Here is a 144,179-nt window from a genome sequence, read left to right as displayed (position 1 = left end):
TGAACGGATAAAACTCATTTCTAGCATGTCTGTCCCAAATACGCAGAAGGAAGTTAGAGCCTTGATAGGTATGGCTCCTTACTGTAGGCAGTGGATCCCCAATTTCTCACTAGTGATTAAACCAATGTTGGCTTTGACGAAGAAGGGCATTTCTTCACCATTACCGTGGAACTTGGTACACCAGCGTACATTTGATCTGCTTAAGACTACATTGTGCTCGGCACCAGTTTTGGGCACACCGAACTACGAAAAGGCCTTTGTGTTGTATGTACATGAGTGTGATGGATGTGCTTTGGCTGTATTAACACCGCAACATGGAGGGAAGAATAGGCCGTGCGGCTACTTTTCTTCCGCCCATGATCCTGTAACATGCACTTTGCCAAGATGTTTGCGAGCTGTCGCTGCTGCTGATGTGTCTGTAAAACAGAGCGAGGGAATGGTCCTAGGCCATGCTTTAACCCTGATGGTACCTCACTCTGTAGATGTTCTATTAAACAGAACACAAACGCAACACCTCACCTCCGCACGATTAACAAGATATGAATTGATCTTGTTTGCACCGCACATACAAATTAAAAGGTGTTGTGTTCTTAATCTGGCTGAACTTTTACCTTTCCCGCAAGGTACTGCTTGCAGTGACGAAGAGTCACATGACTGCCTTTACACTACTGAACAAGGAACAAAGGGTAGAATCGATCTGAAAGATACTCCTTTGAACAATCCACAAGGGGAGCTGTTTTGCGATGGCTCCTGCTTCAAACTCCCGGATGGTACATCCACAGCTGCCTATGCAATCACCACATTGAGCACGGTCGTGGAAACCAAGAGAATTACGCATAACTCCGCGCAGGCCGCAGAGATTATAGCATTGACCCGAGCTTGTGAACTTTCCAAAGGGCTTACAGTAAACATATATAATGACAGTCAGTACGCCTTTGGAGTGGTTCACAATTTCGGTAGACTTTGGGCAGAACGGTTACTCTCAGCACTTGCACTCCCTATCCAGCTAGCTATCATAAAATAAAATAAAATACGCAGCGCATCAGATTTTGTAGATCATGTACGAAAAGGGAATGCTTTTCCTGATCAGATAGCCAAACAGACTGCCACTGATCTCTCTTCAGAAATGTATACTTCAAGGGAAGCCACAAATGCCTGTACTTTGGATGAGGGTATTGATTCCATAAGGGATATCCAAGCCGATGCCACATTACTCGCGCCCACTCACTGGAATGCCCTACCTCCCACTATCCGTGGTGAGGACTCCCTCACCACCTTCCGCGAAACACTGAAAACTACCCTCTTCACATAAGGACCGACACATCAGCACGAATACTTATCATATATGTTGTAATATACGACCAAATACAATATTTGTAACAACAGTATGATTTCTTGTACTATTCATAATGTGTCAACAATCGCTATCATGTGTACCATGTAACTAAGCTATTGCAAGTAACAGCGCCTCAATGCCCCTGGGCTGCTTGCGCGCTATATAAATATAAATTAATAAATAAATAAATTAGAAGCGTCTAAGAAATGGGCTGAGGGCTTGAGGAAACTGGATGATGATGGGTGTTGGGTGGACAAAGTTGAAGGGAAATGGTTACTGCCTGACGCATATATTATGATGATGGTTGTTATGGCTCATGGTCCCACTCACATATGTGCTCGTAAACTCACTAAAATGTTGCAAAAAGTATAGGTGAATGACAAAATCCCTAAAGTAGCTGAACACTTCGTTCAGGGATGCATGATTTGTTTACAGCATAATGTGGGAAAGGGCACATCAACTCCTAGGGGTAGTTTTGGTCCACCTTCTGTCCCCTTTGAGGTTATACATTTTGATTTTATTGAAATGGAGCGTTGTAACAATCTAAAATATGTGTTAGTCGTCATCTGTGCTTTTAGCAAATGGGTTGAGGCTTTTCCTGTTAAAGATGCCACAGCCATGACCACTGCAAAGACTATGTTAAAGGAATACTTCCCGAGATTCGGGTTACCAAGAGTCATCTGTTCGGACAATGGTCCACACTTTATCGCTGCTGTAATTCTGCAAATATGTGCGGGATTACAGATCGATAAACGGTTCCATTCGGCTAGACACGCTCAGAGTAGAAAGACACAACGGCATCATCAAGAACAAGCTTGCAAAGACGTGTGCCGGCACCAAAGAAAAATGGCCAGACGCCTTACCGATCGTGTTGTTATCAATGCGAACAACCCCTCAAACTAAGACTGGGCTCTCTCCCTTTGAGGTGGTTATGGGAAGGCTTGCTAATATTTTGAATGTTCCGAAATCTCGTTCTTTACGAGATGTTGAAAATGTACTTCTCTCTGATTACTGTGGCCAGTTAACTAAAAATCTGTATTTAATTTATCACTAGGTGCGAGAGGCTTTACCTGTACGGTACGAGGGTCCCGGTCACAGCATACGACCTGGGGAGTGGATCCTCGCAAAAGCATTTGAATGATCCTCTTGCCTCCCACCTCGTTGGCAGGGCCCTTTCCAAGTCCTGCTGGTCACACAGACTGTGGTGCTGGTGGCAGACCGGAAGAATTGGATCCACGCGTCACACACCAAGGAGATTCCACACCCAGTGCCATACGATACAGAAGAAGAAGAACCCCTCATCAGTACTGCAACCAACAATCCCAAAGCAGTAAACAGCATCAAGAGTTTGTCAGGGATTCCCCCTGAGCCTGTGGGGCCTGGGGAAACAGCCATTTTGCCTCCACGCTCTCCAACAGTTTTGTTTCCGGAAGCTGTTCCGGAGCTTGCATCCAATTCCACTCCTGATTCGTTGCTTCCAGTGGCAAGTGACGACACATTGCTCTCAGATCACTCAGTAGCAGGGATCACAAGATACGATCTCCGTCCAAGGAAATAGACCTGCTGCACGGTTCGGCTGTGCATTCAGAGAAGAAAAAGTCATCAAGGGCTTGCCTTTTTGGCCCGATCAATTGTTCGTAAGGGGATTCTGTTGACTAGGGTTTGTGGAAGGACTAAGAAACCGCTCGGCCTGGAGGTTGCCAGCTAATAACACTGGTGCATTTGTTTGAAGATCACAATGCCTGCAACCGCTCCCGCTCGTATGGAGAAGGGAAAAGACTGTGTGACCAGCTACGGAAATTAACATTTAAATGTTTGGGCCCCAAAAACATATTGCTGTATTGTGATAATGTTAATTGGTTTCGCAATAGTCATTGTTTTAGGTTTCTGGTATTTGGAAGAAGTACATCGGTTTGAGAATTTGATGACTACTGAAAATGTACCTACTGTTTCTACTCCTTTCATGCATCTGCATACTCTATCTCCTAGAGACTCTCAGCTCGGACAGGGATATCACAACAACACACTATTACTCATCATGAATGCTACACATGCCATTTTTAACAAATCTAATTGTTGGTTCTGTTCACATTTACCGCAACACGGGGATAAGGGGCTAGGTTGGTATATGCATCCTTTACCTTTGACAACTGCATGCTATGCTTCCCTTAGAGCACTATTCTTTGGCCGATGGAACAATAGCATCTCGGGGAACTTCGATGGGACTAACTTGAACAAGTTCGAAAAATGTGTTCTGACGCCCCTGGGATGCTCGCTTTTCGCAAGTAAGAGTAAGCTTAATGTTGTTTCTATTAGGCCTTCTGATAGACTGTCCCGTCCTTGAAAGAAATCTTTGATCTCTTTCAAGATGGCTCCTATAGGCAATAAGGATGCCACGCCTCCGTCCTACATTGTTAATCATAGCTCTGATTCAGTTTCTTTCTGCATACAAAGGAATGGTACTCAGTTAATGGGTGATTTTAAAGGTTGCGCCAACGTCACAAATTTGACTGGTGAGGACAGACCTTTGTATGTAGGCGAACTTGTCTACTTTGTTTGCGGTAATGTAGCATTTCCATGGTTACCCAGGGATTGGCAGGGAACTTGTTATTTAGGGATCCTGTTACCCGGGGTATTCATTGCAAGTACTGTAGAGATTTCAAAGGCTCGTCCACGGCGAGACGAGAGTGGCGATACTTCAGCACAGGTTCAGGGCGATGTAGCTAAATCCTTTGTGCCATTTTGGGGACAAATAATGAACTCTGAAGATATCAGGAGACTAGCGAGAGTACTGGAGAAGACCATCAACCGGACCACTGACATACTCTATAATATGACTCTAGAACAGAAAGCAATAAGGTTAGTAGCACTTCAGAACCAGGTGGCATTAGATGTCATCCTGGCTGAACATGGTGGAGTATGTAAATTAGTGGGGTCCGCTTGCTGTGTTTTGTACCAGATTCCTCCCCAACTATCTTTAAGGCAATACAGAATCTGCATGTCCTTAGTTCAGAAGTGCATGTTCCCGAGGGAAACTGGGATCTTAGCGCTTGGTTCTGGGACTTCTTGCGATCTTGGGGATGGAAACTACTTTCGGTCTTGCTGACTATTTTAGGTATTCTGTTGTTTCTTTGTTGCTGTATACAATGTCTCCCTAGTATGTATTCGGTGCTAGGAGGATGTTGTGCACAGGCGATGGGTTCTTTAGGACACAAGGTTTACGCTCCAGATAAGAGCTCCAATGAATTTGTGCTGAAAGAAATTTTAGTATCTGACCTTATGGCAGTTGATATCTCTGATAGTGATTCAGGATGTATGGACATTGAGACGTGGAGTTACTCGTGAAGTGACTAGAAGTAGTTTAGCGCTTGGCTTAGGCCAAAAGGAGGGTTTGTTGAATGGGATATTATATCATGCCTCCTTTACTGTATATATTGGCCTACGCCCAGTCGCTCTGTGAAGAAATCCACGTTGAAAGGTTCTGACCTTAGATCGATTTAGCAGCCATTTTAGGTTCGTCCGCCATTTTGTTTCTCGCTCCAAAGTCACCCTGTGTTCTAAAATGGTGGACAGTGTTCTTCTGTTTGTAACATGGCCGTCTTGACCCCTAAGTGCAAATTAATGCCTAAACTGCCCGTAGGCCAAATGTTAGGGTCATGTAATAAGACCTTGTCCTTCGTTGACCTGTAGATCGAGGATTACCTGTGCCAACGTAACTGATCTGCGAGCATATATTAAGCACAATGTTGTGTAAATACTAAACGTGAACACTTGTTGAACTGCATTGTATTAAAATATGTACTAAGGCTTATGTCAAATCCGAGAATATACTGTTGCCATTGTGAATTGTTGAACATGTAAACTGAAGGTGATCCGTATGCATATAGTAGGGCAAGCCAGAGGTGAACTCGGCACGAACCCTAGATTGGGAATTATTAACGTACAGAGGGGCTGGACATCGTGTTAAGAATTGTATAAAAAAGCGAACATTCTGATGTACAGTCCCATTCACTTCTCACATCGAACGGGCTGGTATTCGTTGTGATGTACTGAGGGCCAGATAGCTATCTGATACTTTGTTTCTTTTAAAACTGTTCAGTTGTTTAATAAAGATCTGTGTATCTTTGTAAACCCGTGTTTGGTGTATTTCCTTTTGGGGTACTCAGCCTCGATATTTCCTTTTGCTTTCACAAGAAAAACACCTTGCTGTTCTCGAGTTGTGGAAAATGTATGAACAGGGAAAGGAGGAAGAGCCGCTAACAGATTGGATACTTAATGTATGCACAGAGGGGGGTGAGAAGCCTACCGCACCACCTGCCCCACCCGAAACGAAAATTGAAGTAAGGAAGAGGGATTATACCCGCTAAGAGAGCTTAAAGCAGCCACGGGGTATAGCAACCCTGCATATGAGTCACCTACACATAGTAGTGACGAAAATCAAGAGAAGGATAAGGATAAGAATATTATCTCCGCAGTCCCAAGTGACAAGGAGAGACGTGATGATGAAAGAGGAGATCAGGCACAGACAAGTGCATCCCTCGACAAAGAGAGAGAAGGTAAGCGAAGATAGAACTGATGAGATAGCATTCGCAAAAGACAAATGGATGGGAGGACACATTTTATTGAAACTCTATGGCAAAGGCATTGATGACGCGAACCCAAAGGAGAGGTTAGATGAGACACGAAGAAAGGGGAAAGAGAAGGAGTTAAGAGATCAAAGGATAAGGAAGAAAGACAGACTAAGGTGAGAACAGTTATATCGCGAAGAGCAAGAGAGACAGCTCGATCACAACCCAAGAGCAGCCAAGGATCAAGACAGACAGAAACAGCAAAGGTTAGAGGAAGAGCAAAGGTTATGTGAGAAAATAATTAAAAGACAAAGATATGAGGAAATGTCAAAGGCAGATGAATGTAGAAATGAAAAGAGAAAGGAAGAAGATAGGGTCAGAGAGGAGACGAGAACACAAAGAATTTGATGACGACGTGGAACGCAAGCGAAGACAGAGAGCACGTGATCTTGAATATTTGGGGAAAGAGGTTAAAAAACCCGCTCCAGTTGTAGACTGGGAAGACATCGAATAATTATTTCCTGAGTACGATTCAGTACCAGGCACGTCAAGGGCAAATATTGACAACGACTTCGACACCAGGAGCATCGGAGAAACGATCGATAGAATATATGATGAAATGGGGCTAGAACAAATACCCCAAGGTGAGGGGGAAGACGAGCGCCTAGAGAGCACTCAGCTGTATGATACTGAGGATGTCTCCTGAAGTAGTGGGAACAGGGAGCTATCCCTCGATAGATTAGAAATAAGTAGGAACAAAGAGGACACGAGAATTCGCACTAGTTGGGGACAGACAATGTCCGACTCCGAGAGGGAGGAGCGCGAAGAAAATGAGGAAGAGGCAAGGAACAAAAGATGACTCCCGAGGGAAAAAGGAATAAGGTGTTCAGACAATAGCGAATCTGCACCAAGAGCATCAGAGTCCGCCATGCAGCCTGACCAATATGAAGGAGTATCTCACGGTCTGAGGGGGGTGTCTTCGCCGCCCTATGTGGACAGACTAAGGACATTAACAGGTAGACAGTGATGCAGGAATATTACCCCTGCAATAGACAGGAGAACAATGAGAGAAGAGAGAGAGGGCTACACGTTCCAATTTCCGTTGCTCGAGAAGGGGGGAGTAAGACCGCAATGTATACCATGGCCACACATGGATCGAGAACATTTGAAAAACAAGCTTCCAATGCTGGAAAGTGGATACATGAGTTATAAAAAAATTACAGGAGGAAACACATTAGCCATAGGGGATATCAAAGGTCTCTTAATGGCCATACTTGGTGAGAGAGCAGACGACATGTGGGCACGAGCAGGCTATCCTGGTGTAAACACAATTAATACCGCGCATGAAGGAGCTCCATTTAACAATTGTAGCGCCGCAGTATGGAAAGCGCTGTGAGTACTATACCCAGACTCTTCTGAAATGGGAGCTACAATGACGTGAAAGATGAAGGAGTCTGGAGATCCGTTAATTTACATACAGAATTTTCAAAACGAATGGGTGCTCGAGACTCTTGGACGAAATCTATACCTGTGTTTTACCATATATTGTGCCAAGGGTTGCCAGAGCCAATACAGAAACAACTCAAGAAATTGGTGAGAATTGAAGCCAAGCCTTGGGCTGAAATACAGTTGACCATTGAACATTATTGTAGATTACTTCAGGAAAAGAATCGCAAAAAGGAAGCAACTCGAAAGGGTGAGGAAGCGAAACTGGTGGAAAGGAAATTGTCAAAGTATGCTCTTGAGGAAGCCATGATAACTAGCGCAGCTGAATGAAGCATGCAGCAGAGGGCTAGTCCACAGCAAAATAATCAAGGCAATACAGGGTTTTATCCCAGGGGAAGAGGATTTAGGGGAAGAGGATGGCAGAGCAATCAGGGAGGTTTCCAAAACAATCAAGGAGGTTTTCAAAATACGAAAAATGGTAACCAAGATGTGTCAAATGGGCAAATGATCCCGACCACTGCCAGTATGTTATCTGTGTGGAATGACAGGGCATTTGGCGCACACATGCAGAAATCAAGGCATGATGCAGAGCGGCCAAGGAACAGGAACAGGCATGGCAAATCCACCTGTAGTTTTACAGCAGGGTGGTGCACAGTATCACACGGTACAGCAACAAGCGCCAGGAGCACAACAAGGTGTGCAACCGCAAAACATGGGGAATTTTCCACAAGGACAATCCCAACAGGCACTGCTGCAACTATCACAGACGATGAGCACAGGGCAGAACACGAACCCCTGAAATGGGGGGTAACAGTGGGAATGGGGGAGCACATGGTGGGCCAAAGCTGTATATGGTCTAGGAGAGCTCACTGGGAACCCTGAGTGTTCTATCCTATCAGTGACACCAGACCCTCACAGGGAACCTAGGGTGGATGTCATTATAGGGGATAAAGAATATTCCTTCTTAGTTGATACGTAAAGGCAAGTTTTCCTTGTCCGGCGAGGCCATAAAAACTTGTCGTGTTCCCTTTACAAATGCACTCCCAGTCTCTATAGGAGAGTGCGAAATGAATGCGCCCTTATTATACTCGCGTCAGAAACCAGTAAGCATTTTGGGTCACACACCATTAAACATTTTAGGTCGAGACTTGATGATGAAGTTAAACATGACAATCTCATGTACGAAGGAAGGCATAGTATGTTCAACACCAGGAATGCACTATTCAAACGTATGCGAGATAATCAGAGCATACGCGGGACACCCAGCCATGAGGACTATACCACTAGAGCCAGAAATATTCGCATATGTTATGCGTGTGCTTATGGCAGGGCTGCCAGGCCTTGCAGACAGAATCATGAGAACCCCTGATGAGTTCCTATTTAGACCAAGAATACCCATGCATGCAGAGGAGGGACAAGTATTTCCCTTGATGATACACACAGCTGCAATGAAAGGGAGAGTGGCCTTGATTGATGGTTATGACGACGAGGGCCGACAATGGTGCACAGGCATCGTCATCAAAGAGGGATATCGATTGACTGACGTCACCGATGACGAGCTGTTTGAAGAATAAACAGATATGGGAGAGACAAGGGTGGAATTGAGTCTCACCTTTTGGGTAAAGATGATTAAAAGAGAAGTACCTCAGAGAATGATGTTGGCACAAACCCATCCTGAATATTTTGATGACGACATGGCCAAGGTGCCTGTCTCAGTATGGACTACAGGACCCTATGATGCAGGCCTCTTGAAGGGGGTTGGAGAAGTGAAGATTAGGCTGAAACCAGGAGCAATTTTACCCAAGGCATGACAATATCCCATGTCCAGAGAGGCAGATGAGAGGATTTTTAAGACAATTTCTGCCATGATAGAGCAAGGCATCTTAGTGACGTCAGAGTCGTCATGTAATACGTCAGTGTACCCTGTGAAAAAAAGTAAAGGGGGGTTGTGGCGCCTAATTCAAGACCTTAGGCCAATAAACGATATTGTTGAGGCTGAGTTCCCTCTAGTCCTGAACACGGCTATAATTCTATGTAATATACCTGTTGTGGCAAAATATTTCACGGTGATTGACCTGAAAAATGCATTTTTCTCAATCCCGTTGCACCGTCTCTCACAAGATCTGACATCATTCACGTTCAGACAAATGCGTCTGAAAAGCATGAGGCTGCCACAGGGGTACTGTGAGTCTCCTTCTATCTTTAACAGAGTCCTGCAGATGGACTTGAGCAATATTGCACTAGAAAGTGTCATCCTGGAATACGTGGATGATATCTTAATTTGCAGCACCACAGAAGAGAAATGTAGGCACAATTCTATTCAGCTATTGACTATACTGGCTGAGAAGGGATACAAAGTTGACAAGGAAAAGTTACAATATTGTCAACAAGAAGTGCTGTACATAGGCCAGTTGATCTCACATGAAGGAAAGAAAGTGACCCCAGAAAGGGCTGATACACGATAAAGCAGATGCAGAGCTTTTTAGGCCTATGCAACTATGTCAGGGCATGGGTCTTCGACTACAACTCTTACACCAAGCCTTCACTTCAAGCCCTAAAGAAGGCCCAAGTGACGAAAGAAAAGATCGAATGGTCTGAGACCATGGAGAAAGGGTTTACTGAACTCAAAAAAGTCGTCTGCACAGCACCAGTTCTAGGGATCCCCAATTATGCGGAGGAATTTTACCTGTTTTCACACACAAATGGCAGCGTCATAACGGCAGTGCTTGCTCAAAGAACCTTGTTGGGGTACAAGCCCCTGGCATATTACAGCGGGAATCTGGACCCAGTGATGAGAGGCCACTTCCTGTGTGAACAAAGTTTAGCTGCTGCAGCGTTCGCATAAAGAAGGCGGCAACCATTGTAATGGGATGCTCAATGACGTTGTACGTCGAGCACTCGCTATTTGCCATTCTAGAGAAACCAAAGGGCACATTGACATCTCAGAGAGCTTCTGCTTATGAAGTGATCATATCAAATCCATTGATTAAAATAGTTCGATGTAAGATAGTGAACCAAGCTATGTTTATAGCAGAGCTAGTCACTGAAGGAGAGCCCATACATGACTGCACAAATTATGAAGAATTCTATGATGAAATCCCCAGGGTAAAAGAAAATGCCTTGGCAGGAGGAGAGGTTGTCTTTATCAACGGGTCTTCGAGAATCAACCAAAATGATGGGCAAAGATACACAGGCGTTGCTGTAATGAAACACACAACGAATGGAGAGTTTGGAGTGCTTCTTAGTGCACGAATACCATCTCATTATTCAGCACAGGCTGCAGAATTATTGGCATTGATACTCGCCATTGAGAAGCAGACCAGGCAGTAACGGTGTACAGTGACTCCGCCTATGTGACATCGACAGTGAACGCAGGCTTGGCATGCTGGAAAAGGAGGGGCTATCTCTGATCGGATGGCACGCCATTGCAGCACGCAGCCTTATTGGACAGGCTGATCAAGGTACTACAACTCCCATTGGGCATAGCAGTCATGAAATGCGCTGCCCACACGAAAGGGACAGATTTTATCTCACGCAGAAATCAAGCAGCAGACACGGAAGCCAAGCGTATGGCATCCAAAAGTGAGATGATCATGGAAGTAGAAGTTATCCATATCAACGAACGAATGATAGTTACATGAAATGCACCTGAAAGTTACAGTGATTTGGGGCAAACACAGCTAATGGAACTCCAAGGGAAGGCACTGCAGGAAGAAAAGAATATGTGGAAACATTGAGGGTGTTCTTTAAACCCCTCTGACAGCTTGTGGCGACAAGATAGCACTGGTAAACCAGTAATGCCTGTAGCCCTATTAAAAATAGCGCTGGAGCAGTTACATTACCTGGCGCACATGACAAAAGAGAACCTAGCAGCAACACTCGCAGAAGACTGGTTTATACCGAATTTAACCGAGCATGTTGCATTCTTTATAGTGAACTGTATAATTTGCCAGCAATTTACGGCGGGGCACACATTAAAAGTAATGAGAGGAATCATCCCAAGGCCAAATGGGCCTTTTCAACACTTGCATGTCGATTATGTCGACATAATTCAAGTATGTAACGGGTACAGATACTTAATTGTTGTGGTGTGTCCATTCTCTAGATGAATTGAGGCAGGTCCATGTACACACCCAGACTCTACCTGTGCGGCCAAATTCTTAGAGAGAGAAGTGTTCCCCAGATGGGGGGTATGCAAGGTCATGAGGTCAGACAATGGCCCTCATTTTGTCAATGCAGTGTTCGAGCAGATTTGCTTGGTATAAAGCACAAGTTCTCGTCGGCATATCATCCACAAGGTAATGGGATCTGTGAGAAGCTCAACAGCTTGTTAAAGGAAAGGATAGCTAAGTTGAAGTTTACTCTAAAGAAGGGATGGTTGCACTGCCTTCCACTGGCACTGTATTCTCTTCGGAACAAACCAGGGTCCGACCATCATCTTACGCCACACGAGATAGCTAGAGGAAGGAGAATGAGAACTCCTCTGACACCCCAAAATAGAATTAGATGTGATGCCCAGTCAACAGGAGAGGTTTTAGGGTCTGAAATGCAAAACTATCTGAACTGCCTGACATGTTGCCTTACTGTAATTTCAGACCAGCTGCAGCGACGACGAAAAAGGTAAAGTGCAGCACAGAACACAGAAGGAGACACTACAACAGACCAAGTTCAAGGTCTACGTGTTCCACCCGTCTTCCCTGGAGATGCCGTCCTTGTAAGGAATCCCACAAGGAAAAGGTGGGACAAGCCAAGGTTCAACGGTCCTTTTACAGTGGAGGACTGCACTCCGTCCGCAGTGAAACTGCAAGGCAGGAGAGCTTGGATTTTTCTTAGTGATATAAAACTCTACATCGAAGAAGGCCCCCTGCCTGCACCCCAACGAGAGGAATCGACGAGCGATGGGGAAGAACCCCAGCACGTGCAGACGAGATCCATGACGTGGAAGAAGGACGCATGACCAGCCAGACAAAGACAAAGAACTTTTTACAAGTTGTGGCTATTATTGGACACTTCCTCTAAGCAAAAAAGGGGATAAGGACAAAAAAAACAGACACTCTGTGCATCCTAGTCGCAGGGTGGAAACGAAAAATTGCACGCACAAGCCACAACCCAGTCGGATGACTTTGAGCTTTGGACTAAGGTACACTTAAGCCTTGAGAAAAGAGTATACCAAATTTTGACCGAGGACACTTACATTGGAAGCAAGTACAGTATCCTGACTCGTTTAATACTGAGACACTCCTCAGAATCACTTATGGTGTCCCACAGTAGAGACATCACAAAGGACATAATAATTTACCTTGATCTAGTGTTAAGATCATACCCGTCATTGGTAAGGAGTCTCACCAGTGTCACTGACTTCCTAAAAGATCCTGAAAACGAAAAGACAATAAGACAACTCCTCACTGTCATTGCTGAACAATTTATCCTACTCCCTGAGTACAGTGAAAAAGAATCAAATGATCCCAACACAGGTGGAAATAGATGAGCTCATCAACACACTGTTCTTTCGCATAATCGAAGACTGTTCAACTCTTATCGGGAGAACAACAGACACACTCACATTTCTTCAAGATCCAGCAAATACAGAACATTTAAGCCATCTTTTAAATAAGATAATCATTCTGGTTGCACTCCATGTGACCGGACAGTGCAGACATTGTTCACATTTGGGAGAAAACAAATAATCCTGAACCTCAGCAGGGCAGGACGGATGCCCCTGTCACCAGAAGACACAAGGTTGGCCCATAAAGTTCTCTTTCACCTAGTCACTGACTTTCCAGACCTAGTAGGGAGACCAATTGATGTTGATGTCCTCACTTTCATCAGAGACCCAGCTAATATTGCAGAGATGAGAATGCTTTGTTTGCGCACTCCTACCATACAGCATGGGGAAATCTAAGATCTTCGTAGCTGTAGAAATCGATGTCCAGACAGCACACTGTATGTCACACATAGCAATGTGCAAAACCAGAGCCAGTTCATGGGTAGTGATGCCTCTCTGAAATGGGCAACTGAAGCAACTGATCCAAATGAAGACTATTATGTCCAGGACATAAAGACAAGAAACAATGGAAAGATGAAACACATTTAGATAAGATATGAGAAGTCTGGAGTTAAAGGAGCAGAGATTAGAAGAGAAGCAAATCAGAAGCTAAATGTCCAAGGAAAAACTCCAGAAGAAGCTCGGAGATGGAAGAATAGAGGCCAAATGCACATTTGGGGAACAGTGCTTTCACCAGATGGATGGGAAAAAGGAGTAGTGATTTGCAGAGCATGGATGGTCTTCGGGCCAACCATCAACATAGTAAGAAACGGATGCAAGCCATTATGGCCAAAACTTGCAAACTACTCACATGGGTCGAAGACAGAGGAGGACCCTTGCAGATAGTGCCACTAGAAAGCCTAAGGTTTTGCTTCAGGAACAATGGCACGAGGAAAATGGGAGAGAATACATCATACATCAGACTACCAAGAGACTGGGGAGGCATATGGACGATAGTGAACGTCCGCGTTCCAGCATTGGTGATCCCAAAAAGCGACCTGAATATTGACAGTTTCCCAAAAGCAGATGCTCACCTGAGTAAGAAGAGATCTGTGGAACTGAAAACTCGAATGAAGAGAGAGAACTACTTCTCTGCCAAATCAGAAGCTTTTCATGCAATCCCATATGAGCACAGGCTGTTCAGCCTCACCTCATCAGTTTCGCAACAATTTTCCTGCCAAGATTCCAAGTTGGAGCAAATACTAAATGGTTACAGATAAGCAGATGGAAGTTACTGCAGACCATCAACATGACAATAAAAGGATTCAATGCAATTAAGGAAGAATTAGGAGCCATCCGACTGATGACTCTCCAGAACAGATATGTGCTTGACATGATCATAGCTATAGATGGAGGAGTTTGTGCAAAAATAGGAGAATCGTGTTGCACATTTATACCTTCTCACGGCGAGGAAAATGGAACCTTAACAAAAGTCATAGGCATGTTGACGAAGCTGCAGAAACAGATGATCAACGAAACTGACGAGGTTGATGATGACAGCTGGTTTGGATCACTATTCTCCTGGATCCCACAATGGATGGCAGACATATTCAAATTTTTAGGAGCCCTGCTAGTGATGATATTACTAGGATTTTGTGTTATCAAGATAATAATCTCGCAATGCCATAAAACTGCGAAGAAAGCTATAGGGATGAAGATCATGATTGATGTCAAGCCAGAATGGAAGCTCAGATCTGAATGATGAAGGAATGAGAGACTGTGAAGGCCAGCAGGCACGCGCCAGAGGGTACAACGTTTCTCTATCCCAGGAAGCACAGAAACTATGCGGGAAGATGGGTTTACTGTAGCCCAAATGGACAATGCCAACTAATGACATGGAATAAAGATGAACATGTAAGGACAGCAGGAAGCTTGAAAGGAGTAATAAAGATATGGAATCCAAAGAGACACTTCTTCAAACCATCATGTATAGATCCAGAATATGAAGAAGGAATGAACCCAGGCGATGGAGTGAAGATAAATATAGACAAATCAAGTGAAATGCATCCAAAAGAGGAGGTGAAAGTGGTTGATGAATCGCCCAGAGGGGCGAGTGTAGAGGAGGTCACAAATAAAGCCTGCACTCCCATCACCCATTTTGATGTACCAGGAACATTCACACCAAAATATCTGACGTATGATGAGAAAATAAACCAGCAGTAGGGCTCTGCCCAGTACCCATTAGAAGAGCAACACCTAGTGAAGTACCAATAACCAGACAACTATGGACAGTTAGGTACCCATTGAGAAAACCCTACCAACAAATGAGACGAAATGAAGATTGCCTAAGTACCGTCCCGGAAGAAACCAAAAAGGTCTTAATGGAAGACGAATGGTGACGTCACGAGAGCCCGGACAGACTCACAGATAGAACAAATGATGAACCAAGAATGACACAAGGAGATGAAACGCCATGAGAAAAGAGATTTTGAGCTTATAGTGATAGGAATCTATTAAAATATAAGAGAGTTAAGCTGTAAGCAAAATGACTACAGTCGATCAGTTTACGCCTGTATATATCCTTGAAACGCAAGAAAGCTAAGAGAACAGTACGGCTTGCTATGCTTAGTAGAAGAATAGCGCGGCAAGCACCATGTTTACATAATTTACCTCAAAACGAAGCACAGTATTATAAGTGCGAGTCCACTTTACATGAAAAACAGAATCATCTTAGGTTACTTTAGGCCAAACAAGACAAGATTCATAATCTAACAAAATAAGAAGAGATGACTGAATCGAAACTCAGCAGATGCAACTCATGCCAAAAGAGCCAAGGTCATAACAATAGAAGGAATGAACAGTAGCTACGTCTAACTGAAACTTAGGAACAGAATATCCTGCCTTTGAAAGGTCAAGATAAGGAAGCGTAGGCAGGTGGCAAGCCGAATAAGAATTAAATGCACAAATTGAGAGAAACTAGGCAAATTCACGGTGTCTGCATCACGTGATCAGCCGAGCGAGGAGAAGCACGAGTTCACACCTACGCGTGGCATCCGCCCAAGCAAGAGATATCAGAACTTTTCCAGACAGAAGATGCAGTTTCGAGTCCAACCACAGTAACATAATTGACATATTGTTGCTGAAGTGATGATTGATTGTTATTAGAATCTGTCAGCTCTTTGACCCGTAGTGTAGCCGAAGAATTCATCTAGGCAATGTCACTCTGTGGATGATATACAGCGACACCCCCACAGAGAGCAATTCACTGGAAGAGAACACCAGGAGACACCCTCAGGAGACAGTGACTGTGTGTAGGAATCCAAGTTGCACAGGTAATAGTTGGACGTCTTTCTGTAAGGAACAACGTAAGGTATCAGGCCAATTTACATGAAGAAATGAATTCTGCTGGGAAAAAACTAAAAGAGACTAACCTGCATGAGTAGGCAGACAGAATGGAAGGGACATATGGGGACTCGCAATCCTAGTATTGGATGTTCCATACAAGGGAAAACATATAGAAATGATAAGGAGAGTGAAGAAGAGAAGACTAGACACAAATAAGCCAGAGTAGAGAATGAGCTTACCGTCCACGCAAATCGTGAGCCTGGAAGATGAAACCTTTAACTCGGATTGCAGGGGTTCGGTATCCACAGGTGGTATTAGGAGCAACTAGCCCGACGGCACGAGGATGCCTACAACCTGGGGTGGCCAGTCTCTAGTCCCAAGTAGCCACCGGACCCGACGGCACGCGGATGCCTAAACCAGTTGTCTGAGTACCTGTGGCACAGTCTTGGACTGATGAGTAAAGCTGGAGACAAGGTGCAAGGAGTACAGAATTCCTGGAGAAACGAAAACAGGCAAGAGGGCACATCAAAGAAGTCTGTTGAGAAATCCAAGTTCAGTCACCAGACGAGTAGAGCAGTACCAGGGGTCGAGCAGAAGCAGTCCTTGAGGCAAAATCCATGGTCAGTATCAGCGTGTAATCAATTAGGCAAGGGTAGGTAACAAGATCTTAGAAGATGTAGCAAGAGGTCAGAACACCAGAGCAAGACAGGAACAAGACCAAGGGCAAAAGCAGGCAGTCTAAACAACAGGCAAAGGTCATAAACAGGAAACAAACACGAGAGAAAACTGCACTTCCAAACGAGAGCTCAATCAGAAGCGGCGTTTGTTTCGGGCCACTTAAGAAGCCTGAATCATGTGACACGGGACGCCGCATTACGTGACCAAACAGGAAAAGAAGCCTCCACCATTTCCATGGCAATCACCATCAACCCGGAACTGGAGACCGTGCCGGTGTGGAGAACCGATGCGAAACGGGCCGCGGGAGACGCCGGATGAGCCTGGAGGAATTCAAGCGACACAGAGCCTGAACATGCAGCGCCACTGTCGAACGTAAGTTTCTCATGGCATGTTTGTTACAGCCAAACCTTGGTTTCCTGACAATTGTAACCTTAATTGGAGGATGGCCGGGTAGCTGAGGGGGCATCCTGCACCTGGCTGTCCATAATGCATGCTGCTAAGCAAAGAGGAAATGTATGCATGGGGTTGGTGCCAACCCAATCACAATGGAGCAAATAATCTAGCGTCCTATAGTTAGTAGAGCCAATGGGGGGGGCGTGGCCTAGAGCTCATGGTGGAAGGAGGCTAAGGTGCCGAGCTCGGGCCGAGAGGCCGCGGTACGATCCTTTTCCGACCGCATGCAGCTCGCCTCCGGGCCACTAACTCGGACACGAAACGGCGGAAAACGCCGTCGAGCGGCGGCATTAATTCCGGGAAGAAACGGAGCCGTAGAAGCACAGTTCTGCTCTGCACGAACCCTCCCCCTCTCCACCTTCGCCTGAGCTCAAGATGGCGGCCACTGCGTTGCTCTAACGCGACCGAAGTTGCCGTCGCGAAGCCCAGCACACGGAGGAGCGGATCATCAGTGGATGCGACCCTGGGGAACACATTCCACAGCCACGAAGCCACGCACTGAGTGCCAGCGGCTCCCCCGACACTCAGGATGCCACGAGCCGCAGCCAACAGGCGCTGGAATTCCCCCCGCTGAACGGGCAACGACAGGACAACTCAGAGCGCTGTCGGAAGCGCTATCGGAAGTAACGCCAACCAGACTACATTGGGGACCGAAGCATATGAGGTGAGGAGAAAGGGGGGCCCCCGCTGAACTCCACAGCGGCACCAGCATCTGCCGCTCAGGGCTCTGAGCCCAACGTCACTCGGCCCCCCCCGACCCCCCCACAAGACTACCGACACCATCAATCCGCCCCTCGCTGCCCGTGAGGGCCATATTACCCCGGTAACTCGAGGGCTACTACCACCCAACGTACCATCAAGACAGCACTACCTGACCAACGCCCCCCAAGACCCGCCATGTCTGCTAGAGGCAAGCCAAAATCTGCCACGATGGACAGTTATGTCTCCACAAAAGCCAGAACCTCGGCTGATTTGCACCCCCCCAGCCCTGATCCTACAAAACCAAAAAACACAGACCCCACCGAGAGCCAAACACAAGTGCTGGAGGCCATAGCATCCCTGCGCACTTTCATCGACACCAAAATTGACGAATTCAGGTCGGATATTCAACTTGTGAGACAGGATGCCAGGAATTTAACGGACAGGGTAGCCACCTCTGAGGCTACCATCAAAGAGACCACAGAAAACACTGTGGAGCTGAAGGCTAAGGTGACGGACCTTGAAAGGAAGGTGGCTTTTCTCGAGGCGAGGGCTGAGGAGGCCGAGGGGCGTGCCAGAAGAGGCAACATCAGGATACTCGGAATCCCCGAAGGAGATGAGGGCCCGAACCCCACTGCATATATAGAGACCCTACTACAACAAGAGGTGGGCGCAGGCAAACTCACGCAAGGTTTCGCTGTCGAGAGGGCACACAGGTCCCTCCAAAAAAGACCCCCTCCGGGCTCACACCCTCGTCCAATAATAGCCAAAATACTTAACTTCCAGGACAGAGAAGTCATTCTCAGACACTCCAGGGAGACTGGCCCTCTCGAACGTGGCAACTCAAAAATATCCGTCTACCCGGACTACACCCCAAAAGTGCAAAGAGAGAGAAACTCATTTGTTCCAATCAAAGCCAGGTTGCGGCAACTAAACTTAAAATACATGCTGCTCTATCCCGCCAAACTAAAAGTCATCTTTAAGGGCCGCTCGATTTTCCTGGAGACCCCAGAGGCCGCCAACATGTGAATGGAAGACAACAACTTAGACCTGGGCGCAGACATCCATCCCAGAGGCAAATGATCGAAGCTGTGCAGCAGGTCACATACATGACCGCAGACGCAAGATCCCGCCATAGCCACGTACATTCCTCAGTGCGGAAGAAATCTACACTACAGTTCGCTAGATAAACGCGGATCTCGCCCGGCCCCACACCAGACCTAGGACTTCGCCCCCGCGAACAGACCAGGACAGGCCAGTTGCCTGACCAACCCTACTCGAACCCGACGCCCGGATGGGTCCCGACGGTGCGAGGGCGCCTGAGCACAGCAAAGTGAATGCAGTCGCTAGGCGCACCAGTTACAGTTACGTTATTTGTTATGTTAGATGCACAGCCTCCACATCATCACACTCGAGCGGACAACTGAAGAAACTGACACAGTACTTAACGTTAGGCAAGAATGAGGGCCAAACGTCGAATCTCCTCATCAGGAAACCAATCCTTCTGGGCAGACCCTCCGGGGAGGGGACAAAAAAAAGCACCCACACATCCAAATGACATCACAACTAAAAACACTATCGTGGAACGTGCGCGGGATGAACTCCTACCTGAGAAGGAATCGCATTCAATCCTACCTCCGCAGAAAAAGGATCTCTATTGCAATGCTCCAGGAAACCCACCTGACGGCGGAATCTTCCTCTAAACTGGCTGAGAGATGGGGAGGCGTTGGAAAGGGAGCATCATACTCCAAATATGCACGTGGAGTCTTCACATGGGTGAACCCAAGCGTTCCGTTTCACCTACAGGGATCGGAAGCTGATAAAGAGGGCAGATACCTGATATTGTGGGGCACCATTGAAAACACAGCAATTTGTCTGGTCAACTCCTACTTCCCGCAACACGGGACACCATCACATATCTCAATGCTGTGCTCCAAAATAACCCACCACAGAGAGGGCACCTTCATTTGGGGAGGCGACTTCAACTGCGCCAGAGACGGCGAGCTGGATAGGTCGGCACCCCTACAACAACCACGTAACGCCGCCGCCATGGCTTTCAACAACGCCTTGGAACAATTAGACCTGGTGGACATATGGAGAGAGCAACATCCGGAAGAAAGGGGCTACTCCTACTACTCTGCTCCGCACAAGGTTCACACAAGGATCGACTACCTCTTTATCGACAGGGAACAAGCTGCACTGGTCGATGACACCACATACCTAGGCAGATCGATATCTGACCACTCACCGCTGGTTATGCACTGGAGGTTGAACGATCCCAGGCCCCCGATTCCGACATGGAGACTATCCCCCATGGCACTCACTGATCAAGAGTTCAAGGAAGATCTAGGCACTAAGCTTGAAGACTACATCGACAACAACAAGGGATCCGTATCGAGCTGGAGCACGCTATGGGAGGCGATGAAAGTGGTAACACGGGGCGAAGCCATTTCTGGAGCAGGAGGTATTCGGAGACGCCTGAAGGAAACACTGGAAGAACACGAAGCAGAGATAACACGCCTCGAGTCCCAATCAGACACCGCTGCTGAAAAGGAGGAGACCCTGCGGGGGCTCCGAGACGACTGTCGGACGGCTTGGGACAGACTGGCGAAATTCGACTTCGTAGCCAACACCACCAAAACACACAAAGAGGCCGATAAACCAGGTAGACTACTAGCATGGTTGTGCAAACGCGAACACCCAAGGCACTCCCTCACGGAGATCCAGGACGACCGTGGAGTTACACATAAATCACAACTCGACATTAACACCGCTTTCGCAGAATTCTACTCCGAGCTATACTCCCATGATAAGCAAGTTCCCAGAGAAGACATCAGAGCCACCCTAGACGAGATCGGTCTCCCTAGACTGACCGAAGAACAGTGCGCAGCACTAGACACTGAGATCACCGCCGACGACATCAAGGACGCGATCAGATCTCTAGCCACCAGCAAGTCCCCGGGGAGCGATGGACTCCCGCCCGAGTTCTACAAAACCTACGAAGCCACCATCACTCCAATACTACTGGGGGTCTACACGGAGGCGTATGAAGCAGGAATTCTCCCCTGCACCATGAAGGAAACCATCATAATCCCTATGCTCAAACCAAACAAGCCACCCGAACGCTGCGACTCCTATCGCCCCCTAGCGATGCTGAACTATGACGCCAAGATTTTGACCACCATTCTGGCTAAGAGGCTCGCGAGGGTGATTGGGACCATTGTGCATGAGGACCAAAACGGGTTCATCCCGGGACGCAACACAACGGCCAACCTAAGAAGGCTACAACACGTCATAGCTGAAACCCAAGAGAGCGCCGAAGATCTGGCGGTACTCTCACTAGATGCCGTCAAGGCCTTCAATTCCATCTTCTGGGAGTGGTTAATCGAGGTGTTGAGCGAGTTTGGGTTTGGTGAAGGCTTTGTGAGATGGGTCAGGGTCCTTTATAACTCACCCATGGCCAGAGTGAAAACCGGACGAATAATATCTGAAGCCTGGGCGATACAAAGAGGCACCAGGCAGGGCTGTCCGCTCTCACCCATGTTGTACGTCCTAGGACTGGAGCCGATTGCCATCTACTGCAGGAAACAGTTCTTTGATGCAGGCATAAAGCTGGGCAACAGGCACTTCATAATCTCCTTATACGCAGACGATGTACTCTTATACCTACAGAACCCACAAACGAACGCGCAGGTTCTGCTCGATGTCCTGGACAACTATGCCCGGTATTCCGGAATCAAATTCAGCAGATCAAAATCTTGTGCATTCCCGCTAGCCAAACTCAACAAGACAACAAAGGAGGATTTGCCGGTGGTGGGGATAAAATGGCAACCAGGAATGTTCCGCTACCTGGGAATCAACATAACGCATACCCCAGAACTCACCCACGACCACAACACTGAAAGAGCAGTAAAAGCACTCCGCAACTCCATGAAGTTCTGGTCAAAGTTGCCCCTTTCCATGATGGGTAGGGCAGCAATCGTGAAAATGATTATCCTACCGAGATTCCTCTACTACTTTACAAATGTCTGCCACTACATCCCTATATCCTTCTTCAGAAAGCTGGATTCGCTAATCAGAGACTTTCTATGGGGCCCAGCTAGACACAAGCTACCCCTAAAGATCCTCACGTTGCGACACAAGGAGGGGGGGGTGCAGCTCCCAGACCTACACATGTATTACTTAGCAGCTCAGCTCAGCCACGTCACAAAGTGGCTCCACGACGACCCAAATGCGGAATCAGAACTACTAAGGCTTACACCTTCCAATCTGTTTCCCAAGGAGTCACTCTGGAACCCACTGAAACAAACACGAGAAGTCCCCATGATTGTGCAGCTGGGTAGACAAATTTGGACTAGAACCTGCTCCGTCCTTCAAATAACTCACCCGTATTCTCCTGACACCCCCATCCTTGTGGACACATGCCAAACCATATCAGACCTCAGGGTGTCGAGAAATTGGGAGCGCGCGGGGATCTACACTTGGGGCGATATGTACGAGGACGCCAAATTCAGAGAATTTGAAGCAATCCTGGAGTCAGAGGAACTAAATAGAGGCCAATTCCTGTGGTATCATCGTCTTAAACAGGTTGCGAAAACTAAATGGCCTGAATGGCTAGAAGAACCCAACCCCAACCCCCTGCTCAACGAGATGCATGAACTATCGGACGGCTGGAAACCAATAACCCGTCTTTACGGCCGCCTAATAGACAGACCCAACCCTAAAAGTGCAGCACTAAAAGAAAGATGGGAACTTGACCTCCGGATCACGCTCACGGACACTGAGTGGGAGAGAGTATTACTTTACCCCAAGGAGGTCTCCAGGAACACCAGGTTTCGACAAATCCAACTCAATGTTCTCTACAGAACATACATGACCCCGAAGAGAGTCGCCAGCTTTAACAAAAAGATATCATCAAACTGCCCTTTGTGCGGCACCAACGCAGCGGACCTACTACACATGTTCTGGTCCTGTAACAAAGTGTCACAATTCTGGTCCAAAATAAAGCAAACTTGCATGGAAGCTGGCATTACCAGATACAACTGGGACCCCAAGGAATGTCTGCTCGGAGCACACCCCAGACTGAGCAAGATCAAACACGTGGTCAAGCTGATGGACATTTCCTGCATCCTAGCCAAAAGATCCATAGCTATGGCTTGGAAGTCAAAACCAGGCCCGAGATATGAACACTGGCTCAGAGAATTAGAACGCTGGACCACAGCCGAGACCAGAGCCTGGCAGGATGGGGCTAACACTGGAGTAGCCGACGTAAACAATACCCTTGAAGCATGGAAGGCCCTCCTCCGAGACATACCCTTTTCCGCAGACTTCAAGCCCCCCTGAGGTGCCTGCCCACCCTAACATTACACAAATATTGAGCCACCCAGAACCTGAACCTCGATCATCTGCGAGCCCTCGAACTCTGCCTTTGCACTTCTTCCCTCCGGAACACGAGCCGAACAAGGATACCCACACAAAGAGACTGTGCATTTTTGTTGTTGTTTTTGTTGTTATTTGTTAACCTCTTACTCTTTATGGCCAACGAATACCTTCAATAATTGCAGTTTTGCGGTGCAATTTTACCCAAATGCCAATAAAAAGTGTTTAAAAAAAAGTAGAGCCAATGGGAGGTCGTACTTTTGGTGACGTCCACAATGGTCATTTTGAATGAAGGGCTTAGACACCCACCTGACAGTGTTATACTCAATCCCTCACTCTGTTACCATATACAGATATAGCACCTATATTAAAGTTACCTTTTCCTAACCAATAGAAATGCTTATTAACTTTTGAGTATTACACGTCACTTCTGACGAATTTTCAGTATAAATAATGTGTTTGTATGAAGTTCAGTGGAGTTGCTGAATGCCATGACTCCCCGTTTTTTGTACTTGTCATTAAACGGACTCTCTTTGCCAAACCATTGAGTTGTCCTTATTGATTGGTGTTGGAGTAGTAAATATGCACCCCCATCCATCTCAAGGTGCAGCTATCTTGTCTTAAAGTACCTTTGGAGCAAACCCCGACTCTATGGGCCAGCCAGGGGTCTCCTCAGTACACTTTCTTCAGAGGATCGCCATTGTACCGCAATTTTTGGTAGCAAGTAGGGTTTTCAGGGACAAGACAGGGTTAAACATATGGGTTTAGGATGGTCGAATAACCAGTAAAGGTTGGCGAGACTGTATGAACACCATAGATTAGAGATGTACTGGGCCGGGGAGCCCTACGTTTAACACCTCTGGCTTTACATCTCAGAGCGGGTGGTAGTACCCACGCCCCATGGTTTCCTCTGTCCCTTCCACTAACGCCAAACATGGGAATACGTAATGAAGTTTTGTGGTGATCGTTGGTATGCTCCACAATAGAAGTAGTTGTTGGCAAGCAGCACCTGAACTTATATGAAATGGCAACTGAATTGCCACTTACCATTTCCACTGGCAGCTACCGGTAACCACCAATTATTTCAACAGCTTTGCAAGTACCCTTTGCAAACTACTCTGGTGGCTGAGAAGTCAGCAGATACCCTCATTATCGTCTTAGTTTCTAGTCTGGCTCTTTGCCTCCTGCTCTAATACTGTATTGCCAGTGTGCAACTGTCCCTATCTTCTGAAAGGCCAGTCCATCTCGGTTCTTGCTCTTACACCACCATCCTCCCCTTCCCATTCCCAGGCTCACTACATCCTCTCACTCGCTACATTATTTGTCTCTCACACGCGTTCTAGTGCTCTTTATGCAGTGCCCGCCTTTCCCTGTGCTTTTCACCTCTTTCCCTATACGTTTGCTGGCTCTCTCCCCATTTCTACTCTAGCTGTCATCTCTCCCTCTCTACACTCCTGGTGATCTGCTTCTGTGTCTCTCTTCCAGTCTGTCATCTTCTTGAATTCTTAATCTATCACGGACCCTCTCTTTATCTCCATCCACCATCTCAGTCCACTCAGTCTTTCCAACCCCTCTCACTGTCTTGCTCCTCTATTATGTAACTACTCTCCTCTCTCCAACCCTTGCCTCAATTCTGCTGTCTGTGCCACGTATGACCCGCCTCCATTTTTTTGACCTGTACCTCTGTCCCCATCTATTCCCTCTCCCTTTGGTACCCTCTCTCCCCACGATATATTCCTTTTATTTTCTCTTTCCATTATTTATATACTCATCCGTTTCCACCTTTTCCTTGTGACCCTGCCTCCTCTCATTTTGTCAGTGGAAAGATATCTGTTTTCATGTGGGTAATAAATATGCACTGGCATTCCTGAGGTCTGCAGTGTTTACAGAGATATCTGGCAATGGCAGACAGCCTTGAACATTAGCAGCCCGTTCATTCTGGCAGACTTGCAAACCTGCACATCACATGCAACTAATTACAAACAGTCACGCACGTTGCCATTCCCTGTGAACAGTTAGATGCAGAGAGTTGGTCTTGTGGGCATTTGAAGTTCCTATGTTAGTATCCCCTGAAACTCACACCCAGCCATAAATCAGCACGGTACCCAGCTCTGGATCCTTGGACACCATAGGCCTGCCGGCACTCGCCAGATCAGGTAATCAGCCCATATATGGACCCCTATTATCCATACCACCTCCATTGTCCTGTACCACGTAATAGCGAATGGGAAGTCCCTCTTGTTGTCTGGTGCTCCCTGGGTTATGCTGGCTGAATGCATCGCAAATACTGCCTTTAAAGATACACTGGTCTATCAGGAAGTTAATAATAATCATACTAATAAGCATAAGAAGATAAGACTTTTTTAGACTAGTGCTAAATAGATGTAAGATATGATATGCTATTATTAACCAACCTTCTATATAATTATGTTATCGCTCTAAGAATGTTGAAATCATGAGCCACTCATGTACATATCGAGCAGTGAGAGGGTGAGGCATTGAGGGAGAAGGTTGCGAATTTTGCTGTATGAGGAATGGGCTGTAACTCCATATTTTATTTATTTGGATATTGCACTTTCGCCAAAGCACACTGGCATGTTCATTAACGGTAATGGATATTAAGTGGCTGACATGAGGCTGCATTTGCATTCTGGAAGCAGATATGAGTTTTTAAGACTTGAACATTGAATTTTGTAGAGACAAAAATATTTTTAAGAGTGCTGTGAACAATGACACAAAACGGAGATACTTGTGCGCACTGCAAGTCAGGATGGGGCAGCATTGTGAGAACTTGCCTGGGAAGCCACTTAACACTTTACGTTGCAAGAGCTCGTGGGTAGTCTTAACTGTGCCATTTCCACTTCACTTGGCATTAATATGATGGGAGAGGGCAACCTCTTTTAAGCATCACTACCACGGGACTCGGAGATCCATCCTAGTAGCTGGGATGCGTGTTGGAGGGAGGCCTGCCAACCGTGCCACATTCCAAGAGCCACTTGTGCCTCTAAAACACCTACGACACAGCACCTCCATTCACTGGCAGCCCATCCGGCCTGTTATCGATAGGCCGGCTCTTGGCAGCCTTCATGTGGCAGCTCAATGGCTGCAGTGTTTAGTTAGAAGTTCAACAGCCGCCAGGCCTTCACCAGTAGGTTGTGCCATGGGCGTATGTTGTAAGTCATCCTGGGGGTCTGAGTTGCTGGCTCCTCTGGAATATTGATGCATGCATTTATGTAGCTGTTTTTGTATGATGCCAGGATTTCTGTTGATGATGCCACAGGGTCTTTAGAAGCACAGTAGTAGGTAGTAATACACACAGACCCCCTAAATACTGACAGCAGAGCAAAAGGTATAACTGTGTAAGCAAAGCAGTGATCTGAGGAAAAAAAAACCTATCCGATCTATATATTTGTTTGCTTGGTTTGAAGGGTTACGCTCACACGCTGTGCTCGTTCCTTCGGCAAAAAAATGGGCTGTGGGATATTTTGACCCATCCCAATGTGCCCCACTGCATCACTTTAGAAAGGGTGAAAGAAAGAGCCCAAAATGGATGCGCTGACTCCTGTGCGCACCAAAATCTGCAAGACCGCGTTTGGGTCCCAACCAAGGGAAGGCTGCACCCCTGCCACACACAGTCAAAGTGGGAGTGAAAACAGAGTTATCACTGTAGGAGCATGCCAGTGGGCTTTGCCACATACAACATGGAACAAAGCAGCAGAATTGTGCTAAAAACCGAAAATGCCTTTTAAAATGTAGCTTTGCAACCTTCAAAAGTGCTGTTTTGGCGCTAGATCCATTTATTTTTCATTGAATCATTGAAATTAAGAAGGGTACTCAAATGTTAGGATCATTTAGTGTGGCCCGAGGAACCGGGCCTCATTGATTGACAGCGGTTCTGAAATGTATATAAGGAAAAGGCAGTCCAGGAACATTTGTTTTCAGTTCCACAGGAAAAATGCTGCTAAAATTGCAACATGTGACAATTTCAGCTATGCAGACAAAAACGTTAAACAAACTTTAAACAGAGGCTGGATACATGTAGCCAAACTACAAACAATTCCCAATAAGGGAAGAACTGGTGCTCAATAAAATGTATGTGCTACATAGGAAAAGCAGATATAAAAGAACTCAGTTTAATGTGTTGTTCCAGGAAGAAAGTGCAAAATCGCCGGTCTGGAAAGCATGTTCTTGTTGAAAGGCCTAATTATTTAAGAAATGTCAAAGGATTACTAATGTCTGAATCCTCTATAAACTGTATTCATTTTATATGTTTTAATGAAAGATGTAGGTAACAAAGTTAAAACCCAGTCTTGAGTTAATTAACTATTACAATTCTGCTTTGACAGTCCTCAGCCTGGGAAAGTTGACACTTCAGATTGACACTTCACTGCTGGCAGGAAGGCCTAATTGCTGTGGGGCGGTCTCGCATAATCATGACAAAGGACTCATCAGACTTTCATCTGGGCCCCAGGCAAAGACAATGGCAGGCGGAGGGGCAGGATGTTCCATTCTCTGGGAAGAGCCTTCTCATTGAACTTCAAAGGACTGGCCATTTGCTCACACTTGTGAAGGAAAGAAAAAAAAACCTGACATGGATTTTTAATTTAATTTGCTTACTTTGCCACCGACCCTCATGACATTTAACTTGGCGGCAAGAATAAGTAAATGAGTGAAAAGTACATACATATAAATTTGAACTCATGCTAACCGGTTGAAAACCTGATAGGATTTGTTACGGCATAAGGAACAAAAGTTATGCAAAATCACTAATTGCGCAGAGACTATTAATGCTGCAAATCTAATATTGTGTACCCATGTTCTAGGGGTGATTGCACATATGTGTACAGAATTAGGAATTGTTAGGCCAAACCTTTATGATTAAAATTGCCAAAATTCAATAGAAAGACAACACCAGGTCTTCCTAACATGGGAGTTGGATGTAAATGTAACCTACAAATTATGTAAAGTATGTGTCCGATTTTATTATAGGGCATAAGTATATAAATGTGTATTTGTGGGAAAGTTACATTTTGGTCCAAATAATTATGGGAGGTTCCCAAGTCACATCATAAAACCTGACAACCTTTTCTGACCTCCAACCAGATAAGAGCCTGGAGGGAACGTTGCCTTTGGACTATCATAGCCTTGTGGGTGTGGATTGTAAGTCTGCCCCTACCATAAACTGGGTGATGTCACTTGGCAGGATAAATAAGTGAACCTCACAACACACTGATTTCTGACTCCATCCTGATTTCTGCGTGAGGCCCTGTTCCAGACTTCTCCATCTTGTCCTGATCCAGACTTCTTTGTAAAACCAAGGCCTCAGCATTTGCTGAACTCTTTTTCAGCTAGGCCCAAATCCTGAAACCATCCCAAAACTTAAGGGAAATAATTCTGATCCAGTCTGGCTTGCTACCATTAATGCATGCCTTCTGAAGCTCGCCATCCCACTCATCTATAGTGTCCAGCAACCAGAAGGGCCAATTGTATTGAAAAGGGGTATTTCTCCCCAGGGACCAGCCCTTATTACCATAAATAACCCTATTTCACCCACTTACAGGTCCGACGTGCAAAGCAATGAACTCATCACTAGAGAAATCACACCTTCCCCAGAAATGTAGCATTTATTAAACATAAAGCATAATATAACAGAACAGTAAATATAGCAGCAATTTGGGAAATGAATGATTAGAGAAAATCACATAGCTCATTAGAGAAACACAGTCTTATGTCCCTTGGATGTTATCATTAGCTCTGGAGACCCAGGCAGTCTACAACTAACTGCTTGCTCAGCCAGCTCTGTAGATGACAGTGCCACAAGGAGCCACCTAAGGTATCCTGCTCCGGACACTGGCTCGAAGTGAGTCCGCGGATTAATCTCCCACCTGGGTCATGTGGGCATGCATTTTTGTAATCTTGTGCTGTCAGTCAATGTGACACTATTCCTGAACGTTCTCAGTGCAAAACATGTTGACTGATGGAAAAAACCCAGCTCAGTATGTTTCCAACGCGCTCCCTTCCCCTCCCAACTTGGAGCCTCCATCTGCAAAAGCGCAGGAATGTTTCTCATCAGTGAGTACAAGGCTTTACCATTCCTTCTCAGGCGATAGAGGGCCTGTTTACCAAGCATGGCAGAGCCACTGTGGCGAAGAGAGGAGCTTAAATAATATGCATCGCAATTAACCCCTAGTGAGCAAGCTTTGCCGGCCCTGTGCTTCACCAGCTAGTGTCATAGTGCCTTCACTACAAAGCCTGGCTATCCAAGCGCTGTAATGCTTTAAGCACTCAAATACAGGTCCCTATTAGCTACTAAACTTGGGCCTCTGCCCTGCCTTTCTATGCACAATGCAACCTTCCTTTCCTTTGAGGCCTGCACCTTCAATGTAGCTCCTTATGCTACTTCTGTAGTCGCTACTACCACAACACATTACTAATTCTTCTATAAAGATCTGTTTCAGCATTTAGCACATACTTTGAATAAGCTATAAGTCTTAGCTGTTACATACAGCCCTCTAATGGACCTAATATGTTATATGGTTAGCTCAACAGGCGAAATTGCACTTTTTATTCCACTACACCAATCCAATCCAGTCCAGTCCAATCTGAGGTGTCAGTCCAATTGACCAGAACCGCCCGGTTCATCCAATTCCGCCAGAGGTGCCCTGCTGCCTGTAGACCCAAAAGATGCAGCATGATGACCAGAACCTGACGTTCCAATTTTAAATTACAGTGGACTATAAGTATCAATAGGAATCATAGTAACCCATAGTATATTTGCCTTGTCCTATCGTAATCTATAACCCATCCTCTCTTTAACTTAAGAATTTCTAATAGTGTCACACCAGTCTTGAAACCTTGCTCCCAGGGGTAATCCGACCGAGTCCTCCAAGACAGACACGGAGGTGCTGGGGTTGGTTTCCACGAACCACACTGGAGCTTACTGTGTTTCAAACTGGTAACCAGTCTGAATACTCTAGTTTATAGCATAATTGTCATTGTAAAAACTGTTTCATTTTGACGCCTTTATTTTCAAAAATACCTCTCATTCAAACTCATATAACTTCCTCAATTTTATAGCTAGAGACTTAATTTCCACTCTGACATAAACCTAAGACTTGTAGCTACACCCACAACCAAAAATAAAAGTATATTTGACCTGTTTAAATTAAAAATCGCATAGTGAAAATTAGGCGGGAATTTGCATTTTTGCAAAGGTTTTACACGTGTGTTTTCCCATTCAAAGTATTTCCAAACTTCCATTCTGATTTAAAGTATGTACTGTTGCTCATATTATAGCTTATGTTTGTTAGGATCTTTGTAGTGTTGCTCCCATAGGAATTTATATCAATTTAAGGATTCTTGCACACTTTTCATTGTTTTTCTCAGCCATTTTCAACTATCATTTTAAAAGTGTAAAAGTTCCAAAAACGTTTTCTCTCTTGTTTGGGGAGGGAAGATTGTATTCAAACCCTATACACTGTTCTATATTCCTGAATACCTGCTGCTTACTTACATCTGTGTAGAATTGCTTCTTTGTGAGTTGAGAAATTTGCAGGGGGAAATCTTAACCTAAGCGCTATCTTTTCAACAAGCCAAAAGGTTTCTTTTCTCTGTGTTTTATCTCTTGTGCTGCTCAAAAGTGAATTATACTGCCTTATCTACTTTCTGATTGTATTGTCACCACATTGGTGATTGCTGCCCCATATATTAAAACTTGTGTTTGATTTGAATTTTAAATAAATAATAAATATTACCTTTACCAACCAGCCTGATTCCTGGTCCATTGTGACCTGGGGGTATTTTGAAAAGGGGTGTGATATGAGTGGTATATCACTTAAAATACTGAACCTATAGACACAATAAATATTTCATTTGTGCATTGCATGCTAGGCTGAGACCCGGGTGCATTGCCGGATTGAAATCCTTAACAGATTTGGGGGCTAGTGCCGTGATTTTCAGTTTGGGTTACCACCCGTGACAGTCTAGCACAGCAGACTAACCTGCAGGGTACAGACACCTTGTGAGGTTGGTGTACTGTGCTAGATTGTACAAGCACCTCTCAAAATAAATCCTTCAAAATCAGGCCTGTTTGTAAAAGTAAAAAGTAAATCCACCCTAAAATAAGTCATAAGGAAATTGACATTTCCAAAATGGCGATCCCAGCAGAAATATGGCTAGGGAACACCTCATGCAAAAACTGTTTATCAGGAGTGAGTGGACAGAACAGAATGAACAGGTCTGGCTGCAGGAAATCAAAGAAAGGGTCACTGCCATGAACCTGGATATATGGCAGGACAAGGGCCCATTACACCAAGCTCTTAGTGAACTGTACATGGCCCCAAAAGTGAAAGTGAAAGAGTAGCATAGTAAAATTGCCAAAATAGCAGCCTACCTATACCTCCACATAGGAGTAATAGAGGAAAGGCATGCATAAAACATAGTTCTGGCAAAGAATCAAGTAGAAACACTAGAAAAAATCCAAACTGATCTAGACTCTGCAGAGCAAAGGCTACTGAAGAGCCAGGAATCAAAGACAGAATCCAGACAGTATGTCATACAATTAAAAGAAGATCTGGCTCTCCTACAGCAAGAGAATGCAGAGCAAGACACCCAATTACAGGCACTGAAAGAGGAGTGTCAGGAAAGGGTGGACTCTTTACAACAGAGTCAGCAAACACTGGCACAACAAGTACAGTTTAATAGAGCCTGCGCAGAGCAGGTGGTTACCCTAAAAAACCAAATAGAAACTTTGGAAGAGGAAAATAATACATTAATTATTAAAGACATGCACTCTCAGGAGGAATTTGATGAGGAGTGTCAGAAATCCAGTGCATTTAATAAACAAAGGGATGACCTGGCTGAACAGAGGGGCACTCTAAGTCCGGAGAGGGACGCCTTAGGCAAGGAAGTAAGCCAATTAAAAACCAAGTTAGAGGGAAGAAAGCTGGCCCCCCAGGAGCTTAGTGAATTAAAAACAGAATATGAGAAGCTACTAGAGCACACCAGAAGAGTGGAGGATGCTCTGGAAAAGAACACCAAGACCAATGATGCTAAAACTCAGGAGGTAAATCTCCTGGAGCAGAAATTGGCCCAGTATTTCCAAACCAGGCAGGAACTGCAGAGAGACAATGAGGCTCTCTGCGAAAAGAATAATGTGCTCCACAAAACAGATAGCAATGCAAGAGCGAATTATTGAGACCAGTAAGGCCCTGATAGAGGAACAAAAGATTCAGATTTCAGCATATCACGAGGGAATAGGGGCTGAAAGAGAAGAGAGAGAGGGATATAGAAATTCCTGTTCCTCACATCAGGACACCTGTACTCAGGGACTCTAACCCCTTCAATGCAATGAACTCTGCCACCTTCATGTCCACTGACTCATATGAACCAGGGGGCATGGGGATGGTAGACTTCAACAGAATTGGTAAGATGGGACTGACAGATCAGCGCCTCCTAGAAATTGATGGAAGGGCATCTCTGTACAGATCCCCAACTGTTAGGGCTAACATATCTGATCAGGAATACTCCTATGAGGGGAGAGTCAGGGAACTGGATCCACAAAACTACCGCCTTCCAAGAGATCAGTTTGTTAATTTTGGTGTGGAACTCTGGGAAATGAATCCCAAAAAGAGTATCCTAAAGACCTCTTCCCAGGTAGGGCAGTGGGGGGCGGAGGGGTACTCCGCCAATCCTGGGAGGAGAGGAGTGTCAGAAGACTCTTCTGAGCACCACATGCATCAAGAAACTAGGCCCCACATTCTGCAAGCCATTCTCAAGCTCGCAGAATTAGGGAGTGCTAGAGGATCAGATAGCCACCTCCAGTAGTAGTGCCTCTGAGTTAGAGGATGAGGGAACGCGGGTGACTAAGACCAAAAGAGGGCTATGCAAAAAGATCCACTCAAGCAGATCAAGGCCATTAGGAGTGTTATCACTCCCTATTACAAAAATGCCTAGTATTCAGTCTGGGAACACCTTGAATTATACGAACAGATGATGGATACTTTTCATCTGAAAGATAGTGTAACGACTGCCAATACAATACAGAAGCACTTTGCAGGTAACAATGGAAAAGTCCTACCTTGTCTTCGGTATCTCTGAGGGAGTGAAAGTTTAGCAGAGGCCCCTTCCCCAACCTTCTAACACAGATGCCAGAAAGGGGTTCTCCAGGAAACCCTCTTAGAGGGAAAAAAACCCGGTTGTGGATGTTGTTCTGTAGGTGGTTCACGTCGATCCCTCACGACTAGAGTAGGAAGTCTAACAAGATGGAGTCTTGTTGATTTGACTTGGAGTTTAATCGGTGAGACTCTTCTGTGTGAATAGATTGGATAGAATTATCTATCTGTTGCACCCTTTGTCTTATGGTTACCCAAAGTTGAATGAGTGGGAAGTACCTGTGGGAGGATCCCAAAGAGTGTTATGGAGAGTCTCTGTTGGCTGCGGATGTTGTCCGATCTGATATAGGTTAAAGGAAACAGAATGGAAGTGTTTGAATAAGGTTTTGTAAGAAGAGAAGTGAAAGGGAGCTGAATGCTTAGATCCCTACCTGTTGCATATGCCAGAATGCGGAGATCGCGTGTTGAATCTTGGGAGTTTGAGTGTAGTGTCGAGACGAGATCGACCAAAGTGAACTGCTGCCAAAAGGGAAAGAACTCGTGAATACTAGATTGCAAAGAAAACTAGGATCCTGATTCAGAGGAAGAAAGGGGATAGCTTACATAAGTCTGCCGAAGGTTTCGTCCGTAAAGCTGAGCAGAGTGGAATTGCCGGGTCGGACAGAACAGGGGTGAAATGGTGGAAAGTCCTGCAGGGAAATGTAAGCAGAGAAAAGTAAAGAAAGAAAGGCTACACTGATTTTAAATCAATGAGAGGCGCGTATCGCAGTTTCAATAACTCACGGAGCGGAGCTGTAATGAATCGTAGCAACGCGTAGTACTCCTGGCAACTCTCGTTCATATCATACTTCTGGAGTGGGGGGAGGAGTCTTGCTCTCGTCCTTCTCACGAGCCACTAGACCGCTCCTCTGAGCTTGAGGCTCCATGTTGGTGGTATGAACTTGCATCCGCGGCTGTAGCCACCAACGATGCCAGAGAGTGGTATGCCGAAATCCGGGTGTAACAGATAGTCCGAGTTGCATCCAATATGTGAAATGGACATTTTCCCCGGAGTACTCCAGCTTCTTTGCGGGGCTGGAGGATCACAACCACTCAATATGGTCCACCTACAGGGCGGCCATCTTAAAACACTTCTCTGTCCATAGGAATCCCCAAGAGGCACTCAAGGCAGCCTACAATCTGCAGTGTGGGGAAGATCAGGCCCCACAAGAATTTGTGCAAGAATTAAACATGCCATTGCGCAGACCACCAGGAGGGAGCGCACAGACAGTAGGGAGTTCATTAGCACCTTTTCCCATGTACTCCCCAGATACATCATGACCCAGCTGGTGAGGGACTTCCACGAAAAGAGATCACTGGACTGGGTCATAGAACAGGCAACCCGTATTTATGAGGTACAGAAACCTGTAGAGAACAAGAACACCAATAAAAACCCCAAACTAGCCAACACCCCTGCTGCTGCCAAGGTGGCGGAGGTGAAGGTTGCCCCAATCTTAGATCTGGAGATCGGGGGGCCTAAAAATATACCTGCACAGAACCTACCCAACCAAAGAACCACAAGGCCCTCGGACCAATCCCAGACAGGTAGTCAGGGAGGTAATCCCACAAATGGGACCCCCAACTCCCCTGATTACATTAGCCCCGATACAAGGGTAACAAACCCATTCTGGGGTATGTGTGGACTCCCCCACCGAAGGGGGTGTCCAACCAGGTAGGTACCAATCCAGGAAACTTCCCTCCTAACTTTCCCTAGGAGGGCAGTAATCCCCCAAATGCCGGATTGAGTTTCTTTCCCCGGTACCCTCAAAACATCAACCCACAAAACAACCCTCCTTTCTTTCTCTACTATCCTGATTCCAGATAGCCCAATCTGGGAGAGGAGAGGCCAAGGGTGGAGGGTTGCCCAAACTATCCTAACCCGGGGTATTATGGGAGAAGGGACAGTTCCCCTTCCCGTGATCCACCTAGGATGGACCAGAGACCCCCATAGTAGGCAGAGCGGGTGTCCCAACTGGAGCGCCAGGTCCAGAACTTGTCCCAGGATCTGGGTCGCATGTTGAGGGCTCAGCAGAACCTGGCGGCTCAGAACTCCATAAACCAAGGGTCTGGTACTCCAGAACAATGACGGGTAGAGAACCCCGACAATTCACCGGTTCAAAAGGAGGAGGCACGGGAGGAAGAGGGGTGTAAAGCCTTAGAGGAAGCTTCCTTCCCCACTTGTGAAAAATCCCTGGAAACCCAGGAACTGGAACCAAAATCTCCTACCCGCAAAAGCCTGCACCCCAAGGAACAGAGGGCGGGCAGGAGAAATAAAGGACCTAAAAAGGCCCATTTTGTGGAGGAGGCTAGTGTCCTCCAATTTGAAGGAGAGGGGTCCTCAGAGGACTCTGGGAAAAAGATCTTCTCCTTCAGGGATGAGGGAACTCCTCCCAAAGAAAAATGGGTCCCGAGAGACCCTAATCAAGACTGGGTGAATGTGGGGACTGAGTTAGGATCGCCCATCATTGAATCCCAGAATGATAATCCAGAAAACCAAGTTGCACTAACATATTCTGGGGACTGCCTCTGAAAAGGTGGGGGCGGCCCAGAATCTGAACCAGGGGAGCCCAAAACTCCCCCAATAGCCAACTGACATATTTCTCTTACAGATCCCCAAGCTCCCACACAGAACCCTGCCCCTGTGTCGAAATCAAGAGTCAAGAAACTAACCCACCAACTGGCCCAAAATGCACATTATCTTTGCCCCCTTGAGGAGAAGGAGGGAAGATTTTATGCCCTGGTCCAAGTACAAGGGCAATATACATTTTTGGCACTGGTGGACACTGGATCCCAAGCCACTCTTCTGTCAAAGAGTGCCTTTGATCAGCTGAATTCAGGAAGGGGGGAGAGATACCAGATCCCTCTCACCCCTCTTCCTGGACAACTTCAGAACTTAGATGGGAATGAAATTCCTGTTGAGGGGACTGCGGATTTGGAAATTAAAATTGGGTGACACAAGGTGAAACACCCGGTCATAGTCGTGAATCCGGAGGGTACACCATGTTTACTGGGGAATGACATCCTGCGTGGATTGTCTCCCCTAAAAGACTGTGTAAACAAGGTCCTCTGGACCCAGACTAACCGACCAATAAAATTAAAACTTTGTGTCAACCATGTTAGTTTAAATGGCACGTGCCACATGGTTGAACAAAAACAGGATCATATTGAGTTCCATTTTCAAAACAACCAAATCCCTGGCCTGACAGTAATTGTAGTAGGACAACAAACTGGTGATGGGAATTTCTCTCTATTTCTGAAAATCAACCTTCCTTCCAGTTTCAAGTGGCATTCCACACTGAAAGGAAATACTCTGAAATTCTATACTAATTCACAATCAGAAAATCCCACTTCCATAGTCCAGAATGATGAGAAGGCAGCTCAAAGCTTAGCTGATATTCAGAAGATTAGAGAACAGTTGTTTATCCCTATTCAGTTAAATGAGGGGAAGGACGCTGCTCTCGCCCAATTGTGCTTGAACAACGCTAAGAGCTTCATCAGCGAAGCCATGTTCCGAAAACTACCAAAAGATCCAGCCATTCCCACATTTAAATTGATAGACAAATGGGAAATGGACCTGGAAACTCCCAACTCCAAACATCTCCTGCCTAGCACGTGTATGCTCAAAATCTCTATGGGCAATAAAACCATAGTACATAACTGTTGGGTTGTGCGAGATGTCCCTGCTGCATTTTATTTAGGCAGTGACATTCTCAATCGCTTTGCCATTAGTTTGGACCTGATAAACTTCAAAGCCTGGTCCCGATTAGGGGGTAATCCCATGGACTTGGATGATTCAGAAAAAGCATTTTGGTCAGCTCAATTGCTGCCGTATGCAGTTGAAGTTCAAATTGGAGAGGAAGTCACCATCCCAAAACGGACACGACAAGCCCCACTTAAAGTGAAAATTAAAAGAGGACAGAAACTGCAAAATCCTGACGCATATGTTCACCTCAATGCCCATCTCCAACAGCAAGGGTTGGGGTTAAACCCAACACCATTAGTCAATACAGAACACAACACCATTCCAATATTGGTGGATAACAGCGACCTTAGGAGTATCACTCTGGGCGCAGGCACCATTATTGGAATGGCAGTTGATGACCGACATTTTTCCATAGATTTGGGTAATGAACTGATAGGACCGATCCCCAATGACTGTTTTGACAGTGATAGCGACAATGACACAACCCCAGACAGGATCTTCACCCGACATGGGGGGAATTTCCTGGTGTACTCTTCCTGCCCTTATGGTAAGGAAGAGGTGACCTGTGACTTCAGGAGGGATGAGGTGATCTTTCAAGTCCACCAGGACTGCCTTCCCTGCCTGAAGCCGTCAGTCCAAGTCAATACTTTAACCAGGGACTTCTCCACCCAGCTGGAGGAGGCCGCTGAGATAGCCAAACCAGAAGTCTTTCTGTGCTTCAGGCAGATGGTTGAAGAGAGAGTCAACCTAGTGCCTGTGAGACTCTGGAGCAAAAGCAAAAGTTGAAACAAGTTTTCTTAGATTTTCAGGATCTCTTTGCAGTGGACTCATATGACTGTGGTTGCACCGAAATCCATACAACAACAATTCCCACGGACTCTGGCATGACTCCAGTGTTTGTGAAGCAACATCACTTGCCTCTCGCATCCATGGAGTCCCTCACATAAATAATTAAAAACCTTGAGTCCCATGGGATAATTCGTCCAGTCCACAGCACCTTTAACAATCCGGTGCTGGGGATTTTAAAACCAAATGGCCAGTGGAGACTCTGTGCTGGCCTAAGGGAGCTAAACAAACGGGTCCACAAGTCCCGATTGCCTCTTCCCTACATTGAACAAGGGCTGGCCCAGATCCAGGGGTCAAAGGTATACACTGCTATTGACCTGACCAATGGGTACTGGACCATACCTGTCAGTAGGGAGGACCAATACAAGCTGGCCTTTACCTTCGGGGGGCAGCAGTACACATGGACCCGGACTCCCTTCGGATTCATCAACTCCGGCAATGAATTTAATATCTTCTTACACAAGGCCATGCCCGACTTGGGTGAAAGGGGTAACCTGGCCTATGTATATGATGTTCTGATCAAAAGCTCCACTGTGGAGGAACACATAGCGGAGATCCGTTATGTTTTGACACAGTTGAGGGCTGCTGGAGCAAAACTATCTTTCCAAAAGGCACAGTGGTGCAGGACCCGTGTCAATTTCTTGGGGCATGAGATAACTCCTGAGGGTCTCTGTCCCCAGGAAAAGAAAGTGGAAGCACTCCTGAAACTAAAAGATCCCACAACTCTGCGTGAGCTAAGGAGCCTCCTTGGACTGACTAATTACAATAGAAAGTTCATTGAGGATTACGCCGAGATCACAAGACCCCTGATCCATCTGTTGAAGGGGGGGTCAAGTGGAGTGGGGTCCAGAACAAGCCGAGGCAGAAAAGCTACTAAAAAGAAGCCTCTCACAAATGCACTGCCTTACTTACCCTGTCAAAAACAAGGAGTTCTTCTTGGAGACAGGGTTCTCAAATACATGCTTGACCGCAGTATTATACCAAAAGCATGACAAGGTCAATAAAGTAATCTCCTATGCAAGTAAGAATGTATCCTCTGTGGAGGAAAAATTCAACGATTGCGAGAAGGCACTCCTGGCAACGGTGTGGGCATTGAAGAATTACCACCCGTTCATCCAGGGGGAACACATCATAGTGGAGACTCCACACCAGCCTCTGCAATATCTTCAAAGTGACAGAATCCGGGCAGGAAATGTGAGTAATTCCAGAATTACTTCCTGGATTCTGTCAATGCAAGGCTTTCCTGTGGAGGTCAGATATGGCCAAAACAAGAAGAGTCCCCTCGCACTAGGTCTGGCTGACTTGCATGATTGTGCCAGAGAAAACTGTCTCGAGGACGAAAGTCTTAAAATACAGGACAACATGGAGGCGTACCTGAATTTATCGCACAAAGTCTATGAAGAAGACAAGTGCAAGGGAATGCCCACTGTCTATGCGGATGGGTGCTCCTACCATGTTGACAACCACGGGGAAAAGGAACTTGTGGCCGGCATGGGGAATGCCTGGGTAAAGCATGCCCCAGAACCTTCTGCTGGGTACAAAATCTGTCCCCGTAGTAGTCAGGTGGCAGAGCTGATGGCAGTTCATCAAGCCATCGTCACTGATGTCCAACTCCACAAACTGGTCATAATCACTGATTCATATTATATCCGGTACGGGTTCGTGGAGCACCTGGTTAACTGGAAAACCGGAGGCATGCTATGGGTTAACAACAAACCACTAAAACATAGAAAGCTAATACAAAATATTGATGATCTGGTCACCTCTAGTGGGATAACCATCTACTGGAAAAAGATCAAGGGTCATTCCAAAACAGGGGGACCAGACAAAACTGGAAATGACTTAGCGGACCAGCTGGCCAAAACCGGAGCCATCCAAGGGGATCTCCTTGGGATCCAGTCCCTGTTGGGGGAAATTTTGCGGCAAATAGAAGAGCCTACAGAAAACCCAGAGGGAGAGAATGATGAAACCTAGGAGAAGTTTAAATTGTCATGAAATGCATGCAGGGAATATTGTAAATTGTCACTGAATGCATATGTATATCCCACGGCTGTCATCTCTATTGGAGGCAGTAGTGGGAACATTTTCATAACTGGGGTGTGCTCTGTTTTATAGTTGCATGTATCATAACTAATAACCAAGGAGGACCTCCTCGGGGATCCGGGGGAAAAACCAAAGCGATTCGGAGTGTCACTCCACACCGGAAAAGAAGCCTGAGAGAAGATGCGGGTATCGTTCCTATTCCAACCAGAGCCGGCGAGGAGAGCATGTTGCATCATGCGCTGAGGGAAGAAGGACTTACACCTAATGAAACCTGTGTCCTTCACGAGAAGAGAGAAAAATCCCATGTGCCTGACTTCCCCATGACTGGAAGTCAAGCCGAAGTCAGGGGGCGTGGGCTTCTGTGGGATATTTTGACCCATTCCAATGTGCCCCACTGCATCATGTTACAAAGGCTGAAAGAAACAGCCCAAAATGGATGCGCTAACTCCTGTGCGTGCCAAAATCTGCAAAACCGCGTTTGGGTCACAACCAAGGAAAGACTGCGCCCCTGCCACACACAGTCAAAGTGGGGGTGAACACTGAGTTATCACTGCAGGAGCATGCAAGTGGGCTTTGCCACATTCAACATGGAACAAAGCAGCAGAAATGTGCTAAAAACCGAAAATGCCTTTTAAAATGTAGCTTTGCAACCTTCAGAAATGCTGTTTTGGCGCTAGATTCATTTATTTTCCATTGAGTTATTGAGATTAAGAAGGGTACTGAAATGCCACGATCATTTAGTGTGGCCAGAGGAACCGGGCCTCATTGATTGACAGCAGTTCTGAAATGTATCTAAGAAAAAGGCAGTCCAGGAACATTTGTTTTCAGTTCCACAAAATGTGGCTAAAATTGCAACATGTAACACTTTCAGCTGTGCAGACAGAAACTTTAAACAAATGCTGGATACATGTAGCCAGACTGCAAACAAATCCCAGTACTCAAGGGAAGAACTGGTGCTGAAAAACTGTATGTGCTGCATAGGGAAAGGGGATTTAAAAGAACTCAGTTTAATGTGTTCTTCCAGGAAGAAAATGCAAAATTGGAAAGCATGTTTTTGTTGAAAGGCCTAATTCTTTAAGAAATGTCAAAGGATTAGCAATGTAAGAATCCCCTATAAACTGTGTTCATTTTATATGTGTAATGAAAGATGTAGGTAACTTAAAGTTAAAACCCAGTCTTGAGTTAATTAACTATTACAATTCTGCTTTGACAGTCCTCAGCCTGGGAAAGTTGACACTTCAGATTGACACTTCACTGCTGGCAGGAAGGCCTAATTTTTTTATTTTTTTATTTGTATTTAATCATTAAGATTTTTTACAAAACAGTTGTGCAAAAAACAATTTCGTCAGCATGAGTTCTCTGTCCAAGAAAAATCTTTGAAAGTTCTTTTGTTGGTCAGGTAACTAACGAGGGGGATTTTTGTAAAAGTAGAACAGAGTTTACATTTTTTAAGATGTTAAAGGTTGCCAGTTGCTATCGTGTTCTATCCCCCCCCTATTAGTTTCGCCCAACAATTGTCTTGATCACTGAGTGCGAACTTGCTTAAAATGTCCGGCAAATATAATTCTCTTAAGCCTCCAGTGCTAGCACACTCAAGGATCAGATGACAAATTGATTCTGTTGCTGATTGATCAGTACAAAAGCGGCAGTCTTTTTTCGAAGATAGACCTCTAATAGATAGAATTTCATTCGTTAGTAAGAGGTTAAATCTCGCTCTCCTAAGCATATCTCGCGCCGGTCTTGAAGGACATTTTTTTATATAGGGCTGAATTTCATTTAATCTCCTTGTATTAGGTGGAAGGTGCTGAGTTAATTTGTTTTGGGCAGCTGTTTCTTTGGTTATAATCCAATCTAGTTCTTTCAGTTTCTTCTTAGTTTTTGTTGGATTCACAAACAGAGTTTCTTCATCACATTCCACTGATGCTAAGGTTTCATAGTTCTGGATGGACCAGGCCTTTAATATTTTATTGGAGCCACTTTTAATTTCTCTCGATATCAAATTGTATATCGTCTGATCTTCTGACATTCTGCATTTGCGAAATAGCATCAGGGAGTTGATTCTAACTGTGCCTTCCAGGGACATCAAGCTCAATTCCTGAATTCTCACTGCCATGGAGGTAGAATTTGGCAAGGCTAATATTGCTCTCCAAAATTGGGCCTCAAGTTCTATCCAGAGTGTTGTGGGTAAAGTTGGCATAGCGTCCGCCCCATAAATTAATGAAGGAACAACCTTTTTTTTATAGAACTCTAGTACTGGTAGCAACGAAAATCGGCCAAATTTCCTGTTTATGGCTTTTCCTTGTCCGATCAGTTTCTTTATCTTCAGTTTGAAATGCTCTTGCATTGCCTTTTCGTATTTTGAGTTGTCTAGGATCACTCCCAGGTATCTGAATTCAGGCACCTTTTCAATTAGTTTGTTTGTCAGATGTAGTGATATTTTTCCAGATTTTTTGGAGCTGTGCGAGATAATCATGAATTTGGTTTTCTTTTCGTTTATCTCCAGGTTGTTTGCCCTCATGTATTCCTCAAGGCTGCTCAACTGACGCTGCAGTCCAATAGGTGTATGGTCCAGTAATATTAGATCGTCTGCATATAACAATCTGTTTATATGGGCGCTCCCTATTTTTGGTGGAAAACATCGGACCGATAGGTTCACTTCTTGTAAGTCACCCAGAAATACCAGGAAGAGCGCTGGCGCCAGAGGACACCCCTGCTTAACTCCTCTGGCCGTCGGAATAGCTTTAGAAAGAAGGCCTTGCTCAGTTAGCTTCACTTTCATACTGGTGTCTGTATATAAGGCTTTTATTGGGTCCAAGATGTCTTGTGGACATGCCCAGGCTTCCAGTTTTTTCCACAAAAGGGCGCGATCTACTCGATCGAAGGCCTGGGTAAGGTCGATGAAAATTATAAAGAGCCGCGGGCCACCTTCCAAGACTCTGCTTTTTAGAGTACTCAGTAACAGAATGTTGGCCGAGGTCCCCAGGTTTTTTTTTAAGCCTGTTTGGAGGTAGTCCCTGCATGGCGCTGTTTTTGCCCAAAGATTGAATTCTTCCAGAAGCAGGGAGCCAAAATCCTTCCCTATGCAGTCCAGTAAGGCTATTGGCCTGTAATTTGCCGGGTCGGCTTTGTTCCCTTTTTTGTAAATAGGTACAACTATTGAGGATTTCCATGATGGCGGGATGGATTTTAATGTTGCACATCTCTTGAATATTTCGCTCAGGAGTCTTGCCCACTCTGACGGATATGCCTTAAGGTCTATGTTGGTAATGCCGTCTGGGCCGGGCGCTCTCGAGTTTTTCAGTTTCTTTATTTGTCTTGTTATTTCATTTTCATCATCCAGCGATCTCCAGGCTATTTGAATTACCTCATTTGATGAACTTGGGCTTGTTTGTGTCTTCTCAAATAGAGACTGGAAGAACTTTATCCACGCACCCTCTCCAATGTTTGATATAAACGCTGGCTCTGCTGGAGAGGTGGCCGTTTTTAGGAGCGACCAAAACTCTCTACTGTTGTTTGCTGTTATTGCAGTTATGATGTTCTCTGCATCTTGTTAGTATAAGGCCACACGATAATTATGGACCCAAGATTTGTATTCCCGTTGACTTTCGTTGGCTGCCTTAATTGCAGATGTCGTTCCTAATTTAGTAGCTTGTCGCTTCAGTTTCTGCATTTCCTTTTTTTAGTCGCCACTTTTGGGTCATACTTATGAATATGTGACTTTATAAGGCCCTTTTTTCCAGTTTTATGACTGTATACTGATACCAATGGAAGATAGTCGATCTGCTTTTCGGGGGCCAGGTCTGACTGTATGTTATACTTTGACCTGAGGTCATGTATCGCTGCTGCTGATAACTTCAGTCTCGTGCGCTGATTTTTGGTGCACAAGGGCAAGTCCCCCTTTGGTTTTTCCGCCCTTTCTCTAGGCCATGTTGCACAGAGGATATTGTGGTCACTGGCTGACGTTTCGACTACTTCAAATTCTGTCACAACTGATAATAAAGTTGTAGATATGAATATATAGTCTATTGTAGCTCTTGTAGCTTCTCGTTTCCAGGTTGGTAGGCGAGAAGAGTCTGGGAATACGCTATCTAAGTTGTGCAATCCTCTAGATTTCATCAGTTTGAGCCAAGCCACTCCTGTTTTAGCTGTTGAACTTGCAGGATCATAGGGTGATGATTTAAATTGGGCTTGTATACACGTGGCATTAAGAGCACCGCAAATCAGAAGATAAGGTGCCAAGTGGACACCTATTGCTTCATCAATTGCGCTTTCCAGCATTTCCAAGTACGCGGCGTCTGTAAGCGTCACTGGGTTCCAATAGGTGTTTGCTATTATAATTACTGATGACTTTTTCAAGTCTTCTTTCGAGGTGTCCTCAAGACCATGAGGCCTTAACCAAAAGCAAAGAGTTGTTGCTGATAAGAGTTTTTTCCAGGGTGCATCCACAACCCTGCCTACAGGCGATCAAGAGCCCCGAAGACGGTCGCCCCCTCGGCCCTTTCTTAGCCGGCGAGAACGCTATTTCGTATCCGTCTAGTGTTGGTGCTTGCGTTAACCAAGTTTCTTGAAGACACAGTAGGTCGTAATCTGCTAGTTTTATAGTTCCCTCTGCTGTCAAATGAGTGTGGCCTCTAGTGTTCCATGAGCCTAGGCGAAATAATGGCCTGAGTATCGCTTCTTTAACGTTGATGTCTCTCTTTGGATTCTGGTCGACGCATTGCTATCTGTTAGTTTCTCTTTGGAGAGCTTTTGGCAGCCATGACCAAATGCTATGAAACGATTTTTGCTCTAGGTCAGGCCTGTTGTTATCATTGTCTACTAGTTTCTTTATGGTTCCTGTTATCGTGGTGACTTTGGTTTTATCACTCGATTTGTTGGCTCTTATGTTCTCCTGAGTCTCAGGTTTATTGTTGTTCTTACTCTTTTCTTTTTCTTCTGTAAAATGTACAGACTGACGATCCTTCGTTTGTCCCCAGTCTGCAGCTTCATTTCTGTCTTTGTGGAACTGGATCTCTTTATCTTGCTTATCATGTTTGATGGGTGACCTTCTTTTGCGTCGAGGTGTTCGCTGTTCTGTGTTGAAGTTTCTTGCTCTTGTTTTAGGTTCCTCTTCGCTCCCCGACTTTCCCCTCAGGCCTATCGACCTTGATGAATCAGTGATGTTGTAGCCCATTCGTAGCAGAGACTTGGTCTCTTCTTTTAGTAGGTCACGGACCCTTTTGGAGGAGAGGTATAAGTGGGAAATTGCCTTTCGATGTGCCTGACTAGGGTCAACGATCAATAAGTCATCCGATTTAATAGATCCCAGCTTCGGGATATAGGCAAAAAGTCTAAGGACAGAACCCCTGTTTAGGATCACGGCGTCTTCATTCCCTGGGATCTGTTCTAGTTTAAGGACCCATCTCTTTTTCTCAGGGTCAGTCTCCTTTCTTTTGTCATTCACCTTATTTCTTTGAGGCAAATCATTTCCCCGTTTCTTCCCTTGCCTCCAACTTTCAACTGATGTTTTATTCCTATTGTAATCACTTGTCGCTACTGGGCTAGTGCTTTTTCTTTCTTGTGGGTTCCCCTTTTGGTGTGGCTCCTAGGTCTTCCTCCTAGTTGCACTCACACTGATTTTTGGTGGTCTCTCTTCTTCCGTACAATTACGATCTTTAGATGACTCTTGTGTCCAACATCCTTTCTTGTTTGTCCTCTTACATCGCTCCTCCAAAGTTAAAAAGTCATCGACTATAACTTTTTCTCTAGACTCCTCCATCTGTGGGGAGTACACAGAAGTAGGTGATGAAGTGGCCTCTCCTCTATTTTCTTCCACTACATGTTGGCTTAAGTTCATCGATTCCTTGTCTGCTAAGAAATCTTATGTCGACCTTGGGGAGCCTGCAGTTTTCTGGGTGACCCCAGGGCTTGCTGTTTGTAGTTCGTTCCCTTCCTTCTCACCCACGATAAGTATGGGCTCACCTTTCTTAGTGTTAGATAAAGTGGCCTTTGTAGTGGATGCTTTTTTGAAAACTGGGCCCAATAGAATTTCATTGCTTGCCAGCTGGGTCGAACTCGTCTTTACTTTCATAGCTGTTTTTGTTATTTTTGCTCCGGTGTTTAGGTCACAATTTTCCAAAGCTACTTTGTTTAGTCTTGTTCCCCCCGTTTTGTTGTTTATAGGCTCAGCTGCGATGCAATCCTTCATGTTGCTACCGCATGGGCCCTAAGTACTTATGATTTTTGACCACGAGGTGTTGTTCTCCTCGGTCAGGTCAATCTTTATATCTGTTTGGGTGCTAGTAGATGTTATATTTTCCGGGTACATTAGATCAGATTGCGTGGATTTATCAGAGGAGGGTGAGACCCTCTTCCCCGAAAGTAGCGCAACCTCCAATTGCTCTCGTGCCATGATGTGGGCCTCCAGATAAGTTAATTTGTTGTTCATTGTGGCTTGGATGTTGGTGTGGTCTTTGAGACTTTTGCTGATTGTTTCATATAGCTTCAAGAATGTATTCAGAGCTATTGTGATTGCTGACATTATCGAAAGCATGTCGCCTTTCTTCGATGGAGTGTCTGGGGCTGCCAGGTTTTGTGTGCTAATGGGTCTTGCCTTCTCTTGGAGTTCCTGAATCTGGGACTGTCTCATGGGTTGATGGTTACCATGGCTCACCACTGCCCCAAGTGAGTGTCTACGAGAATCTTGCGGTCGTGAATTTTAATTGCTGTTTAATGAGCCTATTAGTGGTAAATTTGTGTTCTCTTTGCCGCTTTTTAGAAATCTATGTTGAGGGATTTCCAAGAATGAAAGTTCTTTTTGTCTCACTGGGGTAAGTGTCACCTTATCAGCCTCTGACCTTCTCCCAGATACTGTGTTTAGGTCTGTAGTCCTATTTTCTTCACAGGTTCAATCTTCAGTGTAAAGCGCCTCCAGAGATTTCTCTATTGATGCCGGGGTTGGAAGATCTTTATATCTCACTGCACTTGAAACCGCCTTTTCGGACTCTGGTCTTTTCAAGAGAGCAGTGTTTGGTCCTATAAGCCTATTTTTCTCATGGGTGCAATCTTCATTGTGAGACGCTGGAGGGAATGTGTCTTTTGATGACGCAATCTTGATAGGCTCTTCCTCTAGAGGCGCTAGGCCTAGCTTGGTATGGGCTATAGCAGCCTCTTTTGGCGAAACTGAATCATTGTTTAAGATTGCTGGGGAATTTCTCGGCGCTAGTGCCCCGTTCTTACTTGGTGTCTCAGTACTTTCTTTTAGTCCCTTGAGGCCCCTGTTCTCTTCTCCCCTTGGTTTGTCTAAAATGTCTCCCCGGGGAGTACTTTCAGGTTGACGTTCTGATTCAGCAATTCTACGATGTTTGAAAAGAGGCCAGCAATCCTTGACAGCCTGTAGAATTTCTGCGTCTGAGAGTTCCTCTATCACGGGTCTATGAGGTATATGGCAAGGTTGGAAATAGTTTTTTTAGGTTGTTTCCTTCATTTTGGTCTCCACTTTGATCTTCAATCGTGCTTTTGTTAGTACGAGCCCCACGGGATGTCACTAGTTTTGGTGCTTTTCCTTTTATGTTCCTTTTAAGCACGACTTTGTTATTAATCAGAGGAGTCCTGGTGTCTCGCTTTCTCCTAATTTTCCCCGTGCCCTCTGTCACGGACTGTTGCCTTTTTCTTTTTTAGATGTTTATTTCTTTCAGCAGCCTGGGAGTCTGAGAGACCAGGCTCTTGCCCGCTCTCTATCAAACTCGCCTGGCTAGGCGTGGCCTCACTGAGGGCCTGGGGAAGATGGATCATTGCCTTAACGAGAACTGTTTGGCCTGCAAAGTCCCGATCTGAGTCAGCAGGCGGGGCCCCAGGAAGGCGCTCCTCCCCTTCTTCCAGGCCCGTGTTTGGGGGTGGGTCCCCAGGAGGCGGCCCCCCTCCGATTTCCTCCTCTGCCCTCGAAACCAAAGCCGCCGCGGTGGAACCTCCGTCCCCTCCCCGCGCCTCAAGCGGCTCTCCGGCAGCGCCCTCTCTGAGATGCGGAGTCGAGGAGAGGAGTCCCTCCACTCCCCCCCTCTCAGTCTCCGCTGTTTCCTGCTCGGCTCCAAACCTCTTCACTCCCCCCCCGCACCCCTCCCTCGCCGCCACCACCAAGGTAGGAGTCTCCGAAGGAGGAGATTTTGAGTCGCCAGCCGGACAGGGGAGGGACGGTGCAGGGTTTTGTTGATTGAGCGGGGGTGGGCCTGCAGGTGGCTGCAATTGTTTAGCACTTTGTGCGGATGGTAGAGTTAATTGTGAAGGAATCGTGCTCTGAATGGTTGACATAGGTACAGTTTTATGGGGCAATTTCGATCGCTCACCTTTTTTGCCAGACACTGGCTTAATAGTCACAGCGTCCACGGCCGCGGCCAAACGTGGGCGTGAGCTTCGCAGCCTTCTGGTGTCCTCTTCTTCTTCTTCCTCGGGCACAAAAAGTGTGGGGATCATTCCTTCATGCCTGCCAGGCATGACTTCAGGACTGCACCTACTCAGCACCTACTCCGCTCGGCTTGAGAATGGAGTTTTTAACTGGTCACTGTTCACTTTGCTCCACTTTGCTCCTCCCACAGTAGAGACGGTAGGCAGACTGCTCCAGAGTAGACTGCAGGACTGCAGCTACTCAGCACCTACTCCGCTAATTACTGTGGGGAGGTCTCGCATAATCATGACAAAGGACTCATCAGACTTTTGTCGGGGCCCCAGGCAAAGACAATGGCAGGCTTGAACACTCATCCCTACAGGGGAGGAGCAGGATGTTCCATTCTCTGGGAAGAGCCTTCTCATTGAACTTCAAAGGACTGGCCATTTGCTCACACTTGTGAAGGGAAGAAAAAAAAACCTGACATGGATTTTGAATTTAACTTGCTTACATTGCCACAGAATTTCTTGACATTTAATTTGGCGGCAAGAATACGTAAATGAGTGAAAAGTACATACATATAAATTTGAACTCATGCTAGCCAGTTGAAAACTTGGTAGGATTTTTTACGGCATGAGGAACAAAGGTTATGCAAAAACACTAATTGCGCAGAGACTATTAATGTTGCAAATTTAATATTGTGTACCCATGTTCTAGGGGTGATTGCACATATATGTACTGAGTTAGGAATTGTTAGGCCAAACCTTTATGATTAAAATTGCCAAAATTCAATAGAAAGACAACACCAGGTCTCACTGAAATGGGTGTTGGAAGTAAATGTAACCTACAAAATATGTAATGTATGTAATGTATATGTCCGATCTTATTATAGGGCATAAGTGTATAAATGTATACATTTAAGTGTATAAATGTGTATTTGTGGGAAAGTTACATATTGGTCCAAATAATTATGGGAGGTTCCCAAGTCACATCACATTATAAAACCTGACAGCCTTTTCTGTCCTCCAACCAGCAAAGAGCAAGGAGGGAATGGTGCCTTCGACCTATCATAGTGTCATGATGCCTACCCCCGGGGACCCAGACCAAGTCCAGCAACCCCGGAAGCAGGCATCAAGTTACCCCAAGCAAGCCCAACAACCCCTGCTAAGGGCTATTTGGGTGCAGTCCTGGCACCTTTGGCGCCAGGCTCATATGGAGAGTCAGTCCTGGCGCCATGGGCGCCAGGCTCATAGATTAAAACTTACCTGATGCAGACCATGCTGCAAACCTACCTGATGCAGACCATGCTGCAAGAGCTCCAAGCCAAAAGAGGCTTGGAAGGAACTATTTTACCTAGGGACTATTTTTTTACTCGGGTTGGGCTGGGGAGGAATACTTACCTGGGACTACTTTGGAGGCTATTTAAACCATGCCCGAAGAGCAGCACACGCTTCGCGTTATTCTGCATCCAGCAGTGTAACGCTCACCGTGCCTGCAAGTCTGCATCCAGTCTTCTGCCACGCCCGCCTCGAGTTTGGAGCTCCTAGAAAAAGGGAGAAAGAAGGAGAAAAGGTTAGAACAAGAGCAATACCTTTGATCCTTACCTAAATTCCCGATTCATTGCGCCTTCGGGCTGGAAGAAAGAAGTTATTTTATGCGCGTCGCCTCGCCTGCTGCAGCGCCGCGCTGAACTCACCGGCCTTTGCAGCATCTTCACATTTCACGGCATCCTCCTGCATGTTCCCGCCGGACTCAGGCACCTAAGGAGAAGACAAGAACAGCAAGGTGAGCCAAGGGAATACACAGAGGAATACCCCCCATAGACTTACCTGATTTTACCACCGGGGGAACTATTCTTCTTCACGGGTCGGCGCAGCCTTCACTGCATCCTAGCCGAGCCCCGGCCCCTAAGGGGAAACAAAAGGACAGCAAGGTGAAACAAGGGACTAACAAGGAGAACCCTCCTCAACACAAAAGACTTACCTGATTTTACCGCCGGAGGCATTATTCCCTGAGACTTCATACTTTCTCTCAGCGCCTGAATAAGGGAGAAAGCCACAGGTTACATATGGACATTACTTTATCGAACTGTGTTGGATAATACAAATCCTTACCAGAACATTACCGGTTGCCACGAGGAACTCTTCAGTAAGGTCAAGCTGCAACCTGCAAGGAATCGGACAAGAGTGAAAGTCAGGCATTTGAACTCTTATGAACTACATACTTACGGCGTCTTGCCGGGAATATCGGAGTCAATATTGTCCTGGAACTCACCAATTCCTTCGGGCCAGTGAAGCAACTGGTTACCTACGCGCCCCTGCGCTCAATGCAGGATGGAGAGCTCATCTTTTCAAATCATCAGGTGAGACTATAAGATCAGTGGGGAGAACAACGGGGTGGGGGGATTTACGCTCAACTCCATGGGTGGTAAATTCCCTTTCTCCACTTGCAGAAGAATATTCCTACGGGCCAAGCAAACGAAGCTAGGTGGGCCAGTCCAGTCCGTCATCTCGGCCCTACGCGTCACATTGTTGGAGATCGCAGCAGTCCAGTCCAGATCGACGCCTCTGTGGTAGCCAGGTGAACGTAACAGAACGCGAAGCCTACCTACAAATTCCCACCCGGGCGTTATGGATACCTCAGAGACTGACCAATTGGCCCAATTAATAGGGGAACTGAGGGCTGAAGTGCATTCCGCCCGTCAAGAAACCAATGCCCTTAGGAGGGAACTGATTTTGTCAAAGGAGCGAACTGATGACCTTGCTAGGCAACTATTGCAAAGCCAGGCTGGACAAGCACGGGGAAATCCAGCTCCTGTGTTATCGAGTAACCCGTGCAAATAAACCTACCTGGAAATATTCCATTAGCTCCACCCGAACGCTTCGCTGGAGATCCCAAAAGGTTTGCCGTGTTTATGAACCAATGCCGCTTGCACTTTTTATGCAGACCTGGAGCCTTCCCAAACGATCAAGCCAAGGTAGCCTTTGTATTGTCATATCTCAGCGGCAGTGCAGCTGATTGGTCAATTCCACTAGTTACTCAGGATGACCCAATTCTTTGGGATTTTCAGGGCTTTCAAACGAGCATGGAAAGACTATTTGCCCGGCACTCCCAAGGACAGGCCCTGGATAACAAACTTTTGTCCCTAAGACAGGGTAACCAGGACCTTCTATCTTACATCGCGACCTTTAATAGGTTGATAGTGGAAACTGGATGGCCTGAGGTGAAATGAATCACGTTATTTCATCGAGGGCTTCGAGGAGAACTCAAGGATGTCTTGGCTCAAGTCGTGAACCCACCTCAAGACTGTGCTGAATATATAGACTTAGTGGTTCAGTTAGATCATAGACTTCCGAACAGAAAGGCTGATCGAGCCAAGTTTGAGAACAGGGTGTTGGTCAAAACCCACACTAACCCCAAAGGAGCAGAGGCTTCAGAACCCATGCAAATCGGAGGGGTTAAAGGACCCTTAACCCAGAAGGAAAGAGAAAGGAGACGGCAAATGCAATTGTGTCTATATTGTGGAACTTCTGGGCATTTTCTACGGGATTGCCCTGTAAAACCGCCCAAGAAGGTGGTAGGAGCTGCTGATAAAAGCCATATGGAGTCAGACTCGGGAAACGACCATGCCCAACAAGCGTAGAGGTCCGCTTGCCGAGCTTGAAGAAGGATACTCAGACCTCGCATTTCATCATACCAATGGTCCTCGTAGATCCAAGGCAGCCATCGCGTATGCACGCAGTAAGGGCATACATTGATAGCGGGGCCATAGGAAACTATGTGGACTACGAATTGGCTTCCAGGATGAATCTGCCTCTCTGCCGAAAAGCCACCTCAGATGTCATCACCACAGTTGATGGAACTGAAATTGCCTCTGGGCCTGTAACTCATTCCACCGCAGAGATGACATTATTGGGTCCGGATGGGCATCGAGAGGCTATTGTGTTTGATCTAATCAAGGCCCCACAGTTCCAAATAATACTGGGGATACCTTGGTTGGAAACACATAATCCTTGCATTGATTGGCGAGAGAAGAGAATAACCTTCCTGGATTGTGCGCAAACCTGTTACCCAAAGAAAAATCTGAGCGCAGGCCTGGCCACAGTAACCACAGCAGTCATGCAACTACCTCCAGAATAACAAGAATTCCAGGATGTCTTCCAAAAAGAACAGGCAAACACCTTACCTCCTCACAGATCGTACGATTGCCAAATCAATCTCATACCCGGTGCACAACCCCCTTGTAGCAGGATCTATGCTCTTACGGAACCTGAGAACCTGCACCTACGACAATACTTAGACCAGTACCTTGCCAATGGCTTTATTCGCCCATCTAAGTCCCCTGCATCTTCAGATTTGTTCTTCGTGCCCAAAAAGGAAGGTGACCTCAGAACACGCATAGACTACCGCGCATTGAACCAGATAACTGTTAAGAACCTATACCCATTGCCTCTGATCCCTGAACTACTAGACCAAGTGAAGGACGCTTGCATATACACTAAATTAGATCTCCGGGGGGCATACCATCTGGTACGTGTAAAAGAGGGCGACGAATGGAAGACTGCCTTCCGCGCTAAGTATGGGTTATTCAAATACCAGGAGATGCCTTTCGGGTTGTGCAATGCACCTGCAGCCTTCCAATACTTCATGAACGATGTCCTTCGTGAACTCATTGACGTTTGTGTTGTCGTATATATCGATGATATTCTAGTATACTCCTCTTCAGAATCTGTCCATGTGAAGCACGTCCGAGCAGTCCTTGAGAAATTGTGCCAGCACAAACTATATGCAAAACTATAAAAATGCGTTTTTCATCACACAGAAGTTGAATTCCTTGGGTTTATCATGACCCCAAAGGGAGTCCGAATAGACTCACGAAAGGTGGACGCAATCCTTAAGTGGCCATCACCAAGTTCAGTTAAAGGAGTACAAAGTATGCTCGGCTTTGCCAATTTCTACCGCAGATTCATCCCGGATTTTGCACATGTTGTACATCCCATCACAGCACTCTTGCAAAAAAATAAACGCTTTATGTGGACTGAAGAAGCTGAAAATGCCTTCCAAGAGCTGAAAGCGAAATTCACGTCTGCACCTGTATTAAAGCACCTGCGCCCTGAACTTCCATACATAGTGGAAATGGATGCATCCAGTCTAGCCATGGGAACTTTCCTGTCTCAAAAGGACCCTGAAACTGGCCAGCTTCACCCAATAGCGTTTTGGTCCAGAAAGTTCTCGGCACCTGAGTTAAACTATGCGGTTAACGATAAGGAGCTATTAGCCATTAAATCCGCCTTCAAGACTTGGCGGCACTATCTTCTCGGTGCCAGGCATACCATTACTGTGATCACCAATCACCAGAACTTACAGTATTTAAAGACAGCCAAGGCCTAATCGTCACGTCAACTCCGATGGGCATTGTTCTTTGCCGAGTTCCATTTCGTGATAACCTATCGACCAGGTTGTAAGAATGGTAAAGCAGACGCCATATCCCGAATAGGAATGGGAGAGGCAGAAGTGAACCCTGAACCAGTACCTATAATTCCCGAACAAAGGATTCTTGGCATGACTACTCTACAGACCCTAGAGGACATTCAGGTAAAGATCCAGCAACTCTTTGATTCTACAGCCTTGCAGGACTGGGTAAAGAAAGGCCCGGACTACTCTGTCACCAATGATCTGCCTTATTACCAAGGACGGCTATTTCTGCCACACAAGGAACTACAAGAGCTAGTCATTTCCCGTTATCATGATACCCTAAAGGAGGGGCACCCAGGTATTGCAAAAACTGAAGCTAAAATTAAAAGACAATTCTGGTGGCCCACCTGGCAAAAGGATATTAAATGATTTGTGATGTCTTGTGGCATTTGCGCCCAAAACAAAAGTCAAAAGAAAAAAGCAGCTGGACTCTTACAACCTTTAGACATTCCGCCTACACCATGGCACACCTTATTGTTAGACTTTATTACTGATCTACCCCCATGAAATGGATTTAACACCATTCTAGTTATTGTGGATCTTTTTTCCAATATGGCCCACTTTATTCCTTTAAAGGGATTACCTTCTGCTTCAATCCTGGCCAAGGAGTTCCTCGAAAACATTGTTCGCGTACACGGATTTCCGTCAGTATTGGTCTCTGACCGGGGCAGTCAATTAATTTCACATTTTTGGAAAAAATGCTGTCAATTGGCGCAAATCGATGTGAGGTTATCGACCAGTCACCACCCCCAGACCGATGGTCAAACAGAGAAGAACAACCAGACTCTCGAACAATACCTGCGTTGTATGTTACATCAGACGGAGAGTAATTGGAAAAACATTCTTTGGATCGCCGAATATGCATACAATAATTCAGTACACTCTGGAACTGGAGAAAGCCCCTTTTATACCTTATATGGGCACCATCGTCGAACCTCAGACCTTGACTCACCCCAACACTTAGAAATGCCCGAAGTGGACCATCTGCATGCTACGATTACACAAGCCTTTAAGGAAGCAACTACACATTTAAAACAGGCGAAAGAAAAATACAAGAAAGATGCTGATCGGCATAGAAGTGATTCTCCACAATACCACATAGGAGACCAAGTATGGTTAGCCACAAAACATATACCTCTAAAGGGGACACGGACCTTTAACCCCAGATATTCGGGACCTTACTCTATTAAGGCCCTTATCAACCCGGTGGCTGTCAAGTTGGACTTACCTGCTAATATGCGAATTCATCCCGTCTTTCATGTGTCACTTTTGAAGCCAGTACAACCAGGGACAAGACTAACCAAGCCACCAGACCCCATCCTTGTAGACGGAGAACCCAAATTTGAAGTTAAGAACATCCTGGACTCCAAGCTGATAAAGTCAAAACTTTTTTATTTAATCGACTGGAAAGGTTACGGACCATAGGAAAGGTCATGGGAACGTAGTGACCATGTTCATGCACCCCGATTGGTGAAAATATTCCACCGAAATTTCCCATACAAACCGAAACCACAGGGAAGAACGACTTTAGGAGGGGCCTTGGGGGGGGAGTGCTGTCATGATGCCTACCCCCGGGTACCCAGACCAAGTCCAGCAACCCCAGAAGCAGGCATCAAGTTACCCCAAGCAAGCCCAACAACCCCTGCTAGGGGCTATTTGGGTGCAGTCCTGGCGCCTATGGCGCAAGGCTCATATGGAGAGTCAGTCCTGGGTGCCAGTATCATAGATTAAAACTTACCTGATGCAGACCATGCTGCAAACTTACCTGATGCAGACCATGCTGCAAGAGCTCCAAGCCAAAAGAGGCTTGGAAGGGACTATTTTACCTAGGGACTATTTTTTTACTCGGGTGGGGCTGGGGAGGAATACTTACCTGGGACTACTTTGGTTTGGCTATTTAAACCAACGGGGTGGGGGGATTTACGCTCAACTCCATGGGTGGTAAATTCCCTTTCTCCACTTGCAGAAGAATATTCCTACGGGCCAAGCAAACGAAGCTAAGTGGGCCAGTCCAGTCCGTCATCTCGGCCCTACGCGTCACATTGGTGGAGATCGCAGCAGTCCAGTCCAGATCGACGCCTCTGTGGTAGCCAGGTGAACGTAACAGAACGCGAAGCCTACCTACAAATTCCCACCCGGGCGTTATGGATACCTCAGAGACTGACCAATTGGCCCAATTACTAGGGGAACTGAGGGCTGAAGTGCATTCCGCCCGTCAAGAAACCAATGCCCTTAGGAGGGAACTGATTTTGTCAAAGGAGCGAACTGATGACCTTGCTAGGCAACTATTGCAAAGCCAGGCTGGACAAGCACGGGGAAATCCAGCTCCTGTGTTATCGAGTAACCCTGTGCAAATAAACCTACCTGGAAATATTCCATTAGCTCCACCCGAACGCTTTGCTGGAGATCCCAAAAGGTTTGCCGTGTTTATGAACCAATGCCGCTTGCACTTTTTATGCAGACCTGGAGCCTTCCCAAACGATCAAGCCAAGGTAGCCTTTGTATTGTCATATCTCAGCGGCAGTGCAGCTGATTGGTCAATTCCACTAGTTACTCAGGATGACCCAATTCTTCGGGATTTTCAGGGCTTTCAAACGAGCATGGAAAGACTATTTGCCCGGCACTCCCAAGGACAGGCCCTGGATAACAAACTGTTGACCCTACGACAGGGTAACCAGGACCTTCTATCTTACATCGCGACCTTTAATAGGTTGATAGTGGAAACTGGATGTCCTGAGGTGAAATGAATCACGTTATTTCATCGAGGGCTTCGAGGAGAACTCAAGGATGTCTTGGCTCAAGTCGTGAACCCACCCCAAGACTGTGCTGAATATATAGACTTAGTGGTCCAGTTAGATCATAGACTTCCGAACAGAAAGGCTGATCGAGCCAAGTTTGAGAACAGGGTGTTGGTCAAAACCCACACTAACCCCAAAGGAGCAGAGGCTTCAGAACCCATGCAAATTGGAGGGGTTAAAGGACCCTTAACCCATAAGGAAAGAGAAAGGATACCACAAATGCAATTGTGTCTATATTGTGGAACTTCTGGGCATTTTCTACGGGATTGCCCTGTAAAACCGCCCAAGAAGGTGGTAGGAGCTGCTGATAAAAGCCATATGGAGTCAGACTCGGGAAACGACCACGCCCGACAAGCGTAGAGGTCCGCTTGCCGAGCTTGAAGAAGGATACTCAGACCTCGCATTTCATCATACCAATGGTCCTCGTAGATCCAGGGCAGCCATCGCGTATGCACGCAGTAAGGGCATACATTGATAGCGGGGCCATAGCAAACTATGTGGACTACGAATTGGCTTCCAGGATGAATCTGCCTCTGCCGAAAAGCCACCTCAGATGTCATCACCACAGTTGATGGAACTGAAATTGCCTCTGGGCCTGTAGCTCATTCCACCGCAGAGATGACATTATTGGGTCCGGATGGGCATCGAGAGGCTATTGTGTTTGATCTAATCAAGGCCCCACAGTTCCAAATAATACTGGGGATATCTTGGTTGGAAACACATAATCCTTGCATTGATTGGCGAGAGAAGAGAATAACCTTCCTAGATTCTGCGCAAACCTGTTACCCAAAGAAAAATCTGAGCGCAGGCCTGGCCAAAGTAACCACAGCAGTCATGCAACTACCTCCAGAAAAACAAGAATTCCAGGGTGTCTTCCAAAAAGAACAGGCAAACACCTTACCTCCTCACAGATCGTACGATTGCCAAATCAATATCATACCCGGTGCACAACCCCCTTGTAGCAGGATATATGCTCTTACGGAACCTGAGAACCTGCACCTACGACAATACTTAGACCAGTACCTTGCCAATGGCTTTATTCGCCCATCTAAGTCCCCTGCATCTTCAGATTTGTTCTTCGTGCCTAAAAAGGAAGGTGACCTCAGCACACGCATAGACTACCGCGCATTGAACCAGATAACTGTTAAGAACCTATACCCATTGCCTCTGATCCCTGAACTACTAGACCAAGTGAAGGACGCTTTCATATACACTAAATTAGATCTCCGGGGGCATACCATCTGGTACGTGTAAAAGAGGGCGACGAATGGAAGACTGCCTTCCGCGCTAAGTATGGGTTATTCAAATACCAGGTGATGCCTTTCGGGTTGTGCAATGCACCTGCAGTCTTCCAATACTTCATGAACGATGTCCTTCGTGAACTCATTGACGTTTGTGTTGTCGTATATATCGATGATATCCTAGTATACTCCTCTTCAGAATCTGTCCATGTGAAGCACGTCCGAGCAGTCCTTGAGAAATTGCACCAGCACAAACTATATGCAAAACTATAAAAATGCATTTTTCATGCCACAGAAGTTGAATTCCTTGGGTTTATCATGACCCCAAAGGGAGTCCGAATAGACTCACGAAAGGTGGACGCAATCCTTAAGTGGCCATCACCAAGTTCAGCCAAAGGAGTACAAAGTATGCTCGGCTTTGCCAATTTCTACCGCAGATTCATCCCAGATTTTGCACATGTTGTACATCCCATCACAGCACTCTTGCAAAAAAATAAACGCTTTATGTGGACTGAAGAAGCTGAAAATGCCTTCCAAGAGCTGAAAGCGAAATTCACGTCTGCACCTGTATTAAAGCACCTGCGCCCTGAACTTCCATACATAGTGGAAATGGATGCATCCAGTCTAGCCATGGAAACTTTCCTGTCTCAAAAGGACCCTGCAACTGGCCAGCTTTACCCAGTAGCGTTTTGGTCCAGAAAGTTCTCGGCACCTGAGTTAAACTATGCGGTTACCGATAAGGAGTTATTAGCCATTAAATCCGCCTTCAAGGCTTGACGGCACTATCTTCTCGGTGCCAGGCATACCATTACTGTGATCACCGATCACCAGAACTTACAGTATTTAAAGACAGCCAAGGCCCAATTGTCACGTCAACTCCGATGGGCATTGTTCTTTGCCGAGTTCGATTTCGTGATAACCTATCGACCAGGTTGAAAGAATGGTAAAGCAGACGCCTTATCCCGAATAGGGATGGGAGAGGCAGAAGTGAACCCTGAACCAGTACCTATAATTCCCGAACAAAGGATTCTTGGCATGACTACTCTACAGACCCTAGAGGACATTCAGGTAAAGATCCAGCAACTCTTTGATTCTACAGCCTTGCAGGACTGGGTAAAGAAAGGCCCGGACTACTCTGTCACCAATGATCTGCCTTATTACCAAGGACGGCTATTTCTGCCACACAAGGAACTACAAGAGCTAGTCATTTCCCGTTATCATGATACCCTAATGGAGGGGCACCCAGGTATTGCAAAAACTGAAGCTAAAATTAAAAGACAATTCTGGTGGCCCACCTGGCAAAAGGATATTAAATAATTTTTGATGTCTTGTGGCATTTGCGCCCAAAACAAAAGTCAAAAGAAAAAACCAGCTGGACTCTTACAACCTTTAGACATTCCGCCTACACCATGGCACACCTTATCGTTAGACTTTATTACTGATCTACCCCCATACAATGGATTTAACACCATTCTAGTTATTGTGGATCTTTTTTCCAATATGGCCCACTTTATTCCTTTAAAGGGATTACCTTCTGCTTCAATCCTGGCCAAGGAGTTCCTCGAAAACATTGTTCGCATACACGGATTTCTGTCAGTATTGGTCTCTGACCGGGGCAGTCAATTAATTTCACATTTTTGGAAAAAATGCTGTCAATTGGCACAAATCGATGTGAGGTTATCGACCAGTCACCACCCCCAGACCGATGGTCAAACGGAGAGGAACAACCAGACTCTCGAACAATACCTGCGTTGTATGTTACATCAGACAGAGAGTAATTGGAAAAACCTTCTTTGGATCGCCGAATATGCATACAATAATTCAGTACACTCTGGAACTAGACAAAGCCCCTTTTATACCTTCTATGGGCACCATCATCGAACCTCAGACCTTGACTCACCCCAACACTTAGAAATGCCCGAAGTGGACCATCTGCACGCTACGATTACACAAGCCTTTAAGGAAGCAACTAAACATTTAAAACAGGCGAAAGAAAAATACAAGAAAGATGCTGATCGGCATAGAAGTGATTCTCCACAATACCACATAGGGGACCAAGTATGGTTAGCCACAAAACATATACCTCTAAAGGGGACACGGACCTTTAACCCCAGATATTCGGGACCTTACTCTATTAAGGCCATTATCAACCCGGTGGCAGTCAAGTTGGACTTACCTGCTAATATGCGAATTCATCCCGTATTTCATGTGTCACTTTTGAAGCCAGTACAACCAGGGACAAGACTAACCAAGCCACCAGACCTCTTCCTTGTAGACGGAGAACCCGAATTTGAAGTTAAGAACATCCTGGACTCCAAGCTGATAAAGTCAAAACTTTTTTATTTAATCGACTGGAAAGGTTACGGACCACAGGAAAGGTCATGGGAACGTAGTGACCATGTTCATGCACCCCGATTGGTGAAAAAATTCCACTGAAATTTCCCAGACAAACCGAAACCACAGGGAAGAACGACTTTAGGAGGGGCCTTGGGGGGGGAGTGCTGTCATGATGCCTACCCCAAGGGACCCAGACCAAGTCCAGCAACCCCAGAAGCAGGCATCAAGTTACCCCAAGCAAGCCCAACAACCCCTGCTAGGGGCTATTTGGGTGCAGTCCTGGTGCCTATGGCGCAAGGCTCATATGGAGAGTCAGTCCTGGGCGCCAGCATCATAGATTAAAACTTACCTGATGCAGACCATGCTGCAAACTTACCTGATGCAGACCATGCTGCAAGAGCTCCAAGCCAAAAGAGGCCTGGAAGGGACTATTTTACCTAGGGACTATTTTTTTACTCGGGTGGGGCTGGGGAGGAATACTTACCTGGGACTACTTTGGTGGCTATTTAAACCACGCCCGAAGAGCAGCACACGCTTCGCGTTATTCTGCATCCAGCAGCGTAACGCTCACCGTGCCTGCAAGTCTGCACCCAGTCTTCTGCCACGCCCGCTTCGAGTTTGGAGCTCCTAGAAAAAGGGAGAAAGGTGGATAAAAGGTTAGAACAAGAGCAATACCTTTGATCCTTACCTGAATTCCCGATTCATTGCGCCTTCGGGCTGGAAGAAAGAAGTTATTTTATGCGCGTCGCCTCGCCTGCTGCAGCGCCGCGCTGAACTCACCGGCCTTCGCAGCATCTTCACATTTCACGGCATCCTCCTGGATGTTCCCGCCGCACTCCGGCACCTAAGGAGAAGACAAGAACAGCAAGGTGAGCCAAGGGAATACACAGAGGAATACCCCCCCTAGACTTACCTGATTTTACTACCGGGGGTACTATTCTTCTTTACGGGTCGGTGCAGCTTCCACTGCATTCTAGCCGAACCCCGGCCCCTAAGGGGAAACAAAAGGACAGCAAGGTGAAATAAGGGACTAACAAGGGGAACCCTCCTCAACACAAAAGACTTACCTGATTTTACCGCTGGAGGCATTATTCCCCGAGACTTCATACTTTCTCTCAGCGCCTGAATAAGGGAGAAAGCAACAGGTTACATATGGACATTACTTTATCGAAGTTTGTTGGATAATATAAATCCTTACCAGAACATTACCGGTTGCCACGAGGAACTCTTCAGTAAGTTCAAGCTGCAACCTGCAAGGAATCGGACAAGAGTGAAAGTCAGGCATTTGAACTCTTACGAACTACATACTTACGGCGTCTTGCCGGGAATATCGGAGTCAATATTGTCCTGGAACTCACCAATTCCTTCGAGCCAGTAAAGCAACTGGTTATCTACGCGCCCCTGCGCTCAATGCAGGATGGAGAGCTCATCTTTTCAAATCATCAGGTGAGACTATAAGAGGGGACATCCAAGGTGATCAGTGGGGAGAACAACGGGGTGGGGGGATTTACGCTCAACTCCACGGGTGGTTAATTCTCTTTCTCCACTTACAGAAGAATATTCCTACGGGCCAAGCAAACAAAGCTAGGTGGGCCAGTCCAGTCCGTCATCTCGGCCCTACGCGTCACATTGGTGGAGATCGCAGCAGTCCAGTCCAGATCGACGCCTCTGTGGGAGCCAGGTGAGCGTAACACATAGCCTTGTGGGTGTGGATTGTAAGTCTGCCCCTACCATAAACTGAGTGATGTCACTTGGCAGGATAAATAAGGGAACCTCACAACACACAGAGACACACTGATTCCTGACTCCATCCTGATTTCCACGTGATGCCCTGTCCTGATCCAGACTGCTTTGCAAAACCAAGGCCTCAGCATTTGCTGAACTCTTTTTTCAGCTAGGCCTGAATCTTGAAACCATCCCAAAACTTAAGGGAAATAATTCTGATCCAGTCTGGCTTGCTACCATTAATGCTTGCCTGCTGAAACTCACCATCCCACTGATCTACAGTGTCCAGCAACCAGAAAGGCCAATCCAATTCAGTCCAGTCCAGTCTGAGGTGCCAGTCCAATTGACCAGAACCGCCCGGTGATCCAATTCCACCAGAGGTGCCCAGCTGCCTGTAGACCCAATCCATGATGACCAGAACCTGACGGTCCAATCTTAAATTATAGTGGATTGTAAGTATCAATAGGAATCATAGTAACCCATAGTATATTTAGCTTGTCCTATCCCAATCTATAACCCATCCTCTCTTTAACTTAAGAATTTGTAATAGTGTCACACCAGTCTTGAAACCTTGCTTTGATTTCTTGTGCTAGTGATAATTTATTTAAAATCCTTTTGTCTTGTGAAATCCCAAACCCTTAAAATCATCCCACGGGTAAAACGACTGAGTCCTCCAAGGCGGACACAGAGGTGCTGGGGTTGGTTTCCGCGGACAACTTTGGAGCTTACTGTTTTTCAAACTGGTAACCAGCCTGAATACTCTAGTTTAGAGCATAATTGTCATTGTAAAAACTGATGTTTCATTTTCGCGCCTTTATTTTCAAAAACACCTCTCATTCAAACTTGTAAAACTTCCTCAATTTTCTAGCTAGAGACTTAATTTCAACTCTGACTTAAACCTAGGACCTGTAGCTACATCCACAACCAGTACATTTGACCCGTTTTTATTAAAATTCGCATAGTGAAAATTAGGCGGGAATTCGCATTTTTGCAGAGGTTTTGCACGTGTGTTTTCCCATTCAAAGTATTTCCAAACTTCCATTCTGATTTAAAGTGTGTACTGTTGCTCATATTATATCTTATGTTTGTTAGGATCTTTGTAGTGTTGCTCCCATAGGAATTTATATCAATTTAAGGATTTTTACACGCTTTTCATTGTTTTTCTCAGCCATTTTCAACTGTCATTTTAAAAGTGTAAAAGTTCCAAAAACGTTTTCTCTCTTGTTTGGGGAGGGAAGATTGCATTCAAACCCTATAGACTGTTCTATATTCCTGAATACCTGCTGCTTACTTACATCTGTGTAGAATTGCTTCTTTGTGAGTTGAGAAATTTGCAGGGGGAAATCTTAACCTAAGCGCTATCTTTTCAACAAGCCAAAAGTGTTCTTTTCTCTGTGTTTTATCTTTTGTGCTGCTCAAAAAGTGAATTATACTGCTTTATCTACTTTCTGATTGTATTGTCACCACATTGGTGATTGCTGCCCTATATATTAAAACTTGTGTTTGAGGGGGGCGTGGCTTGGAGCCCTGGTGGACGGAAAGGCTCTGTGAGAGCTCCTGGCCGCGGCCACGCACCCATCACCAATGCCCCAGTGATAGCGAGTTCAGTAAGCTACTAAGCAGTTATCAACCGGCGAAGTATACAGGCACAACCCGTCCAGGTTCTGCGGTTCACAGTTGTGCAAAATGCATCGTTTTAAGATGCCCTCCACGAAGCGGGAAACAAACAAGTCCCTCCAGCAAGATGGCAACCGATGTCAGCTCTACAATCGAATAGGGCAGGAAACTGCCGTTATCCGAGGAGGCAGACACCCAGCCTAGCCCAGCAGCTGGAAGTCCTCTCCAGCTACCAGGGGCCGAAATATGTTGACTGTAGCCCCGGCCGCTCGCCTGTAACCCAGCAGGCTTCGCCAACCACCGAACAGGGCAGGAGACCACTGCGGCCCGAGGAGGCAGGTGCCCAGCCCCACCCAGGAGCCAGAAGCTCTCGCCAGCCTCCGGGGGCCAGAAACATTGCCTGGAGCCCCGGCTTCCCGCTGGCAACCCAACAACCTCATCGATCTCTGTACGCGAGCCCCAGGGACCTCATTGGAGCTCCAGGGACCTCAGCGACTTCTTCAGCGAGCCGAGGCATACTGCCAGCAGCGTCGCCCCGTCCTCCTGGAGAGGAGCAGAGCTGAACCCAGAGGAGGGACCCAAAGCCCTAATCCCACCTCCCCCAGAGAAACACGCTGAGGACTCTCAACAGCCACCGCAGCGGGGGGCGCACATGCCGAGCACCCCCCACCTCGCAATAACTGTGCCTACTTCTATAGTTCAAACGCCCCAGAGGGGCCCCGGCAGTGCCTGCCTCCACCCAACGAGAGCTATGCCGGAGCAAACAATGGCGGGGGTGCAGCAGGAAGCCTGCTTGCCACACCAACGGAGGAGAACTCTCTAGTCCGCACAAGGTGCGAGTCAGAAGCCATCAACACAGCTCCAACTGATCGCCAGGGGGGCCTGACAGCTCCTCAATGCCCCAGAGCTGAGGCCCCCCCAATCTGAACCTTCCAACCCGACGCACCGAAGCAGGCCCAGAAACTGGCACCTCCCAGCCAACTGAACCCGCCTGAGCCTCCGAGCCTGCAAGGACTGGGCGCCTGGTAGTGGCAGAACTCAATCTCATCCCTGTGAGTGGGGCCCTCCCACCTCCCCTGAACACCAGCAGCCCTGTAAGGAGGCCTGCGATGGGGCCATAGGCTTCCCCCACTCAGCCGCCTCGACAACAGCTTGAAACAGGTGTAGGCACGGAAGGTAAGACGGCACCTGCCGCACCTGGGGAAACAAACAGCCACCAGCCAGCTATGGCTATCCCGGTGGTCTGAGCTGTCACGGGGGTCCCACAGGCAGGCCAAATAGACTGGCGGGATCCCTCCTGCTGTCCCTCAAGATACTCATTGGAGAAGGGGAGATGTGCCATAAGGAAATGCCCTAAGCACGCAAGACACAACACAGGGTTTAGTCTTCTTCCCCACCTGGAATCAGACCCAAAAAGTGCCCTGACCAGAATGCTCCCACTCAAATATAACCCAAATATTCCATGGAGCGATCCGACCAGCTGCTCCAGCGGCGGCTCCCTGCCGGGACTTCAGCCCACAAACCGCAGGTACCCTCCCCAAAAGCTAGCCAGAGCGGCCTCCAGCCCTGCAGCATTCCAGCAAGCAGGGATCCCCAAGGCACCTCCTGCACCCGGGCTTGTCTGCCATCTTCCCAGCCAACAGCCGGCTCCCACAAAATGTTTGGAGCAAACGGAAAGCAAAACGAACAGCCGAGACGCACACGGCGGAAAACAGAGTAGCGCCAGCATAATGTCCAGGAAACCCAAACCTTCGAAGCAGGCAGACATCGTTGCCCTACTAACAACCCCAGCGGCTGAGAAGCCAAAAAAGGGGGAGCACAACGATAACGCAACATCAGGTCACAATCCAGAAATGGCTTCACACCCACTTACCCAAACAGTCATAAAAGCGGACCTGCAGGAGCTCCTGGCAGCCATCAGCAAGGAATACCAATGGGGGAAAGATGAAGTTAAAAGCAAACTCACATCCCTGGACAAAAGAGTGGGGGAAATCAAAGCAAGAACGGAAGAAATCGAGACCACAATCTGCGAACAAAACTTTGAAATCAGGGCTGGAATAAACAGGATTGCAGCATTTGAGGCCAGGTGTGAGGCTCTAGAAGCAAAACAGGAAGACGCAGAAAATAAATCTAGACGTAATAACATCCGCCTAAGGGGTATCCCATCATCAATCCCAGATGAAGACCTGGGGTCCTACGTGAACGACCTATTCCGCTTCATCATAACCCGCCCGGACGATGCCCCCCTGGAACTCGACAGGATGCACAGAACCCGAGCGAGGCTGAACACCTCACCCCCCCCGGATGTCCTAGCCAGGGTCCACTTCTACCGAGTCAAAGAAGAAATAATCCGGGAAGCCAGGAGCTCAGCCCGAATACACTTCAGAGACGCTTCCATATCCCTGTACCAGGACTTGGCAACAATAACCCTAGCAAAAAGGAAAGCCCTAAAACCAATGACAGAATGGCTCAGCGAAAAGGAAATCGCATACCGCTGGAGCTTCCCCACAGCCCTGGTTTTCACCTGGGAAGGGAAGCCCCGGCTCATACTCTCCCCAAGAGAGGCTGAAAACTTCATGAACCCGGAGGCCGGAAGGGAACAATCCGACGGAGAGGCGCCTAAGCCTAGAGGGGCCCGGAGGGATCCCCTGAAATCATCGTCCCGCGTGGAGAGCTGCCACAGAGTGCGCGGTCCACCCTCCAAAAACAAGAACGTCAACGCTTGATGAGTGGTCCCATGGTTCAAACATAAACTCTGAAAAATCCCAGGAGTCTCCCCCTGAGCACAAGTGACATGGCAACTCAGGAGGATTCCTTGGTCTTTGCCCTAATTAACCCAGAGCCCTCCACCTAGCAGGAATTGTGGCCCTTCCTGACTGGTCCAACCCTTAAAGAACCATAGACTCTTTACACAGGACCCTTTCTGTTCAGTGGCTGTGCCCCTAATCTCAGTCCACGGGGGAGTGTAATCACTCACTTCACTGGATACGCAAGAGGCGCTACTGCCTCCAAGATAGTTGATTTCATTGGCCCGGCTATAGGCCCCGTTGGTCGAAGGCTGGCCCGGAAAACCAGTTTGTTATTGGGTGGGGAGGAATCGGGGTGGAGGGGGACAATGAGGGGCAGGAGTTTACTAGAGTGGAACCCGGAACTAAACAGTTACAACCCAAGTCGCATTACACAGACAAAATCAAGAGCATCGGCACAAAGAGCAACCACGCAGAACATAAATGGCCTCCCAGGATAGGAAACTCACCATGATGACCTGGAATGTCCAGGGCCTGAACACCCCCGGCAAAATGAAATCAGTGGAACGAAACCTCTCGCAATTATCTGCCGACATCATCTGCCTACAAGAGACACACCTACTAGCAGCTGATGAAAAACAGATCTCATTTCTTATGAAAAACGGATCTCATTTCTCTGTTACCCAAAACGCTTCTTCGCCACATCTGGCCAGAAAAAGAGAGGAGTAGCCATTCTCCTCAGCCGCGACCTCCCACTTACCCAGATCACAGCTAAAAGAGACCCGGAAGGCCGAGACCTACTCCTGAAAGGCCTCCTAGTTGGCCTCTGCATCACCCTTGCAGCTATTTACTGCCCGAACAGCGCCCAAGACTGCTTCCTCCGAAACCTTCTGCCAGTTATGACAGCATTCTCCAAGGGTTGCATACTAATCGGGGGAGACTTTAATCTAACCCCAATCCGGATCTGGACAAAACTCTCCCCCCCATCAGGGAGGACTATGCCAAAGCTCTAGCCATGGCGGAATTCCTACAAGAAACCGAGACCATCGATGCTTACAGACTGATCAACAGAACGCAGAAGGGCTACACATTCTTCTCGCACGTCCACAGAGGGCACTCGCAAATTGACCTGTTATTAACCTACAGCGAGCTTATCCTGTACAGAGGACATCCAAATTGGTCAGAGAGTCATATGTTAAGATGGATTTCTGAACTCTGTCCTGGAAGGGCAGAGGTTCAGAAGGCCAGCCTAGTTTCTTTGAACAGGGTAACCTCTGGACAAGCCAGACCAATCAGTGTAGCGATGGCGGCGGTCAAGACTAGGTCTCAAGAGGGGTGAGGGTGACTGAAAGCCCACAATGAGCACACAAAGCAAGGATATTTACAAATTACTCCAGGCAGGTGTTATATTAAAAATATAGACACATTTATTACAAGACATTTGTAACATCGACCGTAGTAAAGAATCACGATAAAACTCAAGTAAACCAACACATCACAATCAATACAATATATATACAAGACCAAGGGGTCTAAAGAGTTAGAAGCACGAAACATGTAGACCACCTAGATGGGGAGGAAAACAGGCAGTGCAAGTAATCGTTAGACCCAGTTCGACATAAGAGGCCACCTAACTAGAAGGAAGTCCGAGCCCTACGAAGAGTGGAGCCTTGTGCTCAAAAGTACCTGCACACGCGGGTGCCAAGAGACCAAGGAGTGTCTCTTCGGGGAAATCAGTCAGTTCAGAGAGGTGAACAAACGATGGCGAACAGACCTCTGCGACTCAAGCGCAGCCTCCACTTGTGGGCAGAAGCAGGGCGCAAGTACGGAGAAAAGGGGTGCTGCTGTTCAACAGCGGGGGAAAGCCACAGGCTTCTGCAGGAGGGAGACCGGTTCAGGGTATTGACTACTCACCGGTCCCCGATGCAGGCAGACCCAGGCTTCTCCGAGTTAGTTTCTTCGCTGGTTCAGATGCGATCAGAGGGACGTCTCGGCGCCATGTAGATTCCGCGGCAGCAGAAGTCAGGGTCGAGGGTGTCCCAAACGCAGCGAACAAGCACAGATGGTTACCTCAGCAGGGCAACTCGGCAGCAGCTTGTATTCCAGGCCCAATGTACACTTCTCACTTCAGACCTGGGAATGCCAAGTGTACGAAGCGTGTGAGAGTGTCGAGTGCTTGGATTTCAGCAGCAGCCAGACGGCGGTAACAGAGCAAGGTTCCTGTATAGGCTGGTCAGTCCGCTGGATGGCCCAGGGGCGCTTCCGAAGGCTTACGTACAGGAGTTGGTGAAGATGCCGAGAATAGTTGTTCCCACTATTCTAAAGGGTCGAAGCAGCAGTACAGGCCTTCTCGTTCGATCAGAGGCAGAGGGGTCTCACAGGACGACAGCAGTGCAGGGTGCCAAACCTTCACCAGCGATTCCTCGACTAAGCTTCTTAGTTGCAGGATACTTGGCTCCTTTATCCTTTGTTCATGAGAACTCAGGAGATCGACATGGTAGTGGTGTTTCCAACCTCCTCTTGTCCAGAGTTCCCTTCGCGCCAAAATGGAGAGGACCCAATGGGAGATCTGCTCACAAAACACTCACACCATACGTGGACCTATCACGGACCACAGTGGTCCCAGGCATTCAAGACACACTAGACTCTCTGGCACCCAGGATGTGTATTGGGACCAGACATCCCAGCCCACATCCTGGAGGCTCACAAAAGGCCTGTAGAAGCCTGCGAAAGCATCTGCTTTTCGCGGGAAAGTACATACCCAAATAAGGATGGCCCCGGGTCGGCTCGACCTGGGGAAGGTGAAGAGGCAAGACGGTCAGCGGACAGGACAAAGAACCTCGTGGTCAGCCATTTTGGAAGCCACGCCACCCATTTTGGCCAAACACGAGAAGCGCGATTAACAGGGCAAAAGGGAGTTCAAAACACAAAGAAACGATCGCTGCCACCAGTCCCGTCCGTGACATACTTGCACAGTTTGTTATAAATCCATCGAGACTTACTAGGGTCTGTAGAATGACTAGAGACCCAAGAGCACGGTAATGTAAGTTACGGTGCACTCTTGTGCCATGTTGCGCGAAAGCTGCAACATGAGAAAAGAACTACGGAAAACAACGTTTCCCGGTACTGACTGTCTTAAGGGCATTTCAGTTTCCCCGTAAGAATGGAGCGAAAGCCCAGAGGAGTGCGGCGGAAGGCTGCGCTTCTCTGGCAAAGTCTAGATCAGGGTGTAAAACAACAGCAAAAAGTTTGGGGGTTGCCACATGGAAGGAAAATTATCTACAATATGAAATCTTTCCTAACACTCGCCCCTTCCAGACTAGGGACAGGGGGAACTAATCCACCCCTGGATGAGTCTCTTGTTCAGGTCGGTTAAACATTCTGGACAACCCATCAGCATTGCTCTGTTGGACACCTGGCCTATGCTCAATAGTGAAGTCAAAGCCTTGTAGACTTATGGACCACCTAAGCAACTTTGGATTCTCTCCCTTCATGTTCATCAGCCAATTTAAGGGCTTATGGTCAGTTTGCACAGTGAAGTGGGTCCCATAGAGGTAGGGCCTCAGCTTCCGTAGGGCCCACACAACAGAGAAACATTCTTTCTCTACTGTAGACCATCTGAGCTCTCTGTCCTTAAGCTGGCGACTAATGAAACCAATAGGGTGTTCCTTACCCTTCTCATCTACTTGCGATAGTACAGCTCCTATCCCAGTGTCAGAGGCGTCTGTCTGCACAATAAAAGGTCTTTGATAATCAGGAGCCCTGAGGACAGGGGCCTGGCACAAGGAGTCGTTTAAGCCATTGAAGTCCTTCTCACACTCGTCAGTCCAAGTTACCTTCTTGGGTTTCTTCGGAGTGGTGAGAGCAGTCAGAGGGGCAACTATGGTACCATAGTCTGCCATGAAGTTGCGGTAATACCCCATGAGTCCTAAGAAGGCTCTCACTTGGGTCTGTGTAGTGGGGGTAGGCCAGTCTTGTACTGCTTGTACTTTACTGGGAAGAGGCTGTATCCTTCCTCCACCTACTTCATGTCCAAGGTAAACCACTGAGCCTTGTCCAATCTGGCATTTACTAGCCTTTATGGTCAAGTGTGCTTTCTGAAGAGCCTGTAGCACAATCCTGGGCCAATCCTTCCAGACATAATCCACCCTGATCAAACCGGCTTCATCCCTGGCCGCAACATGTATGACAACAACAGACGCACTATAAACACAATCGAATCAGCCAACAGAATGGGGTCGGATCTGGTAGTTATGTCGCTTGACGAGCATAAAGCATTCGATATGCTGGATTGGGCTACGTTAAAGAAACATTAAGGCACTATGAGTTTGGCCCGAACTTTGCAAAATGGATATTATCCAACTACCAACACCCCTCCATGCAACTCAGGGTGAATGGAGCCAAATCGGAGCGAATCTGCATCACAAGAGCCACTAGACAGGGATGCCCTCTTTCCCCCCCTCATATTCGCGCTCTTGATGGAACCTTTCGCATGCAGAATCTGACCAAACCCGGTAATACACGGCCTCACGGTCAAAGGAGAATCCTATAAAGTGGCCCTATATGCCAACGACGTTCTGCTGACAACCACCCAACCTGAAGAATCCATGCAAGCAGACTGGCAGGAACTAGAATCATTCAGGGGAGCCTCAGGATTCAGAGTAAACTTCACAAAATCAGCAGCGATAGGCATCAACATGCAGGGGAGACGCAGAGTCGCCCTGGAAGCCAACTTCCTAATCCCATGGGCAAAGCGATGCCTCAGCTATTTAGGGGTGCAGATGCCAAGTCGAACGGAAAGGATCTACAAAACAAACTTCCGCCCACTATTCTCAGAGTTCCGGAACGACTTAACCAGATGGAAAAATCAAGAAATCTCCTGGTTTGGAAGAATCACAGCAGTACAGATTAACCTAATTCCAAGACTGCTCTACCACTCCCTGGCCCTCCTTGTAACAATTCAAAAAACAGCCATTCAAAAACTGCAGGTAGACATTCTAAGGTGCATCTGGGAAGGTAAGAAACCGTGAATACCGAGACGCATCATGCTTCGGAGCACAGCGCAGGGCGGCCTAGGGGTCCCTGACGTCATCAGATACTGCCTGGCAGCGCAGCTATCTCAGGCCTTTGCATGGAAGCTAAGAGACACGCGACCCCGCTGACTGACACTAGAGGACAAGTGGTGCCAGACGCCAATAGAATTCTTCCCGCACCTGAAAAGCCCCGGCAACCCTTCCAATGTGGGGCCCCTAACAGCTACGAGAAACACAGCAATGAGCTGGAAGAAAGCAGCATGCTTCTGGAACTGCAGATCCTCGTTGGGCCCTCTTACCCCCATCTGTGACAATCCAGACTTCACCCGAGGCATCTCCCCGAACAGCTTCGACAAATGGAAAGAAGGAGGGCTGAAGGTCATCGCCGACTTCTTCGAAAACGGGAACCCACTGAACTTTGAGGCATGCAAAGCCAAATTCCTGATCCCAGAGACTGAAAGGTTTCCGGTACTCACAACTCAGGCACTGTCTCTCAAACGACGTAAGGCAGAACGGTGGAAGAGAGCTTTCAGCCCTAGAGAGAACATTGACAGCCAATCCCCCAAAGGGGAAAATATCCCCCTGGTACAAACTACTCGACAAGAAAGAGGCCTATATGATGAAATTGGAAAGGGACATAGGCAGAGAAATTGACCCAAGGAGTGGAGCTGCATTTGGACCCGAGTACATAAAGTTCCAAATGCATAACCAACAAGGAAGGTGCCTTCAAGGTATGCTACAGATGGTATCGAACCCCAGAGATACTGAACAAGTGTAACTCTGCCATCCCGGGGCAGTGCTGGAGGGGATGCCCAGACAAAGGCACATTATTCCACCTGCTATGGGCCTGCCCGAAGGCCGCACAGTTCTGGAGAAGTGTCCTTGACCAAATCAAACTAATGACAGGTCTTACAATCCTGTGGGACCCAGGAATCGTCCTACTGGGGTCGACAGGTGAAGGGCAATTCCCATTAACCGGACGCCTGGTGGACCTATGTTCGCATCTCCTAGCTAAAATATCGGCAGTCCCAATGTGGTGGGCCAAATGTTGGGATATAATCACCGCAGAGAAAATCACCACCATTCGATACGGCAACAGAAGCAAATTCTACCAAACCTGGGCCCCCTTTCTGGACTACACGCAGCAATTCCCGGGGTTGGCTAGACAACCCCCAACCCTTAGATGGCAGGAGAAAATAGACTAAAAACGCCCAGAAGGCGACATAGCAGAAACAGAAGCGTCCGGGAACAAGACCGAGCGCAATGGCTGGAAGTATAACCCACCCCCCTATGCTGCTGTACGAACTCAGGCAGAAGGAAAGGCCATCCAATCAACCGTGCCGAAAACAGGACTCTCGACTTGGCTTAATGCGAATGCTGCTGCTCCCTCATGTCTCCCCTCTCTCCCCCCCTGCCTCTACCCTTCCTCCCTCCCATAGTTGATATGTTGTTCTGTTCTATTATTATTTCTGTTATTTGTTTCATTTTTATGTTGTACTAAACTGAAGCTTTTAAGATGCCTAAGCTCTAATGCTACCTAAAAAGCTGTATGCACAAAACCAATAAAAAGAAAGTTTGAAAAAAAAACTTGTGTTTGATTGAATTTTAAATAAATAATAAATATTACCTTTACCAACCAGCCTGATTCCTGGTCCATTGTGACCTGTTTTTTTTTTTTAAAGGGTGTGATATGAGTGGTACATCACTCACAATATTGAACCTATAGACACAATAAATACGTTTTTCATTTGTGCATTGCATGCTATGCTGAGACCCGGGTGTATTGCCGGATTGAAATCCTTAACAGGGCCACTTTAAAAACAAATTCCAGGGCCACTTTTGGTTCCCAGTGCAGCTCTATTTGCTATTCCTCTTACCCCAAGCCCCTCCCAACCCCTGTTAACCCCTTACCCCCCTACATATTTCGATTACTGTTTTCAAAATGACTTTACAAGAATTCATGTCGGCAAAACGATGCAATACCGAATTAAGCGTGAATGTTATCAAGACTCTTTCACCGTACTTCAAAGTAGCCTTAGGAATTGTGCTTCTCCTAGGTGCACTACAAAAACGCATGCAGGATTAACAGTTGTGCCAGCAGGCTTTCAGAAGGCACTGTTGCTTTTCTTTGGGGTTCAACTACCCTTAGTTGTGGCCATGTGTTGTCTCATGAGTCACTGTGAAGTCTCTGCCAATGGGAGAAAATTATATCTCCCCAGAAATGGTAAGGTGTTCGACTTCACTGATGTTGCATCGACACGACTTACATTTCCTTTGCATGACACAACAGCCATTGAGGATGGAATGCGTAATAGCCATGTTTCCATACAACAGAGAGAATTAAGTATGACAAAACTAACATATTGTGACATTTCGTTAGGAATGGGTTTGCACACATTCAGCAAAAATGCATTGCTTCACTACCATAGTTACCATGCCACAGGTTTGCGGAGTGGCATGCCTTTTGGGAAATGTCTGCAAGTGGGCAGAAATTTTAGAAGCCAAAATGGCTCTGACGTTCCTGCACAAATACTTGCTTCAAAACAAAAATCAAGGTAATAGTCATTCAAAATCGTGAAGGGAGTATGGAAACGGCTCATAATATTGACCGGTCTTACATTCTACTTGACAAATCGCTCAGACCTACATGTGATACACAACTCATGATTTGCGTCACAACTTTTAATCCAGCAGCTATACAATTTGCCAAATGATTAGGCAACCTATTATAGGCCGCCTTTCCATATGAACATCATACAAGAAGAGTTGCAGTATTTCACAGCTGCAGAAACATGCTTACCATAAACCATAAGAAAAAGCTGTGACAATATTTTGGTTCCACGTCTCTTCAGGGCATTTCCTTGTGGGAAATGCAATTCTTGTGAGCTCATTGAAGATTCTAAAATATTTTGCCACAACAACTTTAGGCAAGAAAGATGTTTTTGTTCTTAAATGGCCAATCCACTAATTTAATTCATTGAATAACATGCCCTTGTAATTTCCATTACTTTGGACAAACCACACAAACTGCCAATATCAAACTAGGGGAATCCCTCTGTCGGTTTAGAGCAGATTACCTGCCCACAAAACCTGTGCAAAATGTCTAACATTGTGACCAGCATATCCCTTGGGAGATTGTAGAAAAAGTGTCCTTTTCAAGAAAGACAAGCAATTTTGCTCAAGCCCTAAAAACAAGGGAAGCATTCAGGATGCACATTTTGAATACATCAGAGATGTATTAAATGAACGTGAGGAAATTGATACTTCACCCATTTAAGCATAGATATAAAATGGATCTACGCTTGGTTCTGTGTTTGTAGAGATACTTACAGCCGTACAGTCATAGTACATTACTTCTGTACAGCATTCATTTCGTTATGTTCCTGAACCATATAGATGCAAGACTTTTTATATCATGTTTCACACATAATCAAGCGAAACATTAAGCAATAATGTCATGTGTTATGTTATGTGACAACTCAAAAGTCAAAAGGGGCAACTGCTACTAATAAGTCAACGCCTCACACGTAATTAAGTGGTGACATGGTCATGCCCACACAGTGAGTTATAAATATAGGGGCTTTAGAGACCTTTGGCTTTCTTAGATTGTTATGCACGGTATTGCCCGTCAAGTGTTGGAAGAGGATCTTGATTCACTACTGCAGGTTACTTGAATCGAGGAAGCAAGACATTCTTGTGAGTCTAGAAGAAGATTCAAGTATTGTTGGGTACCCTCCTCTATTTTTTAGTAATTCTTCAATGAGTTTCTTTATAAAATGGATTTACTGAAACAGACCTCACTTGGGCCCTAAAATATAATTTCCTCTTTTGTTTACTCTGACCATTTTCTTCTTTCAGAGGATACAATTAAAATCCTTACCTATGAGCTACACCTTTCATAATGAGCGTCACTGTAATACCGGGCACCCCTAGACTGACTGGCGCTGCTGGCCTTGTTTCCTAGTTGAATTCAAATGAGCACACATAATGTAAAGAAACGTTTAGACATGTTTGTTCACATTTGGAATTGACCTAATAGGGAATGGGTCTTTTATGCATAAGAGCTGGAATACAAGCTTGTCCTGGCCCGGAGGAAATTGTTATCCTCATACAAAAAAGAGTGCATGTTTGGTAATGTCCCATTTTTTTTAATTGCAAAACTTCAGTTTGATTACAAAACGAAATCAAATTAAACTTTTGTTACACATTTGCTCCTAATCCTCCTTAATTGTATAGTGGTAAAAGCAGACAAAAGAAAGAAGTAGCAAACGAAAAAAGGAGTAGCAAAGGAAGAAAAGGCAGATCCTCTATAGAGTGTTCCACATAAGCAGGCACTAAATCACAAGTTGAAAAAATCGATAGATTTTCTTTGCCAACTAGCCATCTGATGTGTGTTCTCCTTCTTCCTTTGATTTATCATGCTTTCCATTTAATAATATCATGTCCATGTAGTCTACTACTGTGCAAGATAGTTTTACATTATGACCTGCAAGTACATATAGCCGCCATTTTTCCAAATCGTCATCAATTGGGGCAAATCTTCCAAGATGAAGAGATTTTTGGAATTTCAATTCGGTGCATTCGATTAGTAGATGTTTAAAGGACTTGTGGATTTCCAGAAGCGACATTGATTATGTAATGCATCGTTGTCCTTTCTTGGCCATAACATTTAATTGGTTTTTAGTGCATTTAGTTTAAATCTCAGAAATTGAGCTCTATGGTGTTGAGAAGCACAATGCAACAAGTATCTCGGTTGGGCATATAATTTGTTGCCTCCTGCTCCTAGTCATAGTGCCGATTTGTGCATTGCCCGTTTGTCGGAATTTAATATCCAGCACCAAGACTCAAATTTCATTTTTGCCATTTGCGATTGTTCCAGTAGCTCTGCTTTCGTGATATCAGCTGTATCCAAGATTTCCTCTAGCCGGGCTGTCCAGATTTTTAAGAGGCCAGTTTGCGATTCTTCAGTTTGAGAGGTAAAAATCTGATATGCAGGAGAAATTTGATTCAACTGCATTTTCCGTATATACATGAGTGATTTCCACATCACGCTGGAATACAATGAATTTAGTGACAGTTTATATCTTATTGATTTGATTGTAATGTATTGAGGCAGTTTTAGGACATAATGCCAGAATTGACCTTCTAGAGTATGCCAGTTTGCCTCTGTAAGGTGTCAGTCTAGAAAAATGTATACCTCTCATGATTGATGGCAAAACGTATTTTGGTGGCCGTGGGCCAACCGTCTCATGCACGATACGATAGAAAAACAGGTTTCCAAGTTTACCAATGAACGGCCATTTTGATGTAACAAGGATCGCCATTTTATTTTCTAACAATTGCTCATTGCTTTCTGTTCTTATTGCTTCGCAGCACATTTTCTGCTTACACTGCTCGACTGTTAATATTGTTGTCTGAACGTGAAAGGACAAGGCCGCAGGGCCGCGAGGCTAATAAGAGTTCATTGAAACACAAGATAGGCAGCGCCGGGAAGGAATGCCCGGCTCCCACCCGAATGTAGCCTTGAAGCAGAGCCGCAGGGCATTTAATCATTTCACAGCTGCCAGCCAGTCTCGTTATATGGTAGAATATGTTAGAATAAAGCAGCTAAAGGCTTGAATTATGCTCTTCTTACGCCCCCCCCCTTTACCAAGCCCTGTAGAGCGTGCCGGCTCCCAGGACACGAATAGCACCTCATAGATAGCAAGGTCTGGAATGTGACTCTTCCCCCGTATGTAGCTCGCTTCCAAGAACAGAAGCACTGTGTTCTGTTCAACAACTAAAAGATGCCTCTGCACTTGCAAAATTGCATATTGTTACTAGAATAGATATTTGAAGGTGTCATAATTGTCGAAAGTGTCCATCATCACACCGAGTTCAAAGAAACCCAATAAAGGTGGGAGTTAAACATGTCATAGCTGATTGTATGATATGCATTTTGTATATATGTAACTGAAGTACGTAATTCACTCTCTTGCGTCCCTCGAGGTCTAGAGATACACGTCGCAGGGCGTGAGACCGAGTTGGCCAAATGAGACTATTTGCTTTGCAATAAACCCTAGCTTTGGGAATACAACCTCGTATCTGGCGTATCTATCGTGTGTGGTGACTTGCCTTGTTTCCATAGACGTAAGGGACCCCTAGGGGCCCCTTTCAAGATGGCGCCCGAATAGGGATCCTCCCCCACTTGTTCCATCGCATACGTTGTAATTGAGTAAAGGCGGAGAACGGCGAGGACGGGACGATCGAGCTGGGATCAAGAGGTGTTCGGGGCGCCCTGTAGAAGAGATGAGAGATTCCTTTGCAGATCTGCACACATCTGATCCCTGATCGACGTACCCGGCTAGAGAACAAAGAGGCGAGGGTCCCGAAATGAGGCAGAAGCCAAGAAACGCAGACACAACGTCATTGGTTGCGTCAGTATACGGACGACTTGTGTCCTGAAGGACAAATTGATTTATCAGGTGAGTCATTCCCCAATTCAAAGTAATCCTGATATTGGTTGAGAGTTGACTTTGCAAAATCAAACGCCCTAGGTAAGGTTGATTAACCAGGGGAAAGGTTGAAACATGCCTGGGGTACTGTCCACGCTAGCAGGGTTTTTCCGCTGTGGTAGACAATCTTTGGAAGATGGCCAAATTACACCACCTGGGGGAACGCCGGCATATGAGATGTATGTGAAGTATGGAGTGGGTGCAATAATATTCTGTGAGACTTGGCATAGGCAAACCAGAAAGCAACAAGACCATCAGTGGCCGATTAATGGTAGTTTTGAGATAGCGAGACTAGATAACCTGGAAAGGGTGTTGATAAGAGAGAAAGCGCGTCCTGCAGCATTTTGTATTGTTAAGGACTGGAGAAGGGAAGCAATGCTCCGACTTAGAAGTAGAGCGAAGCACACGCACAGGCATAAATTGAAAGGTGAAGTAGCAGAGGAAAAAGAGGAGGAGGAGTGGACTGAGAGTCTAAGGATGTCAGGTAGACGTGACCAGTTGAATATAGAAAAAATATATCCACAACGAGAATTGCACATAGCAGATGAATTGATAGAAAACATATTGATCCATACAAAACAAGGCCCAAGATCAGAAGCGAGGCCAAGCACGTCAGTAACTATTGCCCAAACCCCTCCCGAAGCCCAAACTCTCCCTCCCGTAGCTCAAGCCCTCCCACAGCCACAGACCGCACACGTAACACTTCCTATTAGCCAACCAGGCCCACAGCAGACACTCCCCGCTTCTGTTGTCCCATCCGCACCTCCCACCTTGAATACAGACTCGGTACCGTCCGTCCCTCCCGGGGGTGAAATAGAAACCACGGGGACGAGAGGCGGGACTGAACAAAGTAGATGCACGAGGGTAACTTGCAGTGCGATCAGCAAAGAAAGGAAGGTGGAATTACAGCAACAGGCAGAAATGTATATAGACAGGAATGATGGGACGACAACATTGGCTTCGATATATGACTTCCAAAGAAGCAACGAAAGACAGGTCGTGTTGGAATGTATGGGTGAATATTTGGTGGAGAGATGGAAACAGTTAATTGGGAAATTACCACCGCAGCGATTGTTAGATTTGAATGCATTAGCACGGTGTAGAGAGAGAGATGAAGAAGTGAGAGAACATCTATATGGACTTTTTGAACTTAAAAATGAATTAGATAATGATTATGCTGAAATGTTTACTGCACCTGGGTACAGGGGTAAGGAGATCGTGAGGCATAGGAAGGAAGCGGTAGAGCCATATATACAATGAAGACATTCAATGTTGTCAGTACAGAGGGGCGACAAATTGAAAGTATGTTTAGATGGATGTCGGATCCCAGTATCCCCACAATGGAGATACATGAGATATTTGATGAATATTCCATGCCCATGAAAAGAAAGGCACTGCAGTCGATGGCTGAACATTTACTAGACAAAGATATAAAAAACGACAAGGCCAGCCCACCCGAAATAATGGCATTATATAAGAGAGCACTAGAGCGAGGGACAGGAGAGACAGCCCTATCGCTTGATCTAGGAATATTATTGCACATGAGAGAAGGGGGAGGGACAGTAAGTAGGGCATTTCCTATGAGGGAGGTCCCACCTACCTTTGTCCCAAAAACAGAGGTTCCCCCAACGGGCATCGTAGCGGTGCCGGTAACGCCAGCCCATTATACCGCCCAGTACGTGCATGTCCCCTTTTCCAGACAGGAGGTGAACAACATAAAGCAGAAGATTCCCGATATAAGAAAGAATCCTGCAGGGTTTTACAAGGAAGTAGAGTCCTGCCTACAATCATCCATGCTTACCATGAGTGACATAGACCTAATATTCCCAGTGATCTTGCCAACAGACATATGGAAGCAAATAAGAAAGGTGGATGACATAACGACCTTTGGCGCCACATGGGCGGATTTGGTAATAGAAGACATGAATAAAGCGGTTGGAGGAACACCGGGAGCGAACCTGGTAGCATTACCAGCACGCATAGTACAGAAATTAAAAGGAATTGTCCCAGAGAAAAGAATTCAATGGGACAAATTGACTGCATGTGTACAAGGCAAGGAGGAGTTAGCTACAGATTATTTTAATAGGTTTGAAGAAGTATTTACAGACTTCAGTGGGCAGGATGTGAGCTCGGAAGCAGGGAAGAGGTTATTTGTTGACAAATATTTTTTGGGGTTAAAACCTCCAATCCAGAACCTAATAATGACATCAGAGAGTGCATAGCAAGAAAAAACGCTGGGCGAAGTATTACACATGGCCCAATATTATGAGAACAGAGTGCCTGCGGAGAAAGAAAAAGAGGAGAAAGATAGGGTAAATCTGAAGACACGGGTGCTACTGCAGCAAGTACAAGGACATAATAGAGGGAGAGGGAATGCATAAGGAAGGAGTAAATCGAATATGCATGGGGGGCCATTGGGACCAAATCAGTGTGCGTACTGTAAGGACGAAGGACACTGGCGAGCGCAATGTCCACATCTGCAGAATAGAAATGGGTTTGGTAAGAGAAGGAAGCACAGAGGGCACCAAGGAGCGAATGGACCAAATAGGAATAGTATGCAGCAGCACCACAATAATGGAGGTAATCAAAACCAAGCCCAAAACCAAAGTGCTCCTAACCAGAGTCAGGGTCAACAAAACCAACAGTACAATGGAAATCAGAGTGGGGGAAATAGAGGGAAGAGTGGGAACGTTTTCGATACGCAGCCAAATACGTATTACAGTAATAGTAATGATTACACATCGGACAATGTGTTATTTCCCCAATAGGACAGCCCAGGACAGGGGTCGGAACCAGTGTCCATTCCCGTGAATCAGAGAGGACCCTATGTAGAAATGAGAGTCGGGAATGAGGAGCACCGCTTCCTTGTAGATACAGGAGCGCAGAAGTGTTCAATAGACCATCACTTGGTTCCGGATATACCACTGTCAGGGCAAAAGAATGTTTCCGTAGGGTTCGCAGGTACACCAGTCATAAACCCAGTGTCCCAACCAGTCCCAGTTACCATAGGACCATTCACTTAACATTGTCCTTTCCTTTTAACAGAAAATTGTGGGGAGAACCTGTTGGGATTAAATTTGTTGAAAAAGTTAGGTGCAGTTATACATTGCACGGCAGACGGGGTGTTCCTGACGATTTGGCCACAGGATGTCCCTGTGTCAGAATTCATGTCTGAAACTTTACCAGGAGAGCTAAGTAAAGTGCCAACCTGAATATGGGCAATGCATGACAACGATGTAGGATGCTTGAAAATAGAGCCAGTAAAGATCCTTTTGAAAAAGGGTGTTACACTACCACAAATTCCCCAATACAGAATTTCGGCTGAAGGTGAGAAAGGATTGAAGAGTATTCTTACAGATTTGGTGAAATTAGGGGTGATTGAAGAAATGACAGGCAGTACATGCAACAGCCCGATTCTTCCAGTTTATAAAAAAGGAGGCAATGAAGTACCATATCGTTTCATAATTGATTTGCGCGCGCTAAATAAAGTAGTAGATCCACAATTTCCTTTAGTCCCAGATGTCACTACAATATTGACAATGATACCTGTCTAAGCAGAATACTTTAGTGTAGTTGATCTAAAAAATGCGTTCTTTAGCATTCTGGGGACAAGGACAGCAGATATTTGTTCGCGTTCACATTAGGAGATGATCATTTACATTTATGCGGATTCCGCAAGGATACACGGAAAGTCTGAGTATTTACAGTAGAGCATTGAAAGAGCAGCTAGACATGCTAGGATTACCAGTGGGTTGCGTACTCTTGCAATACATAGATGATCTGTTGTTAGCTGCTGACACAGAAGAGATTTGTAAAGAAAGCACTGTATTACTACTGTCACACCAAGTGGCACATGGCCATAAAGCTAGTTTGAAAAAGTTTCAATATAATCGAAAGGAGGTAGCTTATTTGGGCTACCTACTTTCGAAAGAGGGGAGAAGGCTAACGCCAGAACGCATAGAAAGTATTTCTTGTATGCCTATTCCAAAGACACAGAAAGGAGTTAGAGCCATAATAGGCATGGCTTTGTATTGCCGACAATGGATCTGTAATTTTGCGTTAATTGTGAAACCGATAGTGAATTTGACTAGAAAGGATGCGGTTATGCCTTTGCAGTGGGATGAGGAATGTCAGAGAGCGTTTGATCAATTGAAAACTGCATTATGTTCTGCTCCAGTTTTGGGCACACCGAATTATGAAAAGGTTTTTAGACTGTTTGTGTGTGAAAGTGAAGGATGTGCATTGGCGGTTTTCACACAGGAACAAGATGGAAGAAATAGGCCGTGTGGCTATTTCTCTTCCGCGCTGGACCCTGTAGGGTGCGCAGTACCACGATGTTTGCGATCTGTCGCGGCGGCTGCTGCGTCGGTGAAACAAACGGAAGGGATGGTATTGGGGCATACTTTAATTCTGATGGTGCCACATGCCATAGGCGTTCTATTAAATAGGACACAGACGCAACACCTCACCTCTGCTAGATTGACAAGGTATGAGATTATCTTGTTCGCGCCCCATATCCAAATTCTAAGGTGTAGCGCTTTGAATCCTGCAGAATTAATGCCACTGCCCATAAAAGAAATTGGTGACAACGAATCACCCCCCCATGATTGCTTAATGGTCACTGAGGAAGAAATGAAGGGGAGAGTTGATTTAAGTGACACCCCACAGAAAGAGCCAGATGGAGAGTTATTTTGTGACGGCTCTTGTTTTAAATTACCTGATGGCACGACAACTGTCGCCTACGCTATCACTATCCTAGAGAGCGTTATAGAAAGCAAAAGAATCCCCTACAATTCGGCACAAGCCGCAGAGATAATAGCATTGACCAGAGCCTGCGAGATTTCTGAAAATTTAAATGTGAATATATATACTGATAGTCAGTATGCTTTTGGGGTGGTTCATAACTTTGGTCGACTCTGGGCTGAGAGAGGTTTCTTGACATCACATGGTGCCAGAATTCAACATGGCCCTTTGATTGTACGATTACTATCTGCACTCACGTTTCCAAAACTCCTAGCAATAGTGAAATGCGAGGCACATAAAAAGGTAACATGCAAAGTAGGAGAGGGAAACGCGTGTGCAGACAGAATTGCGAAACAAACTGCCACTGATTTAAATACTAAGATGATGACAGTCCAGACCGAGGAGGTACCCTGTATGATAGAAAATCGAATTGCCACCGTCAAAGAAATGCAGGCCGAAGCCACGGCCGATGAAATACAAGGGTGGGCAAAGGGCTCTGCTGAGTTAGATCTGGGGGGTTGTTGGGTGAACAAGGGAACTAGAAACTGGATGTTGCCAAATTCTTATGTGACTGCAATGGTCACAATGGCCCACAGCCCTAATCACATCTGTGTGAAAAAGATAATACAGCACCTATCTACAGTATGGCAGAATGTAAACATAAAGAAGAATGCAGAGAGGTTGGTGCGGAACTGTATCACGTGTTTACAGGGAACAGTGACTCCAATAGGCAGGTTTGGCCCACTCTCTATGCCTTTCGAGGTAATCCATTTTGATTTCATAGCGATGGAGAGATGCTAAAACTTGAAATATGTCTTAGTGGTGATCTGTGCATTCAGCAAGTGGGTGGAGCCATATCCCTTAAAAGATTGCACAGCAATAAGCATGGCAAAAGTAATGCTTAAAGAATATTTTTCCCGTTTTGGCTTGCCCCGTGTCCTATGGTCAGATAATGGTCCACATTTTGTGGGCGCAGTGGTGTTACAGATATGTGCGGGTCTTCAGATTGATAAGAGATTTCATAGTTCAAGGCATCCGAGTTCGGCCGGTCTTGAGGAGAGGCACAACGGGATTCTCAAGTCAAAAATAAGCAAGATATGTGCAGGAAGCAAGTTGAGTTGGGTGGATGCATTACCCATAGCGCTATTATGCATGCGTACGTCTGTACAGGCAAGAACTGGGCTCTCCCCGTACGAAATCGTAATTGGGAGGCCGGAAAATGTTTGGTGCGCACCTCAGCCAAAACGACTTAGCGAGGTAGAACATCCTGTGCTTAGTACTTATTGTGGACTTTTAATGCAGAAATTGCGTTTGATTCATCAGCAGGTGCAGGAGGCTCTACCAGTGAGATACACCGGTCCAGGGCACGCGCTGGAGCCAGGCGACTGGGTGCTGCTAAAAAAATTTGAAAGAAAATCATCGTTAGCACCCAGGTGGCACGGCCCCTATCAAGTACTGTTGGCAACGCAGACGGCGATACGGGTGGATGGACGGAAGTCGTAGATCCATGCCACCCATGCAAAAAAGATCCCAACTTCGCTAAAAGACTTGCCTGACCCAGACGACCGGAATGAGACAGCGGTCTCAGAAACGAAAGAAACTGCTGCCAGTAAGCTGCCACCAAATCTGTCCGAACAAGAAGTGAAACCCGAAACAAAGCCTGAAACGATTGCTAAAAAGGGGGAAGGGCAAAGAGTGCTTCAACGTTGCCCAACAGAATCTACATCACTGTTGGATGACACAAAATCTGCATTGCAAATACCGGCAGACACTAAACGTGTATCCCTTTGGCGCCCACCAGCACTTGCCAGCACGCCAAAGACCGAATCTGCATCACTAGCGCGGCGCACACCAGCACCTGCAGTAGCGCCACAGGCTGACTTTGAGCCTGGATCTGAAAGTGCACCGGCACTGTTCACGGATCACACAATACCAGGAGTGAGGCGATATGATTTACGGCCTCGAAAGACAAAGTGATCCACAGTTCTTTGGTGCCTATGTTAACCTCTGGTTCCGCTCATGGACGGAGAAGGAACTAGAGGTGTAGAGGAGAGAAGCGTGAGAATTGTGCAGGTCAGACAATTCAAGACTCGTGGCTCCTCGGTGCGATCATAAAAGGTACATGTGTCTGGAACCAGAGCGGACAAGCTGGGCGCACATGGTACTAAGGCAATAGAGAACCGATCAAAAGTCCTCTGAGCAGTATGAGAAAGGACAAGTGATCTTGCCTAAAAACAAATAAGTAAATCCAGGCTATAAAGGACTGGCAGAACTGAACTGTGAAAATTCCATTGAACTTATTGACATCAGAACAAGTGCAACGAAGAGAGATATCCACGACGAACTGTAATAAGGAAGAAGAAGGACGATGAGAAACATGTCGGGACCGCTTTCAGCCTCCTCCTGCACCGCTGCTGAGAATAAGTTGATTGTAAAGACTGTAAGCTTAAGGAAAACGCATGGTTAAAAGAATTGTATGCTCGCACTGACAATAATCATGTGCTTCATGAGTGTGGTAGCACCAATAACGACAGCCTTAGTACTATGGGATGTGGAATCGATACACCCATTGGGAATGTTTTTTCCAATAGTTAATATATCCACTACTGAAAGCCCGGTTCAGGTGATTACTTATACCTTGTCCCCGATGGAAGAAAGACACGGGGAAGGGTATGGGAACAATACGCGGTTATTGATTATGAATATGACACATGCAATTCTAAAGAAAACAAATTGCTGGGTATGTGCCCATTTACCGCAGCATGCTGGGAAAGGAATAGGTTGGTATGTACAACCATTACCATTAAGTTCTGTATGTAGTGCATCTTTAGGTACAATGTTCTATGGGAAATGGAATGAGAGTGGTACAGGTCAATTAGACAGAACAAACATGAATGAGTTTGAGGAAATAATTATGAGGCCTGTAGGTTGTTCCATATTCCATAAAGCACAAGTGATGACCCCAGAACCTACGAGGAAAAGTACGTGAAAAATAACATAACAAAATAGACAAGATAGATTGTCCCCACCAGTTAAAACATCTGTGATGACGTTTCGTGTAAGAACAGATGGGAACAAAGATGCAGTTCCCCCTGCTTACACGGTGAATTATAACCCAATAACTGTCCCTTTTTGTCTAAAAAAGAAAGGTTCCTATTCAGTCGGAACATTTACTGGATGCATGAATACAGTGGTATTAAAATGGGAAATAGAACCAGTATATGTGGGAGATCCAGTTTATTTTATATGTGGAGAGAAGGCATATCCTTGGTTGCCCAGAAACTGGGGGGGTACATGTTACCTAGGTCTACTGTTCCCAGGAGTGTTCCTCTTAGAAACAGCAGACATGGCCAGACTATCCAGATCTAGAACCAAAAGGAGTAGCGAAGGTGTTTTGATAGCGACTGACGTAGCAAAATCATTCATTCCATTCTTGTCCCAGATAGTGAACTCCTATAACATAAGGCAGCTGTCTAGAATACTAAAAGATCCCATAAACACAACGACAGATATACTATTTAACATGACGTTGGAAGAAAAAGGAATTAGGTTAATGACACTGCAAAATAGAAGGGCTCTCGATGTGATCCTGGTTGATCGTGGGGGAATTTGTAAGATTGTGGGATCAGCGTGCTGTGTATTTGTAGATGATTATTCCCCTACGAATTTCGAGGCAATAAAGAAAATGCAGGTCCTAAGCTCCGAACTCCCTACTGGAGAAGAGGGCTGGGGAATAGAGTCTTGGTTTTGGGGAATATTGCGTTCTTGGGGATGGAAGTTGATCTCGATATTAGTAGTGGTGTTTGGAATATTCATAACGTGCTGTTGTTGCACACACTGCTTACCGTTAGTTTGCACTGAGGTAACTGAGGGATGTATGCATATAATAACAAGAAGAAAACAAACTTATGGCCGGGATGACAGAGACACAGATGAAATGAAAACAGTGAAAGAATTAATGGCTACAGATATTAATGAAGATGATGATGCTTATAGTAGTATGCAAAACTCCGACATAAGTACTTTAGACTTATCGTCATCAGAGGAGGATACAATAAATGAATGAGACGTTTGGCATATGGCCAAAGGAGGGTTTGTCACTCTAGAAAAATGGATACCTCTCATGATTGATGGCAAAACGTATTTTGGTGGCCGTGGGCCAACCGTCTCATGCACGATACGATAGAAAAACAGGTTTCCAGTTTACCAATGAACGCCCATTTTGATGTAACAAGGATCGCCATTTTGTTTTCTAACAATTGCTCATTGCTTTCTGTTCTTATTGCTTCGCTGCACATTTTCTGCTCGACTGTTAATATTGTTGTCTGAACATGAAGGGACAAGGCCGCAGGGCCGCGAGGCTAATAAGAGTTCATTGAAACACAACGTAGGCAGCGCCGGGAAGGAATGCCCGGCTCCCTCCCGAATGTAGCCTTGAAGCAGAGCCGCAGGGCATTTAATCATTTTACAGCTGCCAGCCAGTCTCATTATATGGTAGAATATGTTAGAATAAAGCAGCTAAAGGCTTGAATTATGCTCTTCTTACGGCCCCCCTTTACCGAGCCCTGTAGAGCGTGTCGGCTCCCAGGACACAAATAGCACCTCATAGATAGCAAGGTCTCGAATCTGACTCTTCCCCCGTATGTAGCTCGCTTCCAAGAACAGAAGCACTGTGTTCTGTTCAACAACTAAAAGATGCCTCCGCACTTGCAAAATTGCATATTGTTACTAGAATAGATATTTGAAGGTGTCATAATTGTCGAAAGTGTCCATCATCACACCGAGTTCAAAGAAACCCAATAAAGGGGGGTGTTAAACATGTCATAGCTGATTGTATGATATGCATTTTGTATATATGTAACTGATGTATGTAATTCACTCTCTTGCGTCCCTCGAGGTCCAGAGATACACGTCGCGGGGCGTGAGACCGAATTGGCCAACTGAGACTATTTGCTTTGCAATAAACCCTAGCTTTGGGAATACAACCTCGTGTCTGGCGTATCTATCGTGTGTGGTGACTTGCCTTGTTTCCATAGACGTAAGGGACCCCTAGGGGCCCCTTTCAAAGGTTCCAACCTGCTTCTGCGCCAAATGAAATTGCCAAGACTACCTTTTGCCAGTAGAAAGACAAGATTGGAGCGATCGTGAATTTTCCTAAATCTCTATTTATCATCGCTCCTTGTAGACTGAATTGTGTCATCAGATGTTTCAAATCGTGGAGCCACGGAGCTTCACATATTGAACTATTGAATTGGATTCCTAAGTATCTTATTTCTGCCACTTTGCTAAGAGATTCCCGAGCAATTGACCACCTAAATAATTTGTCTTTTTTGTTTCCAGCTGTTCTAATCGCCATGATCTTGGTTTTTGTGGTGTTTATTTCTAAGTCATTTTCACCAAGGTATTCATGGAGTTTTGTCAGTAGGAGTTGTAGACCGATCTGCTTGCGGTCTATCAAGACCAAATCATCTGCATAGCTTATGCATGTGATTGGCACATTGTTGACCTTTGGAGGGAAGCACTTTACTTGTGCTAAATGCAGTGGTAAATCAGAGATTAACAATTTGAATAGATCGGCTGCCAACGAGCAGCCTTGCTTTATGCCTTTTTTAGTTGGTATTTTATCTGATAGGGTGCCCTCATTATTCAGTTTTAACTCGTACTGAGGTATTTGCATGAAAGGCTTTAACTGGATCCAAAATTTCAGCCAGACAATTCCAAGACATGAGTTTAGACCATAGCTTTCCACGATTTATGGTGTCAAAAGCTTGTTTCATGCTAATGAATGCCAATAAAAGTTTGGTTCTACTTTTCAGTGCTTCAAGTTTTAGTGTGTTTAAAATCAAGAGATTTACCTCTATCCAACGCCTTTGGTAAAGCCCATTTGTCGGATCTCCACAACCTTTGCAGCAGTCGCCCAGGCAGCCAGCTTTTGACACATAAATGACCCAAAAACGTTGCGAATAGTGCCTAGGAGGACAATCGGGCGATAATTTTCTGGATTTTCCCGGTTGCCCTTCTTATGTATTGGCACTATCGCAGCCGTCAGCCAAGAGTCTGGAATTTGTTTGGAAATTGCAAGTCGTGCAATACTTCAATGAAGGATGCCCATTGCGAACTGTGTTTGTTCAGCATTACGTTGGTAATTAGGTTGGGTCCAGCAGCTCGAGAATTTTTTTATCTTTTAATTGCCATTTCAATATCAGCCAACTCGATCTTAGTGTCCCAGGTATATGGGATCTTGTTTGTTGGCATTGGTGGTTCAAACACTGGCTTTTTGTAGACTGCTGAAAAGTGATTTTCCCAGACCTTGCCTGTGATTTCATTGGTAATCGCCTGAGGGCATTTAGAATGGCCAGTGTTGAGAATGCTCCAGATTTCTTTTGAGTTTTTCTTCACGATTAATTCCATCCTTAGTTTGGCACGATTCTGGTCGATTTTGGTGGTATGTGACTTTAGCCAGTTTCTGTGCCTTTGTCTTCTCTTTTTTACAGCCTCATTTACTTGTTCTATTGGCAAGGTCTTTGTCAGGTGAGTCAGATCCCACCTTAAAGATTGTTTTGCACTTTGTATAATGTTGCTGTACATGTGTTTGTGCAGAGCTCTGGTTGGTCTTTCACTGGTAAAGTTCATTAGCAGGGGCGCATAGTTGACTTCATGTAAGTGGGCTTCATCGGAGAATTTTTGTGTTACCTGCAGGACTTGTGAGCCAGTTATCCTCAGGCAATTGCCATTTGCAGTGACTGTCGCTTCATATCTTTGAGGAAAAGGGGCCCATTCCATCTGACAGCGTAGATGTAATAAGTCATGAAAACTGTTTTTCATTGGGATGACATTCATTGCAATTGCCTTTTCCAATACATTGCGTGAGGCCCATATGTAATCTAATATTTTTTTGCTGTTAGCATTTTGCCAGGTAAAGTTGGGTCGTTGGTCCCCTTTTACACAACCATTCAGCATAATACAATTTCTGATTTCCATTTCTGCAGACCATGTTCGGGCTCTTGAGCTGAGTAGTTGTTCCGGCAGGCGCATGTTAAGATGATTTTTTGTATCAAGTTCGAAACCACATCAATTTAGGTCTGTGCAACAAACGATTGACAAATTCTGGTACCTCAGTATTGCAGTGTCCATGAGTTGCGTTATTGCATTCGTAAAATTCCTTGTGCTTATCTTGGCCGGATTCCAATATTCGTTTATTAGCAAAAGATTTTTTTCCGATTTCCTGTTAGCGGCTCTTTTGTTTGAATAATTGTACCTTGCACAAAGGGATTTGCAGTAAAAGATTCTAACGGCGACCACCAATGATTGATTTTTATCATGGTCATTAGCCCAAAATATGGACGCCCTTTTAGATGTTTTGCCGCTGGATTCAAAAAAGAGTTGAATCCGTCACGCGTTGGTGTCGTTCGCAAACAGGTTCCTATTTTATATATTTTTCTGCTCTACCGGTTCATTATCACAGGCCAGATGGTCTGTCATCGGCATATTGTACTAGAGGCCCTTATGTCCTAATAATAATATGCCAATAATGTAATTGTTTTTTAATGCACAAACAATGTTGTTGCTTAGTTTTCGTTTGTTCTTGATTTTCCGCAGTGTTCCTTTGCACAAATTCACATTATTATCTGTAAATCCTTTTACATTTTAAATGGTCATTGTCACTCTCATAAAGTTGGGAATGACTATGTATATTAATAGACTCGTTTTCTTCTCCCAATAAAACGCTGGTGTTTTTGTCAAGGTCCTACTATTGTTTGTGCATGCAAGATATAATTGTTTGTCATGTGTAATGTTCATATATCCTTTTCAGAATAAAAACCCATTGTTAGATATTTTGGAAATCTTACTATTGTTTATTGTCTCACTCTTATGAACTGCAACTAAAAAACATGTTTACAATTGTGTATACTAGGGCATAGGTAACTGCAGATGTGTTATTGCAGACCATTGCCATTAGCCATTTATAAACCAAGTGTATGTATTATAAATTCTTGACTAGGACATTTCTTAAATGTAGTATAGACACGACTGGCCTTGTCTGTTTTTGGTGCTTACCACAAATGTTATTATATAGTGCACAGATTTGGAGCAGGTATTTCCAGCCAACTAAGCCATTTCATAGGGCTGTCATTTCCCCTGAGTCACAGGGGTCACGCCACATGCCTCTTGACCACGGGCCTGATTCATGGAAGTGTTTTATAATGGTGCAATCCCATAGGAAAACGTTCCATGAATCATGCCCATAATATCAAAGGGAGTCAAATAACATGACCTTTGATCTCACACTTACCACTTCACAATTTGAAACACTTCTTAAGGAAAAGTAATTGCTGCAGCATGTTGATAATCATCATTGATTGATAAAAGGAACCAACACCCAGATATTAATACTCTAACAGACATATTTTGACATGTTGGTAGTCAAATTGGTTAAATAAAGAAGTCCACTGGTAGATGCAAGCAGCAACCACAGCGTAGCAAACGATTCCTTAAGCAACAACCAAATTAAGCCATAAACTGAGACAAAATATTCACAGTTGAAAAAAGTGTCAAATTAAAACGTAAGCTAAATTAATCATAAAGTCAACTGTTTTTTGAAGTACATGAACACCTGTATATTCACCAGTGCCGAATAGAACTACACTTTTGCTACTTATCTAAATTATAGCCACTATCAAACGATGCCTAGAAACTACTGTAACTGCAAGATAGAAGGTATGTACAAAATGATTCATCACCACTGGGGGTAGGAGAGCATTTGAACATGGTCTTGTAAATTGGAACCTGTGGCTCTAGACATTCCAATGCATGCTATGACCCTAAAGCAGTCCATTCATTGCAGCGTAAAAAGAAGCTCAGATGTAAAAGCAAGTTTTGAATTCCACATTGTGCATCCTTTAATGGCAATCGCCATCTAAAAGATTAGAGAGATTAATCGCTTAGTTTTCTATGTATGATTTTACTACATTTTCAAAGTGTTTTCAAATCCTCTTTTCTGACAACCTCACACAGAGATTCCAAAAGAATAAAAGTAATGAACAGAGTTGCATTTTCTTGAATGTCTTAGAAACATTCCCTTTGAACACCTGGTGTCGTTTAAACTGGGATTTCTTTTCTATAAAATCCAATTATTATACCTGGGCATAACGGCACGGTGAACTAAAATGCAACTTTATATATGTGCGACACTGGGGTCATCATTTGGTAAGAATGTAAGTATTTAGTTCCTTGCCATATCACACACTCAAAGTGCTGTGAATAATGTATGTATCAAATTATTAATCGCAAACCACTCGTGTAAGCACCAGTGTAGCACATAAAATCAAAGGTTATATACAAACGAAACATAAAGTATGCAAATAATCCTGACATTATTATTTAAACGAAAACAAACGCTGATGTGATAACCCATAACAACCAAAACACATTATTAGATAACAGCATTTTTCTCTATTCCTGTATTGATAGTCAATTGTATATGAAAATGTTTAAGCTCACTTCCAGGATCGCACACCTCATTGAATGCTAGATGTTGACCTTCGGCAGTATGCCTTTGTTGGGGTGAATACACTGAATAAGAGAGCTTGATATTGAGAGCATGGACCCAATTACACGGAATGTTCATAACTTGATTGGAGGAGGAGAATGTGAAACACCATTAAAGCAATGTACTTTATGTGAAGCTTTGAACAATAAACACTGTATTGCAACTAACACATAAATGCTCCTTTTATTCAGCATAGAGAATCCCATTGAGCGGACCGCGGTTCACAGTCAAAGTTTCGAAAACAAAAGGCTCGAATGCCTTTTTCTCGACAGTCAAAGGACCGAAAAAATGGTTCGAATTTTTTTTTTATGGGGCGGTGCCCCCCGTTTTCTTTTTATAAAAAACTTTATTTTACATTCTAAACTAAAAAAAGATATAAATAAATAAATAAAAATTCAAACCTTTATTTCGATCCTTTTACTTTCGAACAAAAGGTAATTCGTTCCTTTTTTTTCAAACATTTGACTGGACACCGCGGACCGTGACTGCATATATGGTTGGGATCTACTCTGCAGGATTTCTGACACTATCCACAAGGACCGCGACTGCATATATGGTTGGAGTCTACTCTGCAGGATTTCTGACACTATCCACAAGGACCGCCACTGCATATATGGTTGGAGTCTACTCTGCAGGATTTCTGACACTATCCACAAGGACCGCCACTGCATATATGGTTGGAGTCTACTCTGCTTGATTTCTGACACTATCCGCATGGAACAGATGTAGGCACGTGAACACCAACGTATGCTGAGTTTCAGTACCTAGATCCAGTACATATGGATGATCCTACTGGAATAGGCATGACAAAGCTCATTAGTACGTATCCAGTGATAATGTTGTTGTGAAAATGGCTGCCAGATGGTGGCCTTTCCCTAGAAATGCACACTCAAGACAATCAAACACTTTCCCCAAATATTCTAGGATTGGAGGTAATAATATATAATTAGACCCCTCCTAGAATATTTGGGGAAATAATTTTAAGGGTCAGGAAAAAAACGTCACCTGCCTGACGATTTTTTCACGGTGACATTATCACATGGACCCCATTAGTAATGGTGGCCTCCATAAAAAAACTGTGTACGCCACCATTACTCTATGGACTTCCTTTTTCACCGGCAAAAGTGTATGCAGACCATCTACGCCCAAAGAAAAACTATGATGCAGAGGGCGATGCATGCAGATTCCTTGCATTTGGGGGGAGGAGGCATACATTAATTATCTACCAACCCATACATGGACTTCCTGCTCACTATGCTCAGAGAGTCACAGCTCCACCTCACTGATGAGGCACAACAAGGCTGATACACATGTATGGGGTTGCTGTTGGTACTCTTGGTCAGAAGGGAATTGGCGTAGCATTTCGGTGCTGGACTGCCCATGTGGGTGGGACAAAGACTGATATGCAAATGGATATTTACCATCTGTGAAAGGTACAGTGAGCCAAAAGCGATGGGTGCGAAATCTCAAAGTGGGAAAAAACCACAGAACAGGTTATCATGCCAGGTACAGGGGGAACCCAGACGTGGACTCCCTGCTCACAGTGCTCAGAGAGGCACAGCTCCACCTCACTGATGAGGCCCAACAAGGCTGAAACACGTGTATGGGGTTGCTGTTGGTACTCTTGTTCAGAAGGGAATTGCCATAGCATTTCAGTGCTAGTCTACCCATGTGGGCGGGACAAAGACTGATATACAAATGTATATTTCCCATGTGTGAAAGGTACAATGAACAAAAAGCGATGGCTGCGAAATCGCAAAGTGTGAAAAAAAACCACAGAACAGGTTATCATGCCATGCTCTTTCTGGAGAGGGGCGCCTGCTACCTTTTTGAAAAACCCAAAGCAAAACTATGATGCAGAGGGAGATTCATGTGGATTCCCTGCATTTGCGGGGGAGAGGGGCATACATAAATTATCTAGCACGCTGTTTCCCGGGTCCTTGCAATAAATCCAAACCAAAATGACATGGAGGCAGAAAAACATGCAATGTTTGTCTCCAAGTATTTTACGCCTCTGTGCTATATTGTGCACGCATCAAAATAGGCCCATAGTGATAGATTGTCAAATAAGTGAAACTGTGTCAGAATTACAACTTTACCTTTGATACAATGGATACAATTCACCCTTTTAATATTTTTTTTTGATGATTTGTTCTTTTTATCCCAGAGGCCCCTACTGTCAATGATTCTCTTCTCTTGCTCTGCTTTTCCCTGTATTTTAGTTTCACTGCTTTTCTTCTCTTCTCCACTAACATTTGCCCCACCCTGTTTATTAGGTGCATTGGTGCAGGTCATCAGGACATTATTAATCAAACTATTTTGTTTTGTTTTGTTTTCATCAAAGTACGTCAATCAAACAGACAGCAGTTGAAACATATCCTACATATATAGGATTATATATCATCATATAGTATAATCAATCTAAATACATTTCTGTATGTGTACCGCCCCATAGCCCGCAGGCATCCGGGTGCACATTAACACGTGGACATTTCAGTAAAATGAGATGATACATACTAGGTGGTTGAGATGATCATTATTCAAAGAGTAGGGTCGTCATGCGTTAGATACGACAGATATCAGTGTGCACACTTGAGAGACGTATTTCTGTCTCAGATTTTGGATTTATTGCAAGGATCGGGGCGCAGGGAGGTATATCATTTCTGTGTGTTCCCCCTGGCCCCATGCAGGGAATCCAAATGCATCGCCATCTGCATCATATTTTTTATGGGGGTTTAGAGGTTCTGCCTGCCCTTTTACAGGTGAAAATGGAAGGCAAATTCCATAGAGAAGTGCAGTAATGGTGGTGTACAGCATGCGTTGGGGTTCACCTATCTACATCTACTCCATGCAAATGATAACAGGAATCCAGCAGAGCAGACACCAGTCATATATGCAGTCGGTGTGCGCTCATTGGGATTCTCTATAAGCCGTGCTTCAGTTAAGCTAATTTAGAAAGTGTTTAAGGCCGGAAAAGCTCAAAATAGCCATAAATATGAACCGGCACCTCCAAGGACTTTTCATCATGTTGAACAGTGTTTAAGATAGTACTTTCATTTGGGGTACTTGATGATGTCCATTTCAGTTGTTCTCTTGACTGTCTCCTCAAGTCCTTCCTTCCCTGCACCAAGCCCAGATTTGCGCCTATAACAACATGCAATTGGGATGCATTGGTATATTAGGGGCACTGCAAATATCCTTGCATTAGCACTAATGCAACCGAGCATTATGAGCTGATGGCATGCCTTGTTGATCCGGTCCTCGCCTCCACCTCTGGACATACATGCCACTCGCCTTGTTCCAGGTCTGCTAGGCTCCACTTTCAATATCATACGGTTTCAGCTCCCTTGGAAAGCGTATGGAGTCAATGATCCTGCTTAGCCAGTGGAATCCCCACCCTCCCGTAAACTCTTACTGGGAGTGCCCATAGAATGCCCTCCTCCCCAGTTAGCACGATGCAAACCTCTCCCACAGGCTCGGGGAGGCATACCCTATAATTAGCAAAATTATCCACAACCCCACCACTTGTGCAGCTGTTACCTCAGTAGCACCCCAGCCGACCTGCAGCTCGAGGGCACATGTCAGAATCACCAAGACTGACCTTAGGGTTCTCCCATATCCCCAGTAGCCAATAAATTGGTTACCTCTACACCAGACAAGGAAAAACTGAGAGTTACCAGAGCTGCTACCTCAAGCCCACTTGTCCATCTTCACCCTACTCCCAAAAGCATAGATGCAGTTTGATTTCAAGAAAAGTGGAAGTACTGTATTTTAAGTCAATTATATATTTTCTGCAAAAGACCCTTGTGTGCAACGCTTTAAACTTGTAGTTTGTTGGGGGCATGTGACTTAAAAAGGCAGACTTGTTTGAAAGGGTTTAGTGGTTAATAGTTGCAAGGGCCATTGCCAATGCATGTGGCAAGGACTGAGAACGGATCCTCACCACCGAAATTGTTGTTGTACATAGCAATTGAATGGATACATTTAGGGCGGGCCTTTGAAGAGTTCAAGGGCATTCAACCTGGATGCTATAGAGAGATCTACTTACTGTACGCAGGTATTTTGTAAAAGAACGAGATTTGATGGCCACAAAGTTGTGCTGCATCACAGAAGGAGAGACGCGTTCAGGTATACGTTTTCCTGAAACTTCATTTGGTTGCTGTATTCTGGAAAAGTTGCAGCTTCCAGATTTCTGATGCCTGGATGCCTGTGGGAAGGCAATTACAGTAATCCAGTTGAGACTGTCTGTGCAGTGGTGCAGCTGGTGAAACGTTGTTACAGGCGATGAAGGGCTTACTTTTGTAGAGAAGTTTGAAGAGAAAGAAGATTATTGAGTCAAATAAAATTCAAAGGGATAACATTAAATGGCTTATTATGGGTGGGTGGGGCAGGTGGCATAAGTGAAAACGTGTGTATAGGCGCGTTACAGATGCCATATCATATCATATAAATAGAAGAAATTGGGCCTCATTACGACCCTGCCGGTCCGGAAAGAACGGTGGTGGTAAAACCTCTGCCACAGTTCTTTCCGGACCGACTGATTAAGAGTCCTGCAGGCGGGAGGTGTCACTCCTGCCAGGTCTGATTTGGCGGGTTTAACACCACCCGCCTGCAGCCGGACATGGAAACACCAGCTCTGTCATAGAGAGAACCGGTGTTTCCATTGTCCCCATCCCCATGGAGTCCTATGGGGCTCCATGGGAATGGGGATGTACACAATTCCGCCTCTGGAATTCCCGAGTCACCGGGGTCGTAATGCCCCAGCGATTCCAGGAATCACAGAGGTGGAATGGTAATACAGGTCCGGCGATAACCTGACACTTTTTCCGGCTCAGTTACCGCCGGACTCGTAATGAGTTTGATTGTCTATTACAACCGTTAAGGCACACACTTCCCATTCTTTGAAACGGTAAAACAGCCAGGAGTACTGTCCGAACTCTTGCAAGGCTTTGGAAAGCATCTTGTGGCATTTTCAGCAAAGTTCTGGAAAAAATAAAAGTAAATGGAAGCCAATTCACTATGCGTCCTGGAGTAAGTAAGAAACTCTTCTTGCAGGTCACGTCTGGTTAATATGTGAATGATGCCCTACACGGGCGCTGTAATACATTTCACCCTTGGTAAGCATGAACTCTGAAACTACTTTCGTCTGACTAGGACAGGTGTGCAGAATATCCTTCAATCAAGGAACGTAACCCACGGGGAATTTCAGACACTTTCTGGCCAATCCCATGTTGGCCAACCCTTGGATCACAGTATTCCAACACAAGCCTGTTGTTGAGAAAAATCTCTCTTAACATGCCTTTGATTAAATAAATGGCATGCCTGGAGCCATGTGTACGACCACGCTCCACAGAATGAGACAGATAAAAAAGGAGGCTATCAATACCTAACAACTCTAAAACATAGTCAGTCATGTATTCATTATTTGACAGTCAACGCCGAAGAATAACGCAACAGCAGCTTAAAACAGCACAATGCACTCAACATTATAGCATATATAAAATTGTGCATTTTCAAACAGTACTAGCACAATAGTTAAATCTTTAAACCTGTAAAATGATATTAAACAAAGCGTTTTTACAAAACAGCAAAATAGTCCAGCAGGCCCTATAATTAAAAACGAGTAAGTAAGCACGAAAAAGGATAAAGGCTCACAAAACGTTAGCGACCGTAAAAACGACTTGTGGGGATTAGGTAGATTTATACAATAAAGAAGTGCTCTCCATTGTACTTCTATCATAGTTCTTTATGCATGGAAGGTAATTACTATGGCACACATGTCTGTAGTGTTGGAACTCCGTGTAATTATGGTTAAGTTGCGAAACTCATAGGGAGACCACTTTTTGGGCGGCTTATAACTTCTTCGCTCCCCCTGGACGAATCCTCACCAAACTTTACCAAAAATGTATGCTTTGGTGAGGTTTCATGCAGAGGGGGACCTCGGGGGGGAAGTTAGAGGGGGTAGTCCCAACATTTTTTCCCCCATAGGCTGAATGGGGAAAAACTTTGCACACGGCTACAGGCCGAACGGCTGGACGGATTTTCACCAAATTTGCGGCAGGAGCGGGGGCTTGGTTCAGAAAGTGTGCTTTTGGTGGAAATCCGACCAGTGCTTTTGATGCAAAGAAGTGAAATGTATGGCTGGAAAAATTAGTGATATCTGGCTCTGCTCCGCGGACCCATTTCCCTATTCGCTCCGCGGACAGAAGTGTCATTGGCTTGCGGTATGCCGTGATGTCGGCGAGCATTAAACGCAGCCGGTGGTTGGCTGGAGGGAAGCGTGCTGTGCATCAAAGTTTTTGGGAAAGCCGCCATGGTGTATCGGAGGACAGTGCAGTGCCGAAAGGGACTGGCAAACATACTTTACGCCATGTGGTGGGGGAAGAAGGGAAGGAGAGGGTGGGGGTATGAGAAGTGGTTCATGTGATATATGTCAGTAGGTGGAAGTAGTCGGTCATGTGCCTGCAGTATACATGCGTACTGCGCCAATTCGCTGCTGCCTCTACAGACGGCTACCTTGTGTGGAGACTGCAGGCAGTCTGCTTTACAGCACCATAGCTGGTGATGCAATCTGTTTCCGTGGTCACTGATGGCACAGCAATGTATACAATGTTAGTACCATGGGTGTGGGGATTGGTAGCACATTGTACAGTGTTTACTGCATGCCTGGACCTCATGGAGTGACCCGTCATGTAGTGTGTCTACTGGGTGCTTAGAAGTGGTAGGGTTGAACGGCATGTACCTGGCCACTTGTTCACCTGCATGACTCTGTTATGTTCTGCTGGGTGTGGGCAACACCTACACTGGTGGGTGCATGGCGAAAGGCTTTAGGCCAGGCACCAAAGAGCCTAGGGTTGCACCGTAGCTACGGCACCATAATGCAGGCATGCGGTTTAAAGTATGCATGTCTCAGAGGGAGGTGACGTTTAAAGAATGGTGGGGCAGGAAATTGTAAACGTGGTAGAAGAGCACAAGTAATCTGATATGCATACAGAACCATATGGTGTACATTATTGCACATATTACAAAGTGGGGAGCCACATGTCGGCATTTGCCTTTGGTATGGGTTGCCCTTTATATCACCCATCGTATGGTACATTTGTGGATTGCGGCACGTGGCAAATGTTCCCATTCATGGCATCAATATTGTGTGCAGGGTCTGGGCAAGGGATAGACTTTTGGGTAGATGGCCAAAGGTCGTAGGCCGTTGGCCATGCACCCAAAAGACTAGGCCTTGCCCACACCCAGCACCACCTCATGCCACCATACAGGGTTAACTCTGCATCTCTCTGAGGATGGTGACCTTTGAAGGGTGGTTGTCGAGATCATTTTACACTTGGTGGAAAATGCAAAGGGCGGTAATATGCGTTCACTAGCACATGGTGTAGTTAAGTGAACACATTGTACATTAGGGACCAATTTCTTAATATTTCCGTTTGCTATGGGTTGCCCTTTACAAGACACTTGCTTGAAGAAGTGTCTTAACACATTGTGCCATGAGACAAATTTGTCAGCATCACAGAGTGAACGTGTACTATGAGTGTGTAAAGGTACGTCTGGAGTATTGTACAGAAATGATAGTGTTCAATGTAGTGGTCTCGCATGTGATTGCTACATTCTTGTGTGACTATTTCATACTACCTAATGAAGGAGTGTTTCAAATGTAATGATGGAAATGGAAGAAGGACTGTGTCAGGTTTTCTGGGGTGCGGCCCTCGCTGTAGCTGGGAAGAGGCACATGGTACATTCTGCTCTTCTGAGCATGGTGGCCTTGCAAATGGAACTCTGGGGGATTATCCAATCAAGTGTGGAGGGTGTGGTTCACAGAAAGGGGCGGTAACATTTTCACCCAAAACCTGATGCAGTGACGTTGGCAGAGATGGCGAGACGTAGAGTGCTGATCGTGGGGGATACCTTTGTGCACGATCTGTACATGTATGCCGTGGAAGGAGGCTTTGCTGCCAACTTTCAGTTGGAAGGAGTGAAGGCTTTTTGGGGCACTGTCTATGAGTGGGGTTTCGGGTGCATGGATCTCCTTTGCACATGTGTGGCCTCTATCGGTACTATTGATGTGGTGGTTGTGCATTTTGGAGCACTACATTTGGGGTACATTTCGTGTACATGTTTGTTTGCTCACCTAAAGAAGTTGAAGACAGCAGTGATGCAGATGTTTCCCACTGCCAAGGTGATTTTCTCATCGATAACACCAAGAGGAGCATAGGACCATGCCAGTGTAATTTATCCACTCTGCATGAAGCGTTGCAGAGAATCCTGTAGAAATGTGAGAGAAGCGTCCACCTTCAGTCGATAGAAATGTCAGGAGGAGAAGCAAACAGACAGTCATCGAAAGAAAGAAAACTGAAAAAAAATGTATGCACGCACGTACATAACAAAAACACGACAAAAATAAATAAATAAAATAAGTGTTTTCAGAGGCAGTACTAAAGACACAATCCCCTAAACTGTTTTACATTCCCCCCCACACCCTCCCCATCCTGTTCCTAGCACGGTAACGCAGTGGATTCCGCGGTACTTTGAGGATTAGACGTGCCACATCCAGCTCTTTTCAGGATGGCAGCTATGGCATTGGCACTGTGGAGGCTAAGGCATTGCGCAATGTGGGTGCTGTTTGTGGTGTGTACACAAACACTGTGGCAGAAGGTCTGTTTGTACTGAGAAATGTAGGGAGCTATGGTGACTGTGTGCAAGGTAAGGGGCAGGCATCCTGTTTGTATGCATGCACTGCATGCACTTGCTTAACATTGCTAACATACATTCTAACATACATTCCGTGCAGCTTTTGTGGGATCACTTTTCAGACATTTGTAGTACATGGATTACAGTGGAAAGACCATTCTGTGAAGTCTACAAGGTACGTGGCAGGCATCCTGTTGTCATAAATGCAGTGTATGTATCATGTGATATGATGTGATATGGTATGTTGTGGCGTTTGTACTGCGCCTACACACAAGTGTATGAAGGTGCGATGAGGAAAGGGAGGCGGAACAGAGACCACACAGAGACATTGATCCCACTAGGCTAGGTGACACTGAAAGTGTGCAAGTGAATGGGAAGTGGAAGGGCAAAGTGGAGTACATGGGGACAACAAAAAATAGCAATAATTGCCACTACGCCCGGTGCTGCCAAGTGCAAGGATAAGTGTAGACATCAAGTGGTGGTTGGACTGTTAGGGTTACACAAAACAGTCCCCAAAACAGTCCCCAAGTGCGGAGCTTGGCAGAAACCCAGTGCAGAGGTGGAACTGTCAAGAGGGAGGTGGCCAGGGGCACAGTTTAGAGGGTGGGTAGGAAACCAGTGCACAATCAGTTTTAGGCAGGAAGTGAGCAGGGGAGAGGAGGGGGAAAAGAAGAAGCACATGGAAATGTTTTGAGGTGCTTCCAGACCCTAAGATGGTTCTCCTCAAGTTCCAGGGAGGCAGAGCGCCTATCCAGATGGAGGCCCCAGCAGAAGAAAGACATCTACCACCAACTGCTTGCATGCAGATGCAACTGACCCAGAGGGAGTAGGAGGCGGATGAGGGAAGAGCTCAAGCAAGCAGATGTTTAGGAAATGAGAGTGGAAGGTATTGAGGTCCCAGGGACCAGAAGGCCCTGTGCAAAATGCACAGGGTTTTCATTTTATTCCTCACGGCCACTGGAAGCTAGTGCAGACATTTTAGTCCAGCAGAGATACGATCCCTGGCCTTCAGGCCAAGGACAAGTTGTGCAGTCCTCTTGTGGATGAGTTGCTGAGGGCGGGGAGTAGAAGCTGGCAGATTTAAAAAGAGGCTGTGGCAATAGTGCAGCGTACAAAGAACCGCAGCCGTGCACACACTGACCTTTTGAGAACTGCCTTTAGGTTAGTAAAACACATTCAGTAGTGGCTTTGTTGCCATATATTTATGATTTATCTAGGAGATGGGTTAGTGGGGAACACAATTCGTAACATTGTTGGAAGGAAAGAAGAGGGTTCCTGTTTCGCTAATACACTGTATGATATGGGTAAATGAAAACATTGCAAACAGATACCATTGAAGGGCCACTTCATGGTGGGAGATGGGAGAAAAACCAGTATGATTTTCAAAAACGTAATGGACGCTTAGTGGAAGATATAGTGCGCAGAGGTACTTATAACAGAATTGTTAACATATTGCCAAAAAATCTTCATACCTTTATTTTTTGGTGATGGGTGTCCATGTGGATGAATGTGCATGCACAAATCCTGAAATGTTTCACTGAACTTTCCACTGGATGTACTTTCGATTAACAGCACACTTGCAGGCTGAATGTGTAATGGTACATATGACGTCTTGTGGAGAACTGACCATGTTAGATGCTGATGTCTTGGATGGCATTGGTGTGTGACTACTTAAGAAATACCCAATGAGGGGACGGTGGGAAGAGGATAGTGGAAAGGGAAGAAGGACTGTTTGTGCTTTACTGGGGCGCGGCCCTCATGGTACTTTGGGAAGCTCACGTGCCACATTCTGCACTTCTCACCATGATGGCCAATGGAAATTACACTGTGGGGATTATCCAATCAGGTACTGAGGGTGGGTGTGGGTCACAGGAAGGGGCGATAATAATGGTATTCATTACTGTGCACGCATTGTGTTGACTTTGGGTGATGCCTTTGTGATAGATCTGCACGAGTATGTCCAGGAAAGAAAGTTTCATGGCAATTTCGGTTTGGAAGCAGTGGACGCATTGTGGTGCGCTGTCCATGACCTCAGTTTAGCCGATATGCATGCACTTTGCAGAGAACTGGCCAGTTCTGCTACTGTGCATGTTGTCATCATGCACTAAGGCGGCTTGCATTTGGGTTACGTGTCTTGTTTACGTTTGCTCCGTCGACTCAAGAGGCCGATGAATGCAGTGAAGAGGCTTTTTCCCACTGCCCAGGTGGTTTTCACTGCAATACCACCAAGAAGAGTATGGGCCACTCATATTGGCTGTTGTACCCAGTCAGAAGCTGGAAGGTGTCTGATTAAAAGAAGCATGTCTGATTTTATGTGTGCTCGTGGCATGTTTTTCTGTAACAATGATATCATTAGTTCTGGAAATGCGGAGTTCTTCCAATCAAATGACATTTCGTTGTCATCCAGTTGTAATGCTGTTTTGTTTGCTCTTCTCCAAGATGCACTCAAAAGGTTCTTGTAAGATTCTGAGGACGAAAAGAAAACATACAACTCTATGAAACCGAAAGTTAGCTCTTTGTGTGGAAGCAGACAATAAAAAGATTTAAAAAATCACAACAGCTCTTTTCAGAGCCACCCCTACAGACGAAAGCCCTTACCCTGAATGACATTTCTTTCACCACGCATACACGCAGCAGGAAAACCTCATCTGGGGATTTGCAGGGCGGTGGCCATGGAAATGGGACTGTGGCGGCTGAGGGATTGCGCAATAACGTTTCTGGGTGTGGTGTGTACGCAAGGGACTGTTGTACAGAACTGCTAGTGTTACATGGAGAGTGCACGCGCCACAATCTGCACTTCTCACCATGCTGGCCAATGGAAATGTGACTGTGGAAATTGTCCAATCAGGTGGTCAGGGAGTGCGTCGCAGGAAAGGGCGGCCATATTTTGTTTCGTTACTCTGTGTAGTGAGGCTGGCAGATGTGGCGAGACACACAGTTTTCATAGTGGGTGATCCCTTTGTGCTAGATCTGCTCCAGTATGCCGTGGAGAGGCTTTAATGGCAATTTGAATTTGGAGGAAGTGGAGGCTTTGTGGTGCGGTGTGGATGTGTATAGTTTCGCCAATTTGCTTGCAGAATGTCGACGAGTGGCCACTTTCGCTACTGTACATGTTGTGGTTATGCACTATGGAGCCTTGCTTTTTGGTTCCATAGCTTGTTCACGTGTGTACTGTATACTCAAAAAGATGATGAAAGCAGTGAAGCACATTTTTCGCCCTGAAAAGGTGCTTTTCTCATGTACACCACCAAGTCCAGTATATAACTATTCCAATGAATGTTGTCATCAGCCAGAGGTCGGAAGGCGTCTTATCAACAGAAGCATGTGTAACTTCTTGTGTGCTGCTGGGATGTATTCCTGTGAGAATGACAACATTGGTTATCGATGTGTGCACCTTCTCAATGGAAATGGCATTTCTTTGTCGCCCAGTGGCAATGACATTTTGTTTTCCAATCTACAGGCTACACTGAAGACGCTATTTTAAGAATGTGCGGTAAAGTACAACAAACAAAAACACTTATAAAAAAACAGAAAAAAAATTGCTTCTATGGAAGCACCTTTAAAAAAAATACAAAACGGCTCTTTTGAGAGCCACCACTACAAACGAAAACCCCTACCCTGGTTGACATTTATTCCCCCACATTCCACGCACAGCACAATAAGTCCGCGGACATCGGGATAGATGCAGGGCTGCACTTGCCACATCTGGCCCTTTTGCAGATGGCGGCCATAGCAATGGCCCTGTGCACGCTACAGCATTGCTGAATAAGGTTTCTGGGTGTGGTTTTTACGCACAAACTGTGATACATGGTTTATTTGTCAATACAAATGCGGAAGTTATGGTTATGGCTGTGTGCTTCACGAGCCACAGTGCACGGTTTTTGGGGGAGTTCGGAATACATTGAAAGGGAATGGAACACACTGTGCATTGGCTGCACATTTTGGATTCTACTGTATGGATTTGTACTGGTATGGAGTACTTGCAATGCAGTGACTGCTTTTGGTTTGTCTTTGTGAGACTTTGGTGACGCGCGATCATGCCAACATTGTTCTTCATTGTGGAGGGAAAAGTGCAAAATATGTTACCGGAGTTTCCATACCGTTTGCGATGAAGGAAGCACATGCCCAGGTCATGCGCAGGTTTCCGATCTAATGCATAATTTTTTTATCACACTACGCAGACACAGATGTGGCTGTGATATTTTTCATTTAGTCCGGGAATGGAGAAAGCATGGTACATTGTGAAGACGTCTATCTGTGTGTTTCCAACTCTGAAAGCAGCTTTTTTCATTGAACTTTTTTCCTCTTCCAGTTGCTTTCCATTTATTTTGATCTTGTAACACACCACACAGAAGAAAAGGAAGGCATGTCCCAGTATGGAAGGGGCACCACCTACAGGGATAACATAGGGGATGTGCACAGAGGGAAATGTTGGGTGGCCCTCAATTAAATAGGCATCAGTCATTGGCATGCTCCCAGAAGACCCCTCCCAAACTCTTTCAAGTACTTTTCCTTTGTAGAGTTGCGCATCGCAGTGCATGCACAATACAATGCCCTTTGCCAGTTAAGGGTCTGCAGCGCAGGATATGGTGTTCAAGGATGTTTTAAGGATCTGCTGCCATACACAACTGTTCCTGTTGGTGGCTGGAGCAGCTGTCCAGAATGCTGTACAAGAAATTATGCTAGTGCACTATTGGAAGGGTAGTACCCTGCCCTCTGGTGACTTGTGTTTCAATTTCAGTTCTCATCACATGCAGTATGGACACTTCATGGTATGCCATTAGCCGTAGGACCAGCATTCACGGACATGAATACATTCTGAAATAAAAGAACGCCTACAACAAGGTGAAACGCATCTTCATTACGTGTAGAAGGAAGAGAAGTATTCAGCGAGACCCATGCGGCTACACTACTTTTCTAACCACCACTGATTCTAACACAGATTTGTGATGGCATCTTTGATGTCATGGGTGTTACTCCTTGCAACGCACAGTGGTAGCGCGAGTTATGGTTGCTTATCTAACCATAACTCACAAATTATTGGGGTTTTGCGGTTTTACCTGTAACCATAACGTCTTTGTAACAACGTTTTTCCATTGAATTTCAAACGTTTTGACTAGTGCAACTTAACCATAACGTCCCTTTAGCAATGTGTTTGTTGGTTTATAAACATAGATTCCAACTTGGATTCGAGGGTGTTCAGACTCCCATGGATCGCACGGTTTGCAGGATTTTTATAGCTCTGCCCACCTCACTAAAAGGACAAAATATACGGTGAACCCACCACACCGAGAACAATTCCATTAGAATTAGAAACAAGCACAGTTCCCTTTTTTGCATTCTTGTAATACTGTGTATGAGTACCAGGGAGTTAGGGGTGGCAGCATCCGAGCCAATGAGGAGGCTCAAAACAGGGAATTACCACGTGGTAATCACCCCACTCCGACCCTCCTTATGACTGGGGGCCACCATCTTCCCCCGACAGGGAATCAGGTTAGTGCTGGACAGTACTGTAACTTTGCTTTGTCTACCTTGTACCCCTTGTCTACTAGGATAGTCATTAGCTGAATCAAATCTTGTCTGCACTCCTCTTCAGTCGTGCTACAAATTAAAATGTTATCTACGTATTGTATCACTGCACTCTTAAGATCAATATTGCCAAAATCCATATGTAAGACTCTATTAAAGATCGATGGGGAATCAGAGTACCCCTGGGGAAAACAAGTGTGTTTCAGATGAGTTTGGCGAACCATGAAGAAAGTCAAGGCTTGTGAATCTTTGTGCAACGGGATCGAGAAAAATGCGTTCTTCAAATCGATCAGCGTGAAATATCGAGCTTCCACTAGGATACTGCATAGTATCGTCACCAGATTAGGAACTAGAAGAAACTCTGCTTCTATAATCTGGTTAATTGGTCTCATGTCTTGTATAAATCTCTGCAACCCTCCTTTTGATTTTTTGATAGGATACACTGCGGTATTGCATGTGATTCTGATGGCACCAGAATACCTTGTTTCATTAGTGGTGAAATGGTCTTAAATATACCCTGACAAACAGATTAAAGCTAGTGAGGCTCTTGTACAGTGTTATATTACTCCACCTATTAAGAGTAAGATCAAACAAACAAATTTCGATCGACTTGCAGGAGGGGGGAAAAAAAACACAGACATTGAATTCTGATGAGCTACTACAAGATCTACGAGAGGAGATTCGTGCTTCCTTTGAAATATATGCTAGAGAAAATGAAACCAGCAAGCTAGTCAATCAGGGTTTACTAAATGCATCTGAACTCAACAGCCAGATTCTTCAAAGGGGGCCACCTAAAGTTGAACCTTTGTTAAAGGGACCCATGAAATCACAGAACATATCCTTACATGAGCCCACGGAGGTAGGACTTAGGGGTTCCATATCCTCCACTTCAAGACAACAGAGTGAGCTTACCCCAAGATCATCTAGGCATATTGGTAATGCTCAATTCAAAAATCATTATCGCCTTCTCATAAGATGTCATGGTCACCCTTTTCCTACATATGATTTGAATCGAGCTAGCATATTGAATATTTGTGCTGACATTACCGCTCTTGAAGATATCACATCAGCTGATATTAGTTTGGTAGAATTTGCCTATGACCAAGATCTAACAGAAGCACGTTTATTTGTGCAGTCCAGAGTGGTATTAAACACATTGTGGCTGGCTCGAACTGCCTTTTACAACTTGGGTTTTACAGTGACACAAGATGTGCTTCATGATGATCAGGCACAAGTAAATATCGATCATTCCAAAAGTCGTACATATGGTGAAAAGATAGCCTTTAAGACAACAGGGGCGGGACCTATCCGTAATGTTTGGTCCCATGACAGTGAATATGTGGGATCATAACTATCTCGGAAGACAGATTCAGTTAGCCTTCTTTCTTGGAACACAAGAGGTCATAAACACTTTCTTAATAATGAAAACAAGGACCTCTCACAGTTTGATATATTAGTGTTTCAGGAAACATGGCTTCGTAATACTCCAACATCGGGTAAATACAATATTCTTGTGGTACCAGCCATGGAGCCAGTTAAGGGTCGTCCTATGGCGGGGCTACTTATGGCTTTCCGCAAGGATAAGAATATTTAAATTATTTGGCATAGGTCACCATCACCATGTTTTCAATATGTAAAACTTCACGTTGGCGGAAGTTTGTGTGCCTTGGTAAATATTTACTGGGGGAAAAAACATCTATCTTCAAATGAATTCTTTGATACTCTCAGGAGGATTCTTGACCAACTTACATTGGATGTTACTATAACCAACACATTCATAAAGGGGGATTTGAACTTGCATCTTTTAGCTCCCAAACGTTGGAGCCCCCTATCTGATGAATGTCGTTGGTTAACTCTAACGGCTGACCGTAACTTTTTAACGGTCAATGGTTCAATAAACGGAGATGTTCCCCCCAAACCCACTTGGCACAATTCTAACAGCTTCGCAACGTTGGATTATATCTTTGTAAATGCCAAATGCCTGAACAACATATCCATGTTTTCCATTAAACCAACTTTTTTGAGTGACCATAGTTGGTTACAATTGACATATGAGTGGCCTAAAACAAAGAAACTTCCTTTAAATATGAATGTGGCTAATTTACGGATTAACAATGGTGGTAATCGATTACATTGGTCCCAGTGGAAGTTGCACCAGTTTAGAGATGCAGTGTCGGCACAATATGCTGATGATGCTGAATGTCTTAGCGGTTGTTATGTACACGTTATTCAGCGATTTGCAACCCAGAGGTCTCGTTTTAAAGGTTTTACTCAATTACATCAACATGCCTTCGACTTAGAAGTAAAACGCAAGAAAAGTGACCTAAGAAGGCATATTAAGGAATTGTTAAACAGACCTCCTGCCATCCCAGGAGCTAATCAAGATCAGATTAAACAACTAAAAAGGGCGTATAAAAACTGGATTAAGAACCGGCGTGCCACACAATACCAACATGATGGGGAGGCTATGTTGAATCAAATCATCCTCAAATCATCAGCAGGCATATGGGCTCTATTAAACAATACTGGGTTGAAAAATCAACATTCATTACAGGTGAATTCCATCTCTCACGAATCTTGGAATGACTTTTATGGTACTATATATACCTCACCCTTTCCGGATCTTGGTTTAATATGGGATGGCAGTGTGGCTAATCATACTGTCAATTTTGATTGTGAAGATATATTATTTCTCATATCCAAACTGAGTGTATCTAGAGCAGCAGGACCAGATGGGCTACATAATGTCATGATAAAACAGCACAAACATCTTTGGTCAGACATTCTCTTTTGTATGTTCAACCATATTATGATCACAGGTTTGGTGCCCGCGAACTGGCAAACATCAATTATCCTTCCGATTTTCAAGAAAGGAGACAGGACCGATCCAGCATCGTATAGACATATTGGGCCTCATTACGACCCAGGCGGTAAGTTACCGCCTAGGCCGTGACTTTACCACCATGGCGTAAACTACGTTTACGCCATGGTGGTTGGCGGACTTACCGCCTCATTCCGAGTTTGGCGGGGCGGTAAGTCCCCAATCCCCATTTACCCTTCCCCATTCCCATTTTTGCCCCATAGGGCATAATGGGAGTGGGGAAGGCGTTAATTACGCCACCGTAAATTACGGTGGCGTAATTAACTCCATGGTCCCTTAGCGCCATGGATTTTAACACCTGCTAAAAGCAGGTGTTAAATCCGCCATGGCGCTAAGGGACCTCGTACTCAGGCGGTAAGGGTCGGCGCTGTTTACGCCGCCGTAAACCCCTTACCGCCTGAGTCGTAATGAGGCCCATTGTGTTGCTGGACTGCCCTGGAAAAATGTTTGCCTGCCTGATTTTGGGTGAATTCAACCGCTGGTTAGATCAACTACGCCTTCGAGACTCCTTTCAAACAGGTTTTGTCCGCGGACTAGGTACTACTATTAATTTAATTACTCTGATAGCCATCATTCATCTGAATACTCAACGCAATCAGGCAATATATATGGCCTTTGTCGATTTCAAGGCAGCCTTTGACCTTGTTCCAAGGGAATTATTATTCAAGAAACTGATGGATCTAGGGTGCCCGTGGAACATACTTAAATGGATAATCCAGTTACACTCAAATACATCCATTTCAATTTGTCTGAATAATGAAGGCCTGCTGTCTGATCCCATACAAACCACAAGGGGATTGAAACAAGGATGCCTATTGGCGTCAGCCTTGTTTAATTTTTTCCTATTGGATTTTGGCTCATGTATTGAGGGTTTGGTTGTCGATCCACCCAAATTACAAGGCGTAGCCATTCAGTGGCTCTTGTACGCCGATGATATGGTGTTAATGTCCAAGACGCCTACCGGCCTATGTAATATGCTAAGTGCTTTAGATACATATGCTAAACGAAATTGCATTAGTATTAATACAAAAAAAACTCAGGTAATGCAATTCGGCGGCAATAAAGGTCGGAGAGCTTGTCGTTGGCAATTACAAGGCATGAACCTACGTCTTGTAAAATCCTATATCTATTTGGGAATCTGTGTCTCTAGTAAACTGTCGGATATAACACAAGAACATCACTTACAATCGAAATTCCAGAATGCATTATCTCAACTCCGATTAATCCGGGCAAAGTATTGTAAGTTTACCATTAAACCAATGGTTATATATTACAAGCAACAATTTGTGCCTACCATCCTATATGGATCTGAAGCTGAGATATGCTTATCATACAAATACTAGGCCAATTATGAAAGTAAGTTTTGGAAAAGAGTGCTTATGCTCCCTAATTCTGAGTCTATTTCAATCATTAGACATGAATTGGGACTTATATCACTTTACGCTGCATTTAAATGGAAATTGTGCCTCTTTTATAGAAAGTGCATCATGAAAGAGAGTACCAATGGGCTACTTAATATTATATCTAGTTACCTATTATCAGCTGATGAGCACTTTCCAAAGAAATGGGGTACTAGTGTTAAAAAAATATTGACAGGAGCGGATGTCTCTGAAGTCTTGCTTATTGAAAATCCCAACAAAGCGAAAAGTAAACTATGGGAATCAGATTGGATCAAAACCCGCGAAGCGTGTATGAAAATAATTAAATTTGGGTCGAATACTTTTGCTTTAAAAGTACAAGGACATATGGAAAACTATCTAAGTCAATCACCATACCCTAGGCATCGTACTGACTTCTTGCATTTTAGATTGAATATCTGGCCCACCAGAGAAATTTTGTTTAGATGGAAGAAGACATCTGCTCAAACATGTCGATTTTGTCATCAACAGGTAGAAACAATGAGACATCTAGTGGTTGAATGCGTTACTCTTTTACCATCTAGAATAATCTATTTTAAACATTTGATCAATAAACCTGTAGTCATGCATGATGAATTATGGACAATGGTATTCCAAGGCCATTCAAAACAAATAAGATATGCACTTGTGAATTTTCTAAACGTCCTAGAAATTAAATTGCCAGAGACAGTTGTTGCCTAAACGGTTGAGTTGGGATGTACATATGTATCTTATGTTGAAGTATGATCCTTGTTCTAATTGTGCAAATTAATATGTAATATATTGATACTGTTCTTAATAATTGTATAATTTTCTTCTTTCCTTATGTATGTAATAATGATTCTAAAATTGGATGTTTAATTTATATTTTTAAACTTTGTAATGATGTTTACTTCTTTTTGTTGAAAGGACAGGTTTTACTGATCAAAACAACAATAAATAAAAAAAAAAATATATATATATATATATATACCCTCATCAGCCTCTCGAGACATGGGGTACTGTCTTGCTCTGGCAAAATTGCTCCTGGCTTTAGTTTTATTTTAACTTCTTCTATCCCTTTTAACAACCCTATGTCATAAGGGACTGTAGTCTATAGGACGCTGGGCACCTTCTCCAAGTCTTCCTGAAAGAATTCTAGCTGCTGTTGCATTATTGCCATTCGCTGTGGGACTTCCCTCTTCTCTATTCTGATACAGTATGTGATGCTCATAAAGAAAACGACTTCATCATCTGTTCGCTCTTCCCTGAACATGTCATCATCAGTTATATCAGTCAAACTGTACCCTTCTTTGAAAGCTATTACTGTCCTCCATTGTCTACCCTCATCGTCCTTTCCTTCGAGCATCGCCATTTCCCTTTGTACTATGGCTACTTCCAATTTCTATAGGGATAGTCTGTGCCCCCTCTCCATCCAGAGGTATCTGTGGTCTAAGCAGGAACTCATCAGGTACCCTCACAATTTGTCCCACTAACTCAGGTAGCCATGTCAATAGAATGCTCACCCCACATAGGAAAACCTCTAGCTCCACTGGAATGCGTCGCAGAGTCAATTGCCCTGTGAACGCCATTATAAATTCTCCCACATTTAAATAGTGTATTCCAGGGGTGGAACACACTATCGCTTGATTGGTAAATGAAATCGTCATGTTTAGATTTGCCATCAAATTGCTTCTCAAAATGTTAACTGGTGTCTGCCATGAATACAACAAAGGAACAGACATGTCACACTCTCTTACAGAGACTGGTAATTCATCAGAACTGGATCCAAAAGCGATGGCCGTGTCCTGGCCACCTAGATGACAGCTCGATGGGGACTAGCGGGTGAGACACCTTCAGGTTACTCATGAGTCCGCAGACCGAACCCAGATATCACTATTTTGTATCACCTGCTTTTGACCGTTTGAAAATAAACTACTGGATGGATTTACCCCAAAATTACAAAAACATTCGGGACCAATCCTCCGCTCCTATCGTAAATTGGGTGAAAATCCATCCAGTGGTTTGGGCTGTAGGCATGAGCAAAATAATTTTTTTCTATGGGAAAAAACACACATTTTGGGACCCCCTTTAACCTCTCTGCGTGAAAACCTCACCATACTTTGCAGGATCAATCTGACGGGGCAGTATACTTGTTTTGCAAAGTTTCATGAGGTTTGGTCAAGGGGGGGAAGTTATACGGGGGTCCCAAAATTTCTTTTTTTCCTAAATACTGAATGGAGAAAAACTTTGCTCACGCCTACAGCCCAAACCGCTGGATGGATTTTCACCAAATTTGTAGCAGGAGCGGTGGCTTGGTCCCAAATGTGTGCTTTTATAAATGTGGTGGAAATCTGTCCAGTAGTTTTATTTAAAACGTCCAAAATGTAAGTAACAAAAATTAGTGATATCTGTGTCCTGTTCGCGGACTCACTTCCCGCGGACGGGACTCTGATTGGCTTAGAGGCCAAGTGGTGTCCGCGGACATCAGACGCGCCCGCTGATTGGATGTGAAAAGCGTGAAGTGCGTCAGATTTTTGGAAACGCCCACCATTTTGGATTCACGCACAGCGGCCGGTGACCGCAGACATCACGTTAAAAACATATTAAAAAAACACAACACTGCACTTGTCAAACTTATCAAATCATCTCTGGGGAGGTGAGGGGTGATGAGAATGGGATGGGATATGGTTGCAAGAAGCAAAAAAACAGGTGGTTTTCACCGCGAAAGTCCGCCAACGGTCCTGTGAAGTTTGCGGGCACCTCTGCACTACAGGGTTGCTGAAAAGCAGTTCTTGGATGGTTTATAACTTTGGTGCCAATTAATGAAACTGCATGGAATTTTGCATTTATATTCTTAACCCGATTGTGAATGGGTTTGCAAGGTTTGGTGGAATTCTGTTAAGAGGGGCAAAATTAGAGGGGGGTCCCAGAATATTGTAAAGGCTTATAAATGAGGTGCAATTTGACGAATCTAGACAAAAGTTTGCAAAAAGATGTTAGATCTATATCTAAATGTTTTTGTAAAGTCTGAATCAATTTTGTCAAGTGGGTGCTAAGTTATATGACTATTGTATGTGCATGCATTTGACACTTTCGTAAAAATAAAATTTCCAGCAAACTTGCGTAAGGAGTATTGGCAAGGACATCAAAGCATGGTTTTGCAAATGTGCCCGTGTTTTTTTTTTTTACAAGAGTCATAATGGAGATACAAAAAATAGTGATATACCTCTGGTGATTGAGGTGTAGCCTGTGGTCATTGTCAGTGGCCAGATTGTCCGGGTCATGGTATAAGGTCATGACGCAGACAATCTGGCTACTGGCCATGAACGTGAGGGACGAAAAATGGTGTTAAATTGGCCATGTCCACCTGGGACCGGCTATGTGGTAAAGGTATTCGAAGGTAGGATAGGTTTGAAAGGGAAAACATATGCTTGTGGTAATATGTTCATAGGGTTCTGCAGGCTGCCATGGCAAGGGAAAGGGGCTGTGTACAGAGCCCCGCCTTCTCTTTCCATGTTGACCATCCTGGAAAATCCGCAAAGTCCCGCTGTAGGATGGATAGTCTATGTTTTAGCACCCTGGGTTCCCGCTTTGGGAACCAGGGGTACTAATGGCCTCTATCCCCCATTTCAGGGGCTGCAATGGATGGTAATGGTCCGGACCCCTCGTTATTTATTTATTTATTCATAACGCGCCAAAGCCCACAGACATCAGGGCGCTCATAGACAGACTTCGCTTGGGCCAGTAACTTGGGCTGCCGGGCTGTTATCTCCTGTTCCGGTCCCTGGAACGGGGAGTGAACATCACATTATTCCCATTAGCATAACACAAAATGCTAATAGAAATGTTGCAAAAAAGTATTGAGTCTAAGTACTTTACTGAGAAATTTAACGTAGATGGAGTCTATAAGATTTGTTTTAGTACTGTTTTTTAACTGTGTAAGGTGGTTCCTAAAGGAACCTTTCTTTTGTTGTTTTTAAAAAAAAAAATTTAAAGGAGAGCTTAGAACGTAAGGTGAGGAGGGAAATGAGGGAAGAGGCATCAAGCACTAGTTTGGAGGGGCAGGTGGACATGGGAAGATGTTGCGCGTGTTTTACTTGTAAGGTAGTTGGCAGTGTTTCTCATGCTCCTTGATTACAGCTTCAAACGCACGTCGAAATTGTTTCCCCCTGCAGAGAGGTGTGTTGCAGTATATACAGAGGACAGTTGTCTTCCCAAGGTATGGATCAACAGCCTTTTTTATTTCTTTCAAGGTATCTGGTGGGATTTTGTGCACCACAGAAGTAGGCTGTGTGGTTACAGTATTGGTTGAGGAAGATGAGGTGGAGGAAGACAGCTTACTACTTGCTGAGAAAGGATCAACTTTTTCTGAGAGCATTGCAGTCATTGGATTTGGTGTGGCGGCTCATGGAGGTGGTCCCGTAGGAGTACTGTCCAGGTAGTCCATGACTGAGTACAAAATTGCACTCAGTGCATTTCACTTTGGTAGCATTAGCCTTTGGTACACTCCAAACAGTGGTAAAGAACTGGCACACCCATGATTCTATCTTGGTGCTAGAAGTAGGCACTTACTCTACCACATCTTCTTGGTCCTCTTCATTGTCTTTGGAAGTACCGCACTTTTTTTATTGTGAAGGTCCTCCAGCTGGTGGTGGTGGTGGCTCTTGGGGAGGAGGGATGGCAATAACTGATGCAATTTTTAAGATAAATAGCAGTTTTTCTAAAATTCTTCCAAGTATGTAGTGTGTACAAGATTGTTAATGAATAATGAGTATGAAAAGGTGTAGGAGGTGTGCAAGGGAAATATTGAAGTTAAAAGTTTCTAGATATGTAGAAAATGCAGTTCCAAACTGTCTTTGAAGCACGGAAGCGATCGCGAAGTGCGGACGCGTTCGCGAACACGTCATCATGCCATGCGCAAGCGTATGGTCACGTGGCACTCTCCAGAAGGTTGCGATGAAGTCAGACATTCCTGGACATCTACAGATGCAAAATTATTTGAAAAAGTTGCAAAAAGTGTATAGAAGTGTTAGAAATGATGCTACAAGGTTGGAAATGGCAGAGTTTTAAGGTGAAACTTTGTAAATTGGACAAAAATGTTGCTATATTGGTTAAGTATGATAGTAGTAAGTTGTAGGAAAATAGCATGCACTGGTAAAAACCCATGAAATTCACTAAAAAACTTTGTTAAAGGGACGTTATGGTTAAGTTGCATTAATAAAAACCTATGAAATTCAATGAAAATCTTTGTTAAATGGACGTTATGGTTACAAGTAAAACCGAAAAACCCCAGAAATTCGCCAGTTATGGTAAGCTAAGCAACCATAACTCGCGCCATCACCGTGCACTGCTAAGACTAACACCCAGGACATCAAAGATGACATCACAAATGTCATTGATGATATGATATGAATTTCATTGGTTTTTATTAATGCAACTTAACCATAACGTCCCTTTAACAAAGTGTTTTCATTGATATTATATATATATATATATATTTATATATATATATATATATATATGGAGGAATATGAGGGCGTTCTCACTTCTTTCCCTAATATATCCTCTTCCCGGGTGGCCAGGGAAAGGCCATTGCTAGATGTGCGAGGGAGGATCACCTGGGTGAAGGAGAATTGGGGAGTGGGGATGAGGTACCCTTAGGTGAGACACAGTATTCCCCATTTCCCTTTCACCATGAGTCCAATGTCCCCCATGGCTATTGTCAAACCCTTCCCTACTTTTCCTGTAAATCATTCCCTAATTGCTACTATTTAAATACTGGGATGAGGAAGAGACAAATTAGAGAAATAAATCCTCTCTTTTTTGACACAAACCCATAAACACACCAGTTATGTACCGGGATGAGGAGGAGGCGAGCAAGAGCAATGCAGAACTTACAAGTCAGCAATGAATGGTCTAGTCCTTTTTGGACCAATTAGCCTGGCAGGAGGCTTAAAAGCAGGGAGAAGAGTGATAATGGAGTCAGCTGTGGAAGCAGGTCTGCGGACTGCTGGAGGAGCGCAGAACTCTCCGGGAAGGCGGCGTGGCAGATGGAGTGCTCAAGAGCCCCAGAACGATGCAGAGTATATGCAACGGGAAGTGAGACAGAGAAGATGGAGGCCTGTGGCGAACTACGTAGTGGGAATCAGCGTGCACAGGCAAAGCTTAAAAGTGAGGCCGAAGCTGCGAGAGACACCTTGTGGCAGCAGCAAAGCTACAGAGAGACGCTGTGAAGACTGAGCGAGGTGCCGCACGAGCGAGAGAAAACTTGTGGCAGCCAGGGACCTCAATGGACTGCCAGTGAGTCAACCTAGGAAAGTGGACACTGGGGTGGCAGGTGTATGTTACACTTATGAAACTTTAATGAATTGTGAATCAAAGGAAAGCAAAACATTTTGACTACCGCTTTGAATGAAAGCATGAAAGTAACACTTTTGAATACCAATCCGGATGAAAAGCAAGTACTGTTCAATATTGAGCTCAATGAAAGCAGTGTTGTAGAATATTATGCTGTGAAGGAACTGCATAACTTGAGAAAGCAAGCATTGGAGGAAGCCATAAGAATAAATGAAAGTGCAACAAGTGAATAGTGGGCCAGCGAGTATTGGTAAGGCATCATGAGAATGTGAAATGGGATTGAATCAAATACCACTGCAGAGCTGAAACAGTGGCAATGTGCATAAAAGGAAGAAGAGGCCAGACAAATGTCTCGGTTGCATGACCTGTAATGGGTGGACTGTGTGGTCCAACAAATGCACCTAGACTGAGGACACACACTTATAAAAAAAGCCACTTAAAATGCCCATAAAGAAGCTTGTGATTGAATATAAAAGAAAGTTGGTGTGAGCTGAAATTAAGGAACTGTACTTTGTGAACCTGAAACAGCTGCAAGACTTGAAATCTTGGGGAAGGGAACCCCTTTGCATTGTGAACTATCCTGAACTTTGGGGAAGGGAAACCCTTTAGAAACTAAGACATGGAGGAAGCTCAGAACTTTTATTTGAACACTTCTCATTTTGACACTGACATCCCTATACATTGTATACAAATAGATGTGAGGGCAAGCTTAGGTTTTGGACACAAATAGACTTTCACTTTGGACTTCCTGACACAGACTATACTTAGTTTATTTATGTAGGGAAATCCCACCTTAGCACAGGGCAAGCCAGGCCTTTTTCCAACTAATTTTCTCTTAATAAATGTTTCTAAGTTAAACTGGAATTCAGTTGTCTGTGTCATCACATTTGAAATTGTGATAAAAAGTCTCTAAAAGGGGTTGTGTTTATCATGTTAGTAACACGATGGCAGGGGTGATTGGGAGATCTATAATGAACTACTTAATGTATTTAAAGAATGTTCTTATCACAACAAATCATAATATTGAAGTGTTGCTGTTAATACAGGAACCTAATCATACATACGCATAGGCAATGGCTGCAGCATGCACTATAGAAGTACAGTATTTTTAATCTGGTAATTTGTGCTAGTAAAATAATCAATGGTACCTTATCAGAGTTTTCAATAATGATAAACATGAAATAAATAGTTAACAGCTAATAGTTAATAATTGAAGACTTACTACACACATGTGTTAGTACAAACAATACACATCACGACCTATTATGCATACAAATCTGAGGTACATACAAGGAAACTTAAGTAAGGAGGAAAGAAACAACACCATCAAAAAATGACAGTAACATTAGACTATATCATGAAGTACACAAATGATTTGTGTGCTAAGGGCTTGCTTATTTCGCCATTTATGTGAGCCATGAACTGAGGCCAAATCCTAAGGGATGTGCCTTAACAATAAACAAGAAGGTTAATGTGTACATATGTAACACCTTTTCATTTGTAAAACTGTCTCTACTATTGAACAAAATCACGTGGCCTACATATGTCATTAAACAAAAAGAAGTGGCCCAGATATGTGATGTTATTGGTGATGTCATCAATGGCATTTGTGACGTCTTGGGTGTTAGTCTTAGCAGTGCACGGAGGTGGCACGGGTTATGGTTGCATAGCGTACCATGACTCGCAAATTTCGAGGTTTTTTCAGTTTTACTTGTAACCATAACGTCCTTTTAACAACGTTTTTTCACTGAATTTCATGGTTTTTTGTTAGTACAACTTAACCATAATGTTCCTTTAAGAAAGTTTTTTCAGTGAATTTCATAGTTTTTTACTAGTGCCCCTTAAATCTGCTACAAGTTTCTTATAATAGATGCCTGCGACCCCACCAATATGTCAGATATGGAGTCCGCAGACAGCGCAGTAGTCGCAGACATCGGGTGGCATTCACAAGGTTCAGAATCATAGAGGAGACCCATCAACCAACAAACAGATGTACATAAAATCAGAACTAATGTTTACAACATGCAAATATAAAAAAGAAATACCTTTTTATACAAACACTTACGTTAAAATATACTATTTTTTTTTATTTAGCACACATTACAATGCAATGCACCAATCACAAACCCTAACTGTACACTTCATATTATCTCCTCACTACAACTCTGCATACAGATTGAGAAACACCAGGTGCTTATAGGACAACAAATTCTCACTAAATAGTAAGTACATTGTATTTATTTCTTTAGTGTTAGCTTTCATTATGTTATAAGACAGAAGCTCTTTTTTTCTCACAGAAATGGCAAGCACACTTGAATGGTTAGAGGAGAACTTCCCAAAAGAAGAAATGAGTGACGATAACATCTCCAATGGTATACAATAGATATTTTAATGTAAACAAATAATGTATTTTTTACACATTTTATACACACCTTACTAAAATAATAATTTCTATTTTTCTTACAGTACATAGTTTTCATGAAGAACCCATGCCCCAGTTTAATTATACTCAGAATCAAAGAGAAGCCCTATCCCCGACTGTAAATAATCAAATCACAAACTTTTCCAACTAATTAGATGAACTTAGTAATGATTTGAAAGAACGTTTACAGTATGTGAAAATGCATGTGATTAAAAATTTTCCCTATCACTGTCCTTCTTGCACTTGTCCCCCTTGTCCATAGCAATCATCCCAATGAAAATTTTAACGAAAGACGATTTCATGAAACCTCACTCCATTCCTCCCCATATAATTATTGTACAAAAGTTCCTGATTCTCCCATTTATGTTTCCCATTCTGATATCCCATCTCTTTCATGAATAAATATACTTTCTGTACTATAAAAAGTTTTCTTTATTGTTGTGTGATATTTTCAGTGAATTTCATACGACGGTCTGGGGTTTCCACACTCAAAATGGAAGTGCCCCCGGACAGGCACCATGTCCGGACATGTCCGTTTTCGTGTGATGCACTTTTAATTAGTCTGCGGACAGCGAGCCTGTTCTATTGACATCTAGCGCATGTGTCCTGCGATTCCTGCCCAAAGGGTGTCTGCAGGTGGCTGTCAGAGCCGCAGAGAGCCATGGATGTCATCATGTGACCGCACACATGCAGCGTGACAGTGGTGTCTGCTAACGGTGGCCGTGGACAGTTTATAAGTGCTTTTCCAGCCAATCTAGGGGGTTTCAAGTGCAAAAGTTACCCTTACACCAGACCCATTCTACGTTGATCTGGCAACTTTTTACAACTTTTCAGTCCTATGTTCGACTTGGTAGACCGCAGACAGCATGACTGTCCACAGATGCTTCCTCAGAAGGGACCCACCTATAACTTTTCCCCATTCACAATCTGACTATCAAGGAAAGAGCACTTGTTTCACTGCTGGGCATATTTCTTTTGCAGAAAGTGTTCTTGGAGACCATGGCATCTCTTCTTCCCAGTCACCCCCACCACTACCACCACCATCATCATTTGGAGGGCCTGCAGAGAGAGGGGAACAGGTGCTGTGATACAGAAGAGGAGGATCAAGAGGAAGAAGAGGATGAAGTGGAGGAAGTCCCTGTCACCAGTACACAAAGTGATTCTTGGGTGTGGCAATTTTTCATGACCATTGGAAATGTCCCAATGGCTTATGCAAGCAAGGTTCAATGCACTGAGTGCAAAGTTGTACTTAATCGCAGGAAACCTGGCTTGTATTCCTATGGACTACTTCTATAAGGTGCCACACCAAATCGGCCCACGCGACTGCTCCGAGATAGGCAATAGGTTTCTCAGGTAAGAGCAGGTTGACTTCGTCCACCTGATCATCTTCATCTGCTCCTGTCACCACAAAGGATACACCTTTGGGGCAGAGGATCCCAACAGCGACTTCACAGGCCATAGAGAATGCTGTTGACCCTTACCTTTCAAGGGTCACAGTGCTATGTATGTACTGTGAAGCATCGATCTACGGGGGAGTTGTTTTGGAGTAATTTTGATGCTGCGGTCAAGGAGCATGAGAAACACTGCCACCTACCTGATTAAGGCCTGCCCAACACCTTCCTCTCTCCTCCTGCCCCTTCGTCCCTGTGGCCGGTGCCCCTTCTATCCCTTACCTCGCTTGCCTCTCCTGAAAAAAATGGCAAAAAAATACAAAATTGAAAAAACACATTTAAAACGTTTCCTTAAGGAGCCACCTTTCACAGTTAAAAAATAGAAGTGAGAAAAAAGTCACAGGCCCTGTGCAGCCTGAATAGTCCATGGACAGTGCTGTAATTCAAGGTGTGGGAAAATTGAAATCATTTTCATTGTTTTGTGTTAAAAAAGGGCGGCTCTTAAAATAACCTTTTTTGTGTTTTTGGCTTGTATATTCTTTTTTAATTTTTGGTTTTACAGAATGAACTCAGAAAACATTTCACTGGATTTAATTATTTCTTCTCATTTTCACAAACATTGCTTCAAAGCATTTTGAATGTTTTCCACAAAAATCTGATTACCCACATCAGTTACATGGACTCCAACTCGTCAGAAATATTGGGCCTATCAAATTTAATATTCTTATTATGAAACAATATCATGCCAACATCTCAAACAAAAGCACACATAGCTTTATTGACGTTGTGCCTCACTTTTTCCATTTGCGGGCAAAATGAACTGGAACACATCCATATCTGTCTCTGGGCAATGTGTGACATTTCCTTCAACTTTCCAATGTCTCCTTCGTTGCGAACTGCAATGAAATTCCAGTCACGTTCCCCTAACTGTTCCCTCCACAATGAACAAACACAATGTCCAGATGTTTCAAATCAATCATATTTGCACAAAATGAGAGCAAGTCCACCCACTTCATGCATCACACTCCATACCAGAACACTTCCAATTGAGGGAACCCAAGATTTTTGGCTATTTCCTAATGCTCAGCATACGCCTTCAACCAATGAACCCAAGAGTCCCACAAAATCCAAACACTCTGCCTTCTGAAAGACATTGCCATGGCCATTTTCAATCCTCTCACAACTCCTACTAACAAAACGCCTGATACCCTATCTTCCTGTACACCACACCCACGAAACCTGATTGATGGATCCTCCGATGTCTGCAAACACCCACAACTGTCTGCGGTCTCCGCAGTCCACTTTCCATGCCATGCAACGTTAAAATACCCGGATGTGGCACGTGCTGTCTGCAAACTACCGAGGTGTCCGCGGATGCTGCAGCCACTCGTGGGGCTGAGAGGAAAATAAACACAATTTATCTTATGGAATATTTAGTGGTGGCTCGGAAAATAACCTTTTTTTGGGGGGGTTGTTAACAAACACCTTTTATTTTTACTTAGTTTTCTTTTATGTACAGTAATAATATACACTCTGCATCTCCCTTTAACATTTTATTGCAGGAACTTTTTCAATGCATTCCTAACATTGTAAAGGAAAATTGCATTCCGACATCTGTGAAGTGAACATCTTGATAAAAATTAATTTACACCATCAGAACTTCTATTGTCATTCTCAAAAGATGACATTCCTGCAGCATATAAAAAAGCAGATACAGCTTTATTGAGAAGCTGCCTTGATTCTTCAATTTGTGGACTGAAAATGTTTGTTGGAAATCTCCATGTTTGCCTCTGATTTATTTCAGAAAAATAATCTTAGCAGCGGGAAACAGTTGCATTAGGTTTTTGAAGAAATCCTTCAGGGCAACCTGTTAAGACACTGGAGTCACAAACCCCAAACTGTGCCCCCCCTACAATGCACAATCACAATGTCTGGACATTTAAAGTGAGCCATACTCTAACAGAATGAAAACAAGCTTGCCCAGTTTAAACCACAAACTGCATGTCACAAAACTTCCACTTCTGCCAATCCAATATTTCTAAGGATGCCATGATTTTCAGCATTCACCTTCAATCACTGAATTGAAGAGTCCACCAGAATCCACACAGTCTGTCTTCTCAAACATATAGCCATAGCCATTGTCAGTGCTCTCACAACTCCTGAAAACACAACTCCTGCAACCTCCTCTTCTTGTACACCACACCCAGCAAACCTGATTGGCTAATCCCCTCTATCCCCTTTCCATGCCAGGCATCCACAGAAGACCCAGATGTGGCACGTGTCATCCACAGACTACGGCAGTGTCCGCAAACCCTGTAACACAGGGGCAGCCCTTCTACCCTTTCTACTTTCATGAGAGAGCAACACCAATGTACCGAAGTACAGGAAAGCGGATAGCACTCAGAGAGCAGCAGCCCACAGAAATGGGCAGGCTGCAAAGAAAGGCACTGTCGAGTCACTACAATCAAAAAATAGTAGCCTTTATTTTATGTGCTGTGGAAAAGATAGAGAGTGCAGGCAGTTGACGTGCTTCACTGCTGTCTTCATCACAATGAGGAATCTGTAAATCAACAGGGTATTTGAAAAAGGAATTGCAACTCTATGGTGCTGCGAAACAATAAACATAGAAAACGCCCATGAGGAAATGGCATATACTAATCTATAGCTTAAGCGGACATCTTGGAGTGTTTCATGCATAAGCAAATACAGTACATAAAAAACATACATGTTTCGGTAAAGCTGGCTGTTGCACATATCCAGTGTATAATATAAATGGTGCAAGCGAACAAAAAACATGACTAAATACAATTGGGAAATACTGGACAAAACGTAAAAAGTTTGCTAAAGTTCACTCCGGACAATGTCAAATTACATATATCCGCAAGAACTTACTGCTATATAAAGCAATAAAGATATTCAGGCCGATTCATGGAATTAATGTGCGCTGAAATTTTCAGCGCAAGCATGCGAAAGCGTGCGAATCGCAGTGCCAGTGCGAAAATCGCAGCGAAATGCGAGCACAGCGATTCATGGAAGTCTGTGGCGTGTAAATCCCAGGATGTGCGCCAAAATTCTGCGTGGCGCCACGCTGGCGCCCACGTCTCCAAACAGCGTGCGCTACGCGCACAGCGAAATCGCACATAGCGCAGCGGAAACAACAAAAGTAGGAGGAACAGAGGGCGTGACACGCGGAATGGGGAACAACGCGTGAAAATGTGGGCGACACGGGGGAAGTACAGGAGGCAAATGCGCAGAACGCCCACACGCACATTCAAAACATGTATTCATGGATTCGAACGGGGCTAATGCGTGCGCCAAAAAAGACGCACTAATCCGGAAACATGTACGCCAGCAGGAAGCAGGCGTACGTGGACCCGTGCAGGATAAAAGTGCACGCAAACAACAAAAAAGCTCAGACACCAGGATGAATATACCGTTCCTACCAGCAGTGGTCATGGGATACCGCAGGAGGAGCAGGAGGATAGTCAGGCCCAGAATTTTCACACCCAGAACCAGCCTTTTTGGGATGCCTGATGACCAGGTGTATGGGAGGTACAGGTTTCCACCTCACATAATACTCGACCTGGTGAGTGAGTGGGAGGATGACCACACATCACCCACCTTGCGCTCCCAAGCACTCAGCCCCCTGGAGAAGGTCCTCAATGTACTGCACTTCTTGGCCACTGGATCATTTCAGCGGACAAGTGCTATAGTGGGGGGAGGTGTCACAGGCCACGCAGTCACGCTGCCTACACCAGGTCTTGGCCATCATGACTGCACGACCATCAGTCTGCAGGCACATATAGCTGCCCAGAACACCTGCAGAAAGGCAGGCTGCCGTCCAGGATTTCTACGGGGTGGCACAATTCCCCAAAGTCCTAGGTGCCATTGATTGCACCCATGTGGCTCTATGTCCCCCCAGGGCATCAGAGCACATCTATATATACTGCAAGCACTGGCATTCCATCAACGTCCAGTTAGTATGTGATGCCAAAGGAATCATCACCTCAGTGTATGCCAACTATCCAGGGTCCACCCACGACAGTTTTATTTACAGAATGTCAACTCTAAACCGGGACCTAGAAGCTGGGAGGTATGGCGATACATGGCTGCTCGGTGAGTATAAATGCCACAGCACATGCATGCATGTCATATACTGAGTAATGTCGCAATCACACTAATGATACCCATCACCACCTCCCCAGGGGACAGTGCCTACCCTCTGAGCAACCACATGACGATGCCAATTCGGAACCCCACCATGTCACCTGAGGTAAGATACAACACAGCCCACATTGCAACCCGGGGCATAGTGGAGCGCACATTCGGAGTGCTCAAGTCACGCTTTCGCTCCCTTGATCGTTCTGGCGGGCAGCTATTGTACGCTCCCCCAGTAGTGTGCAGGATCATAGTGGCAGCATGTGTCCTGCACAACGTTGCAACATGACGGGGCCTGCCCGTGGACATGGTGGTGCCCCCACATCCCCAACCACATGCACGGCCGCTGCGCATGGGAGGGGAAAGGGCACAGGGTGAGGCAGCCTGTACGCAGCTGGTGGCTAATTGCTTCACCTAAAATCACACCCCTGTGGAGTGCACACAGCCCTGGAACAAACCATCTGACAATCAATGATGATGACATAAGGGCCAGTCAACTGTCACAACCATACCAGCCTGAGATTGGTCACCTGGAAGTGTTATATTGTGTGCATCCCTACCTACACAAACACCACCAATGCTGTGTCATCAAAAGACACACTTCTATGCTGCTAAATTCATTACTCCCTTGCAAAATACATGACAACAGTGCCATGTCACCCAACCCCTCCCCAGCACCGCCACCCAACACACCATGGCATGTCATGCTATGTGAGGGCAAACAAAGCAACCCCCAAAACATGACACAAGTGTCACAAAGTACAGTGGCCCTAATGGAAACTGGCCACACACAATATGCTCCCAGTAATGTAGAACTAACAACACACATGACCAAATACTTACCAACAATACAATGCAGCTACACAACCTCAAACATAGCATAAACATGACAGTACTAAGTTAAAGTAGTGGTAGTCTTACAACCTGATTATGCCAGCATATCGACCACTTCCAACTGTACAGTGCTGCTGCCACGCAAATGTTTAAGTGCACTGTTTACAACATGAACTCCATCTCCAAAGTAGACTGCCCTGTGAAGACATGAGGAATGAACATGCAAGTTAGGAGGAAGACATGGATGCACAAGCACATATCAATACACCATGCAGTGTACAATACAACAACAATATCCACTAGGAATATATACACAGTATTGACTACAGACTGCCCACACAGCTCATGGGAGTCCAACGTCACTGTGTAAGTCACTGTCACTTGGGCACACCCTTTGCAAGGCCATGGAAACGGGAAGCAGGAGGGGTGTGTGTCTCACGAACCCAAGCATCTAACCCAAACTCAGGACAAGCCTGCATGTGCCCAGCTGGAATACAGTGGATGCCCACGGGAGCCACACAAGGCAACACACTGTAAAAAAATCAAAAATCAAAAATGGCCAGGTGGGGGCTGGGGGGGAGGGAGGCCACCCAAGAGGTCCGAGGACAGGGTGCGCACCAACAGCCACCTGTGTGGATGTTGGGAAAAAACACCTCCATGGGCTCATGACCTGTACGGCTATGCCAATGTGGGAGAACTGCTGCTGACGCTCTCAACACCCTCTGCTGCTGCCACAGGAGGTGGTGGTACTATGGGAGGCAGCCCACGCAAAGCCCTGGTATGGTCCTCCATGGCAGCAAGCATGCAGGTGTGGAAGGTCTCGTTCTGGAGGATTATAGTGCGGAGATACCCATGCACCACCTGACATGATGCCCGGATCTCCTCCCGAGTTGCCTGCATCTCATCTGAGAGCGAACGTGTGAGCCGCTCCAGCTGCTGTTCTGTCCTCAAGTTAGTGGAAGCCTCAAGGTCAACAAGAGTCTCCCTGAGGTGATGGAGTTCTACCCTCAGGGCTTCCCTGTGGCCCTGGGACTCTATTGATATTGATTGACGTAGAGTCTCCAGTGCCGCCCGTCTGTCCCTGTGTGATTGGCAAATGGAGTCTGTTGCCTGCTGTAGTTGCTCCATCTGCCTTTCAGGAGGGACAATGGAAGTGGCCACCCTCTCCATTGCTTGAGCCATCATCTCAACTGATGCTGCCTGTTGGGTTGCCATACCGTACATGGATTGTTCCCATGCGGTATTGCCTGGTGGCGTACGGCCACCGCGTCGGCGGGCACCACACCTGTTTGGGGCAAGGCGATCTGCGCCTTGCTGTGCCGGCACTGCCTGAGGCTGCAGGACTGCATTCCTCCTCTGATCTGCTGGCCCAGGAACAGGATCAGATGTTGTGGAGTGTGACCCTGCATCCGTAACCGCCAAAGGCGGACTTACCAACACTGACATCCCCATAGAGGGTTCTACCCCTGGTGCAGGTGGGTTGGACAGAACAGAATCCCTGCCAGAAACACCTGCGACGGCACATAGGTCTCATCATCCGAATCAGCACCTGAATAGAGGTCTGGGGAGGTGCACCCAGAGGCACCCCTGGACAGAATGGTCTGCAGCAAGATTGGGTTCTCACCCACCACCAAACCATGTCCCCCACTGGTGCCCGGTCGTGCCTGAGATCCCTCCTGGGTCTGCACCATCTCCTCAACCTCAACAGCATCAAGTGCGTCATCCCCTGCAAAAACATGAAAGACAAAAAATGGAAACAGGCATTAGCACCATAGCACACAAATAGGCCTGACAAGCTACAGAACCAGTACATGGTTTACAAATGTCCCACATGAATATAACTCTCCCATGCATGCACTGTCACTGAGTTGGAAGGGGAGGCAAAAGGCAGACACTGATGACACCAAGATGGCAGAGCAACACATTTGCTGCATGCTGGGTAGCACTGCCATCACACATTGGCCTGTGAGTGGCATGTCCAATACACATACATGACACATGCCATCACACATATGGCATGTACCATAGTCATACTACATTCCACAAGTACATCCATATGTCAGTGAATGAATACTGTCAGCCATCCATGTGATATGGACATGATGAGATGAAAAATGCTACATAGTGTGACAAAATAGGCATGTGCCACACACTGCAACACATCCAGTGTACAAAAATACAGTGATTGCAGGCCGATGTACACATCAATGGTTATGCACTTCAACATGACAGGAAACAACAATCATGTTCCACATTCAAACAGGCCCCAAAAATGTATGTGATCAGGCCAATACTCAATCAGCCGGAATGGTCAAATCATTCACCTAACAAGGTAACACATGTGGGCCAATGTGGGGTTCATCAATGACAGAAGCATGTTACAAATGTGACAATAGGGCTGAGGAATGCGTAGCAAAAGTGGGAGAATTGAAACAATCAGCCTGAACGAACACTGAAAAATACAAACAATGTTGTTGCAAGATGCCACTTCAAGGGCAACTGCCATAATGTTGCGCTAAATTACTACTGTGGGCAGAAGGGATACTGTCACACCCAAATCCAAGGCCGCTGAATGTTTTGGATGAAGCACATGGGTGACCCATACCACTCAGGCACACACACCCTCACCTGGCACTCAATCAGAACCCGTCACCCAAACAACATAAACATGCATTACACACACATGCATGGGCACTCACCGGACAATGCATCATAATCAGGTAGTTCTCCCACACCTTGGATCTGTTCCTCTGTGACGAAGGCCCCAGCAATAGACTCATGTTCAGTGAGTTTGTTGTCCTCTTGTAGAGACCCACCGCCAGTCACCAGAGTAGCGGCATGATTTGAGGCCAGCTTGTTCTTTGCTCTGCGTTTCAGGTCATTCCACTGCTTGTAGCAATCATCAGCTGTGCGCCTCACAAATTCAAGGGAACTTATGCGGTCCGTGATGGTCTGCCAGTGTGCCCTCCGTTGACCAGGTGTGGTCTTGCACCCTGCAGTCACCACCATTTTGCGACTATGTGCTGACACATAGGCCACAAGTGCATCAAGTTCCGGATCATTAAAGCTAGGCTTCCTTGAGGTACCAGAGTGTGTAGCCGAGTCTGGGGTCTCAGCCTGTCATGCCAGAGCAACCTTCTTCCTCTTCTTTAATGGTGGAGCAGAGCCAGAGTGGCTTATGCCGCTCTGGTCAGTAGGGGCAGAATCACTGGTGGACTGGGTTGTAGGAGTGTGGGAATGCACAATGACCATAGGTCTTGATGCAGGCATTGGTTGCAGGGTAATGTTGGCAGGGGGAACGTCAGTTTGATGGACCTGGACTGACACTGTCCTGGCTGGGAGTGTCAGAGCTGGGGGGATGGAGCTGCAGCTGCCCCTGCAGCCTCCCCACCCTGCATACTTGGAGCAGCAGATGACATAGCTGCCGCAGATCCACGTGGCTTGGTGACAACTACTTGCACCACCACACGTGGCCTAGACTTGCTGACCTGGAAGTCAGCCAGGGAGTCATCCTGTGCCAGGTCAGGTGCCACAATGGGCTGGTCCAACAGGGGCTGAGCTGGGATGGTGTCAGCCACGTTTCTCTCAACCATGGGGGGGCATGGGTGTCCCTGATTGTTCCTCCACACATGGGGGTATAGGGCACCCTGCAAATCCCGGCCACGTCCCCTACCACGCCCACCACGCCCACCTTTTGAAGGTTGGCCACCTTTGCCTCCCTTACCGCTTGGTCGCCTCCCAACCACCTGGATGCCTCCTGTCCCCCCTCTGGACTCTTTCGTGACCTAAGCGACTCTTTCTCACTATTTACTCTCCCGTCTAGGCCGACCCATTCTGCTGGGCACACTCTTGATGCCCTGATCTCTCCTGACCTTCCCCTCTCTGTCTCTCTCTCTACTCCTCTCTCCTGGAGTGATCACTTTCTCCTCTCCTCCCACCTCACCCTCCATACCCCACAGGCAAAGCCACCCTCATCACTGCCATCCTCCTTCTCGGTCATCCGACCCATGAAGTGTGTGTCAGTTGAGGCTTTCGCTGCCACTTTCTCACGCCCTCTTCCCCCTTCGGCTGACTCCCACCCTGACACAGCCCTCTCCACTCTTTACTCTGCTATATCTGATACTCTTGATATCCTTGCCCCTGTCATGAGAATCCTCCTGAAGCCCAAAGCCAAATGTAACTCCTGGTTTGACTCGGATCTCGTCACCCTCAAACGCAAGTGCAGGGGGGCAGAGAGGAAATGGCGTGCTTCATTTTCATCCTCTGACAAACTGGCCTGTCGCCTGCTCCAAAGGCATTACCGGCTCTCTGTTCTCACCAAAAAGAGAGCCCTTATCCAAGCCCGCATCACTGCGGCATCTAACAATTCGGCTCAACTCTTTAAAATCTGCAAGGAGATGGCCAACCCTGCTGCAGTCTCTACCTCTCCTGTCCCCTCCCAGGCCCTCTGTACGGCACAGGCCTCTCACTTCATTTCAAAAACTCAGGACATCTTGTCCTCACTCTCCTCCCATCACCTCCCCCCCTCTATTCCCTGCCCGTCCTCTGGCCCTTCTGCAGCCACCCCTCCTCTCTCCTTCTCTTCCTTTCCCCTTTTTTCTGCTGATGAGGTTTCGAGACAAGTCCAATCTATGAAAGTCTCGTCAACACAGGTCCACCCCTGCTCCTCCAAAACTATTAAGGAGCACATCGACTCCTTGGCTCCTGCCCTTGCTGACTTCTGCAATCACTCCTTCGCCTCTGGAGTCTTCCCATCCCCTCTCAAGCACTCCCTGTGCACCCCCTTCTTAAGAAACCCTCCTCCGACCCGTCCTGCCCAGCTAACTATCGCCCTATCTCTATCACTCCTTTCCTGGGCAAGCTCCTGGAGAAACTTGCCATCTCCCAGCTTAATCTCCATGCTGAATCTGTTGGTAGCCTTCATGACCATCAGTCTGGCTTCAGAGCTGCCAGAAGCACGGAAACTGCTCTCCTGAACATCCGTGAGGACCTGCTCTCGAACCTTGACTCTAACATTCCTTATGTTCTCATTTTGCTTGATCTCTCTTCTGCCTTTGATACTGTCAACCATACCATCCTGCTCAACCATCTCCGTGATAACCTGGGTATCACTGGTCAGGCTCTGGCTTGACTGACCTCTTTCCTCTCAAATCGACCCTCCCAGGTCCAACTGGGGTCTTTCCTGTCTGACATCCTTTTCTCTACCTGTGGTGTCCCCCAGGGTTCCAACCTCTCTCCCTGGCTGTTCAACCAGTACCTGACACTTCTCGCCCACCACATCGCTGCTCTCTGCCCCTACTTTCAGTGCTATGCTGATGATACCCAGCTCATTTTCAGGCTACCCTCGGCCTCCTCTTCTCCTTCCCTCATCTCTGACTGTCTTTCTGCTATCCAGGAATGGTGTGCCGCCAAGGACCTCTGCCTTAATGCCAGTAAGACCGAGATTCTACTCATCGGCACACCCACTCCCTCCTTCCCTGCAGCTCTCTGGCCGGCCTCTCTTGGCCCTCTTCCTGCTCCTACCTGCAAGGCTAAAAACCTCGGGGTCATCTTCGACTCCACACTCTCCTTCACACCTCACATTTCTGACGTTTCTAAGAAGTCACACTACCAGCTGCACCTCCTCAGAGGTATCCTTCCTTTCCTCTCCTTCCCCCAGAAGCTCACTGTCTCCAGAGCCCTGGTTCTCTCTAAGCTGGACTACTGTAACAGCCTCTACCTAAATCTACCTGCCTCTACTCTCTGCCCTCTGCAACTCATCCAGAACAGGACTGCAAGACTTGTCCTTGGCCTCAAGCCCCGGGACCGTATCTCTCCAGGACTGAAATCGCTACACTGGCTCCCTGTGGCTGCGAGGATTAAGTTCAAAACCCTCTGCATTGTCCACAAGGCCTTCTGGGGCTTGGGGCCAAAATACCTTCAACTCTCCCTTCCTAAATATCTTCCTTCACGAGCACTTCGCTCATCCGCCTCTAACTCCCTCAGGGTCAGCCGCTTCTCTAAGCAACGAGTTGGTGGGAGATCTCTCTCCGCTGCAGGGGCCTCCCTCTGGAACAGCCTTTCTGCCTCCCTAAAACTTGAGGAGAACCATCTCCGGTTCCGGAAGAGCCTCAAAACCCTCCTCTTTGCTTCTGCTTTCTCTCCCCCTCTCCCCTGCTAAATCACTGAATTTGTACTAAATCAGCAACTGGGCCACTCACCAATCTCGGTCCGTGGCCCAGCCACTCTCCCCTGCACTGCCTTCCCGGCAAACCCTGCACTGCGGGACTGTCTCTGTATCCCTACAGCCCCTCTTCCCTGCACTTGTCTGCACTTATCTTGCACTTGCCACCAGCTGGCCCTTATTATTTATCTTGTTTGTTACTAACCGTGTACTGCACTTCCCCTCTCCCTTTCCCCCTTGCACTTTTCCCATCCCCTTAACCTTGCACTTGCGTGATCTGGATGACACCTGGCCTAGTAGGATCGCTGTCTGTCTTCCTTTGTTCCCCCCTCCCTGCCTCGTCGCGCCTTCAAACACTTGTGTATAGGCACGTTACAAATGCCATATCATATCATCATAACCATGGCACTGATGTTGTTGTGCGTATGGGAGTTGCAGTAAACTATTGTCCTGGGCAATTGAGGCTCAAAGGGGTAGGATACTAGATGGAATTCGTACCCTAGTGCTCTAACAAGGCTGTCTGTGACCCCTGGGGGAAGATGACGGGTCACGCAACGCACAAGCAGCCCAAAATCGAAAATTAACGTGCATGCAACCCCTCGTAGACCACGTGCGTGAAAAAATGAACCTGCACTACGCTGTGGCACCCAGAAACACAAAACTAAGCGTATGCGTAATACACGCAGCCTACAATGACCTCTGAAGGGGAACGCGACACACGGTGCAAGCACAGTTGCTAAGTACATGCGGAACTCACCGTCTGCCTGGAAAAAGAACGTGAAAAATATGCGCGTGTGCGCGTTGGCAACACTCCCGCCAAAAGAAGAATTGTATGCTGTCTGAGGAGGCAGGACAAAAGGAGAAGGGAACTCTGTTTGAGGAAACAGGCCCAACAAAAAATCAGAAAAGAGCTGTCAGAGGTAACAGGGAGTACAAACTAGAAACGCTGTGAAGTAATCGTGTGTGAACTGACAAGAAGTACAGATTTCACCCACTCGCTCTCCACGAAAAACACATACAAGGAAATGGCATCCTACACGTAGCTTTTAAACCAGCCCACACGTACACGTCGATACGCGTGTACGCGGGCGCTTTCCACCAATTAGAGGCGATGACACTCGGACATGCAGTTTTTCCACGTGTGCTCTGTCATCACGTGCTATGAGGGAAACGCCCGCGCGCGTATTGTAACTTACGCGCTTACGCGCTAAGGGCCTTTGGTCCAATGAAATCGCGTGCATGTGCTGACGCGCTTACGCGCTAAGGCCCTTTCCTCGAATTACACGCTGATGTGCAATTTTTTCACGTGCCAAATCACTCCGTATCAAGCTGGCAACGCGAAAACACACGGAAGACCACGCTCCTGCCCATAAGGCCGAATTACCGCCCCCCAGAGCCCCGAGCACACTCCCACCTGCCATCTGCTGCTACCTGACGGCCTGCTGCCCACGTGCCCTGCCATTTGCTGCCTGCACGTCAGCCAGGGGTGTAGTTGCTGTGACCACCCCTGCTGGAACCGAAGACTCCCGACTAGGATTCCATCGCTCCACAGCCCAGCCCCAGGACCCAGTTGCCCACCCACTCCTGCCTCTGGGGTTGCCATGTCCAGCACAACACCATCTGGCAGCACTGGCAACCCCCAGCCAGAGAGGCAGAGGGCCACCAACTTCACTGCCACCAAAGTTGGTGTCCTGGTGGAGCAAGTCCTGGGGCAGTATGATGCCCTCTTTGGAAGTTTGCGCGCCGACAATGAAGGACGGACCAGGATCTGGATGGACATCGGACCTGCCATCAACACGGAGTGGGTGGCAGTCCGCGACTTACATCATGACAAGAAGCGCTGGGAGGACTTCAGGTCCAGGACCCTCAACAAGGCCCGGCGCCTCGCTAAGGCAGCGGATGCCAAGGGGTGCCAGGGCCAGCTGTCGAACCATCAAATGAGGGTCCTGGAACGCATATGCCCAGCGCTCTACGTCCAGATCCTTGAGAGGCAGACCCATCTGGAGTCGAGCGGTAAGTCTACATGCATGTTTATAGTACGTTGTGCGTGTCGCGGTGTGCCAGTAGTGTGCAGGTTGCACATGTGTTTATGTAGGGCCATGTAGGGATGTGTATGAACATTGGCGTGAGGCTGCCACATGTGAGTCCTCTCAGTTGTGAGACACATTGATGGTGTATGTGTTGGTAAGCATGCTGGGCAAATGCAGGTGTGGGAGCACACATGTTTGAATTTCTGTGTATGTACATTGGCATGGTTGTGGCATGGATGGCCGTTCATAATGCATGTATCTGCACTGTGTACATGTGCATGTATGTGTATCTGACAAGTGTGCAACTGTGATGCAACATGGATGCACGTGACACTGATATGTAGAAGGATGAATGGCAGATGTGACATGTATGGCGATCTCATCACTGCAACAGTTGGAGGAGATGTAGACATGCATGTCAGTGTGGTGGCGTGTGTGCATGTCTAGTGCACTCCTTGTGTTTCATGTGATGTCAGGCTCACCTTTGGCTGTTCATGCTGTTGTATGTGTATGGATGGTGCTGCCTGGTGCAATATTGTTGTTGAAATGTTCATGTGTGTGAGTTAAAATGACATGTGTGTCGTGGAGTGTGATGCTGTGTCTGTAGTTAAACAATGCCACTCATGTGCAACTGTCATGTGTGTTTCAGTCCATTGTACAGTGCCCTGATGCCTGTGTTTTATCTCTCCCTGTCTGCAGCGTCAACTGAAGAAGAGGGCAGAGAGGGTGCTGTGGAGCACAGTGGCAGGGATCGCACCACCAGCCGGAGATGCAAGGCCCGGCTCCTCTCCCAGGTTGTCATCTTGTCGGGGAGTGAGGAGTCCGGTGCTACGTCCCAGGCCGCAGCTGCCGAGGGAAGGTCCAAGAGGCAGAGGTCGGACTTGGACTCCTCGGCAGCAGAAGGGGCAGCTGAGACCCCACAGGGTGCGACGGAGGAAGATGGCACGGAGTCATCCAGGTTGGTGGGGGGTTTGATGGAGGAGGAGGCCATGCAAGGGACAGACACAGGGTCTGGAGGTGGGGATTCCACTGGTGCTAGTGGTGCAGTGCAGGGGCAGGGACAGGAGGCAGCACAGGCCACCCACTCATGTCCCCCTGCACCCCCACCCCCCAGCAGTGCAGGGAACCTGCCAGCAGGCCCCCACTCATGTCCCACTCATGTCCCCCTGCCCCAAGGTCATGACGATCCTCAATCATGGCCCTTATGACCAGCCTCCCCAGCCCAAAGACCCAACCAAGTATTGCATCCACCCACATAGAAAGGGTAATTACATGATACAACCCCAATGGCAAGTATGTAAATGAACACATGTCCGTCACACACACAATGGGTGCAAGTGAATGTGAAAACCCATATCATGACATGCATGAAACCAATGAGATAATACCACACATCGAAGTATGAAGAAAAAAATGTATAAACACAACATGAATGTAATCAAAATCCAACACACAACAATGGGAATAATAAAAGAAAAGCTGCATGTCCGTAAAAGAATTTAAAAAAAAAATCATAATCCAAAGAAATCCAAAAGAAATGGTGTCCAAAGTCACAGTCCAACAAAGCAAATCCAAGGGAAAAAAGAAAGTGAAAACCATTGCTCCATGGTGAAAATAAAAAAAAAGAGAACAATCCAATGGTGAACTATGTACAGATGAACAATCCAGGGTCCATGAGCCCAGCTGATGAAATGAAACCTATCAAAAATACTACCTAATAAAAAACTATATACAAAAACGTGGTGCATTGTCCAAGCGCAACCAAAATAAAGAAAAAATTAAAGGAAACCTAACACTATCTAACTATATACAATGGCGGAGGGCAAGTCCAGCGGCTCACTCTGTGGTGTCCCGGGCCAGGGCATCATTGAACTCCATGTCTATTTGCTGGAGGCGGGCCTCTGTCCTGGCCCCGAGGTCTCGCAGGGAGGCACTCATGGCCTGTTCCAACTCCCTGCGAGTTGCCTCGAGGCACTCTGCCCGCCTCAAAGCCCGACGCATGGAGAACTCCGCCCTGACCATGGTGAGCATTGTCTCTTCCGCCCGCCGCCGCTCCGCACCTATCTGCTGGCCCAACGGGTGCCACACGGAAGACACTCCCATTCCTGGGTTCTCCTGCCCTCTGGCCGATGCCTGCCCCTCCGATGTTGATGGCCCCAAGCCATCATTGCTCCCACCTAGAGCCTGCTCCTGCTGCTGCTGTCCATGTGCCGTGTCTGATGGTGCCTGCACATCCTCCATCAGCTGGTCTCGAGTTGTGGTGTCCACCCCTGCTGGGCCGCCGGCTCCCGACTGTGGCAGGGATGTGAGCTCTACCAAGCTGGCTGTGTTGGTCAGGCCAGGTCCACAGGGGGCCCTGGTGAAATTTGGGCCGGAAGACGGTGTGGAGAACGACTGGCGCATAGTCTCCACAGAGGAGGAGAGGTCCGCCAGAGTGCACGACACATGTAGGAACCCACCAACCAGGACGGAGCCCATACGTTCGTGGGACCCCTCGTCCACAGGTAGTGAAGAGGCAGATGACATGGCACTCTCCCCTACCTGCGGACAGGCCTGGGACGGGGCCTCCCTGCTGGTGCATGGTGGTGCAGTCACAGGGTCAGGGACAGCGACATGCACAGGCCCCTGCGCGGTGACCTGTGCTGCCTCCTGACACTGGCCCTGGACAGCACCACTTGCACCAGTGGTACTACCCCCACTCCTCCTCTGTGGAGACCACCAACCTGGATGTCTCCACACCGTCTTCCGCCATTGGAAGCCCCTTTGGGGGCTCACCCGGCCCTTCCGCCACAGCCGTTTTGACAGACGCAGCACCAGCCCCCTCGCTCCCGGATGATGGTAATTCCTGGGAGGGTGGCTGGGCCTTGCGTTGCCGCCCGGTGGAGGCATCCCCGCTGCTTGGCTCCACAGCGCCGTCTCCGCCCTCTTCTTCACTTGACGCTTCGTAGAGGGAGACATAGAACACAAGCATCAGGGTACAGTACAAAATATCCTAGACAGGAAGCAATAACACATGAGTGGCACTGTCAAATGTCACTTCTATCCTGTCATTCCACAACACATGGGTGAATGCACACAACACACATGCAGAAACAGTCCTGGCGCCTGCAATCAACATCAACATCCATGTAGAAGGGCCCCTGTAAACCAAGATGTTGCCTTCAAAGTGGTTGTAGGTCATATGGTCAAAAACAAAAGTATCAAATGCCTTTTGATCGACACTAAAATGATCGAAAAAAATGGTCGATTTTTTTTTCCTGACCATTTTACTGTCGATCAAATGGTCATTCGATCCTTTATTTTCGACCATTTGACTGGACACCCTTCAAAGTCACATGCATCCATGGCGTTTCAAAGTCACACACACACTTCTCAGGCACACACACACACATGTGCACCCTACATGTACATGACATCAGCACCCATTCCTCACCCCCCCCCCTTCATGTCCAGGAACAGAGACAGCCATGCTTTCATGTGTGCATTCCGCATAGAGCTCCCCATGTTGCATTAAAACACATGCACCAACCATGTGGTTCACACATAACTGGTCTCACATGCATGACCATGATGTCCCTGCACACACACATCCATACATGGCCTATGTCACACATACAGGCAAGCATCAGACTTCCAGCACACTGCAACATTCCCTGTCTCACACAGCAATGCTTGGCCACTTACCGCTCAACTCCAGACGGGTCTGCCTCCGAAGGATCTGGGCGTGGAGCACTGGGCCTACGCGTTCCAGGACCCTCATCTGGATGTTACTCAAGCGTTCCCGGCCCCCCTCCGCGAGGCGCCGGGCCTTGTGGAGGGTCCTGGACCTGAAGTCCTCCCAGCACTTCTTGACGTGCTTGATGTCGCGGGTTGCCACCCCCTCCGTGTTGATGGCAACCACTACATCATCCCAGATCCTCTCCCGTCCTTCCTTGTTGGCGCGTGATGTTCCGAAGAGGGCATCATAATGCCCCAGGACATGCTCCACCAGGACACCAACTTCGGTGGAAGTGAAGCTGGTGGCCCTCTGCCTCTCTGGCTGGGGGTTGCCAGTGGTGCTAGATGGAGATGTGCCCGACATGTCAACCCCAGAGGCAGGAGTGGGTGGGCAACTTGGTCCTGGGGCTGGGCTGTGGAGCGATGGTAACCCAGTCGGGAGTCTTCTGTTCCAGCAGGGGTAGACACAGCAACTGGACCCCTGCAGATGGCTGATGTGCAGGCACCAAATAGCAGGGCACGTGGGCAGCAGACAGTCAGGCAGCAGCAGATGGCAGGTGGGAGCGTGCTCGGGGCTCTGGGGGGCAGAAAAATGGCCTTCAGGGCAGGAGAATGGTCTTCCGTGTGTGTATGCATGGCCAGCTTGATACGGAGTGATTTGGCACGTGAAAAAATTGCATGTCAGCGTGTAATTTGAGGAAAGGCCCTTAGCGCGTAAGCGTGTCAGCACACGTACGCGATTTCATTGGACCAAAGGCCTTTAGCGCGTAAGCGCGTCTGTGATGTATTGCGCACGGGCGTTGCCCTTTCGCATGTAAAACTTCACGCGAACCCCTGAAATACACGTTCCCCACTCGCACAGGACCCTTTTGCGTGTAAAACTTCACGCGAACCCCAGGAATACACGTACTCCACTCGCATAGGCCCTTTCGCATGTGAAACTTCCCGCGCACCCCCAAAATACACGTACCCGGATCCAATCGCGTGTGAGACTTCCCACGAACCCCCGTAATACACGTACCCTGCTGAAATCGCTTGTTAAACTTCCCGCGAACCCCAGTTATACACGTACCCCACTCGCACAGGCCTTTTCGCGTGTGAAACTTCCCGCAAACCCCATAATACACGTACCCTGCTCCAATCGCGTGTGGGACTTCCCGCGCAACCCCGAAATACACGTAACCGGATCCAATCGCTTGTGAGACTTCCCGCGAACCCCCGTAATACACGTACCCTGCTCCAATCGCGTGTGAAACTTCACGCGAACCCCAGTTATACACGTACCCCACTCGCACAGGCCCTTTCGCGTGTGAAACTTCATGCGAACCCCAGTAATACATGTTCCCCGCTTGGCGTTTGTTATTTGGCAGCCCTGTAAACTGGTCCAGGGTTAGCGCAGCCCTTTGCGCTGGATTGGGGATTTTAATGGCTTTTCCTTGCGCGAGGGCGTTCTTGGGGGCATAACTGGCGCTGCTGCAGGGTCGCTGCGCCACTCTGCACCGCGGCTGGTTTTGGAGGCTAAAATCCATGAATACGCTGGGCGTGGAAATCGATTTTAGCTCACGCGGCTGGCGCAGACATTCGCGCGCGCACACTGTGCGCCAGCCCCGTGCGCCACTTGTGCGCTGAATTCTATGAATTACCCCCTTTATCTTCTGTCTGGTTGGCCAAATTAGTATAGAATTCACATAGGTACTATAGCTCATCACGCAATACATTTATACAAGGAACATCACAGGTGCAAATCTGCAAATAAAGTGCTAAGTGCCATTTTCCCTCAAAATGCCATACAAAATGGAAAAATAAAACATGACAAAAATTGAGAAAAAATTCTTCTAATAACAGAATCTATTTTACCGTTGCAGTAACAGCTCATATGGACAGACTCAATATGCCGTATCTATGCGGAAACACCTCTAAATCTCAGTCAATAAACAGCATAGTGCCAATCTGATGATTATTGTGTTCTGTAAAAAGTACATGCTTTTATAGATACTAGGCCCATGATTGAGCCAACAAATATAGAAAAGTCATAGTCATAGAAAAGGGGGCTGCATTTTATATATACGCACACAATGCTGTGTTTGCGAGGAAAGTGACTCTATATGGCACAGACCATTCCACACAGTCAAAAGTACACAAGCACTTGATTCCAGCTATAAGTGCTAAAACATAACTTGTATTTACAATACTTACTATAAGTTGTTTTTGTCAGGAATTGGGTTTGGGGCAAAAGAAGACGAGTACATTGTAGAAAATAGGTTTTGGACTCCACTTCCCAGCATCCTGTGCGCCAACGTGTAGTTTTGTGTGTGTTGTGCAGAGAGCCAGCTGGGAGTGATTATGTGGCTATTAAACCGCTGGCCGCCCGTGCACTGGGGCAGATAATTAACGATGTGCAGCACGTCATGGCATTCGAGAGTGAAGAGATCTGGAGGACATGAAAAGCTGGAGGAATGCTGATGCAGTAGCCCGGGCTGTGGCGGTAAGCAGCGACGGCCCGGTAGCAACCTCGCTTCATTCCACGGAGTCTGGGTGTCCTCGTGAGGTACCTAGACACTCAGAAAAGTGGCTGAGCATGTCTTACCTTGTAGGAAGTACAAGTGTTCCCGTCTTCTCGACATGCTAAACATCCAAAATGTGAACACGTGTTGGGTATAAGCTATCCTTTGCAGACTGTGAAAAGCAATTTGAAAAGCGTTACGACACATGCTTTCACATAATACGCTTGCGAGTTCTTCTCATAGGGTTCATGTCTTCTTGGGTATATAAAAAAGGTTCAAGTGTAAACGAAGGGTATTAAGGACATGTTCCTTACGTTTCCTGTTTGTGAACATTTTGGTCGCACACACACTCATGAGAGGGTGTGTGTAGAACCCGGAACGCGCCGGAACGGGCCGGAACGGTACCCTAACCTATAAAATGGCAGCGAAAATCACCTGAAAATGATGCAAACACACATGAAGAACATTTTGAAATGTGAAAGGTGCACCAATATGCTGTCATTAACCCATTACTGCCCAAAATCTACATTTCATCACGAAAAAGTACCCGGAACGGGCCGGAACGCTAGCCTAAAATATAAAGTGGCAGCGAAACTCACCTGAAAATGATGCAAACACACATGAAGAACATTTTGAAATGAGAAAGGTGCACCAATATGCTGTCATTAACCCATTACTGCCCAAAATCTACATTTTATCACGAAAAAGTACCCGGAACGGGCCGGAACGCTACCCTAATATATAAAACGGCAGCGAAACTCACCTGAAAATGATGCAAGCACACATGAAGAACATTTTGAAATGAGAAAGGTGCACCAATATGCTGTCATTAACCCATTACTGCCCAAAATCTACACTTTATTAGGAAAAATAACCGGGACGGGCCGGAACGCTACCCTAATATATAAAGCGGCAGCGAAACTCACCTGAAAATGATGCAAGCACACATGAAGAACATTTTGAAATGGGAAAGGTGGACCAATATGCTGTCATTAACCCATTACTGCCCAAAATCTACACTTTATTACGAAAAAGTACCCGGAACGGGCCGGAACGCTACCCTAATATATAAAGCGGCAGCGAAACTCACCTGAAAATGATGCAAGCACACATGAAGAACATTTTGAAATGGGAAAGGTGGACCAATATGCTGTCATTAACCCATTACTGCCCAAAATCTACATTTCATCACGAAAAAGTACCCGGAACGGGCCGGAACGCTAACCTAAAATATAAAGTGGCAGCGAAACTCACCTGAAAATGATGCAAGCACACATGAACAACATTTGGAAATGAGAAAGGTGCACCAATATGCTGTCATTAACCCATTACTGCCCAAAATCTACATTTTATCACGAAAAAAAGTACCCGGAACGGGCCGGAACGCTACCCTAAAATATAAAATGGCAGCGAAACTCACCTGAAAATGATGCAAACACACATGAAGAACATTTTGAAATGAGAAAGGTGCACCAATATGCTGTCATTAACCCATTACTGCCCAAAATCTACATTTTATCACGAAAAAGTACCCGGAACGGGCCGGAACGCTACCCTAATATATAAAACGGCAGCGAAACTCACCTGAAAATGATGCAAGCACACATGAAGAACATTTTGAAATGAGAAAGGTGGACCAATATGCTGTCATTAACCCATGACTGCCCAAAATCTACATTTCATCACGAAAAAGTACCCGGAACGGGCCGGAACGCTAACCTAAAATATAAAGTGGCAGCGAAACTCACCTGAAAATGATGCAAACACACATGAAGAACATTTTGAAATGAGAAAGGTGCACCAATATGCTGACATTAACCCATTACTGCCCAAAATCTACATTTTATCACGAAAAAGTACACGGAACGGGCCGGAACGCTACCCTAATATATAAAACGGCAGCGAAACTCACCTGAAAATGATGCAAGCACACATGAAGAACATTTGGAAATGAGAAAGGTGCACCAATATGCTGTCATTAACCCATTACTGCCCAAAATCTACATTTTATCACGAAAAAAAGTACCCGGAACGGGCCGGAACGCTACCCTAAAATATAAAATGGCAGCGAAACTCACCTGAAAATGATGCAAACACACATGAAGAACATTTTGAAATGAGAAAGGTGGACCAATAGGCTGTCATTAACCCATTACTGTCCAAAATCTACATTTTATCACGAAAAAGTACTTGGAACGGGCCGGAACGCTACCCTAATATATAAAACGGCAGCGAAACTCACCTGAAAAGGATGCAAGCACACATGAAGAACATTTTGAAATGAGAAAGGTGCACCAATATGCTGTCATTAACCCAATACTGCCCAAAATCTACATTTTATCACGAAAAAGTACCCGCAACGGGCCGGAACGCTGCCCTAAAATATAAAATGGCAGCGAAACTCACCTGAAAATGATGCAAACACACATGAAGAACATTTTGAAATGAGAAGGGTGCACCAATATGCTGTCATTAACCCATTACTGCCCAAAATCTACATTTTATCACGAAAAAGTACCCGGAACGGGCCGGAACGCTACCCTAAAATATAAAATGCCAGCGAAACTCACCTGAAAATGATGCAAACACACATGGAGAACATTTTGAAATGAGAAAGGTGCACCAATATGCTGTCATTGACCCATTACTGCCCAAAACCTACATTTTATCACGAAAAAGTACCCGGAACGGGTCGGAACGCTACCCTAATATATAAAACGGCAGCAAAACTCACCTGAAAAGGATGCAAGCACACATGAAGAACATTTTGAAATGAGAAAGGTGCACCAATATGCTGTCATTAACCCATTACTGCCCAAAATCTACATTTTATCACAAAAAAGTACCCGAACGGGCCGGAACTCTACCCTAAAATATAAAATGGCAGCGAAACTCACCTGAAAATGATGCAAACACACATGAAGAATATTTTGAAATGAGAAAGGTGCACCAATATGCTGTCATTAAACCATTACTGCCCAAAATCTACATTTTATCACGAAAAAGTACCCGCAACGGGCCGGAACGCTACCCTAATATATAAAACGGCAGCGAAACTCACCTGAAAATGATGCAAGCACACATGAAGAATATTTTGAAATGAGAAAGGTGCACCAATATGCTGTCATTAACCCATTACTGGCCAAAATCTACATTTTATCACGAAAAAGTACCCGGAACGGGCCGGAACGCTACCCTAATATATAAAACGGCAGCGAAACTCACCTGAAAATGATGCAAGCACACATGAAGAACATTTTGAAATGAGAAAGGTGGACCAATATGCTGTCATTAACCCATTACTGCCCAAAATCTACATTTTATCACGAAAAAGTACCCAGAACGGGCCGGAACGCTACCCTAAAATATAAAATGGCAGCAAAACTCACCTGAAAATGATGCAAACACACATGGAGAACATTTTGAAATGAGAAAGGTGCACCAATATGCTGTCATTAACCCATTACTGCCCAAAATCTACATTTTATCACGAAAAAGTACCCGGAACGGGCCGGAACGCTACCCTAAAATATAAAATGGCAGCGAAACTCACCTGAAAATGATGCAAACACACATGGAGAACATTTTGAAATGAGAAAGGTGGACCAATATGCTGTCATTAACCCATTACTGCCCAAAATCTACATTTCATCACGAAAAAGTACCCGGAACGGGCCGGAACGCTAACCTAAAATATAAAGTGGCAGCGAAACTCACCTGAAAATGATGCAAACACACATGAAGAACATTTTGAAATGAGAAAGGTGCACCAATATGCTGTCATTAACCCATTACTGCCCAAAATCTACATTTTATCACGAAAAAGTACCCGGAACGGGCCGGAACGCTACCCTAATATATAAAAC

The sequence above is a fragment of the Ambystoma mexicanum genome, chromosome 10 (genome assembly GCF_040938575.1).
Source record: "Ambystoma mexicanum isolate Mex_15411 chromosome 10, UKY_AmexF1_1, whole genome shotgun sequence".
NCBI lineage: Eukaryota > Metazoa > Chordata > Amphibia > Caudata > Ambystomatidae > Ambystoma > Ambystoma mexicanum.
The sequence above is the reverse complement of the archived record's forward strand: the minus strand, read 5'-3'. Positions refer to the sequence as shown.